We start from the raw sequence: 139,372 nt of genomic DNA on the forward strand, positions 1-139,372 counted from the left end.
AAGCAGGATTCCCGGTGAGGAAGCAGACCTTCCTTTCTACAGAAGCCAACTCATTTAGCAATGGCATCTTAAATCAAGATGAAGTCACAGGGCTGGGGTTATCCCTCCACTCTCTGTTGTGGGAAATTTATAACATACTATAAATCTGGAGTTTTAAATGGGTTTTAAAGTTTCTCCTGATGCTCTCCCACACGCTACTTGTTAGAGAATGTTAGCATGTTTTAGCTTTTGCTTGTTAAACTTATTTCCGTGGCTCAAGGTCAAATGGCATTGTTTTGGATTTTGTGTTATGGAAATGCCACTGGGCTTCCTTGTTTTTATAGGGAAAGGCGCCTTTCACTGAGGGCAGAGAACCTGACTTCTAATGGGTCTACTCAGAAGCAAGTTCTCCAGGGGCTCAAAGCCGCTGGAGAAGATGTGAAACCACGCTGTGCAGTTTCCCCTGATGCTTCCAGCCCAGAGCCAGACTGTTTCTCACAGAGTTGTGTTAGCACAGGAGCAAGGGAGAAGGTCAAGTGTGGCATTCCTTCCAACAGAGGCAAAGCAGAGGCTCTGCTCTGCCTGGGGATTATGCAAGGGATTGAGCTGTCTGGAGGTCATCGATGGTAATCAGAAGGGAAATTTGAATGGAACCGGCTGCTTCCACTTAGGGAGGCTCCTGTAGAAGATTATTTACAAGCCACACAGTCCAGTTCTGGTTGAGCTCAGCTTTGCAGAGTTGGAGCGAAACTGTAAAATAAGCTGAATCCAGCCGTCCAACCTCTTGAAAGGGAGAGCAAAGAGGGAAGAGGAGAGGGAGGAGAGGGGGCTGCATTCCAAAACTCTTTGTCTCTGTCCCCTTGGCACTCATCTCTTCTGCAATTGGCCAAAATGGTAGCCACGTCTGCTGTTGTAGAACGAAAGCCCTGACTTAGGCAGCCATTTTCTCTTGGATCACGATGTCCAGCGTCACATTCTATTAGCTGAGCAACACATGGAGAATAATAACCATAAGCCCAGAAATGTGCAGAGGAATTTTCTCCAGCTTTCTTAACGAGCTTTGCAAAGCTCTTCTGTCAAGGAGACTGGGGGAATGTGTAATTTCAAACACATTTTTAATAGTTTCTCTTGGCTCTTTCTGAAGAGGAGGGAGGTATGCTGACACGGCTGGAGGAGAGGCAACAACTTTACAAGAGAAATGTTAAACCATTCCCCCAGGTGCTGGTAGCACTTGGAGATGGGAGAGCTGCCTGGGAAACCGTGGTTCCCAGCAGAGAAGAGCCCTGGGTGATATGTGTGACTCTAGTCAACAGGCTGGGGCATGTGGTTGGTATAAGGAGGACAGGCAGCGTCAGTACCCATTGGCCACCTCCTTCTCAGTGCCATCCTCTTTACCTAGAACCTTCCTGCCTTATAACCAAGAAAGATTTGGGAAGAAGAAAAGAGGAAGCAGGTGCTAGGCCACTGGTGTTTTTGGTGTGGACCCGAGTCCCAGGGTGGCTGCTGACACTTCGAGGCTTTTGTGTCCCAGGGCAAAGAATTGGACCAGAGACAGACACTGAATAGAAATAGAAATAGAGGGGCTGGGGATTTAGCTCAGTGGTAGAGCGCTTACTTAGGAAGCGCAAGGCCCTGGGTTCGGTCCCCAGCTCCGAAAAAAAGAACCAAAAAAAAAAAAAGAAATAGAAATAGAAATAGAAATAGAAATAGAAATAGAAATAGAAATAGAAATAGAGACACTTTATTAAGAATGAGAAAGTGCTCCAGAGAATGGAGTGGGCTAGTGAGTTGGGAAAAGAGTGTACTCCAAAAAAACCCGGGGCCTGAGGGCTCTTGGCTATTTATAAGTTTGCTTACACTGCAACAGTCATTCCTACGTGTGTGTGTGTGTGTGTGTGTGTGTGTGTGTGTGTGTGAGAGATCTTGAGCATGTTCAGTTTGATGCTTATAGCCCACATAAGAAAGGACTCCTAGTCTTCCTCTGCCAAGTAGCTCTTTTCTTTACATTTATTTCTCCATTTCATCCCCTGGCTCCAGACCCATCCTCTGGCCCCAGACCCATCCTCTGGCTCCAGGCCTTACTCCCTGGCCCTAGGCTCCGTCCCCTGCCCCTAAGCCCCATCTCCAGATGGGCCCCTATTCTCTGGCTTATAGTTAGGTATACATACACCTGTTAGAAAGCCTGACACTATACTGACCATAGCAGCTGACATTCTGGGTATCTCGACAGAGACCAGCAAGGAAGAGGTGTATGACTTCTGGGTTACTCTTGTTCAACAACCTCAGCAAACACTTGTCCCAAAAGACATGAGGAACTGATATGAGGAACTTACATAAAAGCTCACCCTTCAAACAAAACCTTATTTGGCCTCTCTATCATCCACCAGTTATTTATAAGTCCTGGATCATATTTTTCTTAATTAAAAGTTAGATTCACAGTAAGGCAGTCCAATGGAGTTTTTTAAACTGGAATCATTTTTGAAAGATTCTTCCACCGTGTGATAGCCAAAACCGTACCATTTTGCAAAGCTCTGCCATTTTGATAAAACAGTGACAATGAAGTGATTTGGTTTCCAGTGCTAAAGTGACTGGGTTTCCTATATTCTTGTTCTCCCCACTCCCAGAAGTGCCTCCATGTTTATGGCCTACCTGAGACGTTTCTTCACTCACTACTCACCTTATTCTCTAGCGACCCCTAGCGACCAGACCCCCAAAGACTCCACTGTGCCATTCTTCCCTAAGTCTGTGCCAGGCTGTAAGTGTCCCTGACTCTTACACCAGCACCCTCTCTGCAGGCCTTTCCCAGGGTAAAGCCTGTGCCGTCGCTCGGAAGCCCTTGGCTGTCTTTCCTTCCATCTGAGTTTACACTGCTCAGTGTAATCATTTAGGCTTATTTCAATGAATCAAATGAAGCGATTTTGATTTTCGAATTAGTGCATGGCATCTTTATTGGGAAAAAGTTAAATTTTTTTCTTCAAACACTGATCGCAGAGATGTTAGTACCATGTATTTGTAAGGAGAGCAGAACAGAGACCTTTGAGGCAGGGGTTACAAAAGGCATGGCTCCTCCATCTCCATGGAGCCCTACGGGTGAACCCCGGGTTATTTCTGCTACATCCTGTGGCCCATTCAACATGCCTCCTTGAGGTCAGCTCTGCTACAAGGATCGGCTGCCGCGGCCATGAGCACCCCTCCATGCCAGCATTTCCAGCGTGGGTGAGCGAGTTTCTTCACTCTCAACCTTTAGCCTCCTCACAGCAAGAGAGGAATCCTTGGGAAGGAAAAAAAAATTAAATAGACTCTGGCTTCCAGACAAGCAAGCTAATGGTGGCGAGAGGTTGGTTGGCGCTGTAAGATGTGAGCTCTCTGTAGAGCTGTCTCCCCAGCCCTGGGGCTTGTCTTCCCAGCTCCTTTGGGCCGTGTATTTCTTTCCTGACATCTGTGTGTTTCCAAACTGAAATTGTCATGCGCTTCTGCTCAGGCAGGAGTGTGGAAAGCTGTGCTGAGAAACACAGCGCCTGTTGCTGCCAGACTGCTTGGGCTGGAGTGAACACCAGTGGTGCTATAAATCTCTACTCTGCCTCCTCCAACCGCCTCAGAAGGTACACAGTAGAATGTTTCACGGGGCCAGCCAGATGGTGGAATCAGACCTACCAGGAATCAGCCCAGTGCTGGAGATTTTGGGAACAGACACCCCTTTCCTTCTTCCCTTCCTCGGGTCTTTCTCTGAATGACCATTTCAGGGATTTTTAATAATAGGGAAGGTCAGGATCTCCGTGTTTACAACAAATCCCTTTGTGTCTTCAAGTGGAGAGATATTTTATGACATAGTTGAACCAACACTTGTTCTATGAGTGATTCATAGAACTCAACGGTCTAATGACCTGTCCTGGCCAAGACCTAGGGAGAAAAAGGGGAATTTTTAAAAAGTGACCGATGGCCTAGGAAGAGAAAGAGATTAAGACAAAACAAAATGAAAATATTACAATAAACTGATCCAAGATTTAGTGAGAGAGAAGGATAAAAAAAAAACCACTCATTCAAGATTGAGGAATAGAAAAGCAGTAAGGGAGGAGAGAGCTGGGGTCAAAATGCTAAGAGGAACACGGAAGTCATTTGGGATGGCAGTGCCCAGAGAAGTCTTGGCCACAGAGCTAAGGGAATCTCCTCATGTGCTGCCCAGTATCTCAAACCCACTATTTCATTACTCTTGTCTGCAGAGTGGAACCTTCTTCCACAGTCACGTTCAGACGGTCGTGACCACCCAGGTTGTCTTGTATTCTGTGCATTTCTGTGAAGCCTGTCTGGGCTCTGTGTGCTCTTGATGACACGCTGTTGGCTGTTTCTGCGGCGTCTCAGCATCTGCTCCGCTCTCACTGTGCCCCGAGGCAGTCTTGGCTTGTTAGAGTGGTCACATATTGACCAAGACTGCTTTCCTGTCTTCTGACCCTTCCCTCCTGCAATGGCTCCCTTGTCCTCTTGACAACATGAAACACAGCTCTTGTCCCAAAGTGAGAAAAGCGATAGTTTATTCTAGGATCAAATACAGACCCCACCCCCATGGCCCTAGGCACCGATTAAGGTTGCTTCAAATACCATACTCTAGTGAGGTAACAATCCCAGGCTGTTTTTGTAGTAACAGAAAAAAGAAAGTCATAAATCAGCACCCTTTTTGAATACATTAGTGGGTGCATTGGGTAGATAGTTACGGCAAAGTGAAGAATCCTTTGCTGCAGGTCTCCGGTGCTCTCTCGTGGGTCTATGAATCAGGGCATTCCGAAAGGTTTCCTTTATGTCCAAAAGGACTGCCCAAGGACGTTGAGTCAGGCACAGAGGTCGGCAAGGACGATCTAGCTGTGGACCAGCAACATTCCAACCTCTCCACAGTCACTGTGGCTCTAACCAGTCAATCGATCGGACTTTCTAGAAGGTTCAGTTTACATACAGCTTTTCTTTTCAGAGAATTAAGTTCACACTCTTGATAGATCTGCTTGTCCTCAGTCATTTCTCTAGTTCTTCAGAACCTTCTCCATCCAGTGTGTCCCTGAATCTGCTCTGTGTATGTCCTAGGTGTCCCTAATCAGCAGACCTTTTCCGAATCATCAATACTGGCTGGAGTACCTTCCATCATGTTTATTTCTGATTTACCTTTGGAATATGAGACGAGAGACTACATTTCTTCCTGATTTAGGCTCACTCTGTGAACTGTAGCCAGTGTACAACACTTTCAGCAGTGTTTGAAGGTTTGAATCTTTGACTCATATTCTAGAGAACAGGCTATCTCTTGACTTTTCTCCCCAAAGCATAGTTTGTACTTTCAGCCTTTGAAAACAGTCATTGATAAAAAGGTTGAGCTCCACACACCACGTTCATTCTGAGTCTCTTCACTTTTGAATGTTCAACCGTCTCAGACCCAGCCCACAGTTCCCTATCCTTCTGTTGTGGTTCAAATACAGGTTCCTGTGGTTTGTCCTCGCCTGGTAGTGATATTTGGAACATTTCGAAGTTTGGGGCTTAGCTTGAGGAAATGTGTCACTGGGGGTAGCTTATAAGGTTTCCTGGTCCAATCCCACTTCTGGCTTCTCTGGGCTGCTTGGGTGTGTAGGGACTTGATATGAGCTGCTGTCTCTCGCTCACGTCACAGCCAACTATAAAACTGCTTCCGTTGCTCCAAAGGCAAACAGTTCCTCTGGCTGCTTCTGTCAGGGATTTTGTCATAGTTGGAGAACATTCTATGAAGATATGGTTGATATTTTGTCGAATGCGTTGCTGAATAGCACATATGTCTACTGTGGTTTCCTCCGTCCACCTGGAGAGCAAGTCACAGATGGAGCTGGTGTCTATAGTTAACTACTCCAGCACCACAGGTCACAGTTTTCTAAATAGGAAAGAAGCTTCTCCCTGACTGACCCACCCTGGAACTCCCTTTATCTTAGTTCCAAGAACCAAAGATTTCTTTTGTTAACCATCAAAACGTTTATCTGAACTAACTTCCTCATGTTCTGAAGTCAGAGAAAAACCATCCATTTTTAAAGGCTGCTTTTCACTTTCTTTCTTCTTCTTCTACTTCTACTTCTTCTTCTTCTTTTTTTTTTTTTTTTTTGCCTTGAGATCAAAGCCAAGGTCTTGTGAGTGCCAGGCAAGCACTCCACACCTTTTACACCCCCAGCCCGCTCCACATCAAATAGCGTGCCTCTGAGCTCTGCACCCATGACCGTCTCTCCCAATCCTATGTAGTTCAACACTAGCAAACATGAGCACACCCCGAGAAGGCTAGGGTTAGCTAGTGTTGAAAATGGCCTCAAAGACATCATGGGGAGAAGGAAAACAAGGAGGGCTGGAGAGAGGTGAGTCAATGACACCTAGGTACAGTTAAATAGGCAAAGCGATCTTGTGCGTGTATCAGCAGATGTGATGTGGGAAACACGCACGTTTCAAAATAGCTCTAAACAACAGCTTTGCTGTCAAGACACTGTAAATGTTTGGGTAGATATGTTAACTCTGATCCAGTCAATATGCATGTTCACACTTTTTAAATGAAAGGGAGGGAAATAGCCTTCAAAACTATTTATCTATTTACTTTTAAATTATGTTGATCTAATTTAGATCAGTTATAAAAACCATCTCTCTCTCTTTCTCCCTTCCTCCCTCCCTCCCTCCTTCTGTGGGTATGACATGTGCATGTGTGTGCTTGTGTGTGGAGGCCAAAGATTATCATTCCTCAGGTTCCTCTCTGCCCTGACCCTGGTGGTTGGTTTGCTTGTGTTTTTGAGACAGGGTCTCTTACTGTCCTGGAGCTCACTGAGTAGGCTAGGAGGGCTATCTAAATCCAAAGCTGTCTTTTCCTCCCCAGAGTTGAAATTACAAGCACGAACCAGCACATTGCCTTTTTGTACATGGATCGTGGAGAGCCAGCCCAGGTCCTGTGCTTGTGTGGCAAGCCCTTCAGGGACTGAGCCCCCTTCCTAACAGACCTCTTTTTTCCCTTGCTTTGTTCAGTCTTTCTCCTTCCCAGCAGTGGGCCAAAGTTAACCCAACAGAGTCAGTAAGCACCTTCTAAGCCACATAGAATTCAGAGGCCAGCAGCACATTCAGAAGTCTTGACAATGCAAATTCTATCTGGAAAGACAGGGAGTAGATAATAGGACTTCCTGTCAGGTCACCAGAAAGACTGCTCAGGTCCTTCCTGCATTCAACCAGGACCATGGGTGCAGGAGATGGCACAGGAAGGATGCCTCCCCTAGGTCACATGCTGTTTGGGACCTGAGTGAGGTCCCAGAAGCTCTTCTGGATGTTCCCGTGGTTGAGGGTTTGTCTGCTTCGGGAGAGGTGTATCTATTTCAGACTCCAGCTCTACTCATATTACAGCTGTTAGTTATGGTTTACCCACGGTGTTCACCTAACTGCAGGGTCATTTATGCCCTATGGGGAAGATGTTTGTAACACTTCCATGCAATTGCTGCGGTTGCCAGCCCTGCCCATGGAGTTCCCCTTCCTCTTCAAAACATCAGCTATGCCCAGAAAGGCAGAAGCTGCCGGTTATAATTAGAATTTTTGACTTCCCTCCCAAGGGCACTGGAAATGTGTTTTTGACAACCATCTCAGAGGCTACATTTATGCAGCTGGTAGATCAATGCAGAGCACTGTACTCTCCCAGCTTCTGGAGGGTAAAGGTGGCCTGGCCTGGCCTACCTTTGGCTGCAAAGGCCTAGGCCCTCAAAGGTCTGGTAGCTAGGGGAAGGAAGGTTAAAGTTACTTGATGAAAGGAATTTGCTCAGGCTTGTCCTTCCTTGCCCCCTACAGCTTAGGAAGAGGCTCTGAGCCCACCCCGGTGCCTCCCCCACCCCAGCCCCAGGCTCTCCCACTGGAAAGCCTTGTCTCCATTTCCCACCCCTTGCCCCCTCTTTTTCTCTTTCTTTTGAGACAGGCTCTCACTGTGTAGTCTGGGCTGGACTAAGTTCTAATGGTTTGGGAGACGTTAGTTTTCTAAGATACTAGGGGTAAGTGTGTGACTTCCAATAATTATGGTGGTTACTGTCGGTCGTTTGTTGAGACAGACTCTTTTTGTAGCCCAGTCTTGCCCAGAACTCGGTCTCCCTACCTCTGTTTCTCAGTATTGGGATTACAGGCGTGAGCTACTATGCCCAGTAAACAGACAAGGAAGTCATCTTACTGTTTGTGACTGGATGGCCAGTCTGTCATGACAGGGGCTGGACTGGTTGTTTCCTCCTTTTAGGCCAATTAGCACCGGTGCCCTCCAGAAGCACCTCAGCCGACAGCAAGAGACTTTTAGGCAGGCGCCAAGGGATACATCTGTAGACATGGAAGTCTTCCCGTTTGCGTTCTCCCTAAACATTTGACAAGAATTAAAGTTTCCCCTAGGGGCACCAATTTCACATATTGAAACCAAACTTTTTTCCTTCTTATAGTCTCTCTCTGTCCCAGTCTCAGATTCAAAGGAATGCCTTCCTCTGAAGTGAAGCCACGTGTGCTCCTGAGTGGTAAACACAGCCTGTGCTGCTCCCCCCTACCCCTGTTTAAATTAGGGAGCTGTGGCTGGCCCTCTGTTTACTGTTCTGAATGCGTTTCAGACCTGTCACAAGTCATATCCTACCATGGCACCAAGGCTGGCCAAGGCAAAACTTGTTTTTTTTTTTTTTTTGTTTTTTTTTTTTTCTGGAAAAATAATAAAATATGGAGCTGGGTGCTTTAAAATGGCTCCTGCTTCACAATGCAAGCCTTCTGTAAGGAAATGATTAGCCATTAGGTCTTCAAGGTGGCAGAGAGGAGGCAAGGCCGAGGACAGGGAGGAGGACGGAGGAGCAGGCTGTAGAAAGCCTCAGGAGCTTAGGTCAGAAAGCTGCTGAGTCTTAAGCCCACTGTCACTCACTGGTAGGGGTCACCATGCATTCAACTTCTTCCTCAGAGTCTGAAAGCATGCAAAACCTCAAGATATGGCAGAGCTTAGCCATCAACAAAGCAACAGACTTCACGCTCCACCCTCCTATCAGTTCTGGGGCCACTTAAGCAGTTCAGAGCACGCAAACAGGCACACAAGGGAGAGCATTAGCAGAGCGAACACACATCTGTAATAAAGCCAAGCTGCCACTGGATGTCAGCAGTTAGTGTCACTTTAAAACCATGGGAATGGGCTGAGCAACAGCCCAGACATCTCTAGGCAAGTTGGCCTTGGAAGGAGGGGGTGGGGGCTGGAGTTGGGGAGAGGAGGGTCAGGGTGCCCAGAACAGAGATGCAGACTATGAATATGCACGCACAGCAAGGTGGGCTCCAAACTGTGCTAATGCCTGCATACAGGGCTCAGTGTAGTGTTTGTATCCATTTTCGAAAGGAGGGTGAGCCCAAATAAATACACATTTGAAATGTCCACTGCAAATGCATGCACAATTAACAGAAATGAAAGCATCTCTCAGAAGAATTAAACTGGCACCTTGGCAGTAAACAAGCTAGCTCATTGGCATGTGTTCAACACCTCGGTGCATTGGCAGGATTCTGAAGGTTTGCAGACACATTTCCTCTGTGCAGCTTTCCAGGTTCGAGCTGTGACTGGGAAGCACAGACAGACTGACTGACAGCAAAGCTTTCTACTACCTTTGATGCCCTGTGTGACCTCAGTTATGCTGTCTGGAGAGAGGATCTACCCGATTTATTTTTAACTTATTATAATACACATGCGGAGAAATTTTCAAACTGAACGTGTCTGTGGATCCAGTGTCCAGGTTGTAAGAAAACAATTCACATCCTAGAGGTGTCGCTCAAGATCCTGGTCCCACAGCTTATGGTACTGTAAGGTGTGCTTTACTGTGCAACCAATGAAAATGAAGGGTTTTTTCCCTCATCTTGGAACTCCAGGACAAAGTGAACCAAAGTCCTTAAGGTTAGGTGGTGTCAGGCAACTCTGCTAGGCAAAGTTCTGTTAATTGTGCATGCATTTGCAGTGGACATTTCAAATGTGTATTTATTTGGGCTCACCCTCCTTTTGAAAATGGATACAAACACTACACTGAGCCCTGTATGCAGGCATTAGCACAGTTTGGAGCTCAAAACTCCAAGCTTACTGATAATACCCGGTCTCTTCCAAACCCCTCCCATGATCTCCCTCTCCATGTCCTGCTGGCATTCAGGATTCATTAATTCACTTGTACGAGTTGTGAGTCAGCCAGTGCCAGGATCCCAGTCCTCAAGGTATTTAGTGCTCCGTGGGGGACCAGGGGAAATCAGACAAACAACACAGTAGAGATAAGCCTAGCCTCAAAGGGGGAATGCTAAGCTTTGTCTGAAGAGGTCAATGACAGCTTCCTACAGCAAGCTGAGTGAAAGCAGAGGAAGAAGAGCTGTCCAGGATGTGGAGTAAGTAGAAAGGAATGGAGTTGTTGAAGGCAGTGTGAGTAGAACGGCAAGGGCTGTTTGTTGGCTGTTTCATTGCAATGGCAAAAGCCCTGAGGTACCAACTTACTCACGATGACATTGTTTGAGTACTTCAGCCCATGCTACTGGTTTTGGCCTGCCACGAAGCAAAGCATCATGGTAGGAAGCATGTACTAGAGATTCCTACCTCATGGTTTGGCCAAGAAGGCAGGGGGTTGGAAGGAAAGAGAGAAGGAGGTAAAGGGGAAGGGGATAGTATTTCGATGTCTTCCTTCATGGGCATAAGCTCAGTGACACAACTTCCTTCCATTAAGCTCCACCTCCTTAAATTCCCACCATTTCCCAGTTGCACCATGGGCTAGGAGGCTGGGCGGATGTGCTGGGATTAGGCTGAGAAGTACCTATCTGCTCATGGCCTGGGCGACCTGTGCCCCACAGAGCTTTGGATCGTCTCTGTTCACACCTGGGTACTGACCATTCTTTATTTTCAATTATGATCATTGTGGACAACGCATGCCATCCTATTTAATATATATCGAGAATGCTAAACTTAATCCCAGTGGTTTAAGGGGCCAGGGAAAGCTTTGAAAAGGGAAGACACAATCACATTTCCATTTTAGAAAGGTCACTTTGACCACAGTAGAAGATCTGTTTTGAAATGAGCAACACCAGAAGCCTAGAGAATCAGAACGATTATTGTTTCAGTGCCAGGCAAAGGCAATGATGGTCCTAAGGGAAGATGCGGACAATGATTGCTAGGTGCCGTGTGCACAAGAAACGCTAAGGAAGAGCCATAGGACTGCACGGTGTTGGCTTTGTCCGTTTACCGTTCGTACACTGACTCCTAAGGTTTGAACATGTGACTCTCACGGTGGCCTGGCTGGTTCCAGTAGAAAGAACTTAGCAAAAGCTGGGAGAAGATGATGAGAGGAGACCCCAACTGGGTGTCACTCCGGTCCATGGAGCTCCACTGTGCCAGGCAAGGTCCCAGCAAACTGCCCAGGCTGAAGCTCAGGGCTGGGCAGTTAACGCTGGCTTGGATCGTAGGAGCATCTCGGTAGCAGGCGGGTTCTCTGCCAAGGCATTGCCTTTTGACTGGGAGGAGGGTTTACATCTTGTAGGGTTGAGGACTGTTACAGGCTTGTGAATTACATTTTCAAAAAATGTTGTATCAACACCTCCAAAGCAGAAAAACACCAGTCAAGGACACATGTGCCTTCCATGTGTGTTGAAACTGCGGAGAGAAAGCAAACAAGTCGGTGTTGGACTTGTCAGAACATAATCAAAAACGCAGTAATGGCTACAGCATGAATCCCACCAGGTTCTCCTCCAACCCCCGACAGCAGCTCCAGCCTGAAAGCCGCCCTCAGCAGCCTCTCCACAGGGCTTTCAGGACAAACGGGGAGAAAGCTCGCCCCTCACTGCAGTGTTTGTAAGTTTCAGACCATTTGTCCATTAGGCAGTGCTTGGAAACTATGCAGGGAACACCACTAGGGAAAGTACCACCAGAAGGAGCACACCAGCTTCGACGCCAAGACTAAGGAAATGGCAGGAGGAAGAACTTGAAAGTGTTCTGAGTCCAGGAGGAAGGAAGAATTAAGAAGCTTGGAATATACAAAGAAAGACATCCTTCATTTTTTAAAATGACCTTTCCTGCTTGGCCTCCCTCTCACCTATGTGCACTGGCGTAGTCTGGGGAAAAGGTAGAAAAAAAAGACACTTAGAAGAAAAAAAAAACAAAAGAACATTGAAAAAAACCCAGCAAGTTCTCGAATGCAGAGAAAGGGTGATTTTTATAAAATAGGATAGAAAGGAACTGTGCTGCATAATGCGTAAGGCTTGTATTTGGTTTTTAAATGAAATATAGTAAGCCCTATATGCTATTCAGAAATCCAAATTTGTAAAACAAAAATTTTAGGGTCATTGTAGTTAGTGGGAAGAGGAGGTGGCAGTGGTCTGGATCCTTCAGTTTGTAAAATGAGTTCGCTCTAAGTTTCCTTTAAATAACATCCTGCTGGTGCATTTAATTACACACACACACACACACACACACACACACACACACTCTCAAATTTAAACAGTTTTAGGAGTAAAGTCTATGTTAAATGGTAGAAATGTTCAGCATTTTAAGACGAAAACAGATTGGATGGATATTCAAATGTATTTTGTTCTTTGAATAAACTTTCAGGAGGCACAAAGGTCAATAACTTCAGAGTGAGGGCAGAGTCAGTGTTGGGAACAAAGACAGAGGGACAAATAGGGAGGCATAGAGGGACTCTTGCATTTAAAAATTGTGGTGCTGAGGAGAGCTAGAGGGGGGAACAGGGGCTCCATATGATCATATTTCATTCTGTACATATGTGAAGTTCTCAAGAATACATAAAACTTTAAAAATTAATGTGAGTTATTTATATCTAGAACTATAAATCATATTAATAGAAGGTGGGCATTGAAGGAGAGGAGGTAAAAGGCCATTTGGTGTCTTGTTTTGCATGGTTAGGGGCGTTGGGGAGTATAGTGAATTAGGACAACTTTTACTGGCTTGTAATGGGGACATTTTTGTGGAGCTGGGGATCGGACTCAAGGCATCCTATAGGTTACTAAGCTATAGCTTCATACTGTGTGTTTTTATGTAGCCCAGGCTGGCCTCTTGGGTGCAGGGATTATAGGTGTGTACCACCATGCCAGGTTAGGTGCATTATTATGATTAATGTGTAAATGTGGGAACATAGCCATGAGGGTGTGCACATGTGGAGGCCTGAGTCAGACTCCAGTGTCATTCCCCAGACACCTTCCACCTTTTTTTCCAGACAGGGTCTCTCATTGATCTGAACACACCGAGTAAATGAGGCCGGCTGGCCAGTGAGTCTCAATGAGTCTCAGTGAGTCTCTGGAATCCTCCTGGTTCTGTCTCCATAATGCTGGGACTACAAGTGTGTGCACAACTTATGAATTTTTTTAAATGTATGTCTTGAGTTAGGGAATTAAACTCAAGTCCTCATGCTTGTGTGGCAAGCACTTTACAGATGCTCAAATATTATTGAAAGGAAGCCTACTACAGAGCACGCTACAGAAATTGAGTATATTCAGGTTAGCAAGAATGAAACTGCATTGGTTCTTTTTAATGTATAGAGATAAGTCAGGGACACACTGAAATCAGGTATTTTTAATGTATAGAGATAAGTCAGGGACACGCTGAAATCAGGTATTTTTAATGTATAGAGATAAGTCAGGGACACACTGAAATCAGGTATTTTTAATGTGTAGAGATAAGTCAGGGACACACTGAAATCAGGTATTTTTAATGTATAGAGATAAGTCAGGGACACACTGAAATCAGGTATTTTTAATGTATAGAGATAAGTCAGGGACACACTGAAATCAGGTATTTTTAATGTATAGAGATAAATCAGGGACATACTGAAATCAGGTGCTGATAACCATAAAGTCTAAAAGCACATGTATCTTTTCTGGCAGATTTGGGGTGTACAGAGGTGGGAGAGACATAAAATGAAGTCTGTGCAAAATTTGGGGATTGCGTTTTAAAAAGAGGATTGAGCACACATCTGTCCTGGTGGTCACAAAGGACTTAAGAAGCAAAAACTTCTCATGAAAGCTTAAGACACAAACACTTGATAGGGGCATAGAGAAGGGTTCCCACTGAGTGTGGTCAACATAGTTAATGGTTTTGATATTGGTTGATACCAGAGAGTTAGTAACAACTAGTGTATTGAGCAGAGTGGAGGCTTGGTCTTGCTGTCTATTGTAATACTAAGTGGGGGCCCCCAAAACTTGAAGTCTGCATGTTAGATCCAAGTGACTCTATGTGACCCTGCCCCCAACTTATTTCTGATTGGTAAATAAAGATGACAGCAGCCAATGGTTAGGAAGAAGAGACACAGGTAGGGTTTAGGTTTTCTGGGCTTGGCGTCAGAAGAGAACCAGGAGGAGAAGAAGGTAAAGGAGGAAGGACAAGCTGTCACAGGTTAGGTAAGTCATGAAAGCGTGGCTGAGGGCTGGCCAATTTAATTTAAGAGTAGCTTAGATGAAACATAGTAACTAATAAGCAATAATTCAAGGTTATCAATAGGAAAGTAGATTCTAATAGCATGGAGGGTAAATGTCTGCCCTGCTCTAGTGCTGATTAAGGCTTGTTGTAAATATAAAGGTCGCCTTTGTCTTTTATCCAGGACTAAGTGGTTAAAAGTCAGGGTAGACACTCTGGTACAAGATTAAATAATTTCTGGAACAAGCAGTTATACTATCATAGCTAGAAGGTAGATCTATTCAAATGAAAAACGAAACATTCACAGTGTTGAGTAAGTTTTTTTTTTTTAAGTTAGATTAAAGAGGAGGCGTGGGAATCTCACAACGTAACGTGCTTACCTTGTACATCTGAGGACCTGAGTTTAGTCCCTAGAGCTTAAATAAAAGCCAGGGATGGCAGTGTACGCTTATAATCCCAGAGATGAGAAGACGGGGGCAGGAAGGTCTGTGGGGGCTTGCTGGTCTAGCTGGTCTAATCAGGGACCTGCAGGTTCATAGAAAGATGCTTCTAAACAAACAAACATAGGCACACCTTCACACAAGCACTGCAAGCACGCCCACAGAGGAACATTTATACACATGTGCAAATGCACCCTCCAACATGTATGCATACATACATGTGCATGTCTGCACAGACATACACACGAAAGCCTCTGGCTGTCAGCTGCTCCAGACGAAGTATCAGAGAGAGAGAGAGCGCCATACTCTCGGAGAGGCCAATCACACACCTCTGCTGATTTGGGTGGGGCATAAAGGCAGATGAAGCTGGGTGCTTTTACATAGGACAGTGGGGATGTATCCTTCCAGATCCAGAGTTCCCCGTGGGTTTGGCTGGGGTTCTAAGCCCGGAGGTACTTTTATTACTTCCTCCCTTTACACACAGGCACTGATCCCAAAGGCACAGCCCACAGCACCCTGAATGCTAAGCTGTCACCGAGGCAGCTTGGTTCCCCCATGGGTTCGGTCTGGGTTCACGTGGAGTCAGTTTGAGCAGAGGTAGGGGCAGCTGTTTTTTGTCTTTTCCAAAGCTCAACTGGGCAGTGGCATTTGCTGAATCAAAACATTGAGACAAACACGAAAATAGAAGCGTCTGCCTTTCTGTATTGAAATAGGATGAAAGGCTGCCAAAGGGGGCCTGTCCTGCACCTCCGGAGCCTGGGGGACAACTCTAGCTATTTGACATGCACTGTTTGTTTTCAATGGGAAATTACTCAAAATGTAATAAGGAAATATTTTGCTGAGTAAATAGATTCATTTACATTTTGCGGCCTGGATGGCTTAAAAGAATCCCAGCCCTTGAGCTCCCTGGGCCACCGTCCCTACTCAAGGAGAGGGATTTCTCTCTTAACCAGTGTTTCTGCATTTCCAAGGGTGTTTTCCCTTTTCCTTTTGAAATTAGATATTCTAAGACACTTGGAATGCAAGGGGAGGGGAGAGACTTTATTCTCTGTGATGGAGAAACATCATTAATGCTCTGTGGTCCCAGCCCTTCCTGCATCCTCTGTTTCTCGACTCCGGGCAACTTTGCCCCAAGATATCACTGGAGAAGTGAGAACAAGATGTTTACCTTGGCGAAGACAAGGGGTTTTCTTGAGAGTACAAAGTGGAGAGGCTAAGCTCAGTGAGGGAGGGGTGAGAGGATCTGCCCAGGAGGAGGATGCATGGTGGAAGCTGAGAGAGGCAGGCCTCAGGCCAGCAGGGATTTCTGCGGTGAGTCTGGGCTGGAGGAACTTCAGCAAGGATTTGAGATGATTGGCTCTGCTCTGGAAGGGTAGTTCCCTCCACATTTTCTGGAAACTTACCCCCCTTGTCTCAGTTAATGTTGGAACTGATTGCATTCATATTTTTCAGCGCTTGAAACGTTTGTGCTGAGGCCTGGCCAGGCGCCCTCCTTGGTTGTACCTCAAGCAACGAAGGTTGGGTCAGGCTTGGCCTTGCAATGATGGTTTCGTCTCACATGAGATTCCCCTTTGCTCACAGCTCTGATCTCTGCAACGCTGTTGTGATTGCTTTCACCGATTCCTTGAATCCTAGCACAGGTGAGAACACATTAAAAACTAACAAACATCCGTTTAGAGGCTGGGGATATGGCTCAGCAGTTAGGAGAGATTTTTACTCTCATAGAAAAATGATGTTCTATTCCCAGTATAGTAGGTCATGCAGTTTGTAGCCTGTAACTCCGGCTTCAGGGTTCTACTGCCCTCTGAACTCCTCAGGCTATGAGAATGGTCAGGCTCAACATCATATAGACACACATTTTAAACCAATCTTATCATATACTTGGCTTGTGTTCTTAAACCTCTCTGAAGCGTCTACACTACTTGGTGTGGGCACAAATGCACGTGAACAATAGAAAGAAATTGTTAAAACACCCATTTAGTTTTCTGTCCCCTTTTACTTTTATTTTTTCAAATGCATAGTCTTTTTAAATAGCCCAGGCTGACCTTGAATTCATGGTCCTCTTGACTCAGCCTCTTGAATGCTGGGATTACAGGCATGTATTACCATACATAGTAAAATACTCTTTTCAAAATGTTCTATCAAGTCACCTCCTCTTTGTCCGCATTTGTAGAGTTCTCAAAGTCTTGGAATGATTTCTCCTTTCAAGAGACTACAGAATCCCTTCTCATCAACCTGCCTAAAAACATGGGGATGCTTCTCTGGCTTCCCAGGGCCAATTCCACTGCGGAAGCATTTGACAGCAGGTTCTTGTTTCCATGTGCGCGTTTTTCTGGCCTCCAAACTTGTCCAGTGGCACAGAGGAAGGTAGAGAGAAAAGAAATCCGATTGCCAGGCTATTATCCTAATATCCCTAGCACACATGTAGTAAAGTGGCTGGCCTCAGGCAGATGGATTAGCAAAACCCAGAAAGCAGAGAGGTTTTGCAGATGGGTGTGGTGGCTGGAACTTGTGGAAGACTGCTGTGGTTGCTTCTGTTTTCTTGGGGAATAATCAAGACCTTTCACTGTGAAGGAGGAGGGGGGAGGATATATGGAGAGGTTTCTAGAGTGGTGGGGAAGCCAGCAGACTGACGAAAATACTGTGCACTCATCTGAGAGCTGAGCGCCCAACTGGGGCTCATGGGTCAGGAGTGAAAGCAAAATGTGGGTGTAATTTCCCAAACCTGAGGGACCCTGAGGGCTATTCTGGGGCAGGATGCCTGCTCACCTCTACCGTTGCCCAGTTCCAACAGATGTCTTATAGCTCATAACTATTTGTTTACTTGCTTATTTTTGAAACGTTTCTCCACACACAAAGCTCAAATTGACCTCCAACTCATGATTCTCCCACCTCAAGCTCCTGAGTATAGAGCCTGTGCCACCAGTCTTCCCTGCTCTTCCCTCCCTCCCTCCTTCCCTCTCTCCCTCCTTCCCTCCCTCCCTCTCTTCCTTCTTCCCTCACTCTCTTTCTTCTCCTCCTCTCCTCTTCTTCCATTTTCCCTCTCTTCTCTTTCCCTTCCTCCTTTCCTTCTTCTTTGACCCCCTACCCCTTGGTTAAGTTACAAACCCAAAGTAAAAGACTAAGTTGCCTATTCCACATATCAAAGTGGACCTAGCCGCCAGGTTCTCGAAGCATTCCTCAGTCCCTACCTCTTACTAGTGGGTATGGCTGACATACCCTGCCCCTTACCCTAAACTTCTCCAGCCCAGGAAGGAACTGGGCTGTCCTTTCCCCAGAGGTTCTTCCCTATATAATTCAGACATTTTGGTTACCCAAAGTTTTTGTACCTTTGGCTTCCTGACTGCTGTATCAGGTTCCCCTCTCTCCCCTCCCTCTCCCACCCCTCCTCTCCTCACAGGGTCACAGCCACTCTGGACTGTCCCAGATGTTCCTGCCTTTGGCTATGCTCTCCCACATATTAACAATAAACTTTCTCTTCTGCCATTCCTGGGAGCAGTCACGCCCTTTCCTTTTCTTTCTATTTCTTTTTTCATTCATTCTCCTCCCTCTCCCTTTTTCCTCCTCCTTCCTGTCTTAGGGTTTCTACTGCGGTGAAGAGGCACTTAGACCAAGGCAACTCTTATAAAGGAAAACATTTAATTGGAGCTGGCTTACAGTTTCAGAGGTTTAATCCACTATTGTCATGGTGGGACGGGGTGGCAGACAGACAGACATGGTGCTAGAGAAGAAGCTGAGAGCTCTACATCCAGATCAGTAGGCAATGGGAAGGAGACTTTGTTGCACTGGGCATAGCTTGAACATATGTGACCTTAAAGCCCGTCCCCACAATGACACACTTCCTGCAACAAGGCCACACCTCCTAATAGTGCCACTTCCTACGGGCCTGTGGGGACCATTTTATTCAAACCACTATACTTTTCTTCCTCCCATCCCCTTCCCTCTCTTTTCTCCTCCTCCTCCACCTTCTTTGCCCTCTCTCCTCTCTTCTTGCCTCTCCTGTCAGTCACCTCCTTCTGCTCCTCCTGAGAGCATCATACTATGTATCGATGTACTTAATAGCATTCCATTATTTCCTTGGGCTCTGGGATGTATGTGTGTGTGTGTGTGTGTGTGTGTGTGTGTGTGTGTGTGTGTGTGTGTGTGCTACATTCACCATCACCATTGACTTGTGAGTTTATTGATTATCTCACCTGTTTGATCTGCCTCTGACTTCTCTGTAGAGTGTTTTATTCCAGCTGTTGCAACAACCCCCAGTTCCAGGATTCCTTTGTTCGTGATTAAGTTTTCTGCCTTTTTGTTGCACTGTGACCCAGACATTGTCTACACCGTACTTTGCTCTTTAAACACAGATGCTTTTGGATCCGTGTGATGCTTAGTCACTCCACCATCTCCTAGTCCCGATGGACAGTTTTGTTCGATGTTTTCCCTTCCGAGGAGCCACAGTCTTCTGATACGAGGTAAGCCTTGTGATTTGTTGCTTATGGTAGACATGTGAGTCTTATAGAACGGTAACTCTTGAAATGAGGGTTGACCTGCGCTTCAGAGTATGCTGTGCTTCTAGCTGTTCTGTTTTATTTAGTTTTTTTTTTTTAATTATTAGTATATATCTGTGCTGGCAATCAGCTTGAGGTGTAAATTTGGGGTGTCCCTGGGTCTTTCTCATCTTCTGGGCCTGTGCAATGACTTTCTAAAGGCCTCTCTGTGCGCTTTACTGTATCCTGGTCTTTAAATGTAAACCCATAAAGGAAAGAAGCTGGAAAATGAAAGGGAGAAACAGATTTCTTCCCATTCCCAGATCCAAACATTCAAGCACCGGATTTCTCTTGCTTACTTGAGGTAGTGCTAGGTACCCCACAAATGCTAGTGAAGCTGAGTGGCGTGGGGCTGGAGGCTGAGGCCGGAAGATGGAGATTGGAACTACGATGATGCTAACTGCTGGGGTGCCCTGAGCAAACAGGACTTGCTGGACAAGTCTCTCTGGGAGGGTAATAGTAGACTCTAGAACTCCAAGGACTTTGACCAGGGAGATGCCACTGGTCATCTGGAGAGATGGGCTCTTGGTATTGCTTCCTGCTACCTGCCTTCCGTCTTTTCCCCAGTATTGATTTCACAGAGACATTGCCAGCGACAGTGTCACAACAGAACAGTTGTGAATAAATGTCTGTGGACTAATTGAGCAAAGCACATTCATATCACAGGATTCTGTTGGCAGTTCCATTAGTCTTAATTACAAAGTGAAGCCATGAAACATTTGTCAGAACCTCACTGATTTGTCAGTAATGGGACAGGTTTCTTTGTTGACCCGGGTAAAAGCTCTTGGGTTCTCCTTCCAGTCTGTCTGCTATTCATAATGAAACACTACAGGACACAGCACAACTTTAATTTTAACATTTAAGAATCTTCTCATTCTTAGCATTTTTTCTCATTCTCTTAAATCTAGACCAGATCAAAAAAACTATTTCTGTCTTAAAGAACCACACAGTAAATATTTTGGCTTTGCAGACCATATGGTCCCTGTTTGCAACTACTTAGCACTGCTGTTGTAGCAGAAATTAACAGGAGACAATATGTCAGAGTGGCCTTGTTCCAATAAGGCTTCATTTGAGGGTTGGCAAGATGGCTCAGTAGGTAATGGCACTCGTCTCATAGACTGGGGACCTAAGTTTGATCCCCAGAACTCATGTAAAGGTGGAAGGAGAAGACTGAGTGTGTAAAGTTGTCTTTGACCTCTAAATGTGAGCTGTGGCATGTGTTCCCAGATACACACCACGTGTGAACACACGTACATGCCACCACCACCACATATCATACCCCACAGAGACAGACACATCCACCACACAATAGTAAGAACAATATATTTGGGGATGCTGAAAATTTGAATGTAATATAATTTTTACGTGTCAAGCAATATCATTTTCTTTTCTCCTAATCCTTAAACAACAACAAGCCACACAATCTAGGATCATGAGTTTCACAGAAATAAAGGGCAGGCTTCCCTGCCAGTCACAGTTTGCTGATCTGTAACACAAACAATTTCAAAAGGAAGCTGCAGTTGACAAATCACGCTTTGACTGGTGGAGCTCCTCAGTGTTGCTGGTTTGAGCCCTCCCACCTGCTGCTGACAGGTTCGCCCTTGACTGTGCAGTGGCCTCTCACTGTCACAGTACTGCGCTTACTTAACCCTGCCACTGCACGGGTACAATGACTGAAAAAAAATCATAAAATCAGAGCTGATAGTCAACTGGGAGAAAACAACCAAGAAGCGATGAGCGTGAATATCGGATCTTCTCACCTGTGAAACTGGCACCTGTGGGTGCAACCAACTCAGAATGAAAAATATAGAGGAAGAAGTAAACAAGTAAACAAATGAATGAATAAATAAAAACACTGGCATCTGTGCTAGACTTGCACAGGCTTTCTTCCTGTCGTTGTCTCCTAAACAATACAAGAAGACATATGTTTACATAGTGTACCCTTTGCATTATGCATTGTGAATCACCTAGAGATGATTTAAGGCATTTGGGAGGGAGTGTGGCTCTATGTAAATAGTGCACCATTTTATGTGAGAGATTCTGGGTTCCAGAAGTCATCTTCTACACTACTTAATCTCTAATATAATTTCCAGTTACAAATTTGTATAGTTTACTGTTTAATGATGGCTGTGTTAATCTAGGGTCTCATAGAATTTTTGGAAAGCTTGCTGTGGTTCTTAGACACAAAAGCAAAGCTGCTTTGGACACACCCTGGGTCTCGGGACTGCACATCAGCCTGCTGGCAGGACACGGTCCCGCACAAGGTTGCTCTTACTCCTCGAATGCTGTCATTCTCTAATGCCTAAGACACTTTGCCTTCCAGACTCCTTCCTGGCCCCCATGCGGCAGCCTTGTCTGAGTTCTCACCATTTCCTTGAAGCGCTCTCTGCTGCCCCAAACAAAGTCTGATTCTTTATCCAACAAGATCTTGGATTTCAAAATGTGAGATGATTAGTTTACTGTCAGCTATGGTTATGATTATAAATTTGTATTTCAGAGACTCTGGAGGGAAAGGAACAGGAAAGATAGCCTGAAGCACAAGAAAATAATCCATCAGATGTACATGGATAATGATGGGTTTGGGTAGTACTGAAGAGGAGTGGTTCCCTTAGTTTGCTAAGTCCTAATTCAGGGGTTTACACTGCCCAGTCGCCCTTGAATTCCTTAGATATATTTTGGACTCAACCCTTTTATTGTAAGCTCTTATCATGTCTATGACTTATATCCCAACATGCTTACCAAATGAGGCCTTCTAACCACAGATCCTGTTCTTTCTAGAGTACGTGCAGGCAGGCGTGCACACACACATGCACACAAATAAAATTTTAAATGTCTTGGAAAACAAATCATTTAAATATAGGCTTTTTTCTTGGCTCTTGAAAAATGTCACTTTTTAAAAAATGTATTAATCATTTTGTTTACATTTCAAATGTCATCCCCCTTCCTGGTCTCCTCTCCATGAACCCTCCACCCCCTCCATCTCCCCTTTGCCTCTAACAGGCTGCTCTCTCACCCACTCACTCCTGCCTCACCCCTCTAGCATCTCCCTTCTCTGGGGCACCAAGCTTCCACAGGACCAAGCGCCTCCCCTCCCACTGATTCCAGACAAGGCAGTCCTCTGCTACATATGTAGGAGGAGCCGTGGACCGGCTCATGTATATTCTGGTTGGTGGTTTAGTTCCTGGAGCTCCAAGAGGTCTGGTTAGTTGATACTGTTGCTTTACCCAGCATTCTGTGCTTTTCACCTTACATTACGGCATCATAGATCTTCAATGCTTGTGGAAGGCATACTGCTAATTTGTGGCACTCTTTCAAGATTGTCAACTTTACGAGACCTAGAATCTCCTGGGAATGCCTGTGAGGCAATATCTAAACTATGTTCATTGAACTGGAAAGATCTCCCTTAACATAGGCAGCAGCACCTCATGGGCTGGACTCCTAGACTGAAAGAAAAGGAGGAGGCAAGCTGAAAAGTAGCATCCATTCATCTTTGTTCCTGACTGCAGACACACTAGGACCATCCACTTCAGCTTCTATTGCCATGACTCCTCCTCCATGATGGGCTGCACCTTAAACTCTGAGCCGAAGTCGGTTTCTTCTCCCTTAAATTGCCATTGTCAGGGTATTTTATCACAGAAACAAGACAAATAGCTAACACAAGACGTAAGTCTTAACATTAAATTCACTGTGTAGTGGTTTGAATAAAAACTGTCTCCTACAGTTTCTTGTGCTTGAAGACTTGGTAGCCAGCTGTTGTAGAGCAGTTTCCTCTGAACTTGAAATTGGAAGAGAACACTCAGGAAAAAACTGTGTTGGCCAGAGTCCCACAGAAGACAAGGCACCGTGGAGCAGGCTTTCATCGAATCCACCAGGCTGCACTCAGGGTGGGAAGAGAATGCAGGCTCAGAGGGAGCTACTGGAGCTTATGTCATAGGGTATAGAATAGGGGCAAGCTTGCTAGATTGACTGAGCTAGGACTAAATGTTTCCAAATAAGGGAGCATGCTCTCTAATGTGACTTGGTACAGTGTTGGAAATGCAGAAGATGATGGTTTTGTCTTCCCAGAAGAAGTGGATCTGTGTGAGAAGTCAAAACCCATCCACGTCTTATAAACAACATCTCAGGGCACTGAGACAAAATGGTGTCTCTGAGGTTAAGCCTTATCAGAATCCTCCCATCCTGAAGGAAAGCTCTTTAAGGCAGGAGGTCCAACCCAATTCCCTGGGTCCCTCCCTCCCCAAGAGAATATAAGCTGTAAAGACTGCCGAGTCACTCTCAGAAAGCCAACCCACAGAGAAGATTCTCGCAGGCCAAGCTGCAAAAATTTTCAGGACATTTGAGCTGCCTGGAAGAAGCAGAGACCAGCTAGCTTCCTGGAAGAGGTCTATACATGAGTCACCTGGAAAGGACGCTCTCCAACTCACTGATCTACGGGCTGTCCAGGTGCCCCAGGTTTCCGGGTTTTGTAAACCCATGTAGGTGTGACCCTTTGGTGATGTAGCTGTCTTTGAGTCATTTTTGCTCCTGTAAGCAACCCCTGACCCAAATTGCTCAACTTCAGTAAAACTCATTGGTTCACCATGCCCGTTCTCTGTGGGGGTGAGTAGATGTTTGCCCAAGTCTCTCCAGGAACAGAGTCACCCATCACCAGTTGATGGCACTGTTTGGGGGAGGCTATGGAACCTTTAGGAGATGTGGCCCGGCTACAGGGACTCTGGACTTTGAAGGTTAATGACTTCGATCCATTTCCTGTGCTCTCTGCTTCCTGTCTGGCTGAGATGCAAGCTCTCAGTTTCTGTCTCCTGCTGCCTGCTGCTGTGTCTTCTTCACCATGATGGACTCTGACCCTCTGCAATAGTCACAGTAGACCCCTTTTCCTGTGAGCGGCTTTTGGTCAGGATATTTTATCACAGCAACAGAAAAGTAAGCAATTCACAGTCTTAGGGGAAGTGTATGCAACTTTTGTAACAATTTTTGACATAAATCGTTGTCCTGGTGGGTAACTTTTTACTGTGCCAATGATCAAAGAGTTTCACAATTTGGATTTCAGACTCCAGGTGTCCCACCTGTAATGCTATCAGCTCTTTGGAAGCCGAAGAAACCTACAATCTATGTAGCCTTACTGAACATGTCAGGACTGGCAGGGACAGAGTATGTTGTATGTTCTTAAGTACTATGGGATGTGAATTTCCAACCTTATCTACCATGCTATAGGGTAAAGAATAACATGTTGATGGACTAGGATGTTTGAAGACTCAATGAAATTACTGGAAAGATGATCATAAAATGACCCATCAAACATGGAGAACCACCTTCAACACTAACACAACCCTTCCAGGGCCAAACCTAAAACCCCCTGTAAACTTACAACATCGTTTTGACCTATTTTAGTGATACAACCTATGTATAATAAATACCTAGATTAATTTTAGATTCCATCAGTTGTCACAGAAGGCCAAATGTTTATTTCCAAGTCTTCCCTAAACAACGCCACTCTTTCCAACACAAGTATGAGCTTGGGGGGTGGGGGAGGGTACCACTATAATTTCCTTACCAGGGGCCTTGAGTATGTATTTGACTGGAAACAGATTGGATGGTTGTTAGCAAATGTTTTCTGTGTTGCCCATTACTGCTTGGTAAAAGGTGTGATATGGAGAGATTTGGGCCAAGCCAACCCTCCTAACCCCCCCGTCGGTCTCCAAAATGCATCTGTCTGCCAAATCCTGGCTTGGGAGGCAGGACCACTGAAGACTATGATACGGCTTCCCTCTGCTCTGGCTTGGGCTCATCCAAAGTGAGGTACTAGGAGGAGCTAAGAGAGTGGAGAAGAGTGTGAAGACATGAAAATCATCACCTCCTCCCTCAGGATAAGCCATGCTACATCTATCACAGTAACCACTGGACCATCGCCTCCTCCCTCAGGGTAAGCCAAGCTGCATCTATCACAGTGACCATCCGTGAGTTGTTTCTCTTCATGCTTCCTCCCTGGAACTCCTTGCTCTTTCTTCCCGAGAGTCTTCTTGCTTTTCAAAGAATCTGAACCCTAAGCCATCCCCGTTGGCTCTCTTGACTTTGCTTTTTCAGAAATTTCTTCATAACATTCTTTTCGAAAGGGAACTGGTCTTCTGTGGGACTCTGGCCAACACAGTTGTCGTCACCAAACATTTTCTAATTCTGGGTCCCAGCCTCCCTGATTCTAGTCAGGTCTCCGTATCTCTCAGCATAGGTGGAAGTCAAGTTAACTGCTTGCTGCTTGCCCATCTTCACATTTGAAGGGCGGCCTGAGGAGACTGAAAGCAGCCCTATCACCTGATTTCTCCTTTCCATTGCCTGTGGACCTATAGCAGGGCCTGTGGCAACTAAATATGACATAGTAAAGAAAAAATGGAACCCCAGTAGTCAGGCCATGTTCACCCTATTGTTACTGTCATTCTAGAATGTATTTGTGTGTGTGTGTGTGTGTGTGTGTGTGTGTGTGTGTGTGTGTGTACATGCCAAACAGTACCAAAGAATACTTCATATAACCAGTGATGCTGAGAATTTACATTCCATTTAGTTCCTAGAAAAAGGTTCAGGGTAGATCCCTGAAAGTGTGCTCAAATCTGTTTGTAAGACACCCTGCAGCTCCTCACATAATGAGAGCAGTATTTCAGCAGGAAGGCAGAACAAGCCAATGCTCTGTTGGAGAAGAAAATGTTCATGAAAAAAAATGTTTTTCTTACTGTTCACAGCATAACGGAAAGTTGCCGCTTTAAAGGTCCCTGAAGCAGGATCTCTACGAAACAGCCTAAAACGTGTTTCGGGCTCTCTGGAGACATTCTGATAGAGACCAAGCCTCACCACAGCTCCTGACTTGGCCACATTTGCTCAGGGAAAGTCCTGTTTGTGCTGTTGGTGGCTGTGAGCAGGGCTTCCTCCAAGGCAGCCCACTCCACGAAGGACTGCTGCATGTGACCAGTGCTGACTCTGTACCTGCCTGTGTCTTAAATAGCTCCCTGACCCTAGGGGACCAGCTGGCCACCTACATAAGATTGTGGGGCACGTTCCATTCACATCGGTCTTGAGCTTGGAAGTAACATCAGAAGGAATTTCAGGATGTGTTTTCAGACCTCGTAATTTCTTGTTTCTTGTGAGCCTATATAACAGAATGCAAAAGGTTCCAGGTGCCTCGCTGGGCATAGGCCCGTGCTGGACATGATTGCCGTGTCCCCAGTAAAAACGATCTGGGAGTGATGGAGCAGCCTAGACCCAGGAGGACACTGAGACTGGAATAGTTAGAGAAAAGAGAGCCCATGGCCTTTTCCTTATGTCACAAGAAGGGATCCTGCCAGCCTGGTCTCTGTGATGCCTTCAAAAGAGCATGGGGGAGGGGAGGGTGTCCTTGTTATTTAGAAAAAAAGTTACTTTAAAATTGATTATAAAACAGTTGAAAATCATGCCAAAAACTGTGGGGCTGCATGCCGGTGGCTCTCCCTGGTGATCTCTGGCCGGGCTAGGTGCGCGGGTTTGGGTGAGGGGGAGAGAACTCAGGTACGGAGGGGGAACTCGTTGCCTGCATAGCTGATCCTTCTCCCTTCCGCCAGTGCCGCTTTGGTTGCTCAGGCATGGCTGAGCCAGCAGGAGACTGACTGAGGGATGAGGGGAGCTGGTGAGGGGTGCAGGGGAGCTTCTGGCGGCGATTTCAGGAGAGCAGATCTCTTCCCCAAGCGGTGGTGTTACAGCTCGTATGACAGAAGCTCTGACAATGGAATAATTCCTGCACACCTTTAATCCTTCTGAACACAATTATTAAAAACATTTTTGGATGGGTCAGTCTGACAGCAGGTACTTCCTATTGGTTTGGCCTGAGAGCTTGGGAAGACATCATTTACATATTTGGGGGCGTGGTCCCGCTTCTATGTCTGATCTGTCTTCAGCCTATGTGACCTGTGGTCACTTCCTCGTTTGTGGAGGAGGGGCTTGGGACGTTGTCCTATGTGACTGACCTGTCTACAGGGGGCTGTGAGGGGCCCCAGTTATATGAGAAGGCCTTGATCTCCTGGGATACTAGGAATGTGCCTGTCTTCCCTTAGGGTTCCCCGGGAATTCGACCTATCTTGACCAGGAATCAGGGTACCTTTCACAGCCTGTCGCCCTACAAAAACCCCCAGATCCAATAATTATACAATCCTATAAAAGTTGATGTAATTAGAAGAGCCAGTCAGAACAGGGGCTGTGGGGCTTATCACTTCTGCTCTCAGTTATATTTTATGCAATTATCCACCACCCAAAATGGAACCTTCACAACAGAGTTAAAACTAGAAAAACAATTAGCTTTATATTCTTCCTTCCTTCCTTTCTTCTCTCTTTCTTTCCTCCTCCTGCTTCTTCCTTCTCCTCTCCCTTTGTTTTCTTCTCTTCTTTCTCCTCTTTTGAGACAAGATCTATCTATATCCCTGGCTGGTCTGGAACTTACTATGTAGACCAGGCTGGCCTAAAACTCAGAGATCTTCCTGCCTTTGCCTCCCAAGCACTGCCTTTAAAGGTGTGGGCCACCACCTTGTTCAAAGATTTTCTTGATCCTCGAAGACACTGCTCAGAGATGGGGCACTTGGAGGAAGGGAGAAGCCACAGGGTTGTCATTGCTTCAGAAGGCTCTTCCAGCAAGAGCCACACTTCCTCTGTGGCTCCAGTTCCCCAAGGAAAACCTCTCCCACTGAGTTATCGACCCCCTTGTGCTAGTCTGGTGGAGTCCCAGATTCTTCAGCTGACCCAGCTCCTGGTCTCTACTAAGAATGTTCCTTTCACCTCCCAACACTTCACCTCCCAAACACTGAACCACCTCTTTGCACAGTTCTCTGTTTAAAATGTCCTCATTCAAAATGTCTTGTGTCTGTGTTTTCCTGATTAAACTCTGACTTTTTGAGGACCTAGGAAGAAATTCCTGAAGAAGGAGGAGGACGGTGAGGAAGAAGAGAAGGAGGAGGAGCAGAAAGAGGAGGAAGAGAAGGAAGAGGATGATGATGAGGAGGAGTTTGAGGAGGAGGAAAAGGGAAACACTTAACAGCTAATATTTAAAGGACAGAGAAAACATCTTTATAAAGGATTTAGTTCTGAAGGGAAGTCATCTGTGGGCAGTATCTTCTGTAGAAAAGCTAACACTGTTAAATATAATAGAAGAGAACTTTCAAAAACAATGGAGTAATGAAGGCATGCAGTGACTTACAAGATTTGAAGCAATGATTTGAACATGTAAAACAGGCTTGAGAAAACTTCCCAGGGAGGCCAGGGAGATTGCTGCAAACATGAGGACTAGAGTTCAGTCCCCGGAAACCATGTAAAAAAGTTGGGTGACTCTGGTAGCCACCTGTAATCTCAGCACTAGGAAATCAGAGCCAGGGTTCCTCTGGAAGGTTGGCTACCTAGACAAGCTGAATTGAAGAGCTCTTGAGTGACTCCAGGGCCATGAAATGAAGAGAGTCGGAGAATATATCAGATGTCATGTCAGGCTTCTACATGTGCACACACATAAGTGCATCTACACACATGCATGCACACATACATAGAAGAACACATACCATATACCAGTGGTTCTCAATCTATGGATCAAACCCTCTTGAGGTGAGTCAAGGTAATGCCTTCATAGGGGTCACCTAAGACCATCTGCAGATCATGTATTTACATTATGATTCATAATAGTAGCAAAATTACAGTTATAAAGTAGAAATGAAAATAATTTTATGATTGGGGATCACTACAACCTAAGGAACTATATTAAAGGGTCACAGCATTAGGAAGGTTGAGATCCGCTGTCATATATTAATACACAAATATTTGTATAATAGAGAGAAGTTGAAGAAATATTCTGAGAGAACATCATTCTGGAAACCAACTTTCTAAACTTAGTATATGAGTCCTACATTTTGGAAAATACAAGTTGAGGAAATTATTAGAGAGCTGAAGTTGCCATGGTTGAAGAAATAGTTGAAAATTTTTTCTTCTAAAAACATTTTTTAAAAACTTTTATTATCTTTTCAGAATTTTATACAATGTATTTTGATCATATGCACCCATATTCCCATTAACTCCTTCTAGATCCACCCCATGTTATTATCCTTGAAGTCCTGTACTTTTTTTTTTTAATTTCTAGACCACAAACTTCAATTTGCTTTGTCCATATACGTCTGGGTGTGGATTTGTGCACTGGAACAAGGTTGACCTACTAGGATCCACACCATTAAAACAACTAATTCTCCCTCCCAAGAATCCATCAATTGTCTATAGCTCCTCAGTCAGAAGTAGGGACTCCATAACCTTCTTTCCCATTCCATGCTAGAATATTGCCTGGTTCTGTATAGACTTGAGGGTACCCACAGAGCTGTGAGCCTCTGAATGCAGTGGTCCTGTTACATACAGAAGAAAGACACTCTTTCACTCTTCAGTCCCTTCCATGATGGTTCCTGAGCTATGGGGACGAGGGTGACATAGATGTCTCATTTTTAGCAGGGCATTCCAGTCACCTCCTATCTTCCCTTTGACCAGTTGTGAGTTTCTGTGTTAACATCATCACTTCTCTGATGAGCTGAGATCTGAGAGCTACAGTAGTCTATAGGTAGACATATGGATTTGGAAGTTATTTCATATAGTTTATAGGTAGAGGCATATAGAGTTGGGGGTTATTTCGTATAGCCTATAACTAGAGGCATATTATGTTCACTTAGAAAATTAATAGTAGTAGGACCATTCCTGTAGCCAGTGATCTCCCCAACCGTGGGCTCTTGGCCAGCTTTGCAGTATCAACAATATGCTTCCTCCTATATAGTGGGTCTTAAATCCAATTGGACACTGGTTGGTTACCCTCATAACATTTGTGCCGCCATTTCATTCATGGGCATATGGACCCACGTGGTCATCACCACAGTTTACAGTGCTCACATCTATGTAAGACTGATGAGTACTGCTATCCTCACTTCCAGAAGCTTGAGTAACACTTCAAGTGCTATGACAGACAGGTAGGAAACAGACAGGTAGCAGGGAGAAATCTTTGGGTGGAGACAGAGATAGCTAATGTCTAGGATGTTTGAAAAAGGCCTATGGAGACATGTAAGCTGTGTGTGTGTGTGTGTGTGTGTGTGTGTGTGTGTGTGTGTGTGTATGCCTGCCTGCCTGTGTGTGTATGTGTGTGTTCATATGGAAGAGGTCAATTGGAGATACCTTATATAAAGGATGATGTTTCCAGAATCCATAGGTTGCCAAATAAAAATCCCAGTGCTAAATACTCCCTTTGAGTGACTGATCAGAAACATCCCACAGACCCCCGTAATCTCTTTGAGCTATTGTCATTATTCTTGGTAGCCCACCAGAACTTGACGATAAGACCACATTGCCAAATACACCACACACATTGATCACAGACATGGAGGAATCAAGTCAGTACTCTCTAGAAGCAGTTGAAATTTTAGCAACAACAAAATATGTGTTTATATCAAGAATGTTGACGACCATATGTGACACTTATCTGAAAACCATTAAACGGACATTCCACAAATCCAGGTCCAAGATAACTTATTGAGTAAGTCTAGAACAGAGGCAAAGAATGTGTATTTGAAAAATAATCTCAGGTCATTTTGACATAGCTGGTCAGGGTTATGTTTGAACTAGTAGAATTACAGGACTGCACCGTCTTGTGGCAGTATACCCTACTTGCAACTAGTGTGTGGGAGTTGGGAAAAGTTGCTGGTTCAACTAGCACCTGATTTCTTTTCTTACTGAGTTCATGCTGTTGAGCAAAATTAATAACTGATTCCATGTGTTTGGGTAAGGATGAATGGGGCCAGTAAGTGAATTGACAAAAAAAAGGCAAAAGAAATTCCCACCTTCCAGGCTGGAGAGATGGCTCAGCGGTTAAAAGCACTGACTGCTCTTCCAGAGGTCCTGAGTTCAATTCCCAGCAACCACATGGTGGCTCACAACCATCTGTAAAGAGATCCGATGCCCTCTTCTGGTGTATCTGAAGACAGCTACAGTGTACTTATATATAATAAATAATAAATCTTTAAAAAAAAGAAAGAAATTCCCACTTCCCAAATGAAAACTGCCCAATACCTTCGAAATTAGCAATGAGAAGAGTCTTCTCCAGTCCAGAGCAACCCCAATTTTGTGTTTCCCAGAATTTCTCATCTAATGGTCCTGCTGGCCTCAGAGACTCACTGTAAAGTTGAACATACAGTTTGATTAAAATAAAGGTTCTTAATGTGACTATGTGAGAAAAAAATTATTTATAGATCTGGAGATGCAGAAAATTGAGGCCACATGCAAGGTAGTTTGTGACTCAAAGGTTACATACAGTCCAGTGTGGCACTCTGGTATCCAGTTTATCTTTGAGCTGAGATGTTTCACATCTCATAGGCACCAATAAGGAGTGATCCCTGAGTGGTCTCTTCCAGATTAGGCCCTGTGATGTCCATGGGAAGAGAAGTACAACCCCCTCTCATTTTTTTTAGCATAAAAATGAATCTTGTTTTTGTTAGATTGAGGGACATCTGCTTTTGGGATTAGGAAGACACATCTCTTCATGTATCTGTGTGTCCATTTCCAGAGACAGTTTGATTATGAGAGTTATGTCCAATTTGATGATTTAATTTACTTGTGGTTAGATTTGAGTAGACTTTTAGATATGCTGGAACCATGGGAAATAGTGTCCAGTTGGAGGAACTGGGTCATAGGGTTCGGCTTTAAAAAGAGTAATGTAGCCTTGGACCCTTTCTATTTTTTTTTTCTGTTTCCTTGCCACCATGAGGTGAGATGCTCTCTTCTACCATATTCCTACTGCTATGATATTTCATTTTACCTCAGGCTCAGATCTATGGAGCTATCCAACCATGAGCTGAAATCTCTGAAACTGTGAACCCAATACAAACAGTGTTTGTGTGTGTGGATGTTCGGGGTGTTGGGGTGGGTGTGCTATAGCACAGTGTGGAGGTCAGGAGACAATTTGAGGGAGCTGGTTCTCTCCTTCCACCATGTGTTTCTGGGGATCAAATTCAGGTCATTAGGCTTGGCAGTTGGTTCCAACTAAGTTATATGGTTGGTCCTATTTCTTCTTTTGAAATTTCTACTCTTAGATATTCATTAAAATGTGTGTGTGTACATATAGTAAAGTAAGGCTATAAAGTGCATCCCTGTGGCTTTTTCAAGCATTGTTTGTGTACTCTACCCCCCCACCCCTATCCCATGTATCACCCTCATCTCTTCCTAGCTACACCCTCCCATTTTCCCTTCCCCTTTCATAAAACCCATGCATGCCCCACTCTCCTCATCTCTAGAGCTCCTTTTTCCTCCCCTTTCCTCCGTTATCCTTTTCTATCTTTTCTGGCTTCTTCAGTTACTTCAGGTTATATATTTGTTTTGGTTAGGGTTTCTATTGTTGTGATGAAACACCATGACCAATGGCAACTTGGGGAGGAAGGTGTTTGTTCTGTTTATACTTCCGTATACTGACTGGTTCATCATCAAAGGAGGAAGGAGCTGATATAGAGGCCATGGAGGAGTCTTCTTACTGCCTTACTCCTCATGACTTGTTCAACCTGCTTTCTTATAGAACCCAGGAGCACCAGCCAGGTACGGCATCACCCACAATAGGCTGGGCCCTCCCTCATCAATCATTAATTAAGTGTTCTACAGCTTGATCTTATGGAGACATTCCCTCCGTTAAAGATCTGCCCTCTCAGATGCCTCCAGCTTGTGTCAAGTTGACACGAAGCTAGTCAATACAATACTAAAATCTAAGGATTCAGAAGTAGGAACCACAAATAAGAGAGAACATGTAGCATTTGTTCGTCTGGGTTGCTTTACTCAGCAAATTATTTTCCTGAAAATCTTATTATCTCATTTATCTTTACAATTGAATAGAATTCTATTGTACATGTGCACATTTTTCTTATTCATTAAACAGTAGATGCTTCCATTTCCTGAGTATTGTGAAGAGACCAGCAATGATTTGAGAACGCATGTATCTCTGTAGCAGGATACTGAGTCCTTTGGGCATGTGCCAGAAACTATATAGCTGGGATAGATGTTAGATTATTTTTAGTATTTTGAGGATTCTCCACACTGATTCCATAGTGGCCTCACCAGTTTGCCAATGAAGATTTGTCATTTCCCTGCATCGTTGCCAGCACTTGCTATTACTTATTTTCTCAATCTTAGCCATTTTGACTAGGATAAGGTGAAATCACACAGTAGTTTAATCTATAGAAATATAGATTAATATTTCTCTAATTACTAAGAATAATGAGCACTTTTTGGGATACTTCTTAGCCATTCTTCTGAACATTCTGCTAAGATCAGTAGCCTGGTTTTTTAGTTCTTTGGATATTCTGAACATCAATCTTCTATCAGATGTATACCTGGCAAAGATTCCTCTTAGGTACATTGATCTATTGCTTCCTTTGATATTCAAAAGCTTTTTAGTTCAATAAAGTTTCATTTGTCAATTGTTGGCTTTAATTCTTGAGGAGAGAGTCTTAGTCAGAGAGTCCTTCAGGCATTGCCCATGTTTTCTTCCAGCAACTTCAGGTTTACCCTGACATTTTTGATCAATTTGGAGTTGATTTCTATATAGGGTTCTTGACTTTCCAGCTGAACCTGTGCAGATCTTCTTTGCTAGACCTAGAATCTGAGCACCTGAAAGAATGGGGCAGACTGCAGGCTAATGCTGCCTTATTTTAGTTTCAGTGTGTTTTCATACAGAGATGTAACAAAGAAAGCAATGATCCCAGAAAGGTTGAATTCAGAAAAAACATGGTCAGAAAAACATGTAAATAAACATCAGTACGCACATACTAAATATTAATAGAGCATTCCTTTTCCCAAGACTTTCTCAGGACGGATCAATTTAAACACAATTGCCACCACACAGTATAGATTATATAATGCATACATATATTTATATATTGCTAGGAAATCATGAAAGCAAGGCAGAAAGCCATATCCAGATTCAGGGTGCACTGGCCAGATTGTGTTCTGTAGTTATGATCTGACATCCAACAAGAATGAACATGTTTTATAAATTGAGTGTAAATGTTTGTCACAGGAAACAAAAAGTCACTTCCAAAAACAATCCAGGGAACAAACTGCCCTTGAGATGAAAGGCCCTCTGTCTTTTTTCTGGAGCCTGTTTCACAGTTCCCTAAGACATTGTTCATTGGTCATTCTTTTGACCATGTTCCGAAACAGGCTTCAAATATAGGTCTAGTTTCATTCTTTTTGTGTAGTTAGATGGTCTTCCCAGCACCATTTCTTGAAGATGTCTTTCCTCCAGTGTGTGATTTGGGCATTACTGTCAAAAATAAGGTGGATATACTTCTGTGAGGTTGAGTTTGAGTCTTCTATTCTTTTCTGTTGATCTACATAGTTGCGTGTCCATGTAGTGTTGTTTTTATCCCTACAGCTCTGCAACAGGTCTTGGTATGGTGACCCTTCTGACATTGTTCTGTTGACTCAGGATTTATGTAGCTATCTGGGATCTGCTGTACAATTCCCCACTCCTAGTTTTGTGAAGAACATGATGGAGATTTTGATTGAGATTGCATTGATTGTAAATTACTTAGGGTAGAATTGTCATCTTAACAATATTGATTCTGCCAATCCATGAGAATGGGATGTCTTTGCATATGCTCATATGTTCTTTAATTGCTTTCTTCAGAGATTTGAAGTTTTCATTGTGGATGTCTTTCACCTCCTGGGTTAGGTTTATTCTTGTTTTTGTTTTTGTTTTGTTTTGTTTTTCTTTTCTGAGGATATTACAAATAGTAGTGTTCAGAATCTTTTTCTCAGAACATTTGCTATTGGTATATTTAAAGGCTACTGATCTAGTAGAACTTTGGGGGTCTCTTCTGTATAACGGCCTGTCCTCTGCAAAGGGGTCATTTGACATCTTTTCCTATATGTCAGGATGTTTTATCTCAGCAACAGAAAGCAGAAGAACGGTAAATAAAACTACTGCCCCTGAATTTGGCTCAGCCATGCATAGTATATATACAACGACCAGGTTGAGGAAAGCACGTTTCCTTCCTAATGATATTTTCTTTTCCTTTTACTTAAATGCAATTTAAAAAAGTTTATTTGTGTGTGTGTGCCCATATGACCATGCATGTGTGTGTTCCTGCTTGCATCCACACATTGGTACTGACAGCCAAAGAGGCCAGAAGAAGGTTTCAGGTCTTCTGGAGCTGAGGCTACAGGTGGCTGTTAGACACTCATGTGAGTGCTGCAAAATGAACTCAGGTCCTCTGCAAGAGCAGCAAGTGCTTTTAACTGTGGAGCCCTCTCTCCAGCCCCTAAATGATAAGGCAACCCCAGTTGCTGCTTCACCCAGCCCAACTGTACTGTGTAACACGCAGCTTCACCCACTGGTGAGAGGGTTCCTCACGAGAGGCCTTCCCAAGCTTCTCTGCAGATAAATGCAATGACATTCCCCATATGTAGGAGTCATAGAGCAGTGCACACCTTTAGAAATCACAAGGCAAAATAATGTGGCACATGTCAGCCACATCAGGGTTGTCGTCCATCTGTGTGACACTTGCTAGTCTCTGAGAACTCTGAAAATAAGCTGGCGAACTGGAGGCACAGGTCCCGGAGTCAGCATCGAGCTGAAGGAGTCCCTGGACAGACTGTTGAGCTGCTTCAAACCATTTTCCTGAAAGCATTTTGCCATAGACCAATTCCCCAGATGACCAGTTTCCCGGATGACTGAGGCATTCCTCAGTACCCACCTCTCCTACCCAAACCTGCCTAGGGCCTTCTCTACCCTGGCAGACTTCATTCCTCCCCTGGCATTTGCCATTTCAGCCATCCATCCCTCTGCTTCTACATACAGCATTTTAGGAAAAAATATCTGGGAAAACTGGGTTGCCCCAGTCCTACTGTCTGCCCAGCATTTTCTGCCCACCTGGCACATACAGCGTCTGATGATTCCTGTCTACCTGTGGCAATGGATCAACAGCAAATTCTTTATCATGGTTTAAGGATTGGAACCAAGCTCAAGGTCTACAGTCACCAGCTGGTGACTTGACATGTTCATTTGAGAGATCTGGCCTGCATCCCAGGCAGGTGTGGGGCGATGGCTGTGGTTCTTCAAGACCAAGGTCACTCAGAAAGCTGACAACTCCCCAGTTTCCACCTAGTTGTGGATGTGTGGGTTGTGCTGCGGTGTTCCAGAAAGACTATATGCAACAGCTGTCAGCCAGTGAGTCTTGGTAAGTCTCAGAGCGGGTAGCCATATTGACACACTCATATCTATGTCACCATGTCTCATAAAGGAAACGGGCTCTGAGAGCAGTGGAGACCTCCTGCTGGCCATCACCCTGCAAGGAGACCTGTAACTACCTAGCTCCAGGGTCTTGGAGAAAGCCTTTGACACATCATCCATGGTTTTGTGTAACTAATCACATAGTCTGGGCTTTTTTTTTTCAAAGGTATTCAAAGTAGGAAGATTAAGTTGCTGTGGGAAAAACTGAACAAAACTACAAAACACAAACAAAACAATCCCCCCCAAAAAACAAAAAACAAAACAAAAACAAAAAAAACAATCACAAAACAATAAAACAAATAAACAATTAAAAAAAAAAACCACAAGGAAAGTTCAGTGTTAGGTAGGCCTACAAAAGACAAAGCCCTAACACAGGGGACAGCAGGAATGAAGCTAGGAGAGGCTGGAGATGGCTTTGTGGTTAAGAGTGCTTGCTTATCTTCACACTCAGCCACCTTTCTTACACCTCCCAGAGCTAGAAGCAGATTGTAACTCAAGCTTCCGGAGATCCAGTGACCTCTCCTGGCTTCCTGTCTTTAGGCTTTTTTTTTCCTAGAAAACCTGCAGCCTCTTGAGAGCTGACCTTGTTTCTCCTGTTTGGCTTGGGCGAACTTGAAAGAACGAGCAGGCAATGAGCTAACCACATGGAGAAAGATGACATGGCAATCCTTGCCCATACTTTACAGGAAAATAAATTTTTCTGATTTGTGGTTATTTACAGCACCCGTGATCAAGCAAATGCCATGAAATGCCAATGATTTTTAAAATCAGCCTTAAATAGCTGAACTCTCATAAAGTCTGGCTTGGCGGTTGTTAGGTAGTTATGGTTAAATTGACAGTCCTTTGGGGAGTTAGGATATCCAAAAGGCAGAGATTGTTAAGGCTTTAGCGATTAACGGTTGGGCTTGTTGGCTGAGGAGATTTTATAGCGCACATTTAAGCTTTGCTGCCTGTGAGAGGGTGAACATGAAGCACAGGTTATCGGTTCTCCATGACCACTCCATCTTTATTTTCTTGGGAGCATTCTGACTCTCTAGAAGTCAAGGCTGAAGCTCGTGAAGGAGAAGGTCATCGCTGAAGACCACGGCACTGTCAGGCCACATAAATTTAAAATTAGACAGATTGCAGAGTAGTAAAAGTCAAGCAAAGATACAAAGAAGAATGTAAAAATTAGAAGAAACTAACATGAAGTGAGGGGACAGTAAAGAAAAGCAATGTCAGGTAGCCGATCAGGTTCCAATGGATAACTCCACACTCACAGTCACACAGACGGCCTGGCTAATGGCCCTCATCGAGTTCCAAAGCAAAACAAAGTTAGGTCCTGAATCCCAAGGTTTCTCAACCCTGGAGCAGTGAAACTAACTGGAACCAAGAGGTTAACTACATGCGCCTGTGGGGACATTTTTTTACTTCGACCACATGGCTGTCAAGTCCGAGGCTGCAGTGTCAGTGAGCAGGCAAGGGCAGCCATGGTTCTTAGCAGAGTGGTTCTGCAGTGTGCAGAGTTGTGTGGTACACGCCATGCAAACTGGATGTATGTGTGGATGCTGTTCGAAGTTTAAAGTGTAAAAGAACAGACGAATGTTCGCATCTCATTTCAGATAAGGTACTGATTTTTAAATATATTTTTAAAATACCCACAAATGGACAATTAAAGTCAAAAGAAGAAAAACCACGAACAAACAGTCCACAGAAAAGATATGCTACTAACCTCACCTGGGGCCAGCTATTGTCACAAGCACAAGCAAATTCCCACTGCACTGTTGAACCTGGAAACGCTCTCTCCCTTAATGTTCTGACTGAACGAAGGAAAAGCAGGAACACCTTATGGTTGAAAAGGTAAATTAGTAGAATTTTAAAATGATAATTTGTCACAACTTCTCAAGAACCCAGTGTACCTGTCCTTTGGCCCATTAGTTCACTGTGTGAGTATCTAGTCCAAAGGCTCCCGCTCGAAGGCACAGAAACACAAGGCTGCCCATGCAGCCAGTGTTGTGATAGCCTTGCTCATTGTAGACAAGATGTCTCAATGGCACTCAGCTTTCCTGACTTCTTTTTCTCATAGGAAGGTTTTCTTAGTGGAGAAAATAGCATATTAACTCATCTCCTGGGGCAAGCTCCTTATCTTGGTGTAGAATAAAACTAAGTACCAATAACCCAAAGTCTACCAATGGGCATTTGGTAACAGATTATAAAAGATCAAAAAAAATATTGTCTACTTATTTTTTAAAAATGAAGTCTACACATTCGGATGGAAAGATAAACATGGGCATGGAAACGTGGGGTGAAGTAGCCCACACAGTAAAAACCATGAGGTGAGAAGAAGGCTGAGCTCCAGAAGCCTAGGAAAGACCACGTGGTCACAGTCATCAGACATGGAACCCTGGAGAGTGAGGTGTAGAGCCTCTATGTCCTGGCTTTGAGACAATATACATCTTTCTACTACTGATAGAAAGTTATACCTATGATCTTGTAAAACACTAAAGTTTAAACTTTTACTCAAAGTCAACAAACCAATCATTGAATCTCTGAAAATGTATAAAAATCAACTAAAAACAGTTTTTGAAATGGAGCAAGACCTCAAGCCACAGAACTAATAGAAGGAACACCTCAAGACACTGGGCTAGGTAGAGATGTTTTTCAGACAGGATTCCCCAGAATCAAGCTGTAAGAACAATAGAAAAACTAGGTTATATCAAGCCAAGAAACCACCGCCGTAGCAACCAGTTGGCAGGAGGAAGAGATGATCTACAGACACAGATTTATGCAAACTGCACCTGACCTGGTGTTAAAGTACAGGATGTGCAGGCTAAAGGACTCCACTCCATAGAAGGAGAGCACAAACTGATGGCATTTGTTTCTAGAAAGAGGGGACTGAGGGTTGGGGGAGAGGCTCACTGAATGCTCTCATGAATATCTGACCACTCCTCCTCCAGACACTGTGCAATGTGAATTTCACAGTGATGCAATTGCGCCCTACCTGCACATGACCTTTGGGTATGAGTGAGGGACTACAGTACGTAGACTGGGAAGAATAAAAGAGAGGGGGCTCCCTATGTGGTTTGGGAAGGCCATCATCCAAGCTGGATAAAGACTTTTCAGTGCAGCTGCTTTGGGCTTTTGCCAGTAACCCCTCACTCTGTAGTGTGAGCTCAGAAGACCCATTGGTTCCCAGAGGGAATGGCGGTCGGATTCTACTGTAGTTTGTTGCTAGGACATTAGGAGGAAGGACATAGATGTTCAAATCTTCCTCAGAGAATTGATATGTGCAACATAGTGTTTTTCAAGAGACCACAGGAGAATAAAAAAAAAAGTCTGTCATCATCAATTACTAGGGGATACTGTGGGAGACATCACCTCAGTCTAGTAGAGATTGTTATTGTAGAAACCGTAAGGTAACTGGTGCTGGCAAGCATGTGAAAGCAAGGGAATCCATCCATACCGCTAGAGGTAAGTTGGTATAGTCATGAAAATCTGTATGACATCCCCTCAAACAAAATAGATTAAAACAAATACTATGTACTCAGAATAGCTCTTTAATATGATACAAGCATGACCCCTGGATATATGTCTGAATACATTGAAATTGGTGTGTTGAAGACATGTTCCCATATTTTTAATAATTATTATTGTAGCATTGGGGTATGGAGGGAGCAGAGATATGGTTCAAAGATATGATAGAAAAGAATGGGTGCTACAGTTTCATTCTGATTGGTAATAATGTACCTACTGTACACTTCAAACTACCTAAATAATTGAAAAGCTCTAGATGAGGGGACTTGGAATGCTTGCCACAAAGAAACAAATCTTTGGAGGGATATGCTGATTGCCCTAATTCTATTATTATGCAACACATCAATATATAGATCGCACACTCTACCAATAATCTGTGCATACAATATACTATTGTGTATTAATTAAAATTAAAGCCCAAACTGAACAATTGTATTAGATGTGTTACAAGCAAAATTTGCAGAAACTGACTGTGGATTTGTTTTCAAAGCCCTACACTTCTCTACACAGGATGAATTCTAATAGAGTACTTTATATGGGATGGATTCCTGTAGATTTCTGTGGACTCTTTTTTCCAATCCTGCCAGTCTTTTCACCTTAGAAAATATAGGATTTTACTGTTGCTTGTTTTTCCCAAACCAAGACAGGTTCTCAGTGCTAGTATTCCCATGGAATTACAAGCACCTGCCATTTTCTGGGCCCGTCACAAAGAATCCCTGGTCCAAGAATCACTTTGTGCATAGGAGAACCTAACTGTTACCATAACCTGTGTCTCCTAAAACAAGCAACCCTGTTCTCTCCATGAAAACCACAACCTAGATAGCTGGAAAGGACAGCTATGCTGCCCACCAGTCCAGTGGTACACACTTGTGATCACAGCCCTGTGAACACATGAAGTGTTTCATCTGCTGTTTCGGTGAACAGCAGAGGCCCGATTACACTGAGGAAACTTCAGGGTGGCCTTGGCTGGTGAAAATTCTTCCCCAGTTGCTAGTTCCTCCACTCCAACTGCCCCGGGATGCCTTCTGGCCCACCGGTAACCTCCCTCATCCCCTCCGGAGACTGCTTGGTTCACTCTTCCTCTCTGTTTATTAGTCTTTGCGTCCCATGCCATTTGAGCTAGATGAATTTCAGAAGAGGACGGTGGCTGCCGGCACTGTGTGCTGAACACTGCTATTTAGAGCATTCAAGGAACACACAACAGCTTGAGAGTAGGCATCCTAGGCAGTGTGAGGAGGGGACAGAAGCAGAAGCAGCCAGTGAGGGACACCTCCAAGCACACTGTCTTTGGTGGGTGTGCTCGCTTTTCCTCTCTCCGCCCTACTTCATGCTTCGCCGTAGAAGTTCAAAATGATGGTAGTGAAAGTATCACCCTCCAAGCCTAACTCCGGAACTAACTTTCTCACTGCAGTCTTTCAAGTCAGAGATCCTTCCACACTTCAAGATTTCTGTCAAGGTATTTGTGTCTCCTATCCCTATTCCACCTAGACTTTCAGCTCCTATACACACATTACATGGGACAAATTATAGTGTGTGATAGTCTTTTCCATTTATTGAGCACCTATTTCTCAGCCACTGTAGGAGGCACTTTAAATTTTTACACTTCCTTCACTCCGTGAATGTGGAGACCGGAGGACAGCTGACAGGAGCTGATTCTTTCTTTCTACCACATGGGGTTTGGAGAGCAAAAGTTTGTCAGCAAATGTTCTTTTCCATTGATCCATCTTGCTGGCCCCTGCATTTTGTGTAACATCTATTATGTCAATCCCTCAGAGTCTACAAGGTCTAGTTCCTCCCTCACAGTTTGCATCTGGATCACGAGGACTGAGTCTAAATCTTGCAGTTGTGTGTGTGTGGGAGGGTGCAGGGCTAGCACTGCTGTGCAGTTCTGCCTGGTGTCCAAGCCAAGCTTCTCTCCTGAACAGAACACGCCAGTAATGGAGGCTCTGTATGAACAAAGCTTAAAGATACGCAAGCATGAAAATGTCATGACAATGCCCATGATTTGGTATGCTAATAAGAAGTTTCTTCTTAAGGCAATTAAAATCCATGAATGTACAAATATGGAAAAGGAATGGTTATTATATTATCTATGGAAAAAGAGAATTTAGTACAACCCAGTATTTGAACCATCTGTGTTGTGTCCTTGTGCCTGGGTCCTAACAGGTGGGTTGGTGGCCTAAAAGTGATAGAATTCAATCTTGGTCCAACTGTAGCACTCCCCAGTCCGTGACCCACATGTGAGGCTGTTCCTGTCTCCTGCTCTCTCCCCCTGGCCAGCTTTCAAAGGCAAACAAACCCCATATGATCACTGAAGTCTAGAAATGAACTTTTATTTTAAATCTGTCAAGAACTCCTGACAGATTTTAATTTTATTCAAATACAACTGTAAAATGAGAGCAAGTCTCTTTCTCTTTCATATAAATTACATGTCAGCCAAGCTCTCTCTCTCGGCTGCTGGCTTGGCATTGTTCAAGGTTCTTTTGAGGGACAAGGGACTCTGATTTCCAGATAAAACAACAGCAACACAAGAAAAATAATAAATTCAAAATGATTGCAATTGGAGACATTGCCCAGAATATGCTAATTACCTATTTTTCATGTGTGCATAGGCCAGACTCCAAGCTTTGTTACTTTACAGAAATTATGGGATAGTATCCTCTCATTGGTTGTGTTCATAATACAGAACAAATTAGCTGAATTTTCCCCCAAAGGACAGAAAAAAATAAAACATGACAATTTCAAATAAAATACAACCCAGAGTTCACTTATCTAATTGCAACATGTTAAAACAAGAACATTTTTATTAAAATATTTAATACCAGAATAACTTATAATAGTATGAAAAGGAGTGAAGTATTCATTCTTGTTTCTCACTGCCTCGCATACATCTGGGCAGGCTTGTTTTGTAGTGACTCCCACTTCGCATCCCAGTATCAAGGATGCACCAGAAGAAGCCAATACTTCATCCACTCATACAGTCAGCACTTACACATCTCACCTAGGGCTTACTGCAACTGCCAACGGCACTTAAGAAAACAAAGTAAAAATATACATACAAAATATTTTCATATCAAATTATCTTCATTACACTAGATAACCCCCACCCCACTATGCTATGATACAGGAGAAAGTGTCCTACGATGGCCATCGAGGCCGTCGTGTCTGCTGAGCAACCAGATTAACCTTCAGGGTAAAAAGCGTTTTGTAAAATGAAGAAAAAAATGTCAGTGTGTGCGGTGAAACCAGATGTCATTCACACTTGCAAAAATGTTTTCCAGCCTAAACCAATTACAAAATATATCACATATCCAGAAAAAATGCCCTTCCCCCAAGAGCCTAGTTTGCCGTTAAACCTTTGCTCTCCTACATTAAGGCATCTCCAGATTTCCTTTTCTATTGGGCGTCTCCACATCCCTTCCGTTCGCAGTCTTCCGAAGCTGGGGAGGACGTTATTGTTTGATGGAAAAGACACTCTTCTTCCTTGATATCCATTACTCTCACTCTGTGGTAGTGACATTTAGAAATAAGACTTTCTTCCTTTCGACTCAAGATTTCACTTAATTTTTACTTGAATGTCCTGCTTGGCAAAAATCAGAGACCATTCATGTTTTGTTACCCATACGCTTTAAATTTTAAACATTAATCCTTCTGCATGTATATGTATATCCACACACACAGATTATTTTCTTCGTTGTCTTGTTCTCATTGCAATACAAATTGTCCATCTGAACTGGGATTTGAAATGAACCAAATAAGGGGCTGCGGATTTAGCTCAGTGGTAGAGCGCTTACCTAGGAAGCGCAAGGCCCTGGGTTCGGTCCCCAGCTCCGAAAAAAAAAAAAAAATCCGTTAAAAAAAGAAATGAACCAAATAAAACGCTTTTAGTTACTCCATATGAAAGCTGCTTCCATCACAAAGGAACCCTGAGCTCTAGTGCAAACAAGATTATAATTTAAAACTAAACTTTAGGTTTAGTTTTCCTCAGGAAAAAATTCAAAGATTTATATAATAAGGTTCTTTTTAAAACCTCAGGAAAAAAAATCCCAATTAGTTGTAAAGGGCTTTGGGATACTTTCCAACAGTGCTTGGGAAAACAAATCCTCACGACAATATACTCTGGCAATGTTAAACCGATTTGAAAACATCCCTTCTTAAACATACGCATCACGTGGCCCTGCTGGGCCTTCCATTTTGGATGCGCTAGCCTATGCAAACAAAACCCACACATAAAACTCTCACCATCGCCCTGGAAAACACAAAGAACAGTTTCCAGTCCTGAAGGCATTAAAAGGCAAATAAAAGATCACCTCATCTGGGCTGAACAGATCTCCAAGTTTGAACGTGTGAATGACTGAGTTTGTTTCGGGAGCTTTCCGCGATTGGCTTCAGTCCTGGGCCAGTCTGGAGTGATGTAGTCTAGCAAGTATTGGCGTTGACAGTTTGAGGCACAGCGCTCCACTGTGCCCACGTTGGAGCTTACCTCAGGGAAGCAAGGCACTTACTGTAATGGCAATGCAGACGCTTTATGCATAGTTTCAGTAACATAAAATAAGTTAATATTTTTGACTAAAATGAATTTTTATAACTTATACATCTTTTTATAGAAGCAACGGATATATTTAGGATAGTTGAACTCAGGAGGTTTAAATGGGAGTCCTCTTCACCCCTGCTTTGGCTCTTAGGATGAGGATTACGGTAAAAAACAAACAACAAACAACAAACAACAAACAAACAAACAAACCCACTGACAAGCCCAGCACTCCCTGGCCACTCTAGAAGTGCTGCACCAGTGGCAGCTTGACTGTCTTTACTTCTGCTATGTGGGAAGACTTCTGGATGATGCAACTGGTGGTCGTCCCCTGCGCTTCGTCTTTTCCCTGGGCGAGGTTTGTTAAGGCCATGGCTGCGTTGATCTCCTTCCAGTGTGTGTCATCCTTGCTCGGCCCCCTTCTGTTAGCAGTGCTGCAGGTGCGCAAGAGAGAACAGGAAGGATCAGAGATCAGACCCACCGTTGTGTGCCCTGGAGACAGCATCCCTGCAAAGTACCAGTGGCAAAGGAAAGTCATCTTGCTCACCTGTCACCCTTATCACCCTTAGTAGATCCAATGTCTGGGGTGTCTGTAAAGAGAAGCACAAATTCAGTCACTTGTCTCTTTCTTGGACTTTGTCTTTTAAGATTTATTCTCTCTCTCTCTCTCTCTCTCTCTCTCTCTATATATATATATATACACACAAATTATATATATACATATATACATATATATACATATACATACATACATACATATAAATTATATATATACATACATACATACATATAAATTATATATATACATATATACATATATATATATATCCCATGAATGCAGTTGCCCTTGGATCCCAGAAGAGGGCATCACATATCAGGTCTCCAACAGCTGGAGATATAGGCAGCTGTGAGTCACCTGATGTGGGTGCCAGGAACCAAACACAGGTCCCCTGAAGGAGCAGACACTGCTCTTGAACACTGAGCCACTCCTCCAGTCCTGGTTAATCTTAGGGATTTCTTCATTACTGCCAAGAGTAAAATTTATCCAGAAAAATGGCTGAAATTATTTTTCTTACAGACATCCTGTAAGTTATTAAGGTTATTAAGAAGCCAAGCCTTGGAGGGGAAGAACTGTACAGGGAGGCGTGGTGACAATACTGGCCAATTTCTTGTTCATTTCTGCAGCCATCAGCCCATCACCATGACCCACAAGGCAGATGTTTCCTCAACTCCAAAACAAGGGCTTTCTTAGAAGCTGTTGGGGCTCCTGAAACCTTCTATTCTGCCATTTTCTGAGACTCTAGCCTGAGGGGCAGGTGAGGCTGATAGTCTGGATGGTCGATGCATGAGTAACAGACCTAATGCTGACGAGCTCCTGGCCCATCAGGAGACATCAGTCTTCAGTCTCCAAAACTCCTCCTCCTGCTCTCATGAGAAACAAGGGAGACCTGGCTTATGCCAGAGATGGGCACATCTGCTCCCTGATCACTAATCAATTCCAACACCATGAAAACATAATGAAATACTGAAATGGGTTCTGGATGTTGATTCATTTCATTGGTTTAAGGATTGTGGCCTTCAAAACACAAAAGCTGATCCATTGGGGATAAAACTGTGTAGGTCAGGGGTGGGAATGGGCAGGATCTCCCTATAAAGTCACAAATTCTGAATCTAGGTAGTGGATAAGCTTTGGTCACCACAGGCACGGCCACCGTCTGAGGTAAGAGGGGACAAACAATCTACTTAGGAAAGCCTCTCAGGACAGAAAGGAGGCAGAAAATGCACATAGTGTATTCAAAGCCCTCCTCTTCCTATGACCTCTGCAAAACTGTCCGCTCTTGGCTTCAGTCTTTCTCTTTGCCTTCCAAGTCAGCATTTCTCTAGGCCTTTTGCATTTTCTCTGACATGCTCAAGGTATGCCAGACAGTGTAATTTAATTCCCAATGCAGACTCTAAGAGTCAGAGCCCTGGAAATCTCAGAGGGAGGAACGGGTTACAGTGTAGTCTAACCTGGGCAACAGTTCCCAGGATAAAGAAGATAGTCACAAGAAAATAAATGCATGGCTGTGAAAGGTAGCCAGATTCAAGGTCCTCTGCAGACAGAGAATCCCGAAGCCTGCTGACAGGAAGGTCTCCATATGGGGATAGCTTGCTTTGAGCTACTTACAATCTGAGGAATCAGCAAACTTGAAAAGAAAACGCAGGAAATCAAAAGTACTTAGTGAAGGTACTTCAAGGCTGCTGCGAATGCAGGAGGTGATCTGCCATTCCAGGCTCTTGCTAGCCCTCAGTTAGCTTCCGCTGAACATTCAGGTAGCATTTAATACAGCTTGGGAGAAATGTTTGGGTCCGGAGTCCCATTAGCCTGGGATCCTCTGATCATTTGGGTTGGCCTGGACAGTCAGAACCCCACCCTGTTGTGTTAGATAATCTGGGGTTGAAAGTCACTCATGTAAATGGAGTGAAACAGCAGTCATTGTTGGCCCACAGAACTCCAATAATCCTGATTTATAGATGATTCTTTTGTGAGTCGAGTCTCTTCAGTTTTGCTTTATAAAATTTTTAAAAATCACATTGATTTATTAATGGGGCATATGTATAGAAGTCAGAGGACAAGCATTTTTTTTCCCACTACTTGAATCCCAAGATCTAAGCCAACTTGTCAGGCAAGATGGCAAGGACCTTTAGCCACTGAGCCACCTCACCCTCACCATTCCATTCTTTTCAGCTTTAGAGACTCTGTACAGGGTCCCATGTGTTGTTGGTGCCCACGAAGTCTCCCCTGTTATCTATTTTCACTCAGTAGTGACAGGTACAAGACACGACCAGAACCAGAGAACAAGTCAAGCCTTTCAGAGGGTAGGTCAGCAACACTGGGAATTTTACCAGGGGTCAGGGGGAGAGGCAGAGACAACAGGGACAGAAACAGAAAATTAATATTTTGGCCTTTGCTCAAATTTACCTACATCTGTTAACAAAAGCGAAACAATAGGTAGGGGAAGTTTAGTCAACAAAAAGCTCTGTCGAAAGCAGACTAAGATCCATGAAGTGCAAACACTAGGGAAATAAGAAAACTGAATTTAGAAAAGACTACGTTCTGATGCTCCTGGTCCCAGCTGAACCATTTGCTGCTGTGGCCGGGAAGGGAATATGGTTTTCGACCTGATCAGTCAGATGAATGGTGACTGGGGACAAGCTTGCAGCTGTCAGACATGTAATGCGATGCAAAATCCTGAAGATGCAGAATCCTCAGAATGAGGAGAAAGCCTATGTTCTGCAGCCCCAGAGAGGCTGGATGTGGATGGCACCTACAATGGTTGGCTCCTTAAAGTACGGCCACAGAGAACAGATGAAGATTCCTGCAACAGGCTGTGAAGTTAGAGATGAACATGCCCATGAACACATCCCTGATGTGCAAAAGCCGCTCATATCCTCGCTTGGGCATCCTAATTAGTATCTCTGTGTCTCTGTGTCTCTGTGTCTGTATTCTCTCTCTCTCTCTCTCTCTCTCTCTCTCTCTCTCTCTCTCTCTCTCTCTCTCTCTGTGTGTGTGTGTGTGTGTGTGTACAATGAGTCTGTACACACATTCACATTTGTGGGTGTGAATTGTCCTCATGATGCACAGAGGGAAAGGTCACAGGGCGACCTCTGGTGTTGATTTTGCCTTGTTCCAAGCAAAACAGCTTATTCACTGTCCTGTACACCTGGTTGGAGGGTTTCTCTGGATTCCAAGGTTTTTTCTGACCCTGCCTCCCACCTCCCTGTGGGAGCACTGGTATTACAGACACTCCCACTATGTGCCTAGGGGTTTTTTTTTTTTTAATGAGTCCTGAGGATTTGAACCTGTGTCCTTCCACTTGCATGCCAGTGCTTTTATCCAGTGAGGCCTCTTGCTAGCCTCTACTTCTACAGATCCTAGGACCAGGTCTGAAGGCTAAACTTTACACTTTATTTTAAGGATTGTGGGTACACTGGGTGGTGTCGGGTAGGACTGGGTCTGAAGCCTGAGACAGAGCTGCATAAACTGAAATGACTGGGAAACACCTTGTGTTTCTATCACAGCTGAAACTGTCCCAAGGTGCGTTCTTGAGGATGTCAGACTAGGCACAGAAGCTGACTGTCATACCTGGGAGCTTTTCTGCATCTGTTGTAGCTATTATTGGGGGTTTTCCAGTGTGACTGGGATATTATGGTCTGGCCCATCCCTGAGGAGTGATGAATGTAGTTCCCATGTGACCCACAAAAGGGAATTCATAAACAACCTCCCACTTGTGGGAAATATTTGTGCATTTTCTGGACAGCAAGAACCCTAAAGATCTGCTGGTTTGGGGACTTCTATTAACCGTGTGGAGATGGGATGTCCCAGACACTTCAGAGACCAATACAACCTGAGGAATGTTCAGCAGGTTTGCAATCTACAGCTCACACTGAATGCTGCTACTAAAGGCTACGATTCTTCCCTACTGTTGTCTTTTCCAAAGCAAACACTTGCTCCCTCTTTTCTGCTTGAACCAGTTGCCTTGAAGTCCATAGTCAGTGTTTAAGGAGTGGTCATGACGCTCGGGTAACTTCTGTCCTCCCCATTGCAGTTGGTCTCAGGAGTTCCCTTCGGGGAGGAGTACCAGGGGCTCCAGTCAGTAGAAGGGAAGACGCAGACTACGTAGAGTGGCGAGTGAGGATGAGGAGAAAGCAGGTCCGTGCTACAGCGGTGCTGTAAGGCTCCTTGGCAGAGGCTTTGAGCATACACAGAGCAGGGCCTGACCGCCGACCTTTCCTCAGCAGTATCTCACTCTGCAAGTGGCTTGGCTTAGCATCCCCGAAGTCTGGGCTAAAATGCCTTTTTTAGATTCTAAGGTTCCAAAAATCAGCTATGCTGTCAATTACCATAAAAGCAACTGGTTGGCAAGAGCCGCTTACTGAGCCAGCCAAAAGAGCGTGTTTTAAGACCAAAAAAGAGAAAAGGAAAAAGAAAAGAAAGAAGAAAAGAGGTGGGCAGTTAGGGAAATCTTGGATGCTGTAAAACTCAAAGCATGTTGAAACTTAAAGACAGGCTATCCTCACTTCGGGTGAGTGTTTCCTTAGAAAGGCAGGCAGAGAAAAACCCTATGAAATGCCAGTTGTGTGGCAGACTCGGCTTATCTCACCGTGGGGCTCAGTAGCCAAGGATCCTTTTGGCCTTCATGCATACCATGCAGAAGCACTCCGATACGGAGCTGGATTCCTGAAATAATATCGGTAGGCCTGGAAAGTAGTATCTTTCCTCTCTGTGGTGTGTTTTTCAAACTCTAAATAAATCCTAAGATTGGAAATGTTTTGTTAAGTGTTTCACAAAAGAGTACTTGTGCCACCACAACGTAGATAAAACTAAGGAAGATTAAGTATGGGACTATTTCTCAAATTAAATAATGTGAAATCCCATAACAGGTATTTCCGTAAATTAAAATGGGAAGAGTAAAAGACAGGAAACTGTGGGATGTATGGAGTAGAATGAGGAAGATAAAAGCAAAACAGGTCCTTGGACAAGTTGGGTGTGGAGAGGAAGCCATGGCTTGTGTTCTACGGTGACAGACAGAAGACCGTACCCACCTCACCTATCACGCCGAGGCTCAAGTCCTTGCAGGGAAATTAAAACCCTGTGGCTTATATCCATGCTCTAAAGCAAGCCACGAATCCCCATGTCTGATTACTAGGCTTCCACAAAGATGGTCAGTTTGGCAGCCAGGGCTGGTGAGAGCCAAGGTTGAGCAGAGCCAAGGTTTAGTTTGTGTGCATCCCAGGGGCACGGGACACCACACACAGATCTGCTTTTTACAGGAAATGAGACAACTGAAGAAAAGAAGAAGACCCAGCAAACATGGAGGGCAGAAACCTGACTGTTTCAAAGCCGTAGGACCTCATAGAAGGCGGTGGCCACCACCCATGAGTCTCATCCCGCTGTGACCCTTAAATGTTTATTTCTCCACCTCAGGATGCCTGGTTACCCCTCCACCCACACAGATGTTTCTATGCTGGCTTCACTTTTTTCTCCTTTAAAATAAAAGTAATTGGGCCAGCAGCATGGCTCAGGGGGTAAAGTGCTTGCTGTCAAGTCTAACAGCCTGACTTAGAACCCAGAAGAGCACGAAAGAACTGGTGTGGCTTATCCTCTGACCTCCATACTCACACCATAGTCCCCATCCCTCCCCCAATAAGTAAGTGTGATAAAAAAAATAAAGAGCTTTTCTTATTTTTCCCAATAGGAAATTAATAAAATAGGGAACAACTGTGTCACAGTGTTTATTGATCCCTGAATGAAGGTTCTGTATTATCAGACTATACAGTCAGCACATGTGAGCCCTAGCATGGAAGGCAGGCTCTAGCTGCAGCTCAAATCATGACATTGCCCTATTGTAATCTGAGATTTTCCAGACCAGGTTTGCTGATGGTTCTGTTCTGAGTTATTCCTAGAGAAAGAAACAACTTTGTGTGCATAAATAAATGTATAAATAAAACTCACTAATGCTTTTCACTCTTACTGCTAATAGTTTGAATCAGGTGGTAGTTTTATTCCATTTATTGTAGACAAAAAAAATAAATGAATTCAGAATTCACATATCAAAATAAGACAGTAGTAAAAGTTCGCTGTATAAAACCTGGGAAATGGTATGCAATAGACTAAGATAGGACACTTAGGCCTAAGAGTGACATTTGTGCTGGGAAGAGGGGACCTCGGCTGGGGAGTTGCATGCACCAGCTTGGCCTGCGGATATATATGTATGCCCACAGTTTGTTGTCTTGGTTAATGACTGACGTGGGAAGATCCAGCCTTCTGTGAGTGAGCACCACCCTTACTTAGGCAGTCCCGGGCTGTAGGAGGAGGTACTTGAATGAGCCAGGGAACCAGTGTTCCTGCATAGTCTCTACTTCAGTTCCTGCCTCCAGGTTCCTGCCTTGAGTTCCTACTTGGTTTTCTCTTGATGATGGAGTATATAGTCTGTAAGGTGAAATGAACCTTTTCCTTTCCAGATTGCTTTTGGTCATGGTGTCTATCAGAGCAACAGAAAGCAAATGAGGGCAAGAGAGACAGGAGGCTCTCTAGGCGATTAGTACTCATTCAGTTTAGACAGGATACTCAGTGCACACATTTTTACTAGTACTTTCTCTGTGTGTATTTGTGTCTTTCTCACATGTATGTTTGTGTACTATGTGTGTGTGTTGGTACCTGAAGAGGCCAGAAGGAAGCCTCAGATCCTCTGGAACTGGATTTACAGGCAGTTGTGTGATATGATATAGGTGCTGGGAGTCAAACCTAGGTCCTCTGGAAGATTGGCCAGTGCTCTTAACCACGGAGACATCGCTCCAGCTTCAGCAGTGCATATATTGGAGCGCTCTTCCTCACCAAACTTCCACTTGTCACACACAGGCACATACACACGCACACGTATACACACACACACACACACACAGACACAGACACACACACACAAACATATCTACAGACACACACACAGACACACACACACAGACACACACAAACATATCTACAGACACACACACACACACATACATCCACAGACACACACAAACATACACACATAGAAACATAGACATACACAAACACAGACACATGGACACACACAGACACACACACCACAAATCCACTCTTTTTCTTTTTTTCTAGAATTGTAGACCAGCAACACAAGGACACCAACAAAGGCCTATTTCTCTCCCTATGTGGATCTGTGATCAAGGCATCTCTCCAAGTCTCAGAAAGGAAATGTAGACAAGCCACCACAGCATCACCAGGCTTTAATTAGAGCGATGTTAGAGTGAGTGTTGCTACATCACTGCAGGACAGCCACTGTCTCACAACTTTTAAAAGGAATTGCGGTTATCTTCTCCTGGCGACAGCTAGAGTTTCTGCAGAGTCAACGTAAATCATTTAAAATGACTTCTTCAGACCAAAAGGGAAGAGAAAGAAGGAAAATCCCAACAATGTAACACCCATACCTAGAGGACTAAACTGCTTCTAAGAGTCCCTCCTGAGTGAGTTTCCTCCAAGCCTTGAATTGAGGAGTAATACTGAGTCACTAGCCGGTCTGTTGCCTCTGTAAGAGTCATGAGGTGTCTGTTTAGTGAGCCAGCAGTGGGGTGGAGCTCTTCTACTTCAGGAGAATTAGAAAATGAAACCAACCTCATCTTTATGGATGGATCTACAGCCTTTCCCCTCCTTTGCACTATTCTAGCTAAATTATTCATCTCAGGGCCACTATTAGGTGGCTTCCAAAATCATTTAAGAGTCAGAGGAAAAATCTTTCCAAAAATTGAGCCAGTATTTCCCTTAGCATGGCTTCCACATCTGGCCCAACATTCTTTTCCTTCCTGCTACCTCTCATGTGGGCTGGCTCCGGCTAAAGCTAATGATGCCCAGATGTCTTGGAGCTGTAGGATCCCCACCTCAGCTGCCTTTTTGTCAGTGCACAATCCTCTTTGGGTCATGTCAGAATATAAAATAAAGAAGCCACACCCACTGCTGTGGGACCAGTGGGACCAGTGGTGAAGAACTCTTTATCTAGGGACACTGACATTTCAAAACGTCTAGGGTCTACAGTATTGCCTAACAGGAACGCACAACGTCTTTCTCCGTGCTGGAGCACCAGTGCTGTGATATCCCTGTGAATGTGCCGTGTAGCCCCTTCCTCACTGGGGGACACTGGCCTTAATGGAGTTCCCCTCTTGGGCAGAGCACATGGGATTCTGCTGGGAGATCTTTGCTCATTTCCCCGTGCTTCTGTGTTGGTGAGATGTACAGTTATTCTGGCTCCATTCATCCCGGTTGCCTTTGCTCTTCTAAGATGTACAGCCATTCCACTCTCATGGATCTGGACTGGTGGATTGAACATGCAGGGAATGAGATTTGGAACTTCAAAGTAGCTTCTTAAAATAAACAGGGTATCACCCAGGGATAAAGTTTTGGTTCACGCTCAGTCTTTTCCACTAACCATTTTGGAGTGTTCTTGATGTGAAGTTATTCTGCATAGTCTCTTCTTCCAAGATTGCCCCGCCCTTGCTAAGCTGAAACCTTCCAGTCTGAAACTTTGCTTTGAAGACTAGAGTGTCGTCTGTGGGAGGGAGGAGCTGGGGGGGGGGGGTGACCAGGCAGAGGCTCTGAGATGATGAAAACTTACTTTTCCTGGTTTCTTGTATTAGCTAGGAAGGTGCTCTAGAGGAGGTCACAGTAGACACTGGTAACACAGAGGTAGAGTCTGGACTCAACTGGATGCTCAACTGGATCCCTGCTCTCTTCTTGCTGCCTGAGGGATTGCCAGCTGTGTGACTTTCTGCATCTCTACTTTCTCATTTAGAAAATGGATCATAGATTTGTCAGGTGTATAAAAACTGCATGACAACATCTTGTCAAACGCCAGAGGAGGATCTGAACACACAAGCGCGCGTGCACGCGCGCGCGCGCACACACACACACACACACACACACACACGTAGGACAAGGGTCCTTGCAAATAAAAAATACTAACTTCCTATCTCACTTTATCCTTTTACATCTGTAAAGTGGGGTTGAATGCAGTCACTGAGAAAAGCAGTACTGTGAAGAGATTAACATGAAAACCACTGTGTAAGGAGAGACTATTCAACTCCAGACAAAGCCCACCAACTCAGATTAATGGACTAAGTGTGTGGAATCTATCATCTTCAAAGACAAAGATGGTGTTGTTGTTGCTCTTGTGTGCCAGGACACAGCACGCCAGGACAAAGAGCCCTGGAGCCACATTAAAGAGCTGCTGACCTCGAGTGTCTGATGGGTTTTGTTACTTCATTTTCTCAAAGGGAATTTTGGAGATGCTACCCAAAATGCTTCATGCATGAAAACCAGGTTTCCAGCCAAGTCTCAGAAGAATGATTTCCTAGCTCTGCATGAATCGCTTCTGGGAGACTACATGTTGCAGGGGCACGCGTTGTCTATGAAAGCATCCGCTCTGCATACAAATTGGGCAACCATCTCTGAAACTGGCACGCTCCCAATTTTGTTCCTTCATATTTACACTGCTCCCCAGTCTTCTGCATTCTTCCCCGGTGCCGCTTCCTACAGGAGCAAGCTTATAGCTGCCCACTGCAACACCAGAAGGGTAATGTTGTTTAACAAATACACAGCTGAATAACATTAGGCCGCAAACTTCTAATATGGCTTTCTTTAGCAAAATAAAGGCCTCTTAAATGGAAAAAATATTCACTTGTAATAATCTGGAAATGGGCTGGAACGTCTGGCTCCCTCTGTGCATTTTCGAACTCTTCAGTATCTCTGAAAAACCATCAAAAAGTATTTTTTTCTCTCTGATATATGAACTGCAGTGTATCTCTGAGTTGGCTCACACTGTTGCCAGGGTGTTCAAATTCCACACGTCTCCATCATCTCCAGAAACGATACTTCAGACTGCGGGACCTCGGGGTTAAATCTGTCTGACTGCATTAACACCAGAAATGACACAATCAAAAGATGACATGCGCAATCATCTTGGCTCTTTCAGGAAAATAGCGGTTGACAGTTGCTCTATATTTACAGTTTAGCTGCTGTATTTATGGCAAAAGGAAAAAGAAAACATGTTGTAGTCACAAGAGGGACTCTGTCACCAGCCTTCCTACATTCCAAAGGCACTTCGGCATTCTTGATAAACTTGAACCTTAAAAATGAAGTTAGCTTAGCTGTGCTCTGTGTTCTAGCATTTGGATCTTTATTGTATATATAATTCTGAAACACTGTGTAAAACTTTAACAGGAGCTAAGGTTTGGTGCTCAGAGGGTAAAAGCACTCGACATACAAGCACACATGAAGATCCGAATTAGGATTCTCACGTAAAGATGGGCACAGCAGCAACCCCAGCTCCCCTAAGGCTAGATGGGAGGTTCGGAGACAGGAGAAATCCCAGAAGCACGAGGGCCAACCGGCCAGTTATACAGAAGTGCAAAAAAAAAAAAAACACAGAAAATATGTCTTTGAGCAGAAGGTGTGGACTGACCGCTGGAGTTGTCCTCTGACCTTTCGTTTACATGTGCTATGGAGATCTCCTTACCCAGATCGATTCCAATAACACTGAAGGGTGGAAGGGAAAAGAAACCATGCATAAAGGTGAGGTGCCTAACTGGTCTTTGTGTGGTGGCTCTGGCTAGAGGACAGACAGCCTCTAAGGGGCCTCTGAGACCCATTTTGACCAGAAAAACACTGGTAAATCCTTCCTACCATAACTCTGTCTTACCAGAGAAATCCATTCTAAATTTTGCCTAGGGATGTACATTGCAAGCCAGGCAGAAACAGAAGCCCCAGGAAAGGAGGGATGAGCCATCTCCATCTCATTTTGAGAGTTACCCCTGCTTGCCTGTGGAATGAGCCAACCCGGCATGCCTATGGCAGCTGTCTCGCTCTGGGACTGGGCTCTGGCTAACAGCAGCCACACCTAGCGGCTGGTGACAGAGGCTGCAGCAATCTTTGACTGTGTTCCTTCACACTGATTTATAATACAAAGACTGCATGGTACTCCACAAAGATAAGACTGTTATATTTTTGTTTGCCAGTTACAAAATAAAAAGGAATTTCAACTAAAATATACACTGTCTGCTTTCTAAATGTACAGTTATCATGTAGCATCCTATACATATGTGCGATCTTTATGTTTTAAATTGATTAAAAGTGAATTTGAATAAAAATAATATCATCCATTGAATTTCAGTGGCACACGGGAATCACTTCACTACTTACATCTACATTTAGAATGTAGGGAATTTCTAGGAAAAAATATAGGAAGTAAATTGCTTTACCCTAAAAAGTTCATTCTAAGAGGCAAAAACATTGTTTTAGATGTTACTACATTTTTTTGTTTTGTTTTATTTATGTGTATGTGTTTGATGGATTTTTTTTTTTAGTTTACATTTCAAATGTTATTCCCTTTCCTGGTTTCCTAGCCCTAAATCCCTCTAACCTATCCCCCGCTTCCTCTGCTTCTATGAGGGTGCTCTTGGACCCACCCACTGACTCCCTACCACCTCCCCACCCTGACATTTCCCTACACTAGGGCATCCAGCCTTTACAGGACCGAGGGCTTCTCCTCCTTCCAACAAGGCCATCCTCTTACAGGACCGAGGGCTTCTCCTCCTTCCAACAAGGCCATCCTCTGCTACATAAGCAGCTGGAGCCATGGGTCTGTCCATGTGTACTCTGGGTAGTGGTTTAGTCCCTGAGAGCTCTGGTTGGTTGGTATTGTTGTTCTTCTTATGGGGTTGCAAACCCGTTCCACTCCTTCTGTCCTTTCTCCAACTCTTCCAACGGGGACCCCATTCTCAGTCCAATGGTTGGCTGAAAGCATCCACCTCTGTATTTGTCAGGCTCTGGCAGAGCCTTTCAGGAGACAGCTCCTATCAGGTTCCTATCAGCATGCACTTCTTGGCATCCACAAAGTTGGCTGGGTCTGGTGGCTGCCCCAGGTAGGGCAGTCTCTGGATGACCTTTCCTTCAGTGTCTGCTCCGCACTTTGTCTCCATATTCCCTCCTGTGAATATTTTTGTTCCCTGTTCTAAGAAGGTCTGAAGTATCCATACTTTGGTTTTCCTTCTTCTTGATTGTCATGTGATCTGTGAATTGTACCTTGGGTATTCTGAGCTTTTGGGCTAATATCCACTTATCAGTGAGTGCATACCGTGTTTTTGTTTTTGTTTTTGTTTGTTTGTTTGTGTGTGTGTGTGTGTGTGTGTGTGATTAGGTTACCTTGCTCAGGATGATATTTTCTAGTTCTATCCATTTGTCTAAGAACATGAAGTCATTGTTTTTAATAGTTGAATAGTATTACGTTGTGTAAATGTCCCACATTTCCTGTATCTATTCCTCTATTGAAGGGGTTCTTTCCAGCTTCTGGCTACTATAAATAAGGCTGCCATGAACATAGTGGAGCATGTGTCCTTGTTATATGTTGGAGCATCATATAACATGCCCAGGAGTGGTGTAGCTGTGTCCTCAGGTAATACAATGTCCAATTTTCTGAGGAAATTCCACCTTGCAATCCCACCAATGGAGGAGTGTTCCTCTTTCTCTACATACTCACCAGCATCTGCTGTTGCTTGAGTTTTTGATCTTAGCCATTCTGGCTGGTGTGAGGTGGAATCTCAGGGTTGTTTTGATTTGCATTTCCCTGATGACTAAGGATGTTGAACATTTCTTTAGGTACTTCTCAGTCATTCAATATTCCTCAGCTGAGAATTCTTTGTTTAGCTCTGTACCTCATTTTTTAACAGGGTCATTTGATTCTCAGGAGTGTAACTTCTTGAGTTCTTTGTATATATTGGATATTAGCCCTCTAATGGATGTAGGGTTGGTAAAGATCTTTTCCCAATCTGTCGGTTGCCATTTTGTCCTATTGACAGTGTCCTTTGATTACAGACGCTTTGCAATTTTATGAGGTCCCATTTGTTGATTCTTGATCTTAGGTCATAAGCCACTGGTATTCTGTTCAGGAAATTTTCCCCAGTGCCCATGTGTTCGAGGCTCTTCCACAGTTTCTCTACTATTAGTTTCAGTGTATTTCGTTTTATGTGAAGATCCTTGATCTACTCAGACTTAAGCTTTGCACAGGGCAATAAGAATGGATTGATTTGCATTCTTCTACATACTGACCTCCAGTTGACCCAGCACCATTTATTGAAGATGCTGTCTTTTTTTCCACTGCATGGTTCTAGTTCCTTTGTCAGAGATCAAGTGACCATAGGTGTGTGGGTTCATTCATTTCTGGGTCTTCAATTCTATTCCATTGATCTACCTGCCTGTCTCTCTACCAATACCATACAGTTTTTTTTATCACTATTGCTCTGTAATACAGTTGGTGATTGCCCCAAAAGTTCTTTTATTGTTGAGAATAGTTTTTGCTATCCTGGGTTTTATTTTTTTATTCGAAATGAATTTGCAAATTGCTCTTTGTAACTCTGTGAAGAATTGACTTGGAATTTTGATGGGGATTGCATTGAATCTGTAGATTGCTTTCAGCAAGATGGTCATTTTTACTATATTAATCTTGCCAATCCATGAGCATGGGAGATCTTTCCATCTTCTGAGATCTTCAATTTCCTTCTTCAGAGACTTGAAATTCTTGCCATACAGATCTTCCACTTGCTTGATCAGAGTCACCTCAAGGTATTTCATATCATTTGTGACTATGGTGAAGAGTGTCATTTTTCTAATTTCTTTCTCAGCCTGTTTATCCTTTGAGTAGGAGGAGGCTACTGATTTGTGCGAGTTACTTTTTTATCCAGCCAATTTCCTGCAGTTGTTTATCAGGTTTAGTAGTTCTCTGGTGGTATTTTGGGGGTCACTATCATATGGTCTGTAAATAGTAATATTTTGACTTCTTCTTTTCCAATTTGTATCCCTTTGACCCCTTTTTCTTGTTCTAATTGCTGTGGGTAGCACTTCAAGAACTAAATTTAATAAGTAGGGAGAGAGTGGGCAGTCTTGTCTAGTCCCTGATTTTAGTGGGATTGCTTCAAGTTTCTCTCCATTTAGCTTGATGTAGGCTACTGGTGTGAGTGTGTGTGTGTGTGTGTGTGTGTGTGTGTGTGTGTGTGTGTGTGCGTGTTTACATGCATACATGTGGAGGTCAGAGGACTACTTGTAGCAGACAAATCTTCCCTTCCACCATGTGTATGCTGGAGATTGAACTCATCAGGCTTGGATGAAGACACCTTTATTCACTGATCCATCCTGCCAGCTCAGAAAACGGGCTTTATAGGTAACAAACCATATTCACTGCACTAATTTGAGTAAGGCAGAGGTTTGAACTGGGCTCACAGGAAAATTCTGATCAGACTCACTAAGCAGGTCCCATCAGGTGGGTTGCTCACATATGGTGTCTGTGTTGCTTACCTGTAAAATAGGGTGACAGCAACATCTCATTCTTAGGATTGCCTGAAACACAAGGGACCATGAGCACGATGTCCGAGCAGATGTGGTGTGGAGTTAGGAGCATGGCGTTAGGACTCCTGCCATTTTGAACTATACTGTAGCTACTTTTCAGATCAAAAGGCTGCTCCATCTCCATGGGGGTGCCCAGACTGCCCCTGGGTCTCTTCTGCCATTCTTTTTTTTTTCCACGTGGAAAGTTTAATGGGGAAACGAGACAAAGGGAAGAGGTGAGAGAAAGAAGAGAAAAAGAGTCTTCTGCCATTCTTCAGGGGGAATTTTGTAAAGAAGAGAATAAAAGTGGCCAGGGTTTGGGGGTGAGCTCAGGGTTTGGGGGTGAGCTCTGTGGGGGCTGTCTCCAAAGGGCAGATCCCTGGGTCCTAGGTGTGGAGCTGATGGATCTGACTTGGAAGAAACATCTCAGGAATTCTGACACAGAAGGCAGAGGCTGGCCCAGTGGGACAGTACCAGGGATGCATGCTACTTTTAGTTACGCCACACAGGAATGTCTGGGCCTTCACTCAAGCACGGCAGCACTTCTTTGGTATCTTCAAAACCACTATTGGGTTCCCAGAATTTTGACAAAGATCAACTAGTCTCTGGCTGAGCACTGTGTGCTGTGTTCCTGGTTTTACTTTAGTGCAAGTGTCTATCACAACAATTCTGTATGGTTGTTAATGGTTCCATAAGGTTGTCCTTTTAGCGGAGGAAAAGAACACCTGTTTTCACTCGCCTTTGCTTGAACGTGGGAGAGTGGAAACTGGGAAAATGCTCCCCCGGAGGGAGGCCAGCAGTCCACTCCAGTTGTATAACATTACTCTATTATTATACTTCTCCTATGCCATGACATCTATAAAAGGAGTTACTAGTAATAGAAACTTCAGAATCAAGGGATTCAAGCTATCATTAACCTACAGTGTACGTAATCAACAGGTCTCTTTTTGTACTGATACAAAGATAAGGCTCTGTAAACAGGGGTTTTTTTTACTATTTTTTAATTTTATATTTGTATTTTTCATTGGTGTTTATGGAATATGCAATGTTCCACATGTGGGCACTCATGCGGATGCACTCTTACCCTTGAGAACCCTTGGAGCTAGGCGGGTGGACAGCAAGCCCCAGAGGTCCTCCGGTCTCCAGAGCCCACAGCAATGGAATTACAGGCTTACCCATCAACGTGCGGCTTTCCAATGGGAGAACTGGAGATACAAACTCAGGTCCTTGTGTTTGCGCAGAAAGCACCACTGGGCCATCCCCCCACCTCCAAACAGGGTTATTTTAATCTGTCATCTCTATGGCATCCCTGAGAGGTAGCTGCCACTCTCTGGTCTCTGAAGAGGGAGAGATCAAGGCTTTCAATATCTGCACTGCTGACCTTCTCTCATAAAGGGAGGACTGAGGGAGTCATTCGACCCTCGTTGGAGATGCAAACTATTCGTTCCTCATCTCCCCTCCAGCTGTATGTAATTCTACCCCAGCTGAGTATGATCTTGTGGCCCTGGGACGTGTTAGAAATGTAGAGGGTAGAAGTTCAAGGGAAGGGGGAACTCTACCTACACAGCTACAGGAAGTCATCATCCATATGAGGGTGAGAATTTTGGGTGATACAGTTGCTCTGGGGGTCATCCAACTCCTCCTCCTAACAGTTGCTCTTGTGACCCCATTAGGTCAGTGTTCACTGAGTTCGACTGAGTTTCACTGTAGTGAAACTATTACTTTGGTTTGTTGGTATACTGGGGTGAGTAGACGTTTGATCACCTCTTCACTAGGGAAAGTTCATGCAGCACCCTGAAGTCAACTTGGCAGCCGTCAAGCCTAAAGCCATGGGCATGGGACAGAGGGACCAACATACTAAATTTGGCTATGACAGAGGATTGAGTGGTTCCCAGGCTGCTGCTCACTTTTGAATATAAACAAGCTATTGTCATCTGGAACCAAAGGGCTGAGCACCGTGTGGTTTGAATGATCCTCAAGTTCGTACTATGGAAGCCTAACTGCTAATGCAACACTGCTGGGAGGCTGGAACTTTAGAGAAGTGATTAGGTCTCAAGGGCTCTATCCCATGGATGGGCTAGTGAGTCAGTCACTGCTGGTGTGGGATTCTGCAGAAAAGATGTGTTTAATCCCTTTATTCTGCTAACTGGCATTCTCTGGTCCTCCTGGATTCTGCCATAGGATGGCATAGCAAGATAATCCTCACTCCATGCCAGTGCCTGGATATTGAGGATTTCAGCTTGTGGCGATATTTTAAAAATGCACTTATTTTCTTTGCAGTCTGTGACTAAATTGTTGAGGAGAATGAATCTAACAAAGTCCCTAAAGATTTCAGAGACAGAGAAGAAACCGAGATCTGAGAGTGCCTCAAGGAGGATTGGTCCAAAGGTGGACGAGTTCATTCTTCCACCAAAGCAAGGGGAGCCATCCTGTGCTCACAGCGTCTCTCCAGTGGACTGCCCGAAATCGGGCTTTCGTGACGGTCATGCTTGGTTGTCAACCTGGCTACTTCTGGAATTAAATTTAAAACCCAAAATGGAGACAGACAAATGAAAGACATTTTTGCTTAGTTTGAAGTGGAAAAAATCCATTTTTAATGTGGATCTTCTTGGAGGTGAGAAGGCACATCGTTAATCCAGATCCTTTGAGGTGGGAAGACTCACCTCTAATCTAGATCACACCTCCTGCTAGAGGCCTATATAAGGACATAGGAGGAGGAAGACTTTCCTTTTTGCCTGCTTGCTCTCACCCCCTAGCAAGCCTATCCCTTTGCTGGCTTTAGAGCCTACTTCTTCAGGATCCCATCAAATATACTGAAGACCAATTGAGATACTACTGGATTCTTGGACCTTCCATCTGCAGGTAGCCATTGTTGGATTAGGTAGACCACAGCCTGTAAGTCATTCTAATAAACCCCCTTTGTCTATACAAATGCATTACCATTGTATATGTTCTATTACTCTAGAGAACTCTGACTAATATAGTTCCATACAACAATGCCAACAATCTAATCCATGAGGGCATTTTTGTGTTGGCGCTGACATCATAAAATATTACAAAATAACCACACAGTTGTGACAGCATGCACATGGCTTACACAGGTTCAAGACAGAAAGAAATCCCAACAATGGAGATGGAAAGTTGGCATGAAGTCCCACTCCTAGCTGAGGGGAGGTTGGCGTAGGCTCTGCCCCTAGCTGTAGAGCTCTTGGCAACTGATAGCATCTGGGGAGGAAGAGTCAGGTTTTTAAGAGTGTAATTTTCTTGGTAGGTTGGATATGCTTCAGTGATGGCACACAGCCAAGAGTGTATGGGCAGAATAAGTTAGAAGTGATGGAGAGAGACAGAGAAAGACATAGAGAGTCAGAAATGTTATATTTTCAGGACAAATCAGATCTATCCACTCAGACATTTAGGGTCAGGTGGTGGAATATACTCTCAATATACTGAAGAGTGGTTTGAAAATCATATTTCATGATCTCAAATCCCTGCATCCTCCTAAGACATCCAGAACTAGTAAATGTGCAATGTGAAGCCAATAGCAGGCACTTTCCTGAATCGAGCATTACACAAATGAGCCTGGCTCTCCCACACAGGAATAAACAGACAACATACTTTTGTCATAGATTTAAAAGCAAATGTCCTTGTGCTTGTGTATACTAATAGCCAGTAAAGTCAGACATTCTTTGTAAGATTTCAAAGCATATACAGACATATGCCCAGTCCTAGTAAAACATGGTTATATTAGTCATGTGTCCATCAGTCGGAGGAGGGAAGCAAGAGTTGTCTGTACAGATAAGCCAGAATTCAAGGATTGAATAGCTTGGAAGAAACCAAGAGGTTTCCCTAGACCTAGAAACACCCACCAGCACCATTGCTCGTAATGGTCTCTATTAGTTTAAATGTCTGTCCAGTTAGACACATGCCTAATTGTCATCCTGCAGTAGTGTGCGCCTATGCTGCAAAGTGTTTGCACATGAGCAAGCAGAGCCCGCTGGAGCTGAAGGCATCTACCAGACACAGGAGAAAGGTTCCTTACCTGGCCACAGATGGGAGCCCCACACAAGGCATTAAAAAATACCAGATGTAGGGGTTGGGGATTTAGCTCAGTGGTAGAGTGCTTGCCTACCAAGTGCAAGGCCCTGGGTTCGGTTCTCAGCTAGGATCAGTGGTCAGGGATATGTGAGCCATTGTTTAGGCCCCAAGGCATCTCTTCATCTACTTGGTGTCAGCATAAGACAAGAATAGGAGCAGGAGAGAGGAAGTGGACAGTGCACCTTTCCTGGAGAAAACATGCTCTCATCTTGTCCAAGCCTTAGGTAGCTACAACCTCATTTGGCTGATTTACAGTGCATTTTCAGAGCTCTATAAAAGTCACCTTAGAAGACATAGATTAGTATACAAATTGGTTGGGAAGATGCATAAAACATAAAAAAGTTCAGGAAGAGCTTAATAGGAGTTTCTGTGGGGCACGTGTTAAAAGCATCCATCAATGAGTTACAGTTGTTAGTGGTCTCCTGTTGTCTATGGTTTCACAATCTACAGGTCCAATCAAATTCACTCTCCTAAAGTTAATTAGAAAATTCCAGAAATAAACACTGTGCATTCACAGGACTTTATTCCTGAAACAGTGAGGTACACCAAAAAGGAGGACAGAGAGGGCCAAGAAGCCACCCCAGTGAGTTAGGTGGCTTAGTTGTTCTGGTCTCCCTTTTAAAAATATGCACAAAGAGTGTAAGAATCAAAAATGAGGGGCTGGGGATTTAGCTCAGTGGTAGAGCGCTTACCTAGGAAGCGCAAGGCCCTGGGTTCGGTCCCCAGCTCCGAAAAAAAGAACCAAAAAAAAAAAAAGAATCAAAAATGATTTCTGTAAGCTGCTAAGTGCCCAATAACGATAAGAGGCAATTCTACAGTTGCCATTGCTAGTTTTTGTAGCAAAAGTTGAAGACCGTTGAAGACTTACCTTGAAATGGAACAGATAATGAGAAACACAACAGTTCTTCACAGTTTGTGTTTGAAATGTCTAAGCCATGTTATGTCTAGGCAGCTCCAGTGTGGAAAATTCTCAAAAGGGCACAATGCATAATTATGGGAGCTTCAGTTTTGCAACAGCCTGGAGAAGGTCACTTAAGTTTGTGAACAGCCTCAATACGCAGGAAGGAATCTTCAGCGACAGCGAGGGTGGGTGCGTTTAACAGGCATAGGGCAGCTGCCCACCTGCTGTCCACTAGCTGTGTTCACGCCTGTAGTGGCCTTTGCTCCAGAAGTTTGCACACGCATAATGCACTCGCTCTGTGAAAAGGTTGTGCTTACAAACCAAACACTAGGGATTGGACCCAGGGCCTTTTGAATGTTGGGAAGGTCTACTCCTAAGTGTTTTACTCTGAATTTCTTGCAGCAAATTTTAAGTAGGAATACCTCCCTTACAAGGGAAAGGGAGAGAGAAGTAGGGGAGAGAAGGGGGAGGGCGAGGGGGAGGGGGAGGGGGAGGAGAGAAAGACATTTGAGAGTTCCCACTTTAAAGCAACTGCTTCTCCCAGATTTCCTGAGGATCTGTTTCAGTCCTGCATCCGCTTTTCATGGCCCAGACCACCTCTGTGAGCACAGGCAGCTAAGCACTGTTACTTGTGTCATTGTTTCATGCTAAGCAGTTCCCAGGATCTTCTGACTGGAGCAGGAAGGTGCAAGTTATTCAGTGCTCCTAATACCTTACTGATACCTTATAAACAGACAGTCCACATTGCTTTTGCTTGTCTAACAGATAGTGACTTCCCTTGGAAGTTTTTCATCTACAGTGCCTTGGTATGAAATATATAACCATATTTTAATGAATCTCAATTTGTCTGGGTGAAAAACAAATAATCTTATGTCAGAAAAAAATCCTATATTTTGTACATAGAATTTTGCCTTTTCGTCCTTTTTTTGAATAATTAAGGGTCAGGACACATCAAAATGATTTATGGTGATAATAACAACATTTGTGAATCATTGCACAACATAACCACATGATTTATTTAATCTGGTTTTGTGCACACTGAGATGATTTAACATATTCTTGGGTTGAGGATTCCCAATGACAGAGTGCTTGTCTGGTGTGAGCAAGGCCCTAGGCTCAGTTTCTACCCCTGAGGGGAAATTCCTCACTTCCCCTTGTGGGAAATAAAACTCAGAAAAGTTCTCTGCAGGTCCAGGTCTCAGTTGTCAATAACAATAGGGCTGGACACCAATTCTTCTTTCAAGCTCGGTAGAACTTTCTTTATGTTGCCTTCATTAATCCACTCACACGTTCATCGGCTCACCCAGCAGACACCTACCCCAGACACTGCAGCAAACACTACACCAGATGCTGTGACAGACTCACTCCCAGGAGGAATGACAGGAGCTGACAGTAATGCAGCTCTGAATGGAGCAATGAGGGTCATGGGAGGAGGATGAGCTTGTAGCAGACAGACAAACATGCCACAGAATCCCACACAGCAAGCAGTCTCCTTTCCTCATGCCGTGTACCCAGCCAGTGACTATGCAAATGCCAAGACACAGCAAAGGTACAGAAGAGGGGGGCTACTAGGGCGAATAACATAACACAGCACATGCCATAGGAAGAGAAGGACTTGGCCACAGGGCAGGGTCACGACCCCTTTGATAATCTCTCTGAGTTACCGATGGGGAGAGGCAGCTGGGAGTGAATCAGGAGGTCTTAACATAAGCCAAAGGTTCTAGCTTTGTATGCAATATAAGGAATGTGGACATTTTGAAAGGTACCAGGAGACAGCATGGACGGTTAAATGGGATCCTATTTAGTCATTGGGGAGATTCCTCTCACTGAGGTGTAAGAGCGAGGAGTCAGGGAGGATCCTCGCAAGGACCTAAGGGAGAAACGAGGAGGGGGGCTTGGAAGCAGCAGTACAGATGGGAAGGCAGGCTGGCGTCACACCGGGGAGCTATTAAATGACCAAACGGACCTAGAAGCAGGAGGCCAAGACCTAAGTTTTTCTCAAGACTCTGCCTTGGGAGAATGGTAGTGGCGTTCTCTGGGTTAGAGAGGAGAGGGAGAAGGCTAGGTTTCCCTCTACAGCACGCAACAGACAGGTTTGATTCCTGTACATGCAGAGTTTGATGTATTGCGATCTTCAAGTGCAATGTGGACAGACCCTTAGAGATCTATGGTGTACTAGGGCTAGCAGCACAATGCAAAGGGGGTTAACTGTAGAGTAACACCAGCATAACGAGCTGAAAATGTGTCCATGTGCTCACCTGATTCTATTCAATGTGATTTTCAAAATAAAATACCAACATCTTGAATGATGGGAATTTCTGCTGGAAATTAGGGGTTCCTTTCCCACTGAGACCAGGCCAGGCACATCTTAAAGAGGAAAAGCAGCCTGCGAGACAGGGCAGCCTGTAGATGTGTCACAGCCAAGCCTGACAACTTGGCCTCCAACCCCAGGACCTACCTGGTTGATGGAGAAAAACCACTCTGACTTCCAGATACACTTCTCTCTCTCTCTCTCTCTCTCTCTCTCTCTCTCTCTCTCTCTCTCTCTCTCTCTCTCTCATTCTCTCTCATTTGCCGGTGCCCATTAGAACCACAATTTCAATCTATTGAAAAGCACAAAGACTCAAAGGAAACAAGTGACAATGGCCCCGCCCCCTTTTGCTAACACAAACTCTATTTAGCCTCTGCCTAGCATCCTGGCCATTTTCAGCTCCCAGACTGGAGACAGCTTTGCCAGCAGGGCGGCTCTGCTGGGTGCCTGTATCCATGTTCATTTGCCTTGCATCCAAAAATTAGAACATAGCAAACCTCTAGTCATCACTTGTTAATTTAAAGCAAAAGAAGAGTTCTTTTTTTTCCCATTGAAAGCAGATTGTACTTAAAAAAAAAAAAAATCAAAGGTCATATGCTATTGGCAAAGCTCAACAAACCCTTGTAGCCCAACTGCTTACGTTCAGCTGTGTTTACTTGGAGTTAACTTGACAAAGTCTGTGGCTGGTTATCCAGAGCAGTCATCTGCCCTCAGATAAATAGATATTACACAAACTTCTGGAAGGAAAGGCATTTGGCCCCCATAATTTTGGAATAATTTACTATGTACCCTCAACCTAAAAACACCAAAATGATTCACGCGGTATTTTTTTTTGCAATAGTAACATAAATTCTTCATATTACAAAGGAAGCCGTCTCTATGAGCTTTATGGATGCCGGATGATTTCCTGGCGAGGCATGGCAGCACTTTGGAAGGTGTGGCGGAGCTCTGTGACAGGCAGCTGCAGGCAACATTCATTTCACTCTTTTCAATAACCATGCAGATTTCAAGGAATTTCTGTAAACAAGCTGTCACTTAAAGAAAATAACTTTCCATCAAGTTCTGCCCCAAACCCCAGAACAGAACATTCATATGAAATAAGAATTGAGTAAATGACTTCCAGAGGCGGCCTGGAATCATGTGTACACTAGGGGCAGAAGGCAAACGCTCCAGGTCTTACCGCCGTATCTGACACTAAGGGCAGATTTTTTTGCTTTTACAGTAACATAAACCATTTCCTTTGCCCAGGCTCTGTTCCTAATTAGATGAGAATTTTCTCTTGCCTATCATATCTACATTGCCTGTTGTCAGATTTGCACACCAAAAGCTACCCAAGTTTTCCTCACCAAACAGAGCAGGAAGAGAAGGTGGCAGCGCCTCGTTTTCCCAGTGATCAATCAACAAACTTGCCAGTAGCAGACTTTCTGGCCACACTGCTGCTGCTAACAGCTAGGACAGTGGTTCTCAACCTTCCTAATGCTGCAAACCCTTTGATACAGTCTCTCACCATACAATCTCTGTTGTTCCTTCATAACTGTGATTTTGCTACTGTTATGAACCCTAATGTAAATATCTGTGTTTTCCAATGGACTTAGGTGACCCTTGTGAAAGGGTGGCTGGACAACTCCCCACCCCCACCCCACCCCCATCCCCAGGGGCTACAAACCACACGGTGAGAACTGCTGGGCTGGTATGGAATGAGCGTATCCAAAGAGTAACAGGTGAGAGAAGTCAACATTTTCTCGGTTGCTTTGTAAAATCATAAAGAGACGATTCCTGACCCCCAGAACTACCCTCTTGCGTGACACTTGTGCACTCTCGGGTTAGCAAACCCCCTTTGGAGGAGGAGGGCGTCACAGTCACTACTGCACTCTGATGAACGTCTGCGGGGCTCTGAGTTCAAGACTCATTCGTTTTGATGCCTTTGACTTGTACTCTAACTTGCAAATTTAGCGTAGATAAGTATTTTGTAAATTAAGTTAATGATGCGTCCCACAATGGAGCAACAGCTGTTGAACTTCAACCATGGAGGCCTTCAGAAGGCTCTTCAGCTCGTTTCCACGTTGTCTTCCCCCATGATTTTGCTTCGAGGTCCATCCACAACTGATGAATTTACACAACAGGTATTTATAAGATGATAACAATATAAAAGATTGAATATACAAATATATGAGTATAAAGGACCATGCATGCCTACGTGTGTTTTCCTGTGTGCCTGCCTTTGATATCAGCAAACAAATCTGCACCACATGTGGAAGACAAGACGGGCTCTCCATACCCATCTCTGCAAGAGAATGCAGTGAGGGAGGCCTCGCTTCCTTTTACTGTAAAACTGACCCCCAGTCTTCCAAGACCTACAAGATTCCTTCGATTCTAACTATTCTAGATTGTAGAGAAACAAGGGTATGCGGATTCTTCTCCCAAAGCCCAGGCACAGGAGAAAGCCAAACATAGCCCAGCCAGCAGGGCCAAAGCTGCTTCTCTGGAAAAACTCAGTTTTACAGCTGGGCAGAACAGCCTGGGAGGGAGGTGAGTGGAGAGGAAACATGGAGACAGGCAAAAGAGTAGGCTTTCACCTTTCCAGAGGAGCAGAGGAGGCAGTCGATACTCAGAACTCAAAGTAAGTTCTTTTAAGAGCCCCCTAGCTGGCTGGGTTCTAATGAAGTAAAAGTCAATAGTCAGACTGGGACAGGCCAGAAACTTAATATGTACATTTGCTCACAGAAGGACACACAAACATCCTAGGTGTGCAGATTATTTCCCACTCGTTTGGATTGTCATGAGTCAGCATTGTGTCTCAGATAGGGAACGGATTGCAGTTCGTTCTCTGAAGTCCATTAATTCAGAAGAGAGAGCCATGAACCACTAACCAAAATCAGTCTGCTGAAAATCCGTATGCAACTGGAGGTCTATGACCTTCACAGTCTTAAGCAATGCTGGCATAGACATCACAAAATGGAAACAAAACAAAGAAGAGAAAAAAGGAAAAAGAAGAAAAAGAAGGGTTTCCTAACAAAAATCTGGAAAATCTCCTCTATTTTCTGGTTTCATTTTTCCCGGAATTGAAACACCACAAAGTAAGCAACCTTCAGTGTGCTTGCTTCCAGCTCACCGAGGAAGAGCTGAGATAACATAAACATTCTTATTCCACTTTTTTACAAAAAGGTGACCAATATTTTCTTAGCCTTACAAAAAAGCTGCAGGTTTGGAATGTATCTTGCTGAAATGTCAGCAAAGGAATTCACTCATTGTTCAAAGAATATTTTTTTCCTTCCACACTTGGAGTATATGCAGAAACTGTGTGGTGAGTAGAATTACAGGAGTCTGAGAGCCACACGGGAGAACCCAGCGTTTACAGTTGTGGGAAGTAGCCACGCAGGAGAGAAAGAACAAGACACTTACACGGCACAGCCGGGCACCTGCGGTCAAGGGCCTGACCTCATTTGACCCACAGTGGAGTTTTGTGAGATTTGCATTTTTATATGCATATTAAAAAAAACAAACTAAGGGAGTCCGAAGAATTTGCTAACAATGCGTTGCAGTCTGTAGTGATAATGGAAAACTGGAACTCAGCACTTCAAAGCTGAAAGCCATAATCTTATTGGGAGAAGACGGTAATTGACAGGCAAGGGCGGCCATCTTACATGATGCAGAAATACCTCACGTACTGCTGCTACATACACGGGAGACGAAGTAACTACTTTATTCTTGATAGCTAGACACAATGCAAACCGTGACGAACATTTTTAACCTGTTGAATATGGATAAGAAGTCTGAGTCAGAGGCACAACTAACACTGTAGCACACTTACTGCTCAGGCAGAGTGTTGATGAAAGTTCCTTCTCCCCTTTCCAGGGGAAACATACTTAATACAACATTTATCGCTTTAACCATTTTTTTTAAACATTTATTTATTATGTATATATCATACAGCTTTCTGCCTGCATGTATGCCTGCAGACCAGAAGAGGGCACCAGACCTAATTATAGATGGTTATGAGCCACCATGTGGTTGCTGGGAACTGAACTCAGGACCTCTGGAAGAGCAGTTAGTGCTCTTAACCGCTGAGCCATCTCTCCAGCCCCCATTTTTAAGCACTCAAGGAAGTAGCTTGAGCACACTGCCATTATCCAACCGTCTCCACCATCCATCTCAGAAAGGTTTTCAATTTCCCAAACTGAATGTCTACAGCTGTTGTGTGTAATTTTAAAAGCACGCTTGCTCCTTGCCTGGTCTCCTTGCCTGGTCTTCTTGCCTGGTGCCATGGCCCCTCTCGACTCAGCTCCAAAATCACAAGGCCACCAGCTCCACTTCCGCCCCATCTGTTCCTCCTGCTGGCTCTGCCAAGCTGCCCAACAACCGTCCCTCCTGAGAATGCTCGGGGCTATTGCTCACTCTCACTCCACCGCCCTGGTGGGCCGTTGTCTCCTCCCACCTGAGTCACCATGGATGGAAAACAGCAGAAAGCCTTACTACTTTAAAACCAACCAGATAACACAGCTGCTGAGTGAAGAATTTCTTCTCCCATCCTCCTTAACCTCCGCAGCCACCTGTGGAGGCTACAAACCGTCGGTCCACATGTCTGCTACTTCCTACCCACTTCAAGGTTCGGAGAGCATGTGGAGCATCATTACCTCCAGGAGGCTGCTTCTGTGGCAGGGCAGCCACTGGGCGGAAGTCGCCAGACAATGCTGTCCAGAGAAGGACAATTGAATAGTCAACTACTGGCTTTGTTGAGACAGGGACAGTGGCTCTTCAATTTTCTGCATAATAAGTCTGTCAGATAGATGATCCTTGACCAGAAGGCCAGAGATGGATGTTCTTGGATTCTAAAAATGGGGGACTGTGCAGATAGTCAGCTGTCTCTACCTTGGGTTAGTTTTGGAAGCCATGTTTAGTGCTTCCTATGTTTTCAGGTGATATTTAAGTCATTCTTAGATTTCTGAAGACTGGTCATAGTCTCATAGCCAACCCAAGCTCTTTAGCATTGGGAGAGGTGATACAGATTTGAGAGGATGGTTTCCAAATGTATACAAGCTAAAACTGGGACATAACTCACGTGTAGAATTGTAAGCCTTTTAAGTTAGGATAGATAGATGGTAGAGTGCTTTATCTAAATTGACAAATTGATGGACCGAATGTCATTTGTACCTCATACTGTGTAATTTACTTGTCATGGTTTCTTTTCCAATTTATTCTGGGAGAAGAGGTTTTTTTTTTGTTTTTTTTTTTTGTTTTTTTTGTTTTTTTGTTTTTTTGGAGCTGGGGACCGAACCCAGGGCCTTGTGCTTCCTAGGTAAGCGCTCTACCACTGAGCTAAATCCCCAGCCCCGAGAAGAGGTTTTTAAATGTTTTTTTTTTTTTTTTTTTAATTGGCCAGGAAAGGTGAGATTTAGGGGAAGGAGCTGATAACTAAAATCTGGATCCCTAATTGTTTCTTGATTGGGTCAATAAAGACAGCAGAACCTAATTACTGGGTGAAGGGTAAGGTGGGACTTCCAAATTCCAGGGGGAAGAGAAGGGGACACAGAGAGGGGGATTCTCACCAGGCAAGGAACAATTGTGCTTTTTAAAACTACACACAACACATGCTCATTAGACATTAGCTCTCCGTAGCTCCCTGTCTCTAGGCCCTGTGGCACATTGTCTTGTTCCTATGAATCAGACTACTCTAGCTACTTCATGCCCACAGAGCCACACAAGAGTCGTCTTTTAAAGCAGAATATACAGGAAGACCTGTCATTTCTACATACAGCATTTCTGTGCAATCAGATACTTCTGCGCGCATCATGAATCACTAAAGACGTGGTTTTTCTTGACCTTTGGCATTTCCACTTATTTATTTATTTGTGGGAGAGGACAGCATGGCCAAGGTGAAGATGTGGGCATGAGAGAGCAACTTGCAGGAACTGGTTCTGAGGGACAATGGGGTTAGAGCCTTGGGGAGAGAGGTTCTAGATGGGGCCAGCATGGCCTCTAAGACCTTCTCAGCCCAATCAGGCTACACCTCATCATGATTTCCCTCCTTGTGAACTTTCCTTATGGACTCTGGGAGAAGATGGGATAACACTTATAAACAAGTGCCCAATGCCCAGTAAATAGAATGGTGTTAAAGTAAAATGTGGCATTTATCGCACTACTACGTTATGTTTTGGTACAATAGAGAATCCCATGGAAAGACTGACTTGACCAGATCTCCTCAGAATGGCATCCACAATTTTCTTCAGGAGCTCATAGTCCCATTTCTCAGTGGTTACTTCCTTGTACCTATGCACTCTGATCCTTAGTATGTAGGGCCAACTCCTAAAAGTCTCTTTTGCTGAGGTCCCTATTTCCCCTTTCCTTCCCTAGTTTATTACTTTAATTGAGTCAGCTCTTCACATGTATTTTCTCTCTACCACTAAGAGGCTGTGTAACTTTCCCCCACCTCTGGATTTCCCTTTATGTTTCTTCTGTTTCTCTATTAATCAGTGACCATCGTGGGCTGAACTGGCCAAGTAATTGCATTTATCTCCTGTGTTTTGTTCTGGCTCGTTTGGCCTTAAAATCAGATCTTTCAACTGTTCTGTTAATTTTTTCAGAGAGGGTCTGATGACATAGCCTAGGCTGGTCTTGAACTCTCAGTCCTTCTGCTTCAGTCTCCAGGATTATAGGCATGTATATGCCAGGATTATAGGCATGTATACACACACACACACACACACACACACACACACACACACACACACACACACACACACACACACTATACTAACTCCTATACTGTCCTCCACTATGAAGACATCCATATTTTCCAGGAAAGAAAATTACAAGTAATTCTCTAAATGCAAATACTCAGTGGTACTTGAGTGGCATAAAGAGACGGTCAAGAGCCCTTGACCCTGGCTGACTCTCCCTGAGAGGGGAGATGAATCTCATCTTAATAAGCTCATGAGAGCAGGCCACATACGCTGCAAATGACCATTTGATTTAGCATCTAGCACATCCAGTGCACACACTGAAGCCTTAAGGGCACCAGACCACACTGCAAAGCAGGGACAGTGTGGCCAGGACCCAAATTCCAGTTCATCAATTTCCACCTGCTCAGCTTCAAAGCCAGCAATTGTGTGGTGCTTATTGTCTACCCCTAATTTCCTGATCTCTGCTTTCTTCCTTCCCTCTCTCCCTGGCTCTTTCCTTCCTTCCTTCTTTCCATGTTATTGACCTTGATTTTGTTTCGTTTTTTTAAAGGTTTGAATTAGCTTTACTTATAAATGTAATCTGGAATGTTCATCTCGTGTTATGACTTGGCCCCCAGCTCATGGCACTATTTGAAGGCTATGGGACCTTTAGGAGGTGGTGCCTAGCCATCCTTGAAATGCCATACCTCTCTTTGGTTCTAGCTACCTTCCCTGTATCCTGTTTGCTTCATGGGAATGAGCCTCTGCTGTACAGCCATTCTGCCACATCTTCTCGGTGAAGCACTGTAATACCCTAAAAATACAAGCCCAAATCAATAGTGGCAACAAATGCAGGTAGTGTGTAAGTGATGGTTGTATGTATTTCTGGGGTATTGCATAGTGGCAACACATGCATGTAGCCTGCTCTGATCAAATCAGGATAAGTAGTGCTTTCTTCCTTTTCATTGCTTTATTTTCAGAGTCCTCTAACCCGTCATAATGTCTAAGGTGTCATTGTGAACTATGCTACCCCAGTGTGTTATAACAGCAGAACAAAGCCCCTCATAACTTATTTTGATACCCCTTATCAGTAGTGGATGGGAAGGTGGAGGTGGAAATACAAGTTTTTTAAAGGCACATTGGGACCAGTTATATTCGTAAGTCACCTTGGAGCTTTAAATGTTTCCTTCAGAAATGCGATAGATGCAGAGTCAAGAATGTTATTCAAATAGGATGATGTAATGCCTGATCTCTGCTAAAACTAAAAGCATAGCTGCTGGATTACCCTGGAGCTACAGACCAGGTCTCACTTAGAACAGATGCTCATGGCTGAGAAAGGAAGGTGACTTAGAACAACAGCTCACACTTAAACTAAATGTAGTTAAAATCAATATCCACAAAAGAAATAAGAACGGGGAAAGGAGAATAATGGGGAGAAGTGGTTAAGTGGGAAGACAGATGGGAGGGGAGGGTGGAGCAGGTCCAGCATTTTGAAAAGCAACCTGTAGAAGGCAGAGTGCTCACAGGTAAGCAGTGGAGGAACCAGGAACGTTAATCACACAGGGTTGTTTCCTCGGTGGAGGAAATCAATACCCATTTTCCAGCCAGAAGGCTTGGGATGGATATTTTTAAACACCCTGGTTACCTCTGATAACTGTAAAGCCAGACCTCCAAATTACCTAGAATGTTATCTCAGACTCCCCATCCCTATACCTTTATCTTTAGTTTTTTTTCCCAATAGAATTATCCTTTGGGAGATGACACATGTACTTTACACTTTGGTAGGCTTGACAATATCTTGGTCAGAGACCACACCAGACCCTAAGTTCCTAAGTTATAGAACCCATCTTCATATTATAGGTCACGTGTACTTAGCAAAAGGGTTTTGATGTAGTCATGCCTTAAACTTTATGGTGTACATAGGATTGAGATAATTTTTCCCAGGAAAACTATTCCCACAAGATTATACTGTACTTAAATATGTCTAAAATAAACTGCCTTGTGCCAGATTCTAGAAGTTTGATCCAGCTTGGCTCACAGAGTTGAGCTGAATCAAGTTCTCATTCTTGCCTCTCTATTGTTTTACTGTCAGCAGTAGAGCTTGCAGGGAGCCCACAGAAACATTCTGTTGTGTAAGCTTCGTGTGTGCGTTAACAAAATCTCAGTGTCAATATAGAATGCAAACCCTTGAGGTGTTGGTCAAGCATGTCCAAGAGACCCCATCTCAAAGAGTATAGGTCACCCCCATTGGTCCTGGTTGTCTACCAGAACTAGATCATCTGACTGAATTGCTAAAGATACCACATAAATTGGTCACAGGACAAAGAGATATTAACTTGGTACTTACCATAAAGCTTTCCTGCAGTCAGCTTCCATAGAACCTGAAGGTGCTACTAAGTTGTGAGTCCTGTGAGCTATAGTAATGATTAGTCTGGTAAGATACACTCTTATGTGCAATAGTGGTACCGTCACTACAGCGGTAATTAACTGCCTACCACATGGATTTTTAGCCCACACTGCAGGAGGAAGCACTGGGACTGAAAATCTGGTTAAGAACTCATTCATTGGGGAGCTCATAGGATCCAGGGTTGAACCTACTATTACTATTTTGCCAAGTGGAAACAGTATCAAACTGCCTTCTAATGTCACTTCTCTATTCTCAGATATCGGTGCAGCTCTCAGACCTCATCAGAGAAGTTTCTTTGTGGTAAAAGACTGGAGTGTCTTCTGGAAATTGCCTTCACAGGAAGTGGGAGAGATCAAGCTAACCAGCACTCCAGCATAGAGATAAGAAGAGCTCGCGTATTGATCCCCACTCCTACCTGAAGACTTACTGACAGTTGATGACTACTAGAGGAGGGAGACTAGTTTTCCTTGGTGGTGTGGTTCCTGGTAGGTCACCCATGATCCAGTGGATGGCTCCCCACCCAAGGGTATAGGGGCAGCACAAACTGGACTCAGATTAAAGAAACAAAGGGGAAGGAAGTCTAAAAGGGAGATAAGGAGTGGACTTAGGAGGAATTAGAGAGAAGCGTGTGGATTCATATGATAAAAGTACACTGCATGAATGTAAAAAATCTCTAAGAATTAAAACATTATATTTAACTTTAAAAATAAATATCCACTAAAAAGTAAAAATGATTTAGTTATTTATACCATTTTCTGTCCATGTCATATTTTTATACCATTCTCTCCTCCTGTAACGTAATTTTGCTTTTCTTTATAAAGAATACTTTATTTTTTATAAAGGATAAGGACCAAGTGGACTGGTAAGGATAAATCATAATTATCTCTGCCTGGGATGATTTATTTTATTTTATTGTTTTACTAGCCCTATCTCTTGACTAGCCAGTTGAAGGAAATGAGCAGATCCACAAATATGGACGCTCACAGACCTCTAGACCAGACACCCTGACTACACCAGGCCCTTGGATTAGGTAACAGGGTAGAAAAAGGAAAGAAGGAGGGATGAGCTTATGCTGTTGGAGACTGCTGCCCCCAAGCATGTGGGAGAGGATGGCAGGCAGGAGGAAGAGGAAGTGCTGTTTCTGGTAAGTCAGCAAGTGATGTGACTGAAGGCCCTTAGTTATGTTCTTCATATTTTCCATCCAGCCCACTATATTGTGCTCATGCCACTTGGAGGAAGAGGTTCATTTTGTGTCTGGATCAACACGCTGAAGAACAGGAGCACATGTATAGAACAACCATGTAAAGAATGTGCCTTAGGAAGTAAGGGGCCATAGGCTGTGACAGCACCCGATCCCCCCTAGCCACACCAGCCCGGGAGATGTCCCTGACACAGTCACATTATACAAGTTGGAGCAGGCGGGAGACAGAGTGCTTTTCTCTGGAACCTCTTACATAACTTTAAAGCAGACTATTTACCCAAAATAGCTTCAGATAAACTCAGTCACTATTTTCAAGAGTTCTCTGCAAATCATTATTAATTTTTTAGTCCATTTCACCAGAATGGAAAACACCACAATTTTGGACGGAAAGAACCGGAATCAAGCACTAATAGAATTCGTTTCTCTTTCTGCCTCAGCCATTAAGCAGCTACAGCAGGTCACGCCCTCCACCCCATAGAACATGGGAATAATTATCCGTACTTTTACCTCATAGAGTCGTAATGAGGATCAAATAGAATAACAGATGTCCGTGTGCTCTGCAGTACACGGTGCAACACAACGTAAGATATTATTAGACCTAATCTGGCATGAGCTCTGCTAATCAAATACCAGAATAGTAAGTTTGAAAACGAACTCAGTAAAAATATTTCTACAGTTCAATCATGGATTGTAACCCTTTTTCCTGCCACGATAAACAATCACCTTCACTTTAAATGTCCTTTCTATCACACATCCAAGCCCTGGCGTTTCCTTGGGTTCTGGCCTTACTTTACAACTTCTGTCTGGGAGCTTTCTCCACATGGCTTCCTTTCTCTGGAGGTGAGCACATCTGTGCAAGATGCAGTAAGGGGCCGAGGAGGCCTCACATGCTTCCCAACAGGGCAAAGGGCATGCTGCTTGATCTCCTGCAAGGATTACGTCATCCCCAAAGGCAGGGAGCAACTCCTGAAATCCCCACCAGCCACACCCATCCTGCAGCATCCAGAGGTTCACTCTCTTCTGATTCGGCTGCAGTCATAGTTTTCAGGCTGTCTGGCACTGAGAAATGTAACCGCCATCTCTGTGGTTTAAATGAAACGCATCTATAGCTTGGAACAGCCATGCTTTAGAATGTTCTGAGATATTTTTAGTTCAAGGACAAGCTTTTAAATTAAAAGACAATGTTGGCTTTAATTACAGATTACGAGTGAAAGTCATTTCCAAGGAGTGCCATTGAATCCCACCATTGGAGACAGCATTAAAATTTAATTAATCTCTTTGTTAAACTAAGCATCTTCATTAACATGGGAAGATGGAGTATAGTGCCCACAGCACACATAAAGACAACACTGGTGAGGCTTTTAAATCACAGCGGTCACATCTCACTCATTGTTACATTCTAAACCCGGGATGTTAAATGTCAGCAGCTGTTACCACTGACATGGGGACAGACCTTAAAGAAGACAGCTGACCATGCAGCTTTACCCTAAATTTAAGAAAAGGCCAAAATCTTAAGAATTGAAGCTCGCAAAACACTCAAGTTGTTCATAGGACAAAGGGCTTCCGGCAGCATTATTTGAAAACACGATCGGAACTGGCCTTAAAATTTAAGGTCATTGAAGCTTTTTAAAACTTTGGAATCTGTTTTGAAAATCAAGGCATACCATCATAGTCTGTGGATTTGTAGAAAAGAGCAAGAAAGGTTTAAGACCAATCTACAAGCAAGGCAGTAAGCATTGCCCTTAGCCCCAGGCTCCAGGGTCTGTCCAGGCCTGCTCTGCACATCCTGTGGCCACTCTGAGAAGGGAGGAAACCCCCTGCAAGCCTGTCCTTCAACAGACTTGCTGTCCCTTGTAGATGAGCTATTCCTCTTCTAAGGAGCCCGATACTCTGGTCACAGATGACAGGGCACCTTGCTTATTCTCCTTCCTACTTTCCTCAGTTTGGGACTGGACAGCTCTCTGCCAAACTGCTGCTTTAGGTACTTGCCTCCCTCTGCTTTTACATGTCCCCAAATTCCTAGTCCTCTCTGCAAAGACTCTTTGGTCTCCTCATTGGAATTCTAAGGCCTGAATGCCACTGACTGTCCTAAGCTGATTCTACCGCACTGTCTTCAGTCTCACATGCTCACGTGGGCCTCACAAAAAGGATCAGCCGACCAGAGGACAGAGGGGAGGAGTAAATTCCAAAGACTAAGGGTGAGGGCAGAAATGAAGGAGCTCTCAGGGACGATCCTAATCTTCAGGAATGATGCTCACAGTAGCCAAGAAGTCCAACCAAATACCCTCTTCATCTCCTGGAGATTCATGGCTTTCTATGGGAAGTGAGGGCGGTAACAATGCCCTCTCTCTGGGGCTGTGGGAGCTGAGTGAGGAACTCAGTGGGGAATTCAGTGCCAAGTGGCTCTTGTGACTATTCAGGGACACCGAGATCTCTGCCACTCCAATGCTCTCCTGTAAGTGCTTTGCCAGTGCTCTCAGACCTCCATGCCATCAGCTGTGCCCAGAATGGAAGTCTGTAGGTTTCAGTGGAGATGCAGATCACCAACTCTGCAGGGGCAAAGGATCCACTATGACATTATGATGGCGTGGGGCCCAGCACATCCCTAGGTCATAAGGTAGAGAGGGCAAAAAGACCTGGGAGGCAGAAATAGACTTAGAGAAGGGGGTGAAAAGATTCCACCTAGATAAACCTCCATGTTGGTGACATCTCCACCAAGGTAGCATCTCGGCGTGCCCATCTTGCTGATGTTCTCCAGGCTTTAAAGTTAAATGGCCCCTTAGAATCTGGCTCTGCTGCAGCAGCTCTCGCATGTGCAACCTGTTACGTGAATATGCTCTCATCCTGAAAGTGAGAGCAGAGATCGGGCTACAGAGTTACCGTAAGGGCTAAACTAAGGCGACACGTGTAGGTAAAGCATTTCACACATCACCAGGCTCGCCTGGCTGTGTGACAAACAGCAGCTTTGGTCACTCTTGACACTCAGCATCTGTCTGCCACTGCAAATACCTAGCAGCTTCCTGGGAGTTAATGGTCTGGTGCTCAGCTGCCTGTTCACGGGGCGCTGGCCTACCTCACGTTAGGAGAGAGTATCGAATGTTTAAGAGACTAAATCAAGTATATATATGGAGTCCTGGAGAGTGAGAGATGGGGGTTTCTCTGAAGATAAATGGATACAAATAAGTGAAATAGAAATGTTAACTTCCGTATCCAGACAGGCTCTTTAAGACAGTTCATACCAAAAGCATATAAGTCGTCTACCTTTGATAATTTATAATTAAAGGGCTTCAGTGGCTATTAGTACTGTGTTTATCATCTGTACACTGGAGCAGGGATGAGAAAAACCTTGTGAAATCTTCTCGTTGTGTAGTCTGCACTGGAGAAGGTAAAACATTGCCCGACAGGACTTTTATCCTTGGTGCCATATGAATATGTTGTATTATATATGGGGAATGAACTCTGTGGATTTGATTAAGTCCCCATCTAACTGACCCCAAAACAGAGAGCTCACTCTTCATCATATAGGTGGGTGCAGCAACCCTTAAGCACAAAGGTTTTCTGGTTAAAAGGGAAAAGAGAGTCAGAGAAATTCATGCTTGGCAGGGAATCCATGTGATAGTGCTCTAAAAAAAAAACAAGAAGAAGAAGAAGAAAAAGAAGAAGGAGGAGGAGGAGAAGGAGAAGGAGGAGGAGGAGGAGGAGGAGGAGGAGGAGGAGGAGAAGAAGAAGAAGAAGAAGAAGAAGAAGAAGAAGAAGAAGAAGAAGAAGAAGAAGAAGAAGAAGAAGAAAAAGAGGCAAAGGAATTCTCTAGAACCAGGAAGGTGAGGAATGTTTATCTCAGTCCCATAACCACAAAGAAATACATTCTACCCACAGCTTGAGTAAATCTGCAAGTGGGTTCTTTGCCTGTGGTACCCGTAGGAGCCAAATGACTGACATCCTGATGTTAGCCTGTGAGACCCTGTGCACGGAGACTCCAGCAATTCTGCACCAGGTTTCTGACCTACAGAATCGTGACATCATACAACAGAGTTGAATTATAACATCTATGGTAACTTACCATATGAAACTAGAAAAGAAATACACAGACACAGAATGGTTCTTTTCTTTGCAACCAGACTCACAACCACCACATTGTTAATAAGGTAACACACACTGACTGCCTCACGTCCTTGGCTACCTCATTCCTTGTCTGATGCTTGCCAAGCTATTTCTTCACGGTAACATGCATATGATTATCTGAAGCTAAGCGCTGGCATTTTCCTTGCCCTGCTTGGTTTAGGAGTCTCCTTTTCTATTCTTATGGGCTACATGTTGGGCTACGCCACTGTTAAGCAGCATGTCCAACCAGCAAAGGGTGTGCAGGATCATGGGGAAAGAAACCCCCTTAGGACCAAAGACCTGGGAGTCATAATATTACAAGAAGAAAACAGAAGGAAGGCTCCATGACACAGCAAGGCAATGATTCCTGGATGTGACCCCAAAGCACAGGCAATGAAGGAAAACTAGACAAGTGAGGTGGTTAGTATTCTTTATCTCCACAGAACAAGGCACACGACAGAGGGAAAAGACAGATCATAAACAGGAAGGGAAAAGTTCAAATCTCACATCAGAGAAGAGTCTGATACCCAAAGCACAGGAAGAACACAAACTACTCCACAGCGAGAAAACCAACCTATGAAGCATTAAAAGAAAAGCTTTCTATGGGTATCCTCAAAAGAAGATATGAACAAAGATATATTAAGGAACATTCGATGTCTCTTAGGCATAAAATAAATGCAAATTAAGCCCACAAGAAATCCCTTTGTGGATCCAGATACACAGGCAGCAAAGGATGGCCTTGCCTGACAGCAACAGGACGTCCAGGCAGGCTTGATGCCCCAGCACAGGATAATACTGGAGCGGTGGGACGGGAGAGTGGGGGGGGGGGCACTCTTGTACAGGCAAAGGGGAGGTGGGAGAGCTGATGTGAGATGAGGGTTGGCAGAGGGGTAACTGGAAAGTGAGATTTCATCTGAGATGCAAGCAAATAGAATGATTAATAATAAAAACTAAAAAGTTAAGTTTTTCATTTTAATTGAAAAATAAAGAGAGGGAAAAAAATTAAAGAAATTACCTCCTAAAGAGGTCAGCTGAAGCTGGGTAAGGACAAATGTTTGAACAATCTCTTTGTGTGAGACACATTAAAAGCTACTCATAAAAATCATTATCTTTAATTTTCTAACTTTCTCAGAAAGTATTTTTAGTTTTTAAAAATTGTTAGACAAAAACTATGCGTGAATTATGTACAACATGAGGTTTTGCAACCCGTGTGCATTATCAATGGTTAAATCTGGGCCACTAAGGAAAGGATTAACTCCCATGCATTACTTCACACAGACGTCTTTGGGACCAGAGCTCCTAACCCCTACTCTTTGCTTTTGCAAAGAAGCCAAGACAGAGGTAGAGCCACGGCGGTTGGTCACAGTTCCTGTGGCTGGAGATGAGGCCAGCTGACTGCCTGCTTTTCTGCTTGCTTACTTTGCGAGCAGAAAGGCTGCTGCTTTCAAATTTCTGCCACAATTGGGTGGTTAAAAAAGACTATCACCGATAAAACCCCACATTATTTATCATTTCCAACCTCCCCTAAGAGGAAGTCTCTGGCGACCAGCCACTATTTTTTTTTTTTTTAAAGTAAGAAAAATCTTTGTGGAGCTGCTTCCTGAGCCAACCCCAGCCTTTCCTCTTGAGATTGGGCCTACAGGTGGCAGCAACTGTAAACTGTTGAGATGGGGGATATGGGCCTAGAGCTCTCCTGAAATACTTGGAATAGTTTAAATATTCTTTGATATTCAAAAATGAAAGTCTCTCAGATAAGGAAGCGAAAAGGCAACCTTAAGCTGTAACTTGAGAGTAGCTCATTCTCCAGAATCCACTTTACAGAGATTAGACGGGACACTGGGGGGGGGGCGGTTATATTGTGCCTCCAGAGGTTTACTCTTCAGTGATGGTTGGGATAAGTCTTTAAGGTCTGTGACTGGTGTGGCCAGATAGGCTATCATTGTGTATAAAAGATGTTAAGTCTACAATAACCTACAGTATGGCCATCGACTCCTTTGTGCTCAACATTCAATAAACACTGGGGTTTTAACTCATGCCTCACATGTTCCACTGATTGTGAATGTGTCATAAAAATAACCAATATAATTCAAGGTTTTGCAAGTCAAAAAATGCTAACTTGTATAAATCAGCAGATGACTTAAGGGGAATTTATAGAAAAATCTTATAGTGTGGGTTATTTTATTAATTTTTTAAAATTTATTTATTTTTGAGAGCATAACATTTTATCTGGTTTTCAAGGGGAGGAACACTTGTATTTTCAGTGATGTTTTCCAATGGTCTTTTAGTTAAGTTCTGGAGGAGCCAAGACAATATAAACTTTAGCTGTCTGTCTACAGGTGATTGATAAACTCTGTTTGACATGATTAATCTAACCACATCAGTCATCTTCAGGGTCTTGTAGCTCAATCCATTGGGAGACAGTGGATTGTATGAGTCATATTTCCACCAGCTAGACCCAGTCTTGATGTTTCTTCAACCTGAAGATAGGCTTAAATGATTCTTTTTTATCCCATGGACCTAAAATATCATAGGTAATAAAAGCTTGCTGCTTCATATATAGACCATTGGCCATCCAGCACAGACATAATTGTTTAAATTTAATAGTTCAAGTAAAAGTCAAGTAAATTTTAAAATTTTAATCAAAAAAGATTTTGTAGGCATTATTTAGTTGGGTTATTCCTATCATGTACGGAAATAGATTCATTTGACAAAGAAAATAAAATGGTATCAATTCTATAAAAAAAGTAGCATGTGCCAACAGCAAGAGAGTGGTTGAATCACAACAGACGGGGAAGATGATATAGTGGTTAAGAATGTGTGCTATTCCGCTAGAGGACCAGAGTCCAGTTTCCAGCACCCAAGTCTGGCAGCTGACATATGTCTCCAACCTCAGAGTCTCTGGCGCCCTCTTCTGGCCTCCATGAGTACCTGCAGTTCTGTGTACATAGCACAGAGACACACACAGGCACATAATTTAAAAATATCTTTAAAGAAATAGCCAATAAACACTTGGAAATAAATAAACCTGTATTATAGATATCAGAATATTTTGAAGTAAGGCACTGACATTTTAGGTTATAAGCTTAGTTAAAAACTCGTAAATTTTAGTTTGAAATATGGCTAAGGTAGGAATTGAGTGTGCAGAACTGAATATTTTTTGTGCCAGTATTTGTCTAAGATTAAAATTAGAGGGTTAATGTTCTCCCCAGCAATTATTTAAAAAAAACAAGAAATACCTTAGTATCAGTTATGGAGTCTATTATAAAAAAAATATAAAGGTAACAAGCATTGGAGACACTGTGGACAAAAGGGCTCCTTTGTACACTGTTGATAGGAATGTAAATTACCTCAGCCATCAGAGGAAACAGCATGAGATTCCAGAACAGGCCTGGTTAGAATTACCATGAGATCAAGCCATTCACGACTGAGAATCAAGCATGGTTAGGAAAGATGTGCCGTACATGTCAGAAGGTTTGAGAGATTTTAACTGTTCTTACCAGGATAAACTGGTAAATATTTGCGGTGATATGTGTGTGTGTGTGTGTGTGTGTGTGTGTGTGTGTGTGTGTGTGTGTGTGGTTAGCACGATTTGATCATTCCACATGTATACATGTACCAAACACCACATTGTACTTCATAAATGTATGGAATTATTACTTGTCAATTAACAAAAAGGCATAAAAAAATAAAGAAAAAATTTCTTCAAATCCCCACCTTCCTAGGGAAAGCTTTGAAGGGGAGAAAGCTGCCGAGATCTCTGCTCACAGCCGCACTCTCTCACGCTTCCTTTCCAATGGCAAAAGCAGCGAGCAGTGAAAGGGCTCAAAGGCCTTGAAACTCACCAGTCTTCAAGGATGAAGAAAATCGCTATGCACGCAGGGAAGTCTCATTTGGTAAAACACATGCCACTAAAAGATGGCCATAATTCACAGCAGGCGAAAGACACCAGAAATGTCAGTTATTCCAGTCAAAGAGCGAGCCAGCCTTGAAAACACCTGGGGACAGTGGCCTGTTTAAAACCATACTGTTACCAGTGCGGCTGCTGTGTAAGCTGACAGAGAAGGAGAATGGGGCTTTTTCCTAAAGGAGGAACGAAAACACACAGAAAAATACCCTGAGGTTGGCTTCTCAGTGCATAGAGACACAGAATTACTGTGGAACACTTCTTCAGACCAGTCACAGTCAAATCCTCCCGGGGGGGGGGGATCTAAACAGGAGTGCTCTGCACAGACACAATGGGTGCTATTGTCAGAAGGCAGGAAGACGAGAGGAGCAACAGAAGTCGTGGGGGAAAGAAAATATATTTGTGACATTTTCGACAGTCAAGTGCACGGATCAAATTTAGTATGTCTTTTAATTAGTATAATGCTTTCCAAACACGACGATCCCTTCTTCCTGCTGCTTTTTCCGTGTGATTTTCATCAACTACACTTACAGCACCAGCTAACATCATAAAAGGAACTCAAGTACAAAAGGCTAAAAGGACATTGGAACCATGTGACATGTAATGCTCTACTTATTGGTCATTTTGCTTGAAAGAAGGTTGGCAAAAAGCAGTGGAATTCGTAGTTCCTTGTTTCACTTAAAAATTTGCACTAGTCTCCTCTTAAAGAGGTTAAAGTTTTCCATGGGAAGACAAGAATAGTACGTCTCTAACATGTTCCACTACACACTTAACTAAAGAGTAAAGAGCCTATCAAACCCAGTAACACTTCAAGGGCTGTGTGTCCATGGAGCACAAGTGTCAAGAAACCCCCATCACACTGGTCTAATGACAGGCACGTTTATCTAATTCAATTACTTATACTTAAAGTTTTTCTACCAGAAATGTAACGTACGTAATCTTTGGTATTAGAACAAACCATGTTCATGCAGACAAAACCTATTAGTAATGTTAAAAATGTTTTTATCTCTGTGCCTGTGTGTGTGTGTGTGTGTGTGTGTGTGTGTGTGTGTTTATGTGTGTGTCTGCCTACAGAGACCAAAAAGGGGTGTGGTAGTCCCTGAAGCTGGAGTTGTATGTAGCTGTGAGCAGAACATAGGTGCTGGGGATGGAATTTGTATCTCTTTTAAGAGCAGCAAGCACTATAAATAACTATGCCATCTATCTCTCCAGCAAACGTTTAATTAAAAAAAAAGTGACATTGTGCATGTGTAGGAGGTGTGTCGCCATCCATATATACCATGATGTGCCTATGGGAGTCAGAGGACCTGAAGAGATTCGTTTCTCTCTTTCAACCCCGCTGTGGCAGGGTCTCTCCTGTTTCCTATGCTGCATCCTGCAGGCTAGATTGTCTAAAGAGTTGGGATGATTCTCCTGTCTTCATCTCTTGTCACATCATCATTATGCAGCAGATCTGAGCTACCACAACCAGTAGCTTTCCATGGGTTCTAGGGACTCTAATCATGGCGTCAGGCTTGCTTGGCAAGAGCGTTTAGCAGCTGAGCCATCGACTGTCCTCCCATTAGTCATTCTGTGATAGTTCAGTCAATTACTTTAAATTTATGAATTCTTGGCATTTCATATGGGTGCACAATTGTGTGTCCAGTGTCTCACTTTAAAAACCATCTGAAACAAAGGAAGTATTTTTATGATAAAAGCATTTACTAAGTCTGAATTATAGAATTCTCCTTTAAGTTAGTATACTGAAATGCTTAATTTGTTGTTTAAAACAATAGGGTATAAATTCAAAATCAAATATATACATGGCAGTGCATAAAAACAATCAAAACCATCATTGTGAAATCAGAAAAGTTGAGAAATTCATGGAGGAGGAGGTACAGATTCACGTTTTTGTAGAAATCTGGACGGGGAACCGCGGTTCAGCAAGGTGGACAGATTGTGTGCTGTTTGTCCCCAGAACACAAATCATACTGTAGGCCAGAAATTAACACACAGAGTTGAGGGAAGGAGGTGAAAGCATGAGAGGCACCAGCTAACGGACATCCTCCAGAAGAACATCATACCTTTCCTGCCTTCTTGACTCAACAAGCGATTAATGGGTCAACTGACCCCTAATATTCTAAATACTCTTTAAGCAAATCAGTAAATGTGTTGAAAAGGTAGGAAGGATGTCTAGCAAAGAAAGGCTTTAAAACCCTCAATGGTCGTGCGTGGGCTGGGAGTGAGTGAAGTGTCTGGTAGAGTGTGTGCTTAGCATGCATGAAGCCTGGGTTCAATCACCAAATAGAAAAGGAGGGAAAAGAGGAGGAAGGGGGTAGAGGGAGGGAGGGAGGGAGGAAGGGAGGGAGGGAGGGAGGGAGGGAAGGAGGGAGGGAGGGAGGGAGGGTGAGAGAGAAGTCTGTGGAGAGGGAGAACATCGCAGCAGAAATGAGGGACAATTTTGTTCACCTCATGGCAACAAGGAGACAAGAGAGAACGAAAGGGTCGAAATCCCAATAGCCCCTTCAAAGGAAGCTTTCATGGCCCAACTTTCTTCCCCTACGTTTCATCTCCCAAAGGTCCCATCATTCCCCCTACCCTGGTGAGCCCACCTTTAACATAAGAGTTTTGAGGAACACCTAATGTCCTCACTGTAACAGAAGATAAAAAGATGACAATAAAATGAAAATAAGGCACTGAAAAAAGAACAACTTCAGTATAAAGCTGCTTAATAAATGGGGATGAGACTGAAGCCCAAAGTAGTAATTTGAAAGAGAAAATTATGAAACTGTTCATGACATACAGAAGAAAGATGAACAATGAGAAAAAGCAGAAGCAACTTGACTCATGGCCAAGTTATTTTCAATTACTCAAGGCCAAGATCATCTCAATGACCCTCTCAGTGACTCAGACACCAAGGTCATCTCAGAGGTGAAACTTACAAACTTTCAAGATATGAAGAAACACTAATACATCATTTAAATGTTTCCAGAGTAATAAAAATAGTAAATGAGTTTCTAGCACTTTCTACAAGATAATGTAACCCTTTGACTAAAGCTTTGAAAGAGCACCCATGACAAAATTATAGACAAATCTCATTCAAGAATTTTGATGTAACACCACTAATAGAATATAAACTGGATTCTGAAATATGTTGATAGAATATGATGAAAATGAAGATTTCCCCAAGAATTCAAGGACACTTAAATATAGGAAGTTTTCCTTTAAAATAACAACACAAATAGATTAAAAGGTAACTAGAGAAGTATCTTAAGCTGTAGAGATAGCATTTGGTGTAACATACACCCCTGTGCTTACTGGGTGCGGGTGCCCTTATTAACTATTGTAGGAATGGCTGAAGAATTCATTTACTCAGTACTTTCCTTATTATTGGTTTCTGCAAACTAATGCCTTCTACAAGTATATACTTAATAGCAAAACATTAGAAAAATTACATTTAGTGTTTGCTATCCAATGGTGTAATAGAATCACCAATAGTCACAGTAAAGGGAGTGGGACGTAGGAGAGGAGAGGATACATACAAAATGGTATCTGCACAAGACGCTGCATACTACGAAAAGCCACTTGGATATAACGAAAATATACAAGGTACAATAGCTTCCCTTAAATCAGTGCTAACTATTCTAACATATACTTGGCAAGAAATTGCATATAATGAAGCAATTAAGAACACCCAAAAATACCTAGAAATTCGTTAGAAATATGCACATTATACATAAAGTGTAAAAATTTACTGAATGTCATAGAAGTCAACCAGAATAAACATTCCTTAGTAGAAAGACGTGATATATGAAAGACAAAAATATTCTACAAACTAGTAACACTAACAGTCAGACTAATATCCAGGGTGATACCAAATTGATTTTAACAAGAGTATTTTGTAATGGAACTTGTCAAATTTACTCAAATGCTCAGCTGGAAATTGAACTTTTAGGAATCTACATGATAGTGTCTCGAGAGAAAATGAAAATGGACATATACTTCTTAATGTCAAAATGGTCTATAAAACCAGAGTTGAGACAGTGGTCTGCGGTTAAACAGTGAGTGTATTAAGTATGGTCGACATCATCTAGATGTAGGCATTCTAATGAAGTTGGTACATAGCCTTTCGAGTCAGTTAGGAACTCTGCTGAATCCATTAATTATGTTAAAACAACTGGCAGTCCATTGGGTAAGAAAAATACAAGTTAAATCCCAGCACTTGGGAGCAATAGGCAGGATCAGGAGTTCAAGATTATTCTTGGTTAGAGTTTGGGATTACTTAAGACCCTGTCTAAAACAATAAAAAAAAAAAAGAAACAAAATAAATAAATAAGAAAACACAGAAGTCAGATCATTACCTCAAATAATTTACAAAAATAAATTCTAAGGACAGAGTACAAGCTATGCTATACAAGTTAAATATTTAAAATATTAAAGAAAATATAGAAACAGATGTCTATAAATGTGAGCTAGACCTTTCTAAAATGACACACACCATACAGAGCCCACTGTGACAGACATGACTGAGCCCCCTAGCCAACCCTGGGGCACAACATCCTCCCATGGCCATAAGTCCTTTACCTGCCACAGGGAGGGTTTCTGACATGGGACCTAACAGTTCTGCGATGTGCTCCTGGCCTGAGGCTCAGAGCCCCAGCTCTGTTTCTCCTGGGTAAAGTGCAGTTATCCCACTGGGTCTTTCTGCAAGCTGTGCGTTTCCTTCTCTCCTATCCCTTTTGCAGAGACACAGACTTTTAGGGGTACGTAACTTTATTATTACATGAATCACATGATTATATGATTATGTCATCACGTTTCTTCACTTCACAGTGAAGAAACTGGAGGTCTGGGTTGGTAAAGGGACACGGACTGATTGCTAGCAGTTCTGGCCTAACAGGGTCATTTGTTGCAGTCGGGTAAGGAGGTTTTGCCAGAGAGGAAATCTGGGCCCAGTAAGGTTGCTTTCCAAAGCTCAGCAGAAACTGTAGGTGTTTAACTATGGTAAAAATATCGATGCAACTTAGAATGTGCCAGCGGAGTCCCTCGTTGAGCTTAGTACACTATCGCTTTAATATAAGCGAGGGACAAGAGAGTACAGGGTGGGTTCTGGCCAATGCAGCTACCTGGACTCTTCTCTGGGCTCCTGGAAAGCCTTACACTCCATATGTTACCAGCCGTGAGTAGGAATTGTGCTTCAGAGTTGGTAAGATGACACAACATTGAGTGCATGTACATGTATATGTATGTGTATGTGTATGTGTATGTGTATGTGTATGTGTATGTGTATATGTATATGCGCATGCGCATGCGTATGCATATGCATATGTATAATATATATGCTCAATGAAAATCATGAGAAAAAAGGAAAGAAAAGTTATTGCATCTATAAATGAAATCTTAAAGCCTCAACCATAATGAAATTGTTCTCAAATACCTTTTATCATAGTTGATCATTACAATTCCTGATGTTTAAATTTACATTTTCCAAGCAGAGTTTAAGGAGGAAAAGTGTATATTAAAAAAAAAAAATCTGAAAGGGCAAGGATACAGGTTAGAGACACGGTCCCCGTAAGACATGGAAAAAGTCAGAATCGGGGCCATATTTCTTAAGAGATCTAAAATAAGGGTACCCAGGAGACGCGACAACTGAAATAAGACCGACAGTGCTACTGACGCGGCTCTCACGGGAGAGCCCTGTACTATAGCTCGACAGATTTAGCCGCTCACGGGGGAGTTAAGGGTGGAAGGAAACGAAGCCCTGAAGACGGAATCGGAACTAAGTGAACACGGAAAGCAATGATGTCCTCAGGCTCAGCTTCCCTCGGTCACTGTCGAAGGCCATGTGGACTACAAGCATCCACGACAGCACAGCGGTCCTCTTCACTCTAGGCTAAGACATCAGCAAAGGTCTTTGGCACCCGGCGACGTCTGGCCTAGGATTTTACATTTAGAAATATAGGGCCTAGTAACACTTAAGGAATTCTTGCTCTGGCCAACAGCCTTTTTTTTTTTTTTTTTTTTTTTGCCTTGAAGCCATGTGACAAATGATTCTAAATACCACGTTGCTTTTAATGCATCTGCTGTCTAAATCAGCGTAGAAGCTGAAAGGACAGACTCTGAAATTTGGCCCTTCCCAAAAGGGCACTTTTCAGGGTCATAATGACAGTCTTGGCAGAACAGGGCATTCCTACTCCAAACAGCCCTGCAGACTGAGCCTTGTCCACCATCGCCTGAGTCTGGCTCGACTGACGGGACAAGGAGTTCTTAGGACACAGGCATCGATGTGAAAACCCAGAGCAGTCTGTCCCTTGGAAATTCCTCTGTGCAGATGGCGTCACCTGCCACTTTTCAGTGTTTTAAAACGTTTGATTTCTGTTTGAGTTCTTGGTGTTTTCATTCCCAATGTACTCCTCTCTGCATTGCTATTGTTAAATAAACAAACAACCCGCTTCTTTATTTGAATGAAAACTGTTCAAAGGCGAAATTTCTTTTATAACACACATGTGTACACGTGCTCTCACATGCACACACACATTCACACACACACACACACACCACCACCACTTTTACAACCAGAGATGGTTATATGTTCCAAATGTCAGCAGTGAAGCAGTATTCAACCCTATCTGCAGTCCAGCAATTCTGGAAGATACTGAAGAACACCAAGGTTACAGGATCAGTGCATACGATGCTTCCCAGTGTCCTGAGCCCGTGAAGTTTAAACACCATCTAGCTCTCTTAGACCCTGACCTTAGAAAGTACTGAGGGAGTGCTTCCAATCTGACTCTAGGAAGTATTTCTAATCTGAGCTCCACGTTTGACCTAAGGGAGTGCTCCCAAACAGACCTGAGAACGTGCTCCCCATATGACCTAAGGGAGTACTCCCACTCTGATCTGAGACAATGTTCACAAACTGACCCTGTACTGGCTGTTTTTCTGTGTCGACCTGACACACGCTGGAGTTATCACAGAGAAAGGAGTCTCCCTTGAGAGACTGAGCCTCCATGAGATCCAGCTGTAAGGGAGGGCCCATTGTGGGTGGTTCCATCCCTGGGCTGGTGGTCCTGGGTTCTATGAGAAAGCAAGCTGAACAAGCCAGGGGAAGCAAGCCAGTAAGAAACATCCCTCCATGGCCTCTGCATCAGCTCCTGCTTCCTGACCTCCTTGAGTTCTAGTCCTGACTTCCTTTGGTGATGAACAATGTGCCCTTTCCTCCCCAACTTACTTCTTGGTCATTGTGTTTGTGCAGGAAAAGAAACCCTGAGACAGACCTGATGGGGCATTTTCCATATGACCTAGGAAATGCCCATAAGAAATTCCTTTACAGAGGCTCAGGTGCCCTGGTCCTGGAACAGGGGAATAATTAATTTGTCTGACTGAGAAGTCTCAAGATCACTAGAAGCAGAAGAACAGTGTTGTTGCTTAAACCTGACACCAAGCCACAGGAACCAGCGAACTAGGATGCTATTAGCATTGGAATTGTTCCTAGTATTGATCTCAGGCTCCCACAGTGCCAAGGTAGACAGAAGATGATAATCCTCCCTTTCAAGAGCTGCTATGCTCTCCCACGTCTCAGTGTCCTTGCTGCTACAAACAAGCGCATGTGCACACCACAGAGACCTCCTGCCACCCCTGTTAACTACCAGTGATCTGCAAACCATTCTTATTTCCTCTATCAGAAGATCACCCCCAGGTACTACAGACAGAAAGACAAAGACAGACAGACAGGCCATCAAAATCTACAAATTTATAATGTCAGCAAGACCTTCCACCATAGTCATTAAAAAAAAAAAAAAAAAAGAACTTGGACCGGCAAGAAGGCTCCATTTTACCTGACAACCCAAGCTTGAGCACATAAACATAATAATCCAGTCCACAGAGTTGTCCTTTAAAACACACACACACACACACACACACACACACACACACACACACACACACGGAAATACACCTTGACTTGAGTACATGTGCACACCCTATCACACACAATAATAATAAATGATTTTTAATTGCAATGAAATTGGAAGAAATGTATATACCCCTACTCATTCTAAGTTCTCAAAAGTTCAACACTAACGATTTAAGAATTCTTAAACAAATACCAAGTACCTGGAATTGCCCAAAGCAATTAGTCTAAGCTATTCATATCTACAAAAGCACCTTTCAAGACCTATGACAGCACCCAAAGTCATTTCCTCGTCATAAAGTAGGAGATGGAATTTGAGGATCCTTCAGGAAAGTCCATGCCCACCTGACACTGTCTTAGTCAGGGTTTCTATTCCTGCACAAAACATTAGGACCAAGAAGCAAGTTGGGGAGGAACGAGTTTATTCAGCTTACACTTCCACATTGCTGTTCATCACCAAAGGAAGTCAGGACTGGAATTCAAGCAGGTCAGGAGCAGGAGCTGATGCAGAGGCCATGGAGGGATGTGACTTACTGACTTGCTTCCCCTGACTTGCTCAGCTTGCTTTCTTAAAGAACCCAGGACCACCAGCCCAGGGACTGAACCAACCACAATGGACTGGGTCCTCCCACCTTGACCACTAGTTGAGAAAATGCCTTACAGCTGGATCTCATGAGGGCATTTCCACAACTGAGGCCCCTTTTCTGTGATAACTCCAGCTTGTATCAAGTTAACACACAAAACTAGTCAGAACACACAAAACTAGTCAGAACACACACTGAGAGAAATTGTAACAAAGCCATCATGGAGGAAGGACAGGTTTAGTACACAATTGCTATTGAAACATGCCATCCTCTATCAACCTGAAAAAAACAAGGAAAAAAGTACTGAGGGAAAAAATACTGCTTAGGGTAAACAATTATTCTTCACCTTTGCTTCCTGGAGACTCAGTATCAGTGATCTAATACATCATAGAAAACATGAGCATGAAGCCTTAAACCTTCAAAGGACCAAAACATCTAGGGCTGGCGGAAAAGACACATTTACCCAGAGAAAAATACCTGTTGGACTTTAGAAAAAAAGTAAGGGAGTAGGAATGGAAAAACAAACTGTAACTGATCAAGCATGGAGGGAGGAAATGAAGGAGAGAGGGAGGGAAAGAGGGAAGACAAGGAAACAGGACAGAGGGGTGGGGAGGGGGAGGAGGAGTGGAGATAGGAGAGGGAGGGGGACAGAGACAGGGACTGGGATAGGGACAGGGACAGAGACAGAGACAGACAGATGGGAGTCATGTTCATTACACAGACGTCTTATTTTTTACAGGCAGTAAAAAACGTTTTACATCTTCTTTGGTCCCAGGCTACAGAGTGGTGCTGATGTCAGTTATTTAGTCTCATTGGTGTACAGAAAGCTTAAGCACCTAACTAAACTTAGAATTAGTGGGGGTTATTGGCCTGTATTCCTTATGCATAAAGCAAGGGGAAAAGACTTTTTACATCAGGGTTTGAATTTGGCTTTAATTCTAATGACTTATTTAGAAACCCCAGGGAATGAAAAGTCCCTTAATGGAAACATTGACACAGTCTTAGACATACTGACATGGACAGGCACATCCAAGGAACTGACCCGGGAGCTGACTGGCTGCCGGGCAAGTTTGAGACCAGTCACACTAGATTTGCGACAGACCCCAGCAGAATAACCAGGACTAAACAGTGAGACTGCGTCTGCAGCATCAAAGGCCCCTCCTCACAGACCATTTTTGGTAGGAAAACACATAAACTGCATGGGCTCTCCATTCTTAAAGATACAAGAGGAGAGAAATGTGTGATTTCTGTAAAATCTTTCTCTTGTCCTGAGATGTATCTGAAGTCAGTCAGGGTGAGGAGTGCACAGACTCCCTCCCCAAGTCTTCACAAATGGGAGCTGTGCGCTCTAAGTGACACCCTCAAACCCAAACAATCATTCTTACAAAGGCAAGACTGTGTTCTGGATTCTTGCCACCCTGAGACTGACAGAAGAGCTTTAATGAGTCTGTCTCAGTCCCAAGGTCCCCGAAGCCTTGTGTCCAAGACTGTGTACCCCATGAAGCTAAACATCCTTGCGACATTTTTCCTTCATCGATGGACTCTTCAAACTAGCCTATCTCTCCCGCTTACGAATCACCTATGAATTTCCTGGAAGTTTCCCTTTTATGTCAAATCCAATTACTCTCATTTTTACCCTCTCTTTGGAGCTAGATTTTTACCTAGGATTTTCCTGCTTTCAAAATTGTGCATATCTTTTTTAAAAACCTGGGGTTTTATTAACTGAAACTTACTCAGAATCTGTCTTCCTTTCTCTTGCTCTGATGACAAATAGGGAGCAACATACATTGACGCACACTGAAACGTCTGTCAATATTTAAAGAACAGACACACTAAATCATAAAAATACCAAGTTAAGAAACACTTACATAGAAATACATATTACTATCTGAAGTGCGAGGGAGCCTATCAAAACTCAAACAATACAGCACCCATTCAGGGCTGCCGAGAACCTGCAGTGCACACAAGGTACTGGGATCCACTACCTAACGGAGAGAAAGAATGTGCCTGCATCTCAAAACACCTTGTGGCTGGCAAGATAGCTCAGCAGGTAAAAGTGCTTGCACCTCACCCTTGGTAACCTTGGTTTAAACTCCACGACCCACAAAACGGTAGAAAGAGACTCAAATTTCACAAAATTGCTCTCTGGTTGCCATTTGTGTGCTTCTCTACCATGGACATCACACACACACACACACACACACACACACACACACACACAGAAAGAGAGAGAGAGAGAGAGAGAGAGAGAGAGAATTTTGAAAAACCCACAACACACAACATTTTGTTTACATGAAGACAAGTATGAAGTTAGTATTGTTATGTCTTAAATATTACAATGTAAAAGGATACATATATCCGGATCAAAACCAGCTTTAAAAAAAGAAAAATCCGGACACCGCCGGAACTTGAAAGAAACAGACCGGATAAACAGTTCTCTGCACCCAAATCCCGTGGGAGGGAGAGCTAAACCTTCAGAGAGGCAGACAAGCCTGGGAAACCAGAAGAGACTGCTCCCTGCACACACATCTCGGATGCCAGAGGAAAAAGCCAAAGACCATCTGGAACCCTGGTGCACTGAAGCTCCCGGAAGGGGCGGCACAGGTCTTCCTGGTTGCTGCCGCTGCAGAGAGCCCGTGGGCAGCACCCCACGAGCGAACTTGAGCCTCAGGACCACAGGTAAGACCAAATTTTCTGCTGCAAGAAAGCTGCCTGGTGAACTCAAGACACAGGCCCACAGGAACAGCTGAAGACCTGTAGAGAGGAAAAACTACACGCCCAAAAGCAGAACACTCTGTCCCCATAACTGACTGAAAGAGAGGAAAACAGGTCTACAGCACTCCTGACACACAGGCTTATAGGACAGTCTAGCCATGGTCAGAAATAGCAGAACAAAGTAACACTAGAGATAATCTGATGGCGAGAGGCAAGCGCAGGAACCCAAGCAACAGAAACCAAGACTACATGGCACCATCGGAGCCCAATTCTCCCATCAAAACAAACATGGAATATCCAAACACACCAGAAAAGCAAGATCTATTTTCAAAATCATATTTGATCATGATGCTGGAGGACTTCAAGAAAGACATGAAGAACTCCCTTAGAGAACAAGTAGAAGCCTACAGAGAGGAATCGCAAAAATGCCTGAAAGAATCGCAAAAATCCCTGAAAGAATTCCAGGAAAACATAAATAAACAAGTAGAAGCCCATAGAGAGAAGACACAAAAATCCCTGAAAGAATTCCAGGAAAACATAAATAAACAAGTAGAAGCCCATAGAGAGGAGACACAAAAATCCCTGAAAGAATTCCAGGAAAACACAATCAAACAGTTGAAGGAATGAAAAATGGAAATAGAAGCAATCAAGAAAGAACACATGGAAACAACCCTGGATATAGAAAACCAAGAGAAGAGACAAGGAGCTGTAGATACAAGCTTCACCAACAGAATACAAGAGATGGAAGAGATAATCTCAGGAGCAGAAGATTCCATAGAAATCATTGACTCAACTGTCAAAGATAATGTAAAGCGGAAAAAGCTACTGGTCCAAAACATACAGGAAATCCAGGACTCAATGAGAAGATCAAACCTAAGGATAATAGGTATAGAAGAGAGTGAAGACTCCCAGCTCAAAGGACCAGTAAATATCTTCAACAAAATCATAGAAGAAAACTTCCCTAACCTAAAAAAAGAGATACCCATAGACATACAAGAAGCCTACAGAACTCCAAATAGATTGGACCAGAAAAGAAACACCTCCCGTCACATAATTGTCAAAACACCAAACGCACAAAATAAAGAAAGAATATTAAAAGCAGTAAGGGAAAAAGGTCAAGTAACATATAAAGGGAGACCTATCAGAATCACACCAGACTTCTCGCCAGAATCTATGAAGGCCAGAAGATCCTGGACTGATGTCATACAGACCCTAAGAGAACACAAATGCAAGCCCAGGTTACTGTATCCAGCAAAACTCTCAATTAACATTGATGGAGAAACCAAGATATTCCATGACAAAACCAAATTTACACAATATCTTTCTACAAATCCAGCACTACAAAAGATAATAAATGGTAAAGCCCAACATAAGGAGGCAAGCTATACCCTAGAAGAAGCAAGAAACTAATCGTCTTGGCAACAAAACAAAGAGAATGAAACCACACAAACATAACCTCACATCCAAATATGAATATAACGGGAAGCAATAATCACTATTCCTTAATATCTCTCAATATCAATGGCCTCAACTCCCCAATAAAAAGACATAGATTAACAAACTGGATACGCAACGAGGACCCTGCATTCTGCTGCCTACAGGAAACACACCTCAGAGACAAAGACAGACACTACCTCAGAGTGAAAGGCTGGAAAACAACTTTCCAAGCAAATGGTCAGAAGAAGCAAGCTGGAGTAGCCATTCTAATATCAAATAAAATCAATTTCCAACTAAAAGTCATCAAAAAAGATAAGGAAGGACACTTCATATTCATCAAAGGAAAAATCCACCAAGATGAACTCTCAATCCTAAATATCTATGCCCCAAATACAAGGGCACCTACATACGTAAAAGAAACCTTACTAAAGCTCAAAACACACATTGCACCTCACAGAATAATAGTGGGAGATTTCAACACCCCACTCTCATCAATGGACAGATCATGGAAACAGAAATTAAAGAGTGATGTTGACAGACTAAGAGAAGTCATGAGCCAAATGGACTTAACGGATATTTATAGAACATTCTATCCTAAAGCAAAAGGATATACCTTCTTCTCAGCTCCTCATGGTACTTTCTCCAAAATTGACCATATAATTGGTCAAAAAACGGGCCTCAACAGGTACAGAAAGATAGAAATAATCCCATGCGTGCTATCGGACCACCACGGCCTAAAACTGGTCTTCAATAACAATAAGGGAAGAATGCCCACATATACGTGGAAATTGAACAATGCTATACTCAATGATAATCTGGTCAAGGAAGAAATAAAAAAAGAAATTAAAAACTTTTTAGAATTTAATGAAAATGAAGATACAACATACTCAAACTTATGGGACACAATGAAAGCTGTGCTAAGAGGAAAACTCATAGCGCTGAGTGCCTGCAGAAAGAAACAGGAAAGAGCATATGTCAGCAGCTTGACAGCACACCTAAAAGCTCTAGAACAAAAAGAAGCAAATACACCCAGGAGGAGTAGAAGGCAGGAAATAATCAAACTCAGAGCTGAAATCAACCAAGTAGAAACAAAAAGGACCATAGAAAGAATCAACAGAACCAAAAGTTGGTTCTTTGAGAAAATCAACAAGATAGATAAACCCTTAGCCAGACTAACGAGAGGACACAGAGAGTGCGTCCAAATTAACAAAATCAGAAATGAAAAGGGAGACATAACTACAGATTCAGAGGAAATTCAAAAAATCATCAGATCTTACTATGAAAACCTATATTCAACAAAATTTGAAAATCTTCAGGAAATGGACAATTTCCTAGACAGATACCAGGTATCGAAGTTAAATCAGGAACAGATAAACCAGTTAAACAACCCCATAACTCCTAAGGAAATAGAAGCAGTCATTAAAGGTCTCCCAACCAAAAAGAGCCCAGGTCCAGACGGGTTTAGTGCAGAATTCTATCAAACCTTCATAGAAGACCTCATACCAATATTATCCAAACTATTCCACAAAATTGAAACAGATGGAGCCCTACCGAATTCCTTCTACGAAGCCACAATTACTCTTATACCTAAACCACACAAAGACACAACAAAGAAAGAGAACTTCAGACCAATTTCCCTTATGAATATCGACGCAAAAATACTCAATAAAATTCTGGCAAACCGAATTCAAGAGCACATCAAAACAATCATCCACCATGATCAAGTAGGCTTCATCCCAGGCATGCAGGGATGGTTTAATATACGGAAAACCATCAACGTGATCCATTATATAAACAAACTGAAAGAACAGAACCACATGATCATTTCATTAGATGCTGAGAAAGCATTTGACAAAATTCAACACCCCTTCATGATAAAAGTCCTGGAAAGAATAGGAATTCAAGGCCCATACCTAAACATAGTAAAAGCCATATACAGCAAACCAGTTGCTAACATTAAACTAAATGGAGAGAAACTTGAAGCAATCCCACTAAAATCAGGGACTAGACAAGGCTGCCCACTCTCTCCCTACTTATTCAATATAGTTCTTGAAGTTCTAGCCAGAGCAATCAGACAACAAAAGGAGATCAAAGGGATACAGATCGGAAAAGAAGAGGTCAAAATATCACTATTTGCAGATGACATGATAGTATATTTAAGTGATCCCAAAAGTTCCACCAGAGAACTACTAAAGCTGATAAACAACTTCAGCAAAGTGGCTGGGTATAAAATTAACTCAAATAAATCAGTTGCCTTCCTCTATACAAAAGAGAAACAAGCCGAGAAAGAAATTAGGGAAACGACACCCTTCATAATAGACCCAAATAATATAAAGTACCTCGGTGTGACTTTAACCAAGCAAGTAAAAGATCTGTACAATAAGAACTTCAAGACACTGAGGAAAGAAATTGAAGAAGACCTCAGAAGATGGAAAGATCTCCCATGCTCATGGATTGGCAGGATTAATATAGTAAAAATGGCCATTTTACCAAAAGCAATCTACAGATTCAATGCAATCCCCATCAAAATACCAATCCAATACTTCAAAGAGTTAGACAGAACAATTTGCAAATTCATCTGGAATAACAAAAAACCCAAGATAGCTAAAGCTATCCTCAACAATTAAAGGACTTCAGGGGGAATCACTATCCCTGAACTCAAGCAGTATTACAGAGCAATAGTGATAAAAACTGCATGGTATTGGTACAGAGACAGACAGATAGACCAATGGAATAGAATTGAAGACCCAGAAATGAACCCACACACCTATGGTCACTTGATTTTTGACAAAGGAGCCAAAACCATGCAATGGAAAAAAGATAGCATTTTCAGCAAATGGTGCTGGTTCAACTGGAGGGCAACATGTAGAAGAATGCAGATCGATCCATGCTTATCACCCTGTACAAAGCTTAAGTCCAAGTGGATCAAGGACCTCCACATCAAACCAGACACACTCAAACTAATAGAAGAAAAACTAGGGAAGCATCTGGAACACATGGGCACTGGAAAAAATTTCCTGAACAAAACACCAATGGCTTATGCTCTAAGATCAAGAATCGACAAATGGGATCTCATAAAACTGCAAAGCTTCTGTAAGGCAAAGGACACTGTGGTTAGGACAAAACGGCAACCAACAGATTGGGAAAAGATCTTTACCAATCCTACAACAGATAGAGGCCTTATATCCAAAATATACAAAAAACTCAAGAAGTTAGACCGCAGGGAAACAAATAACCCTATTAAAAAATGGGGTTCAGAGCTAAACAAAGAATTCACAGCTGAGGAATGCCGAATGGCTGAGAAACACCTAAAGAAATGTTCAACATCTTTAGTCATAAGGGAAATGCAAATCAAAACAACCCTGAGATTTCACCTCACACCAGTGAGAATGGCTAAGATCAAAAACTCAGGTGACAGCAGATGCTGGCGAGGATGTGGAGAAAGAGGAACACTCCTCCATTGTTGGTGGGATTGCAGACTGGTAAAACCATTCTGGAAATCAGTCTGGAGGTTCCTCAGAAAATTGGACATTGAACTGCCTGAGGATCCAGCTATACCTCTCTTGGGCATATACCCAAAAGATGCCTCAACATATAAAAGAGACACGTGCTCCACTATGTTCATCGCAGCCTTATTTATAATAGCCAGAAGCTGGAAAGAACCCAGATGCCCTTCAACAGAGGAATGGATACAGAAAATGTGGTACATCTACACAATGGAATATTACTCAGCTATCAAAAACAACGAGTTTATGAAATTCGTAGGCAAATGGTTGGAACTGGAAAATATCATCCTGAGTGAGCTAACCCAATCACAGAAAGACATACATGGTATGCACTCATTGATAAGTGGCTATTAGCCCAAATGCTTGAATTACCCTAGATCCCTAGAACAAACGAAACTCAAGACAGATGATCAAAATGTGAATGCTTCACTCCTTCTTTAAATTAGGAAAAGAATACCCTTGGCAGGGAAGGGAGAGGCAAAGATTAAAACAGAGACTGAAGGAACACCCATTCAGAGCCTGCCCCACATGTGGCCCATACATATACAGCCACCCAATTAGACAAGATGGATGAAGCAAAGAAGTGCAGACCGACAGGAGCCGGATGTAGATCGCTCCTGAGAGACACAGCCAGAATACAGCAAATACAGAGGCGAATGCCAGCAGCAAACCACTGAACTGAGAATAGGTCCCCTGTCGAAGGAATCAGAGAAAGAACTGGAAGAGCTTGAAGGGGCTCGAGACCCCAAAAGTACAACAATGCCAAGCAACCAGAGCTTCCAGGGACTAAGCCACTACCTAAAGACTATACATGGACTGACCCTGGACTCTGACCCCATAGGTAGCAATGAATATCCTAGTAAGAGCACCAGTGGAAGGGGAAGCCCTGGGTCCTGCTAAGACTGAACCCCCAGTGAACTAGTCTATGGGGGGAGGGCGGCAATTGGGGGAGGGTTGGGAGGGGAACACCCATAAGGAAGGGGAGGGGGGAGGGGGATGTTTGCCCGGAAACCGGGAAAGGGAATAACACTCGAAATGTGTATAAGAAATACTCAAGTTAATAAAAAAAAATATAATAAAAAAAAAAGAAGTTATACATCTTGGGGCTGGAGAGGTGCCTCAGCGGTTAAGAGCACTGACTGCCCTTCCAGAGGTCCTGAGTTCAATTCCAAGCAACCACATGGTGGCTCACAACCATCTGAATAGGATCCGATGCCCTCTTCTAGTGTGTTCTAAGTGAGCAACAGGGTGCTGACATGTATTAAATAAATAAATAAATATTTTAAAAAAAATCCATACATTTGCCAAGCTAGGATGTGCTCTGTGTTCACCCACAAGCCACACTGCTACTGAGGTCGAGAGTCTCAAGTCTTCATTTGCCTTTCTTAGGTCCCCGTAAGATAGCAAAGAATGAGTCACTCAAGGAGTGAGCGAGTTTTAGTTTCTGTCTGCCATCCGTCTGTCTGTCTGACTGTCTCTGTCACTCCGTGTCTCTGTCTCTTTCTCTTCCTGTGCCCCTTTCAGCTCTACACAATGGGTGGGACGCTCTGTGTTACTCCATTTAAATTTTTCAAGTAAAATGAAAAGAGGAGATGTAAATTCAAACATCATTTGGCTTCATCCTTGTATAGGAGTCTTCCTCATTCCTGAATGTTTACTAAGAACCTACAGATCTTCTCATGCTTCCTGACCTTACTCAATCGTCAGAATGTCTGTAAATCTCATTCGAAGTATTATTGCCTTGAAATAAGAAACTGAAAAGGTTCCCCTTATCAAAATCTTTGAAGGAGTCATTGTTTTTTATCCAAAGAAGTTAGAGTCTATTTAGTATTGAGATAAACCCTGAGGATTCTGGCCAGAAAAAGTTAAAAAGTATTTAAAATAAATGTGTGGAGAGGAGTGTGGCTCAGTCATAGAGCAGCTGTCCTGCTGCCTAAGGCCGGGGTTGGATATCAGCCCTCGAAAATAATAATTTAATGAAGCTCTAGGGGGAGGCAGGGAGCATAAGAGGAGAAAAGAAAGGTCCTTGGAACACATCCTGAAAGCAGGGTTAAGTATTATGCCACCTGAAGAGTAGGTGATTCTGTGTTTTTACACATCAGTTTCTGCTAACTTGAACTTTCATCCATGTCTAAACCTCTTTCCCAGGTAGCATTTGATAGATAGGCTACAAAGCCAAACCAACTGGGTAAACTTTCAAATCTCCTTTAAATGCCACTGGCTGGACCAGAGGGCGATGGTCTTATCCTTTTCTGCTGTATTCCATCAACTTTGTTGCCCTGTCAGGAAAGCACTGTTCTGAATAATCCAAAATGGCAAAGCTCAACACTTCCACTTAGAAGCAGGCAAATTATAACACACACACACTAGAACAAAAAAAACTGCACCCCAAAATAGAAATTCAGGAATACACCATCCAAAGAGAAACCTGGAGTGCACAGACAAATACACTGCCCTTCACAAAACCCCATCACTCCTCGAAGGCCAATGTTCCAGTGCATTTGTTGAAGTTACTGATGCAGACCTGTTATAATTGATTTTAGCTATTGAAAAATGCCCATTAAGATGTCTTCTAAAATCTTTCCTCTGGTTCATCTCCACAGGTTTCCTTGAGAAGTGGGCTGGGCCAGGGCACAGGGTTTTGGCCCTCATGCCCTGTTGTGTAAGTGTATAGGTAGGAGAGCCTTGGGCAGGACAGACAGACTTCCGAAGAGCAGAACTCAACAGTTGTCAGAACCAGAGTGTATGAACCTGGGTGACATCCCAGGCTTACCCAATGGCTTGCTGGGCTCTCTAGCACACCTGAACCTTGCTACAGACACCAGCTTAAATTCTGACGTAGTTGAGTATGCAGGGAATGAGAGAGAAATGAACATCTTATCCCTTCAAGGGCATCCTCAACAAGAGCAATGGCAGCTGTCCTTACTCGCCACAACATTTTGTGTGCTTTAACAGCAACGCCAGTGTCTTGGCTCCAAGTTGGCAACCATGGCAAATAGTTCCCACATCAGAACATGGCTTCCTTTTGCTCTCCATCAAAAGTTTCCCTTTACTTGGGAACATTCACCTCAGTCAAGCACAGGAACAACTAAACATGACTAATCCATACACACAGTCCCAGTGACCTGCATTTTTGTCTAGGCCAGATGTGTCTAATTAAGTCATCTTAGAGTAAGTTAAAATGTTCAGTCTCTTGGGAGCAGGTTACACTGATGAGTTATAGACTGATGGTGGGGCTCAGAAAAATGTCTGTATGTCCTAGTCACTTATAATGAGGTTCATTTGTGAGCCGAGAACAATCATACACACACACGCACACACGCACACACACAAATACACATACACTAACATACACACATATACACACATAAACAGTGCATACACACAAACACACACATACACAGACACACATATGCACGATCACACACACACATGCAGCACACACACACAAATACATATACACAAACATACACATATATACACACATAAACAGTGCACACACATACACAAAAATCTCACACACACACACACACACACACACACACACACACACACACACACACACACTTGCTTTCCAGTCAAGTGGAGTGTAGAAGTCCTTAAATGTTATTTCCAGGCTTCCTGATATCTTCCAATCACCACACTTTTGAGAAATTTCTTCTTCTCTTTCCACAGAAAAGAAAATTCAATAGGTTTGTTTTTGAGGCATGACTCAAACTTAAACTGTCTAGGCAAGGTCCTAACAAAGACTCGTTTTATAAGGTAGCATAGCTAGTTGGTCTTGTGTAGAGATATGAGGAAGAGATTAGACAGAGGGACTGACGATACTAGAGACTTTTACTCTGATGCTTCCGAAGCAACTAAGCACAAGGTGTCAGATTATAACCAAAATTCCCTCCCGCAAGTCCTGAGCATTCCTGTTTATCAGTCCAACATGATTAAAAATGATCATTGTTTCAATTCACAGGACTTCTTCCCAGGGACACACCGAGTGACTGCTTGCCTGTCACTTAGTTCATTTAGAACACTGGGAATTACAATCGGTTGTGTTGAAAATATTTCAGTGACTATTTACTGAAGATCTATTATGGCCTTGGCATACTGGCCAAGACTGGGAAACCCAGAGAAACAATGTTTACATAAAGGTCAACAAAACATCTTTGCATTGATGGTTTTTACTTCATAACCCAAAGATTCTCTCCTCCTTCTGAAGATTTAATGAGAATGGTCCACGCTGAGCATGGTGGAGCTACCTTTAATCCCAGTGCTCAGAGGTAGAGGCAGGCAGACCTCTGAGTTCCAGGCTTCTTTGGTCTACACAGAGACTGTCAAAAAAAAAACCTTTGAAATATAATTCAGTGCCCCGAGATCCTTCCACACCCCAACTTCCATTTTGATTCCCGATTCCATATTCTTAATGAGGTACGGTTTTTTTTTCTTTTTTCTTTTTTTTTTTTTTTTTCGGAGCTGGGGACCCAACCCAGGGCCTTGCGCTTGCCTACCACTGAGCTAAATCCCCAGCCCATGAGGTTTTTAAATAGCAGGGGAGAAGGAGGCAGGGAGATATAATTGCTTAGTCTGGACAAGTGGTCTTTTAAAATGGAGTTAAAGTCTTTGTAACTACAGCTGGTGGGGTAGGAGAATGAATGAATGGCTGACTTTAAACATTTCTGTTCTAATGAGGACAGAGACTTAGCCAGATGGACATGAAGGAGTCTGGAGGAGGCTCGGATGCTGAGGAAAGCCACAGTGTCTACTCAGGAAGCCCTCCTGTGCTTCTATTTCCACACAAGGTAACCTGGCTATGACAGGGCTATCACTCAGTTCCCTGCTGAAGACAGTCATCTATTGTTTGGCTCAAAACTTCGCACAGCACTTTTAGGCCCTTAGCCTCTCTTAATTCTCCAAGCCTGAACATTAAGAGGGAAAAATCAGATTGCTCTTTTGAAGTTTACATGCATGCATGAAAAAGTTTACATGTCTAGGTTGCTTTCTCACTGGCTGAATAACTGAAAAGTGGGCTTTATTTATAAAGAGAGCTTGGCCAATGGATAGCGCTTCATATGGACCAAGGACGTTAGGGATGGTTTAAGAAACACAAACAGCCAAAATATCTAGGTCTGAAAAGCATCACCTGCAGGCCCAGCATTTCTTCTGACAGTGTGTTTTGTCACCTTTGAAAAAAGCATGCATTTTCAAAAGACTCAACACTTCCGTCAACATAAACACATTTATAAGAAACATATTTTTTTCTAAATAGACAGTTGCTTCCTAACTCACCTCACTAATTGCATTTCTCTTCCAGAAAACCCTTTGCTGTACCCATGCATGAACATTCATTTGTATCATCATAGCTTCATTCCATGTTTCTGCAGTTTGTTGCAGCTAGCTCAGTGTTCTGTACCATAAAGAGACTTTCACTTTACCTTAATCTGATGTGAGAGTAGGATTGTTAAATGGAGACATTTTCTGTGGTTTTGAATGTTCCAGAAAATGTGGAAAACAGAGGGCTTATTTACTCAAAGTTTTAAATAACAAAACCTAATGGTTCCACTGATTCACAATTTTGGGGCACCGGATTTACTAAAAACCTGATTTTTTCCCCTGAGTTATTTGTCACTGATCAGACTTTCTTATTTATGAATTTATCATTCATTTTAAGACTAATATAAAAGTACTGTGCATAGTCAGTTACAGGTGGTACACTGTTAAACAGTTGTTCACGGCTCTTCGTGACATGTGTGTGTGCTTGTGTGTGTGATTACACATGTTCCCCTGTGTTTACACTATGTGGATGTGCATATATTAGCCACAGGTTAATACTTGGAGTCACCCTCAATCACTTGCCTCCATATCTGTTATGAAAAGGCTTCTCAATCGAAACCGGAGCCTGTTGATCCAGCTTGCCTCACTAGCTGGCTTTCCCTGGAGATTCGCTGTCTGCCTTCCAGTTGCTGGGATTTTAGGAGGGCCACCAAACCCAAATGGCATCGTGTAGGCTTGAGGATCTGAACTGTGGTCCTCCTGCTTGTGTAACAGATGCCCTCGCCACAGAGTCATCTCCTGGTCCCTTCGTTTTCATTATTGGCTACGTGGCTTTTTATTTTAACTTCTTCCTAGATCCAGTCCCTCCTTCTGAGGGTGTTTCTGCATTTGCTTGGCATTACTTCATGTAGGAGCTAGAGATGCAAACTAAAGTTGACTCGGGTCTATAGGGTGCCCTGACACTTTAGAAAGGCACCGCTGCTCATATCTGCAGACACTTGAGATTTCAGACTAACCAATGTGACGACTGAGGTTAGTGCGCTAACTGGATTCCTTCCTCACACTCTGTGGCTGCCATGTGGCCCCCTCAGTAGCACCAGGCTGTGCAAAGGTTTGCAGTCCTGGTAGCAGGGCCAAGTGTTTCGTTGCTACTTTGTCAATGAGTGGCAGTAGTGTAACTCACAAAGTCTCAGTCACTAAGAGTTAAACAGATATCATTATTAGAAGGAGAAGAGCCCAGTAGACAGAGAAGAGCCTTCCATACACAAGCTACATCCTTGTCATGGCAGTGGATGGAGAGGTAGCATCCCTGACTGCGATCTTCTCTTTCTGCCATGATATGCTTAGATCGCTTAGGTCATTTATTTTAGCTACAAGTTCCACCTTGTGGTCTTTCTGACTTGGTCCCTGTCCTATAACATACTTTGAAAAATGAGTCTTATAATGAAAAGAGACTTGAACTAAATCTGACTGAAAAGGTCTCCAGGAACAGGGAATTTCCTACCTCATTCTTCCTTAAAAATATAATTTAGTTGTCACAACTGCCATGTTGTTGGCCTTATGGTACTCAACAAATTCTTGGAGAAAATACCATTATTGTCAATGGTAGTAGCATAGCTATAGAAAATAATTGTTGGTAGTGGGATAACTAGAGGCACTGGTTGGTGGTGGTAGGATAACTAGAGGCACTGGTTGGTGGTGGTAGGATAACTAGAGGCACTGGTTGGTGGTGGTAGGATAACTAGAGCCACGGTTGGTGGTGGTAGGATAACTACAGGCACTGGTTGATGGTGGTAGGATAACTACAGGCACTGGTTGATTGTAGGATGATTATAGGCATCCTGGTTGGTAGTACTAGTATAACCAGGATAGCTCTAGGCATTGATTAATGGTACAGTAACTACAGGCAGTGACTGTTGGCAGTAGATACAATCATAGCTCTGGCAGAGGTGTCCCTTCTGGAACCTCTTATGCAGGTTAGGCTGTGCTGTTCACACAAGGATTAACCATTGTGTGTTCATGGTTTTTTTTCTCACCTTGGTTAGATTGAGTGCTTTCTTGTCTCCAGATCTAACATTCACACTCATCCACTGTCAGTTTTTAGGAGCCAGGCGGCAAATATACCAGATGTAGACCTCATCTATCCTTTCTTCCAAAGTGGCCCTGCTCAAATACTTCTTGAATGCAAATCTCACTGTGCTAAAGTCAAGATTACTACTACTTGCCATCTGGATGCCTTGGTCAGGTAGAACCAGCTCATTATCTCTGGAATGAATATAAAATCTTCAAAGCTATTGGTCAGCCCTACTTGTACTTTCTAGGAATGAAAGAGAAATTTCAAAGTCATGAGATCCAGGCTTGTGTCTTCCCCTCTGAAAATTCTGGCCCTTGTGTTACTTTGTATTCATTTCCTATCACTTCTAGCAATCAAAGTATGGGAAAGAAAAGACAGAACAGGAAACATCTGCATGGCTGGCCACGATCAGCTCATCTCTCCACCATGTGGATTACTCATGAAGGGAACATAGACATCCTTTAAATACTTTAAATACATCAGGCAGGCAGAATGGCTCCAAGTGCAAGAAAATGAGCTGCACAGGCCCGAAGACCTGAGTTCCAATCCCCAGCACCCACATTAAAAGAGTCAATCATGATGGGACTTGTGCCCATAACCCAGTGCTCCTGTGTCAGAGCCATGAATATTTCTGTGTCTCACTGGGTACAAGCTAAGATTTAGGTTCAGGCAGAAACCAAGTCTCAAGGGAATAAAGCCAAAAGTCATAGGGGAAGGCATCTGCATACACGGGCCCATGCATGGCTACACACACAAGATGCACAGCAAAGACAGAAGTACCGACATCATGTCATCATGACTAACATTGTCAGTGAGAATGAAGATGCTTAAAGAGAAAAGTCTCAAGGCTCTCTGAGACCATCATCTACCAACAAATGTACCTATTGCCGGTTTAAAACAAATTAAAAGTTTTGCACAAGAATTATAGCAACCCACGTATCAGTTTCTCCCATCTGTTACAGTAAATCTCTACGACACAGCTTTTATCTATCTTACACACGTCACCATAATAAGAACAAAGCATGGGCTTACCTGTGCGATAGACAAAGGTGCCTTCAGTTTCTGATGATGATGGAGACACCAGTTCTTCTTCAAATTCGTTCGAGCTAAAAGACCCCGAATGGTTCCTTCGCCTTGTTTTCCCCATCATGGCAGTGCTGGTGGCCATGACATGTCTCAAAGAGTCGTTAAGGTAACGGTTCAACAAGCTGCTCTTATACTTGGGCGGTGACACATAGTCCTCAGCTGCCCTTGACTCCGGTCTCCCACCAGCTTTTATCGCTGAGCTCTCCCCTTTAATCACAGTGTGGTGGGCAGGGGTGCTATAGCCCTCTTCGTTCATGTGAGTTCTTGGGGGATTTTCTCCATCTAAGGGGGCAAAATATCACCAAATAGTATTTGCACATACTTTCCCCAGCTGCTCAACTGTCACACTTAGTCATTGAAAACACACACACACACAGAAGAATACATGACATATGTAAGATTATTTTTATGTATAATTATTTTTAGGTAAAGAGAAGCAGGAACCTATGTAATTGTTCCCCAGATTATTTAACTTAGACGAAAATGCTTTTCCCCCACATGACAAATCTATAAACAGCAGAAATGGCTATAACTCCTGATGCTTTACAAAACTATAAAGAGGAAGTGGCCTCAGGCAATAGAAAACAATCTGTGGACTACCATATCTCATGGGGTCTTAAGACAGCACCTAGGGCAAACGTGTTCCAATAGCAAAGCAAAGACAGGGAAACAGAAACCAGAACGAACCTTCAGAGCAGGAGTCATCCGCACTGCTCACACTGAGCCGCTCGGCGTTGCCCTGAACATACTTGTTGTACAACTTTATTCTTAAGGCCCAACTTAAATCCGGCTGCCGGACAGTGTTCTTCAGCCGTCGTCTAGCATTAGCGAACCAATTTGACACCTAAAACGGCATTAGTTTTTCAATTAACAGTGCATTAAAACATGGTTGTCATGCAATTGCTTTCTCTTTTGGATCCAAGTCCAGGGTCCCTGGTACGCACCCATGGTCTTAGCTACTTGGGAGGAGGCAGTAAGAGAATCACTTGAGGTCAGGTTTTAGAGTCAGGTTTGGGGACAGTCATCTCAAAAGAGACAGGAGGTGGGGAGAGAGGAAGAGGAGGAGGAGAGGGAGTGGAAGGACAAACGATACAAGACTACACAAGCACAAGGAGTAGAAAAACTAATGAGGGTATTGAGTGGAGTAACTTGTTTTCTTGAAATTTTGAAAAGTAAGAGTGTCCTCTGAGGATGTGCCAGTGTGTCCTGTCTAAGCTAAGTTACTGTAGAAGCACGGGGACGAAGAGCCAACAGGAGAACAAAAGGCACTCGTGAGACTTAAAAGGGGGCAGGTGAAGTTTGAGACCAACAGGCTCAGAGGGAGGGGAAGGCTACCTGTGAGTGGGCTTAATGAAGACAGGGAGGGCCAAGCTTCAGAGCCAACTGAGGAGTTTGGACACTTAACAGAGGAGCTAGCAACCGACCAAAGGCAGTGCAGTCGGAGCAGTGAGGAGACAGAGGCCAACGGACACCCGGCTTGAAACTGAAAGCACGTTGCTTCTTATGCACATCAGTGAAGACAAAAAAAGATACTTGAAAGCAAAGAAAAATTACTTTCACTCTTTCTGCAAGGAGCCATTGAGTTCCCAGAGGGTAAAATGTACTTTTCTCATAAAATATCAGGATATCAAAGGCATATAACATTCTCAGAAGGAAAAAAAAAGCTAAAAGAACAATATTTGCTTTAAAAAATAAACTATACAAATATAATTATTTTTTTCTGTGAATTTGTCCCAGAACACAAACTATTATTACAATGGTTTGTATGACAATGTTTTCACTGGAAGATTTTTTTCTTCCTCAGTCATTGTATAAAATACACTGAAGGCATTTATAGTACAGTGTAAGTGCTGTAACTACAAAATGAGTAGCTTTGGAAATTACTTGATTCCTAATTACTATATGAAACGATTGTGACTTCTGCTTTAAAAAGCAGAGTTATATTTTTCTCCTTCCACGTCTAGCCTGTACTGTTTTATTCACATAAATTAAACATTGGCACACTCATATGTTCCCTTCTGCCAAGATGGCTGTCCTTCTGCACTGCGTACCAAGCCATAGCAAAACCTTACTCTGCATCAACTTCTCTTCCGGCCAAGCTGAGCTATTACTCAGTGGGTCATAGAATTCTCAGACTTCCATTTCCACACATAGGCATCGTCCATTTACTCAGCAAATAGACAGTGAGTAGTACTGTATACTAGCTGTGTTGTGAAGTGCAGGCCTTGACAAGGCCATATCAACACACATGAATCTACAAACATACAAACTTACCTGAACCCCTATCATAAAAGTGATGCTCTGAGACCCAAGGCAGCCATTGACCCTGGAAGCGGGAGCAGCTGGCCTCTTGTTCACTAACTTTCTTCCCTGCCTCTCGTTCTCTCACTCGAGGCCCAAAGATTCATGCGATCCCCTGACTACTGCTTAGGTCCTTTAAAAACACTCTTCGGAACCTCCCTATTCTCCATTCTTTTCTCTTACATGGATCTTAGCAACTATTATCAAATGCAATCGTGATGCATTATTTTGACTTAGTTAATTCACTTCCTCAAATCACCATTAGTGCCCTGCTGTCCTGTGACTACGGAATACTGAAAAGTGGACTGGTTTCTTGGTCTGAATTTCCTGAAAACATGCCATGTCCTGTAGACTTAGTTCGCTCATTCCAACTTCTCCTGACCTTCTCACAAACATCTGGGATGTAACCCACAGCTCGAGCAATTGCCTAGCAAATGCAAAGCTCTGGACTGGATGCTTAGCCTGGAAACGACACGAAAGAGCAATGCCTTCGTTATAAGACAGATCCGGTGTGTCCTGACATTTTTGAGAGCCATAGGTCACCAACTGTCTATCTGTCAATCACTTTGCCGCTAGCTGTTCGGCCTACCCCCTACTCACTGATGCTCATTCAAAGCCATTCGCATGTGACTAGGCCCATTTTTACCCTTCTTCATAGGATCCAGCACCAAACCTTTTTGTGTTACTTTTTTTTTTTACTATTGAAACTGTACTCGTTAGATCTGACCAATGTCACCAGCTTGCTTTATACCCACACGGTGCAGAGTAAAACCCAATTCTTAGACACTTCATATAATAAGAGTGGAACGGCCTTCTAGTTAGAAAATAAACATTAGTTCACTATGATTCTAATGTGTAAAAATGGAAGAATATTTAAACATCGTGGATATTAACTGTCTTCACAATTAGGGACCATCTCTACCTTTTAATAGTACTTAACCTATTTATTCTAATAACATGGGGGAATTCCCAGAATAGTCTGTGTTATCTAACGAAGGCTTTTTTTAAACTGGTTTTATAAGTTCAACTGATGCCCAATATACTAGCGTGCACATGCTGCTGTATTTTATCAGTAGACGCGTACAGTACAACTTAACAGCTAGGTGCAGGACGAGGTATTTCATATTGACCTCCATGAACAGCAGAGGCACTGATGGTTGATGAATTTGCATTATTTTTTGCAATTTCCTTATGACTTAATGGAAATGTCCCGTGTCACTGACGATGAAAATATAAACTCACATTTTCTACCTTTGACACCTGCTTCAGACTCCTTCATATTCGTGCGTATTCTCTTTCCAAGGTTGGGTGCTAGAATAGCATTTAAATGTCAGAAGTGCCTTTAAAAACACCACATTTTCAAATGAGAGCTTAGAGAGCGGAATATCTAGAAGCTGGAAGGGAAAACTGCTTTCTGCCATCTTCACCAAAGGTATGTAGGTTTGTCGCGTGGACAGAGAAACTGTGGCATGAACCCAGAGGAATGAACTAGAGTCTGTCCGGTTTTAAACACATCACATTAAGAAGCTTAGTCTGAGTTATTAAATTAAATAACCTTCCTTCCATACCTATAACACTTGGAAGGATGTGCAAGGTCTCATGTAAGATTTTGTTGAATATTGTTAAGTATTGCCTTAGAGTAAATAATCCACTTTCAGCAAAAGCAGCTATGCCAATGTTGGGAGCAACGTTTTATAGTACTGGGACTTTACCAAGCATTCAGTCGCACATCACAGGAATGTGAAACTCTAGTCCCAGAAGAGGCACAGACCAGAGACACCCAGTCATTATTCCTTGGTGAGCTATGAATCTTATAATAACACCAACTTTCCATCTCACAACACTCCTTACTGCTACACAACAGCACAAGCTACTCCTATGTGAGGAGCACACAACACGTTTTTATACTACATGAACACTGTTAGTGATAGGCTCCACACCCAGTATAATATTTTGTCTGGTTGACATCAAAGCATGCCACAAAATCCTTAATTGTGATCAAAACGCTTCTTGTGATGTCACAAGGATGATGACACATGCAAACAAGAGTTAAAGACTCCTAGCAAATTAGGACCAAACCATTAGGGTCAATGACTAATAATAAAGGAGAATCACATCATCCGTCCATTCATTTCTGTTCCATTTTCCTGGGGAGGAACACTGTAGATGTTAACCAATGTCCTCTGGAATTCTGTGTAGCAGAAAAAGTACTAAAACATATTTCCACCCTTTTCCTTCTAGGCTTCATGGGAGATGAGGAAAAGCAGGTTTCCACAGCCTTCCTCAGCAGCATAAGAGGAGCAAAGCAACTTAGAATTTCTGTGTAGGAAACGCCTGGCACACACTCAGAGGAAAATGTTAAATGTGGAATAAGTGTCCAAACTTAGAGCATCTTGTTGAGGAATGAAATAGCCTTGGGGGACAGCCTGCTGCTATAAAGCTCGAGGAAGAAGCAAGAGGAGGTCCTGCAGTCAACATGAACCAAGGAATAAAAGCAGTTTTCCATAACCGCCTGCAGGCATGTGTGCATGGTATATTTGTAGACAATTAAAGTGAGTCGAGCTCGAGCTTGGTCATCGTCCTATAGGACAAAGCTAAGGAGCTGCCCTGTGCGTGTTTCGTACAGCATTCCAAAACCAACCAGACTTAAAGGTTTCCTAGAATGGCCAGAGAGACATTCTAGAAAGCTATGGGTGACGTTAATGTCATTTCCCAGAGGAAAGCTTTCTGAGGGTTAATGTGCTGCAGGGAACAAGCCATGCTGTGGGGTGAATCCTGTGAGGAAGAGAAGACAACTCCTCTCCGGAGGGCTGGCCCCACAGGAGAAAGTGGCTCAGGGAAAGACTGACTCAGGACAGAGTCTAATTCTCAGGGATCAAAAACTTGACTCAAATCACAGCTTTACACTTTGCCTCCAGAAGTATAAAGGATTTGCATAATTTATGTAATTTCTAAAATTGGACTATGCTTTGGATGTTTAATCTATGTTTGACTTACATAAATCCCTATATATAAAACACAGATAGGTGGATGTGTGGGTTTACATTTGCATATGACGTATGTTCTTTATATACGCCACTGTGCATAGTTGAAAGTAACCGAACCTGAGCTGGGTTATAAGTAAGGTCTCCAGGTGGTAATTTTATGCATTCAAGTTTTTCCACTTATCACTTGAAAGTTTAAGAAATTTATCACACTGACAACAATTAAAAAGCCATTGTCATGCATGTATTATTTATTATTGTAAACAATCTTTGCTCTATTTGAGTGGTATAAAAGAACAAAGGAAAAAAATTCACAAAATTTTCAAAAACGTAATAATGTTACCAAGTTCTTTGTGTTAAAATTGTCATTATAAATGGCAAATTACTGCATAAGTAAATTAAAAATATAACTCTATATTGCAGTCTTCCCAGGATAACAATTAAAAATATAATAGTTTAAATTTCTCACTAAAAACTGTTTTTAAAAACTTGACAAATAGACTTGTTTTGCATAGGAACAGCAGTGAAGCCATCTCATAATGCAAACAGTGTACTGCTGTATTGTTGAACTCCCTGCTAGGAGTCAAGTACCTCCGTCAGCGGGTATGTGTCCAGAACAAGTAACAGGCATGTTTAAATAGACATGGGAGCATGTGTATGTATTTTCACAAGTCGATTTTTTTTCTGATTACAACAACTTATTGAGTAACTGCTTTTGCAAAGTCCACAGTTTTGTGCTAAATAGATCTCAAGCCAAGAATACAGAATTGGGTTTTGCCTCCGGTGCTGTGGCAAATCACCATTATTACAATTTCCTGTTAATAGGAAGGAAAGCAGATGTTTTTCCCTAAAACTTTATTCTGAAAATAAGCAGAAAAATACACGGTAGAATTTTGTGGAGAGCTGCTACGAGCCAACACAAATGCTTTGTCAAACTTTCCAGTAATTCTTAAATACTCCGGGAAGAGATCTTTAGTTATCGAGTGCAGTTTTATCTTGGATCTCACAGTATCCTCTTGTCATACGTTTGATGAAACGTCCAAACTTTCATGCCTGTGCTACCGTAATATAAAAGCAATTCCCAGCTACTGTAATAGAAAGAACTTTCTAGCTCACCCTGTGGACTCCTCCTTCTGAGTCTGGTGTTTACACAGACGTTTGCATCGCTACATTTCAGTCAAGGAAACTGCAGAGTGCTACAAAAGCATTTAATCCGGGACTTGTTATCTGGAGTCCTCTGCCCGCAGCTTCCACTCACTTTGGTAAAACACTGATAGTAACTGTTTTGTTGCACGTGTCTGGGAGAATACCAAATACTGATTGTGCTCACAGAAGCCAATTAAACAGAAAGCAGTGTTTGTTCACTAGAAAAGAAACAAACGTGCAGGCATGATTGACATCGTGAACCAGACACTCACAATCTTCTCCCCCTAGCCCAACAGTAAGCAGGGCTGGGGTTTCCAGCTGTGCCAGGATGAGGCAGCATTTAAAAGCCTCTTCCCCTGCTGCCTTTCCTGTTTTCTGACCTACCTCTGAAGAATGGTTATTTTTACTTAGTATGTACGTGAGTGAGTTTTAACTTGGGGTCCAATATGCACCTGCAGGCTCTTGGATTCTCAAAGCTGAACCAGTATCCTCGCCTGGAACTCCTTAGAAATGCATATTATGGCCTCGCCCCAGAACTACAAAATCAGGAACGATGAGCAGAGCAGGATACAACAATCTGTGCTCTAAGTAGACTTCTGGTAACTGATGCTCCCATCTCAATTTAAACATGCCTACTACTTGTTCTGGACACATACCCACTGACGGAGGTGCTTGACTCCTAGCAGTGAGCTCAACAATAAAGCAGTACACTGTTTTCATTATGAGATGGCTTCACTGCAGTTCCTATGTAAAACAAGTCACACTGATGACTGAAAATAACGGTGGGTACACCATCCCTATCCATCATTGCTCTTAAATCCAGATTCCTACCCATATTTCTATCACACCACCCCTGCCTGGCCTTTCATTCCCTCCACCCGCAACAATGCATCATGTAAATTCCTACTGTACCCAATCGTTCGCACTGAGATGATTGATAAGGGTGAAATCCCTTTTCCAGAACAGGACCTGGTACCTGTACCTAGCTCTCATCCTCCATGGCAACAGAAGGCAAAGATCTGGACCTGCCTCGGAATTCGGTGTCACCATCCTAGGAGGGATGAGGTGCAATCTTACTGTGTTTCTGCTCTCCAGCAGCGAGCGGGGAGACCCACGTTAGAGGAGTCTGGATTACCTGCACTAGCGTCATCTGCGAGCCTAGAGCCAAGAGTATCTTCTCAGTCTTCGTAGGGTACGGGTTGTCACGGTGCTTGTAAAGCCACTGCTTAAGCGGCCGCGCCATGTCTTGCAGGGCCTGTCGCTTGTGCCTCACCTTCCCTCCAGGCCTCGCCCTGGGACGTGAGGAGAGGAGAGGGACGTGTTAGCGGAACCTTTTCGGTGATGTCAGCACCCTCCTCAGGATTAACCGCAGAGCACTCCCATCCCACAATCGCCCAGTAACCCACTCTAACAGCCCCCCAAAGCAAGGACAAAACAAGAAAAGGAAATCCTACAATTTCTCCTCGGTATGAGCACCGGCCCCTCCTGTGCACCTTTCTGAATAGCTAGCTGGCGACGGAATCACGCACCAAATGCAAAGCCTTATATTTATACTGAAAGGGGTAGCTATTTTGATCCCATTAAGGCAAGGGTGTGGGGGTAGGGACGAATGCCACGTGGTTGGAAAACCGTTCACTAGACTTCAGATCTGGACTCAGAGCTGACACTTTTTGCGACCTCTCCTCAGGGGAGGACCAGCCCTCCAAATTCTCTTGCTCTGGGTCACCAGTGGTCAAGGAACACACACTAGACGCCGGAAACAAAGCCAAAGAAGATGGCCTAGGCTCTATGAACTCTCGTTTGTTTCTCTTAATGCTCTGAAAATGCGAGACGCTGGAAAAAGAGCAGACCCTACAAAGCGCTATGTCCTTTCTCTCTTTAAGAGCATGAAAAGCAAGCACAAAGCGTTGTCCCAACAGCTAAATTTTTGTTAAAGAAAGAAAGAAAGAAAGAAAGAAAGAAAGAAAGAAAGAAAGGAAGGAAGGAAGGAAGGAAGGAAGGAAGGAAGCAAACAAGCAAGCAAAGAGAAAAGGAAAAGGAAAAGAAAAAGCCCTCAGGAAAGCAGACTCCTAGGAGGAACACGTAGAGCAGCTGGCCCTGGAGCCGGCCCTGGGTGCTGCGCTCCCGGGAGGCTCCGGGAGGTGTCGCCGCGCCTCTGCGAGCGCTCCCACCCCCAGTTCCCGTTCGTGTGACTGAGCCCCTGCCTCAAGGGCGTGAGCTTCATCAAACTTTGAAACGCAATTCCACCCGCGCTGACTGATAATAACAGCCTAATCTCTTTTAGCAACCAGCGGTGCTGCAAAATAAGCAGCTGGTGCCGTGGTTCTGGAGAGGGCCGGCAGCTTTAGGTGCCGCAAGGACCTGGCCGGGCACACACTGCGCTGCAAATCCCGGTACTGGAGCAGAGAGAGGGCTCGCCCCGGAGTTCCCGGGCCCTGACAACCCTCTTAGCTCCAGGAACAGAAAGACTACAGGTCGGTAGCCTTTTTCTCCGGGCTCGCCGCGGGCCCCGCCGAGCCGTGTGAGCCAAGGACGCCATGGGGGGAGTCCGCCTTCCCAACATCTAGCCCCAGGCCGGGTTAAGATCCTCGGGTAACAGAAAAGGAAGCTCCCGAGGTCTCACCTGGGAACCATCTGCTTGACTCCACCTTGTCACAGCGCACAGCGCTCAATCTGCTCCTGCTATACTGCAGAGGAAGCAAGAAACTGAGCCTGGTCGCTGAGTACCAAGGCACCCCAAGGTATGGGAAGACTCGGCGCCAACTCAATTTTTATTAAGCCTCCTTCGCACTGTTCTAAGGAATTAATCCCCCCAGTTTCGAGATGGTAAATCCTTAAGAACCTGGCGTGCGGGTCCAGGAGACGTAGATCTGCCCTCTTGGGGGAAGCTGCGGACTCCTGATCTTGTTACACTTCACACACCCGCTTCTCGCCGCCCCTACCCTTTTGAATTAGTGGGTCAGCATCGGACCGAGCATGAGCATACCCGGTCCTCCGGTGTCTCAGGCTGAGGTTGTCCTTGAGGGGCGGGCCGTCTGGAATGCCCACCTCCGGGCCTGTATGTGGATTGTCCAGGACGCCGCCGTATGGCCGGCTGCCACGTTCCCGATCTGGGGTGCCTCGGTCGTCAAAAATCACAGCTCCCCCAAGCTTGTTAAAGACGATGGTATTCATGGTAAGGGCTGACAGGGACGCGCGGCGGCCTTGCCGCAGCGCCTCAGAGTCCGGCCACCAGGAGCTCCGCAGCAGGGCTCGGGTTCTAGAAGACGAAGACGCAGCACGTTACTTCCGACCGTGCCCAGGTTCCCGCAAGTCAGGAGCCCTGAACTTGGTGGGGCTGCTGGGCCGCTGAGCTGAGGGGAGGGGCTGTATTGCGGCTAGTGACCAGGGAACACCCTTCTTCCATACATAATCATACAGCACTCCTGGGACAGTCCCCTACCCTTCTCTGGTTAATCAAGCTCCCACACCTCTAGGAACTTCAAACAAATAATTTACCTACTGAGGAAAAGCAATGTCCAAGGAACTTTCAGTCTCTAAGAGAAACACAATCAGGACAGCGGAGCAGAATAAACAAGTAAGGGAAATGTTCACTAAGCACCACACAGATTAAAGCCTCTTCTGGGGTATCCGGAGGTTGGAAGGAATAGAGGATTTTAAAGTAACATGAATAGATAATTGCATCCACAAGGATGCGTCAACGCGCCCGAGATCTTGGTGTCAGGATTTTCATGTTTTCTAGATGCTGGGCTGTATGGCGAAGAACCCTGCGTCTTTCGGTTAAACTCTCCCGGTGGGATAAGGGCAATGGGAAGTTGTGAACAGAGCCCCAAACCTGAAAATTAAATGGTCTCAGGACAAAGATGTCACAGATACCCCCACCCCCAGCGAAGGTGCCAGGTCCTGTGTCCCTGGAGATTACAGGTCCGCAGGAATTCGAGCCCATTTGGGACGCCAGAAGCCTCCAAGTTGGCAGAGACCCGCACATCTTTCAGACTGTGGGCTCCGGAACAGCCCGGGGCTCACCTCTGGAGTTAGGGTGCCTCGGGCCTCAGCCCGCCAGGTGCGGATATCCGGAGCAAGGCCGCGGGGCTGTAAAATACCCGCAATACTGTAGCGAGAATCGGAACATGCCCACTGGCAGGATCTCCCTCCACCCACCCCCCCCCAGCGCGCGAGCGCACACACACACACACACACACACACACACACACACACACTGAGCGCAACTCCAGGTAGCTCGGTCTACTCAGAGCTGCTCACACAGCGCTGCCAGCACCCCTTCAAAACACACACACACACACACACACACACACACACACACACACACAGCTTCTCCGGTACTCGGCGCCTACACTCGCCAACGCCGCCCTCCCCTTCCTCTTGTCACCACAGTGGCTGCCACACGCGACATTTAGGACAAGCCACAGCAACTAGGCGACAGCCACGGTCAGTGTTGGTGTAGAAAGTGAAGTCAGACCTCCGGTGGCCACTGCGTCGTGCCCTAGGGCTGAATCCTGCGCAGGCAGGTACAGGCCTGTAGTGCGCACCCAGCCTCGTCGATAAGTGTCAAAGCAAGTTTGGGAGCCTGGCGCCCCCATCCCAGTGATTGGCACTCACGCCTCCTTGTGGGTGTAAGCGTCCTCCCCCAACCCCATACCATTCCACCCCTTTCCACCAGTCCAGTCCTAAATGCAACAGCGCGCTTTCTAAGCAAAGCCTTGGTGAGCTTTGCCACCTAGGACCTTTCCCACAGTCTGCAAACACCGCCATGCTCCAGCTCTGCGACTGCAGGCGCTGTGGCAGAAGAGCCCTGAACCGGTGTGAGGCACGAGGCAGTTGAGACCTGCGGTTCCTAATTCTTCATGGGTGTCCGTAAGAGGTCCCCAAATACTCCCTATCAGCCCCGGCGCCCTACACTTACCCAGATACGCTCTTAGCAGTGCTGACCAGCGCGATCCCTGCAGAACTGCCCCGCGGATAATTCGAAAGCAAAGCGAGGGCGGCCAGGTGGGTTGCTAGCTACTTCCCATACCCACCATGAAGCTTTGACCGACACACGGGGCGGGTCCCCCACAAGACCTCAGAGGGAGGTGGGGGAGGGGAGGGCAGAGCCCGGGTGTGCAGAGAGCAGGGGAGCAGCGGCGCCCCCAGTCTGGGTGAGCCTAGGGTTCAGCGCTCCTGGGAGGGGACTCGGGGCCGTACCTATGGCCGCGAAGACCTCAGCCAGTGGCTGGTTGTCCGGTCTCAGGACTAGGCACACTCCCATCCCCGCCGCATGTTCTCGGCGCAGGCTCCAACGCGCTCACCGCGGCCACCGGCGTCGTCTCGGCTTTATTTACCCAGACAGGCGCGCGCGGCCCGGGAACCGGAATACCGAAGCCTTCTCATGTTTCCCGACTGCCCGGCCCAGCCCGCGAACATCCCGCGGGCGCGGTATCCATGTTCCCGGGCGGCGAGAGAGGAAGCGATCGCGTCCGCCGGGCAGCGGGAGCTGCTGTTAACTCCTCGCGTAGACGCTGCCTCCGGCCACGCCGGGAGTCCCGGGCGGTCGCATCCTCCCAGCGGGGCAACGCTCCCGGATGCTTTCGCCTAGCAGCGCCCAGCAAGACCGGTTCTTTCTTTCCTCTTGCGCTCAGAGAAGCAATAGGAGAAGCTGTCCGGAGCCCGGGGCTCGCGTCACCAGTACAGAGGTTGCGGTGCAAATCCTGTGTCTTAACTGCTCCTGGTGCCGGAAATGTCACCAAGCTAGGCCGGGAGCGTGAAGGCGGTGAAGACGCCCCAGGCGTTTCCCTCCTGATTACCAGGAGGTTAAAGCTTCTTGCACCTGGGAACCCCTTTTGGTGTCGCTAGGCTGGCCGGCGAAGTCCCGGCTGTGGAGGGCAAGGCCAGGCAAGCGTCCGCTTCGCGGGAAGAGCACTGCAGAGGTAGAAATGCGGGAAGGCAGAGCGGGAAGACAGGGGTGGGGAAAGGAGAGCTCAGGTGCCTGTGCTGCCATAGCCAGGTGTGCAGCAGACCGAGTGCGAGGAGACTTGGATCTACAAGCACCCCAGGCTTAGAACCTAAATTCATATGGAGCAAGGCGAAAGAATGGCTGCAACATTCTCTAAGGTGTGATTTGTAGTCTAGCAAAGACTGCGCGGTTGGATGGGAGAAGCTTCAAGAAATTGTGACAGCTCAGAGGGTCACGGAGATGGAACACGAAGTCGCCTGCGCTCTAGTGGCTGGGCCCTGCTATTCTTGGTACCGCTATGTCTTTTAAGAGCTAAAGAAGATTTTAAAAAGAAAAAATGCCTGAAAGAATTAGCATCCTTTGGACTTTTCTCCCTTAATGATAGCCACACAGGGCTGATGCAGAGCCCCGTCTAAGAATCTGCCTTTTATATGGTCTAAAAGTGACTGAAATATATAATAAATATATAATAAAGCTGATATTTCCAGAACTAATCTCACCCTCGATTCTTCAAAGTTGCTATCTCCTCAATTAGTGGCAAGGAACTCAGCAAGGCACGATTTAAATCAGGAAGAGACTGGCTTTTTTTCCCCCACTCCAGGCAGTTGTGCACTAGGGTTTAATCGATCGCCTTTTGTGCTGTTCCCGGGTTTCTGTTATATGATGTTCCTTGGCCATGCTGCATTGCTGCCTTTTGCGCTGCGCTTGTGATTCGCAGACACTACCTCAGCGGCTTAAACCCCAGGGACAAATCTGACCATTTCCAACCACGGATTTTCAGAGGGGAAGCTTCCCAACAGAGGCAAGTACAGCTGACAATCCGTAGGAAGAAAGTACATTCTCTTCCGCGGTCTCTGTAAAGATGCTCGGGAGGCATTGGGGTGCAACCTTCCCTTCTGACCTACTTCTCTGCAGCTGCCCTTCCTGGGAATCGCAAATGTGATTCTGATTTTATAATATTCTACTGGATTACGGAGCTGTGTGCTACAGCAATGCTATTGTAGTACGGAAAAAAGGAATTTTGTGATCTTTAGTGTTTCAATGTACTTAAAAGCGTTTAAAAAAAAAATCCCGGGGACTTCGCGATACATTGGCACTTTAGTTTCACAGTTTCCTCCCCTAACCCCCCCGCACATAAGAGATCAGAATTAAACAAATATACATTTGCTACAGCACCTTAGTCACATGAGGTCACTGAAAATTAATATATCACTTCTCCATTTGGACTTGGGGGGCTTAATGGTTTGGGTCTATTTTGCAGTGGAGGGGCAGTAGAGGGCCCGTGTTAAAAATGAAAGTGTCTTCCGAACAGTTCCCAGTCCAGGTTGCAGCCTGTGCATGATGGGAAGCATCTGCTTTCAGAACAGCTCAGACACCTTTATTGTCGCATTAAATTTCGCCTTTGCCTAAATGGATTTTTACTTAGACTTTCCCAATCTCTGAAGCGGTGGATTGTCAGCCTCAGATGTGAAGGTTGCCCTTTGAAGCAGCAGTGGGGAGACTCCTGTGGACTGTGTGGAAGGTACCCTTTGCTCGAGGAGAGACAAAACAGGAAACCCCTGCTCAGAGAAAGGAAGCCCCAACCCTAAACTTAATTCTGGTTCATTTGAGGTTGGTTTTTAATCTGAATTTACTAAGGTGTAAAATAAAAACAGTAAGTTTTCCACAAATTTGCCTTACTCTATTTTTAAGGTATTTTGAAAAACCTGAAAGTAACACATTGCTATTTCTGAAGCTAGGGACACATCAGAACATTTGGCAAAAATCTTTCATCTATTTTATTTAATTTATATATAATTACAGATATATGTTATTTCCCCCCTTATAGTGTAGAGGGAGTTGCTTTTGGCGTTTGGATATATTTTACCAAGGTACCTTGACATTTCAGAATTATTATTTATCAAAGTGCTTGCAGGAGGTAAAAAGTGTTTTAAAACTCATGGTCTCAGTAAATACTCATGGACAGAGAATGAACAAATGGTATAAAAGGCTTCATTTCTGCTCAGATGTTCTGAGGTAGCAAGTGTATGAACAATGACCAGGCTCACTTTACAGTTAGCCAAATTGACTGCGGAGCCCCAAAGTTGGTGTTTTAGGACAGCAGTACAATTAGGAAAGGCCGAAATCTGAGTAGGTTCTGAAAGGCATCTCACAAGCCTTCTAGATTGTTTCCAGTTTAATTGCATAAATAACAACCTTTGGAAGAGTAGAAGCCCTCCCCATAAGTTAACTCTCAAGGAAAGAATAGCACACACCCTGGGTCCACCTGGGCAAATTGCATTCTGCAAAGGACACACCAAAATGTGGCTAGTGCCCTCTGTGTGCATCCCTTTGACCTCTCTCAGAGCCTTCACATACGTGATTAGAAATGCATTACAGCTTTTCTTTCAGTTTGCTAATAAACGGTACCACATTGTATACAAGAACATATACTCTCACACCAATGTTAAAATAGCTTAATTGCTTGTCACTAAACCGAAATACTAGCCTTTTCACTAAGTGACATCACGGAGAGCTTTTCTGCACACTGTGTGAGGCTCTAACTTCTCTTTTATATTGCTGCGTAATGCTCCTTACTCTATTGAGTCACGGCCACTTGAGCGATTTACTCCAGTTCCATTATTAGTAATTACTATTCATCCGTGTATATGTTTCTTCCTATTCATGCTTAAACCCTTTTCTAGAAACAGTTACAGAATTGCTAGGTTGAGGGAGACATATTGCTTGTTAAAAACTGATAAAGATTCCCGATTTTTCTTTTAGTGTCTCCTTCCTCCCCTACCTCATCCTATTGATGAGACACAAACATTCCTGAGGCCTCCTTTCCTTGTGCAATATGTGAACATTTGTAGTTCAGTGTTTGTAGTCTGCCTGTACAGAGAGAAAAGTGTCTGATTGTTTGTGATTTTCTTTTTTTTTTAACTTTCTTAGTCTATTATTATTGTTAACAGAAGTTGGTTTTTTTTTTTGTTTTGTTTTGTTTTTTACTATTTGTGACCCAGGCTGGCTTTGAACTCATGTGACTCCTTCTTCTTTGGCATCTTTAGTGCTGAAGTTACAGACTTGCAGCACTGTGGCTGGACGAGCTCTTTGACTTTTTAAAGCAAATTACATTTGCACGTGCTTTTAGATGACTGATTTAGAGAGCATATGTCGGTGGACAGATGGATGGGGGCCGTTTACATAGAATAAATATCTTGTTGGCTCTCTGCTCCATCCTTACCCTGTTATCTCCAGAAAGTTTAAACATGACCCATGTGTTCTATATGTCAGATTTTCTTTTCACCATACTTAATTTTGTCTTTTACCGAAGGGATTTTTCTCTCATTTCCTCTTTTTTTTTTTTTAGGTATTTTATTTTTATTTGTGTGTGTGTCTCTCTCTCTCTCTCTGTGTGTGTGTGTGTGTGTGTGTGTGTGTGTGTGTGTATCATGTATGTACATGAATGTACATGAGTGTTCATAGAGGCCAGAAGAGAGTATTGGATTCTCTGTAACTGGGGCTCTGGGTGGTTGTGAGCCGCTCAACGTAAGTGCTGGGAGTTGAACTTGGGTCCACTGCAGTATGATCTTAGCCACTGAGTAAGTTCTCCAGCCCCCATCCCTTCCTTTTAATAGTTAAAAATTGTTTATACTTGGCTCTTCAAGTCTTCTGAAATCTAATTGTCTTGTGAGATAGAGACATAAATCGATAGTTAAAAGTTCTTGATTGAGAAGCTAATTAATCCATGGACTGTAATAGGGAGTCTCTCTCCACTAATTTAAAGTAACTTTCTTCTTTCTGGAAAGTCCCAACCAGGTTATAGGGTGATCTAACAAGACTGAGAAATACCACAGAATGACCAGAATGCTCGAATCCGTTTAATCTTCAATTTTCCAAAGCTGTCTTATGCTCCAAAGAGCTTTAATATAATCCCATATGTAATATCAGGGCACAGCGCGGACATGCTTCCTGTCTGTGGTTCTAATGCAGATGGTTGGGCTTGTCTCTTATCTACTCAGAAGCAGGATGGTAATCTTAGCAGTGTGCTTCTGGGAGCCAGGGGCACACGCACTCCGCTTTCCACAACAAGGATGTGGTTGGTCCCCATGAGCGATATGGGATAAGATGGGATTCTTTGTACAAGTACTGTCTTGCTACTGCCTTCTCCGTGCTTGATGTCCACGGAGAGTAACTTTGTTTCACACAAAGCAGCTAATAAATATAAGAAATAATAATAATAATGACTTATAAATAAATAAATAAATAAATAAATAAATAAATAAATAAATAAATATAATGACTTATTTTATCATACTTATTTTATATGTATGAATGACTTGCCTACATGTATGTCTGGACACCAAGTATGTGCCTAGTACCTGGGGAGGTCAGAAAAGGGTATCAGGTCCCTTTAGACTAGAGTCACAGATGGTTGTGGGCTACCATGAGGGTGCTGGGAACTGAATCTGGGTTCTCTGCAGGCTCCAAGGGTTTCAACTGCTGAGGCATCTCTCAGCCACAATAATTTTTAATTCTTTTTAAAGACAGAGTCTCACTGAGTTATCTAGGTTGTCCTCAAACTCAGGACCCGCCTGCTGCATCCTTCTGAGGACTGGATTATAGGTACCACAGTGTCTGGCGAGATAGCCGTCTTTGATAATAATTACTTATGAGTCAAATTTACCCTGTCCCTTTGAAAACATGCAGGTATTTTATCACTGCAGTTAAAAAATGGCTATAATGTGTTTAAAAATACAAATTATGAGCAATCAATAACTGAGGCCGAAGTCCTGCATCTTGTTTTATTTCACAGTGGCTGAAATAGGATAGACAGAATCTCAGCCCCTTGATAGCAAAGTACTTAGGGACCTTCTGTGTGCTTGGGCACCTACTATATAATGCACAGGGAGAATAGCCACACTGCTGTTCTTCAGGGACCTGGAAATACTCCAACACTAAAATCATTTTGAGAACAGCATTCCAGCTTGAGAAACAATTTCCTTAAGTCAAAGTGACCATGTTTATAATCCTGACTACTGTGGACACTGAAAATTACTTAAACCTAAAAGTTGAAGACCTGGGCCATGTAGTCAAACCCCACCTTGGAAGGCAGGCAGGCAGGAGTAAAGGAAAGAAGGAAGGAAGGAAGGAAGGAAGGAAGGAAGGAAGGAAGGAAGGAAGGAAGGAGGGGAGGGAGGGAGGGAGGAAAGAAGAAAGGTAAGTAGGAAAGAATAAAGGAAAGAGGAATTTAGGATAATGTGGCAAAAACTTGACCACCACCTAGTAAGACTCTACACGGGCCGTAATGGACTCCAGAGAACAAGACTTTATATTTTAACTCATGTGTATATAATTAAATACGTGCCAATACTCTATATGACCCCCCATCTATACGTCTTGATTCCATTTTATAATCTCACCTAGTATCCATGTGTAAAATATCTGAATAGGAGCATCAGAGGGGGAATACAAGCAGCTTACAGCTTATTTTCTGCACTGAGCTGCCCTAGAGTCTCCTGGTGGCCCTCCCTTTGTGTCAGAGAGAAGGGGAGGATTGTGTACAGCACAAAATTTCTACCAGAGTCTTAAACTAGTAGCTACTTGCCAGGAGGTGGTAGTACAGGACCTTAATCCCAGCACTCAGGAGGCAGAGGCAGGAAGATTCTGGGTTGGAGGCCTGGTCTACAGAGGGAATCCCAGGACAGCCAGGACTACAAAAAGTAACCCTGTTTCAAGAAACTGAAAAAAAAAAGGCAGAGAAAACACGAGGTTCCTGCCATATTGACGTCTATGTTGATGGTGTCAGTTGAGGTGGGAAGACCACCCAGGAAGCAAGTGGAACTATTCCCTGCTCTTGGTGAATCCAATGGAGAACGTGAACTGAGCAGCAGTCCTTCCTGACCCTTGGCTTCTTCAGAACTTGTCTTTTTAAAAATTTAATGTTTTTATTTTTGAGAATTTCATACCTGGGCACTGTATTTAACCATTTACACCCTTCTTCCTTCCCTTCCAACTCTTGACCATGAGTCAATGAGGGAGATTTTTATTTAAATGGACACTGAAGCTTGAATTTTATGCAATCTTCCCATGCCACAAATATTATTTTTCCATTTTTTTGCAACTATATTAAAATGTAAAAGCAATTCTTAGGAGCCAAAACAGGTAATGGTGTGTGTGTGTCTGTGTGTGTGTCTGTGTGTGTGTGTGTGTCTGTGTGTGTGTGTCTGTGTGTGTTTGTGTGTATGTGTCTGTTGTGTGTGTGTGTGTCTGTGTGTGTCTCTGTGTATGTATGTGTGTGAGTGTGTGTGTGTGTATGTGTCTGTGTGTGTGTCTGTGTATGTGTCTGTGTGTGTGTGTCTGTGTGTGTGTCTGTCTATATGTGTATGTGTGTGTGTGTCTGTGTGTGTCTCTGTGTGTATATGTGTGTGAGTGTGTGTGTGTCTGTGTATGTGTCTCTGTGTGTGTGTGTATGTTTATGTGTCTGTGTGTCTGTGTGTGTCTGTGTGTGTGTCTGTGTGTGTCTCTGTGTGTCTGTGTCTCTCTCTGTGTGTGTATGTGTGTGAGTGTCTGTGTGTGTGTGTCTGTGTGTGTCTGTGTGTCTCTGTGTGTGTATGTGTGTGAGTGTCTGTGTGTGTGTCTGTGTGTCTGTGTGTCTGTGTGTGATTTTGTATGTTTATTAATGTTTATTTCCTGTCTGAGTACTTTGACCAGATGCATGTATGTACATTATGTGACTGTCTGGTGCCCTCAGAGGCCAGAAAACATCATTGGATCCCGTGGAGCTGGAGTTAGAGATCATTGTGAACTGCCATGTGGGAGCTGGGAATCGAACCTGTGTCTTCTGCAAGAGGAGCCAGTGCTTTTCAGCGATGGGCCATCTCTCCAGTTCCTGGTGGTCAGTCTGGAATTTGTTCAAGGGAGGACAGCATTCACTGGCTCTCAGCTTTGAGTTACTAAGAGAGAGACAAACAAACATCTTATTTTAGCCTCTGTCCTTGAGGCTTCCTTCGCACTTACAGGATTTTGTCAGTACTCTAACTAATAGACTTGTAACAAGATGATCTTAGTGGCCAGAGGTGGGCATGAGAAGAGTGCTTTGTGGATCACAAAAGCTGCTACAACCAGGGATGCTGGAAAGAAGACTGGAAGCCACTGTCCTCCCCAACTGCTGGGACCTGTGTCTGTGTTTATCAGCCCAGAACACTTCTAGTGTTCTAGCTTGTTTTCAAAACTCCAGACTTCCTTACCTCCTTCTCTCCCTCCTGTCCCTCTGTCCTTTCTGTCCCTCCCTCCCTTCTGTCATTTTCTCCTTCTTGTCCCTCCCTCTCTCCTGTCCCTCCTCCTTCCTTCCCTTTTTCCCTTCTTCCCCCTTCTCTCCTTTCCTTCTTCCTTTTTTCCTCTCTTCTCCCATCCCTTCTCCTTCCTTCCTTCCTCCTTTCCTTCCTTCCTTCTTTCCTTCCTTCCTTCTTTCCTTCCTTCCTTCCTTCTTTCCTTCCTTCCTTCTTTCCTTCCTTCCTTCTTTCCTTCCTTCCTTCCTTCTTTCCTTCCTTCCTTCTTTCCTTCCTTCTTTCCTTCCTTCCTTCCTTCTTTCCTTCCTTCCTCCTTTCCTTCCTTCCTCCTTTCCTTCCTTCCTTCTTTCCTTCCTTCCTTCCTTCTTTCCTTCCTTCCTCCTTTCCTTCCTTCCCCCTTTCCTTCCTTCCTTCTTTCCTTCCTACTCACCCTCCTTCCCTTCTTGGTTTTCAACATATTTTAAAGTGTCTGCGTTTTAATGCTGTATCTTTGTGAGTGGATGGTGGCGATTCATTTTTAGGAATCACTGTTTTCTGGCTCATCGTATTCACCAGGTCCCAGTACAGAAAAGCAGCCGCAAAAGTTTAAACTGTATTTTGCCATTTTAAAACAACAAATCGTAACTATTTATGGGGCACCGGCAAGAAAAACCCCTGTGCCACAAAGGACATCAGATCTGATTTGAAAGGCGTGGCCCTGGCCTCCCTCGCTCCCCGCTAAGGAAGCAAAGGAAAGCAAACCTCACCCATGCAATCTATAAGTCATCTGTGCGCAGGCACCAGGGACTCGGAGACGATAGAATGACCATTTTATGTGTCTGCTAAAGGCTTTGTAACCATATTACCAACATCCTCCCCCGAAACATGCAAAGAGAGAACACTATTTCAGAAATTTGAGCCTGATTGAAAAACAACATTCTCCCCTCTCACATCAGTCTTTTTCACAGTTTATGCCCAAGCCCTCTCGGTTTCAACTGAGATTTTTAAGGCTTCCGTTGAAAGAATAGATAATCAAACAAACAAGTATGGTAATAAGAAATGAATTGAGTTCATGTCCTGATTTTCTTTCTTCTTCTCTGGTCTAAGCCAAGCTCTAACCCTCCTCCCCTCTCCCCATCACTAGCACAAACATCTCATACCTGTGAACAGAAGAGACAGCAGGACTGGAGAGAGAGAGGTATTGTTTGCACACGCTTGTCTACTTGGTGGTAAAGCAGTTAGAGCTTGAGACTAGAGAGACATCTGTCCCAAGTATGGGACACTGGCTGTTTCCCAAGTGTTTGAACCATAATCCTACAGAGCAGGCAGTAGATACTGAGTAGCTTGTAAAGTCACACTGTGACCCAAAGTTACCAGCCCTCCTTTGATTTTTATCTTCGTTGGTGTTTTTTTTATAAATTAAGCTATTTACTTTACATCTCATCAAGCATCCCCTCTCTCCTCTCCTCAGCCCCTCCCTCTCACTTCACTCATATCATATCCCCATTCATTGCCCCACTTCTCCTCAGAAAAAGGGAGGCCTCCCATGGATATCAACCAGCCTTGGCATATCAAGAGGCAGTAAGAAGAGGCACACTTTCTTCTACTGAGCCTAGACAAGGCAACCCAGCTAGGGGAAGGGCTCCAAAGGCAAGCAATGGAGTCAGAGACAGACCAGACCCTGCTACTGCTGTCCCACATGTAGACTGAGCTACACAGCTTTTATAACCCATGCATGTTCTTTGATGGGCAGGTTAGTCGATTCTATAGGTTGTTTGTTTGTTTGTTTGTTTGTTTCTGTGGAGTTCTTGACCCTGCTGCCTGCTTCAATCCTTCCTCCCCCTCTTCCACAGGATTTCCCACGTTCTACTTAATGTTTAGCTGTGGGTATCTGCATCAGTTTCCACCAGTTGCTAGGTGAAGCCTCTTTGATAACAGTTATGCTAGGCTCCTGTCTGCAAGTATAATAGAATATCAATACTATCAGGGATAGGTTCCCTCTCATGGTATAGGTCTCAAGCTTGATCAGTCATTGCTTGGCCCTTTTTTTTCCAAATTCTGCTCTATCTTTTACCCATACACATCTTGTAGACAGGACAAACTGTGGGTCTAAGGTTTTGTGGGGAGTTGGTGTTCCAGTCCCTCCATTGGAAGTCTTTCCTGGTTACAAGATGGCTCATGTAACCTGGTACAGGTTTGGGCTCCATATCCTCCATTGCTAGCAGTTTTAGCTAGGGTCACCCTCATAGATTCCTGGGAGTTTCCATTGTGCTGACAAAAACCTTTGACAAAATCCAACACCCCTTCATGAAAAATAAAAGTACTAAAGAAATCAGAAATTCAAGGCATGTACCTAAACATGATAAAAGCCACATGCAGCAAGCTAACAGTCAATATCAAATTAAGTAGAGAGAAACTTACAGCAATTCCATGAAGATCCAGGACAACACAAGACTGTCCACTCTCTCCATATCCATTCCACATAGCCCTTAAAGTTTTAGCTAGAGCTATAAGACAACTAAAGGAGATCAAGAAAACACAAACTAGAAATGAAAACTCAAAGTATTACTATCAAGGAATGATATAATAGTAAGCATAAGCAACCAGGGAACTCCTACAGCTGATAAACACCTTCTACAGGCCTTCCACCTGGGGAGAACATCAGCTTGTCTGCTCCTATGAAGACTCCACAGTCTGAAGGCCCCCGATGAGGTCTGCTACAGCCAGGGCCACAGACTCCACAGTCTGAAGGCATCCCAGGAGGTCTGCTACAGCTAGGGCCACAGTCTTCCCAGGAGACCTGCAACAATGAAGGGACACAAGAGGCAGGCTCCAGACAAAGATACTCAGGCCAGTTCACACCAGAGATAATCATACGGTGAGAGGCAAGCTCTTTGTAGAATTCGGAGACATGGAATCTCACACATTCGAAGTCTAGGGGACAAAAGAAAAATGCAAGTCTAAATTCCTGTGGTGGATCAAGAATTAACTCAAGAATAATTCAGTAATTAATGCCCCTCTGAGATAGCCACACAGCATGAACTCCATGCTGTGAATGCTCAGAAGTTACTGTCACGTCTTGTCCATGTTAAAAGTCAGGCTTTAGGGCTGAGTGTGAGGGTGGGGCATAGCTTAGCGATGGAACCATTGGTTATCACGTTACCATAAACAACAAAAGCCAATATATTCTGGCACCATCAGAACCCAGTTCTCCCACCACAACAAGCCCTAGACACACTAACACTCCTGAAAACCAGGATGCTGACCTAAAATCCAATCTCATTAAGCTAATAGAGTCCTTAAGGAGGATATAAATAACACACTGAAAGAAATACAGGAAAACACAGGTAAACAGGTAGAAGCCTTTAAAGAAGAAACAAATAAACCCCTTAAAGAAATAAAGGAAAACATGATCAAACAAGTGAATGAATTGAACAATTGGTCCAAGATCTAAAAATGGAAGTAGAAAAAAATAAAACACAAATGGAGGCAACCCTGAAAATGGAAAAACTAGGAAAGAGGTCAGGAAATACAGATGCAAGCATAAACAACAGACTACAAGAGATAGAAGAGAGAATTTCAGTTGTAGAAGATACTGACACATGGTCAAAAAAATTCAAAACATAAAATACTCCTAATCTAAAACATCCAGGAAATTCAGGACACAATGAAAAGACCAAATGTAAGAATAATAGGTATGGAGGACAGCAAAGATTCCAAGCTCAAAGGACCTAAAAACATCAACAAAATCATAGAAGAAAACTTTCCCAACCTGAAGAAAGGGATGGCCATAAACATAGAAGAAGCCTATAAAATAAAAAATAGACCAGTTAAGAAAATTCTATTGTTACATAATAATCAAAACACCAAATACATAGAACAAAGAAAGAATATTAAAAGCTGCAAGGGAAAAAGGTCAAGAAACTTATGAAGACAGACCTATCAGAATTATACCAGACTTCTCAACCGAGACCCTAAAAGCCAGAAGAGGCTGGACAGAGGTCATGCAGACCTTAAGAGAACACAAATGCCAGCCAAGGCTACTATAACCTGAAAAACTCTCAATCATCATAGATGAAGAAAACAAAATATTCCAGGACACAACCAAATTTCAACAAGATCATTGTGCCAATCCAGCCCTACAGAGCATTCTAGAAGGAAAACTCCAATACAAAGAGGGTACCAACATCAAAGAAAGAACAAAATATTCATCATCTCACAACAAAACCAAATGGAGAGGATCACTTACACATAATGCCACCAGCAACAACAAATATAACAGGAACTAACAATCATCTGTCTTTTGTATCTCTCAATATTAACAGACTCAATTCCCCCCAAAAGATATAAGCTAACCAACTGGATATGCAAACAGGATCCAGCATTTTGCTGCATACAAGAAACACCTCAGTGACAAAGACAGATATTACCTCAGAGTTAAAGGCTGGAAAAAAGTCTTCCAAGCAATCAGTCTCAAGAACCAAGTGGAAGTTTCCCTACTAATATAAAACAGACTTTTAACCAAAAGTTTTCAAATGTGATGGGGAAGGACACTTCATCAAAGGAAAAATTGACCAAGAGAAAGTCTCAATTCTGAACATCTATGACCCAAATGTAAGGACAGCACATAAAAGAAAGTTTACTAAACCTCAAAACACATATTGAAGCCCACACAATAATAGTGGGAGATTTAAACACCCCTCTCTTACCAATAGACATGTCATTGAAACAGAAACTAAACAGAGACTTAGTGAAACTAACAGAAGTTATGAACCAAATGAATTTAACAGACATCTATAGAACATTTCACCCTAAAACAAAAGAACAGACTTTCTTTTTAGCACCTCATGGTACCTTCTCCAAAATTGATCATATAATCAGTCAAAAAACAAGCCTCAACAGATAAAAGAAGATTGAAAGAATCCTATGGATCCTATCAGATCACCACAGACTAAGGCAAGATTTCAATAACAACAAAAACAACAGAAAACCCATATACGCACAAAAACAGAACAACTCTAAATGATAACTTTGTCAGGGAAGAAATAAAGAAATTAAAGACTTTTTAGAATTCAATGAAAATGAAGGCACAACACACCCAAACTTATAGGGCATAATGAAAGCAGTGTTAAGAGAAAAACTCATAGCACTAAGTGCCCTCATAAAGAAATTGGAGAGATTATACACTAACAACTTAACGGCACACCTGAAAGCCCTAGAAGAAAAAGAAGCAAACACACCCAAGAGGAATAGAGGGCAAGAAATAGTCAAAATCAGGGCTGAAATCATCCAAATAGAAACAAAGAGAACAATACAAAGAATCAACAAAACCAAAAGCTGATTCTTTGAGAAAATCAACAAGATCCATAAACTCATAGCCAAACTAACTAAAGGGTATGTACTGGCTCGTTTTGTGTGTCAACTTGACACAAGCTGAAGTTATCACAGAGAAAGGAGCCTCGGTTGAGGAAATGCCTTTATGAGACCCAGCTGTAAGGCATTTTCTCAACTAGTGATCAAGGGGGGAGGACCCACTGTGGGTGGCACCATCCCCTGGTAGTCTTGGGTTCTATAAGAAAGCAAGCTGAGCAAGCCATGGGAAGCAAGCCAGTAAGAAACATCCCTCCATGACTTCTGCATCAGCTCCTGCTTCCTGACCTGCTTGAGGTCCAGTCCTGACTTCCTTTGGTGATGAACAGCAATGTGGAAGTGTAAGCTGAATAAACCCTTTCCTCCCCAACTTGCTTCTTGTTCATGATGTTTATGCAGGAATAGAAACCCTGACTAAGACAGGGCACAAAGGCAGTATCTAAATCACCAAAATCAGAAAGGAAAAGGGAGACATAGCAACAGAAACTGGGCTGAGACCCCAAGACACGTACAGAAGAGGACTGCCTGGTCTGGCTTCAATGAGAGAAGATGCACCCAACTTTTGAGAGACTTGAGGCCCCAGAGAATGGGGAGGCCTGGCAGGCGTGTGTGTGTGTAAGGAGGGGATATCCTCTTGGAGATGGGGGAGGAGGAATGGGATGAGGAACTGTTGGAGGATGGACCAGGAGGGGAATAATGACTGGACTGTAACAACAGCAACAACAACACCTTCAACAAAGTGCCTGGATACAAAATTAGCTAAAAAAAAAAATCAGTAGCCCTCCTACATACAAAGGATAAATGGGCTGAGCAAGAAATTAATGAAACAACTCCTTTCACAATAACTACAAATAATATAAAATACCTTGGTATAACTCTAGTCAAGCAAGTTAAAGGCCTGTATGACCAGAACTTCAAGTCTCTGACAAACAAAATTGAAGATATCAGAAGAGCATCTCCCATGCTCATGGATCTGTGGCATTAACATAATAAAAAATGGACATCTTACCAAAAGCAATTTACAGATTCAATGCATTTCCCATAAAAATTCCATCACAATTATTTACAAACCATGAAAGAATAATACTCAACTTCATATGAAAAAAAGAAAGACCCAGAATAGCTAAAACAATCCTGTACAACAAAAGAACTTCTGGAGGTATAACTACCCTGATTTCAAGCTGTACCTCAGAGCAGTAGTAATAATAACTGCATGGTATTGGCATAAAAACAGACAAATTGATCAATAGAATAGACTCAAGGACTGGGAGGTAAATGGGCTCTTGATTTTTGACAAAGAAGCCAAAATTGTACAATGGAAAAAAGAAAGTATCTTCAAAAATTGGTGCTGGTCCAATTGGATGTTGCATACAGAAGAATGCAAATAGATCCATATTTATCACCATAAAAACAAAATCTAAGTGGATCAAAGACCTCAAAATAAAACCGATACAGTAAATCTGATAGAAGAGAAAGTGTGGAACAGCCTTGAATAAATTGGCACGAGAGACTAGTTCCTAACAGAACACCAATGGCTGAGGCACTAAAAACAACAATCAATGAAGTGGACCTCGTGAAACTGGAAAGCTTCTGTAAGGCAAAGGATACGTCAACAGCACAAAATGGCAGCCTACAAAATGCGAAGAGATTTCCACCAACTTCGTTGGTGATTTTTAAGTGTGCTGTAATGTCATAGGCACGGGAGAGCTCTGGATTGGAGAAAAGGCGTTGCTCTAATCGAGGGTCAATTGAAATGACCTCAAGTATAGGAGAAGTGGAACTATCAATATCTAAATGTCTGCAGAGCAGAGGTGTCACTCCAGGACATTTGTTCTGACACCATTCTTCCAGAATCTCATGAAAAGGAACACAATAAAGGATGTATATCTTTTCATGATTTTTTATTCATATTACACCCCAATTGTGCCCCTCTTCTCCCCTCTATTCTCAGTCCCACGTTTTCAATTCTTTCCCTTGTTACCTCTTCTGAACCCTTGAACATCCAGTCCTAGCAGGACTAATTACATCCTCTCCCACTGAGGCACAACCAAGCAGGACAGGTAAAAGAAGGGAATCCAATTGCAGGCAACAGAGTCAGAGACAGCCCCTGTTCCAATTGTTAGGGGACCCACATGAAAGTCCAAGCTGGATATCTGCTACAAATGGAGGGGAGCTAGGTCCAGCTCGTGCATGCTCTTTGGTTGGTGATTCAGTCTCTGTGAGCCCCAACGGACCCAGGTTAGTTGACTTTGCAAGTCTTCTTGTGGTGTAGGATATTTTTTAAACTCACAGTTTCCGTACACAGCACTGACTGTATTCCCACACACTTCTATAATACTACTCACATGACTCAGACACAGTGACCATTCAGGGCATGAAGTCATTAGACCTATGTGGTAGGAAAGCACATCTCAGTATAGGATTGCCCATGGTGGGCACCAGTGGAGCTGGGATTTGGACTCAGGCAATTCCAGAGGTGCAGGTAAACAAGCAGATGCATGTCTTTGGACTCTGTGCTTAACAGCAGAAAAGTCACTAAAAACGGTTCATTCCTCATTCTGCAGGTGATATCTTGCATAGAAGAGGAACTAATAGAATCTCATTGTCACCTGGAGCAGGATGGGCTTGTGCAGCTCTAACCCCATGGTAACAAGAACCATGAGCTACACATTAACTGTGAGCTTACTCTCCAGACCTATAATGGAACATTCCAAGGTTCCTGCGATGTGAAGAGCAGACATAGCCTGATCACAAGTGGCCTCACTTTGATGCAGAACCCCATGTTGATTAGCAATGCTGTCAACTTGGAAGCTTCCCTCACGTTGTTTTGTCTCTTCTGCTTGTTTTGTCTTGTTTCCACTTAGTATAGACCCCTCAGGCCTGCAGCTAGACATTGGTGGGACTCAAGGCAAGAAAGCAATAGAATGCCCACACACCATATGCCTAACTATTTACAAGTCATACATCAAACTACTAAATAGAATGTTTCTTAACCAATAAAACATGCTGGGGAAAGATCTAAATGAAGATTTTTGTTGGAAAAATATCAAGACACAAATCTGTTACTGCGAGTGTCTGGGTATTTTGAGACTAGGCTTAAAATCCTTAAATGAGAAATAAGTTGAAAGACATGATTAATAATTCATAATGTATTTATATCATGAAATGTATTTGTATCTTCCTTTGAGTAAAGTAACTAATTGGATTATTAGAAACTAACACTCCTTCACAATTTGTTTTAAAGGGCTAGAAACAAGTGTAAATCTACAGAAAGTGTCCAAAATCTGAAAGCAGTTTTCATCATGATAGACAATAAGATAAATATGGAGAATTTTAGAATAAAATTATCATTATAGTATTACTTGTGAAATGATACACAAAATGAGCAAAGAAAAGGAAAATTATTAACCCTCTGTTGGATGTATGATTAGTAAAGATCTTTTCCCAGTTGGTTCATGTTTTGTCCTAATAACAGTATCCTTTGCCGTACAGAAGCTTTGCAATTTTATGAAGTCCCATTTGTTGATTTTTTTATCTTAAAGCATAAGCCATTCCTATTCTGTTCAGGAAAATTTCCCCAGAGCCCATGTGTTCGAGGGTCTTCCCCACATTCTCTTCTTTTAATTTCAGTGTATCTGGCTTTATGTGGAGGTCTTTGATCCACTTGGACTTAAACTTTGAACAGGGCTATAAGAATAGGTCAATTTGCATTCTTCTATATGCTGACCTCCAGTTGAACCAACAACATTTGTTGAAAATGTCTTTTTCCACTGGATGGTTTTAGCTCCCTTATCAAAGATCAAGTGACCATAGGTGTGTGGGTTCATTTCTAGGTCTTCAATTCTGTTCCATTGATCTACCTGCCTGTCTCTCTACCAATACCATACAATTTTTTATCACTATTGCTCTATAATATAGCTTGAGGTCAGGGATGGTGATTCCCCCAGAAGTTCTTTTATTGTTGAGTATAGTTTTCACTATCCTGGGTTTTTTGTTATTCCAAATGAATTTGCAAATTGCTCTTTCTAACTCTATGAAGAATTGAGTTGGAATTTTGATGGGGATTGCATTGAATCTATAGATTGCTTTCAGCAAGATGGCCATTTTTACTATATTAATCTTGCCAATCCATGAGTATGGAAGATCTTTCTGTCTTCTGAGAGCTTCTTCAATTTCTTTCTTCAGAGACTTAAAGTTCTTGCTATACAGATTTTTCACTTGCTTGGTTAGAGTCACCCCAAAGTATTTTATATTATTTGTGACTGTTGTGAAGTGCATAGTTTCCCTAATTTCTTTCTCGGCATGTTTATCCTTTGAGTAGAGGAAGGCTATTGATTTGAGTTAATTTTATACCCAGCCACTTTGCTGAAGTTGTTTATCAGGTTCAGGAGTTCTCTGGTGGAACTTTTGGGGTCATTTAAGTAAACTATCAAATAATCTGCAAATAGTAATATTTTGACTTCTTCCTTTCCAATTTGACCTCCTTTTGTTGTTGGATTGCCCTGGCTAGGTCTATATTTTCACAAAAGTAATGTAAATCTGAATTGCTTCATGTTCATTTTCCAAACCAGGGTGCAATAGTGATCTAAACACTAGCATCCAAGTTCAGATCCTAAAGGCTTATTTTC

The 139,372-nt window shown here is 43.5% G+C and overlaps 1 protein-coding gene across 3 annotated transcripts; it reads right to left on the reverse strand.

Moving 5' to 3' along the window:
* Positions 1-42,466: 42,466 nt before the first annotated feature.
* Positions 42,467-121,514, reverse strand: Mkx (mohawk homeobox). 3 transcript variants are annotated; one of them, XM_017600733.3, is made up of 7 exons: positions 121,377-121,514; positions 119,158-119,430; positions 117,307-117,463; positions 110,428-110,584; positions 109,687-110,022; positions 45,228-45,270; positions 42,467-45,114 (listed from the first exon to the last, which is right to left on the reverse strand). In XM_017600733.3, the coding sequence occupies exons 2-7, from the start codon at positions 119,343-119,345 to the stop codon at positions 44,925-44,927; spliced, it is 1,071 nt and encodes a 356-aa protein (XP_017456222.2). In that variant the 5' UTR covers positions 119,346-119,430; positions 121,377-121,514; the 3' UTR covers positions 42,467-44,924. The 3 variants fall into 3 exon arrangements, with proteins under 3 accessions (XP_017456222.2, XP_008770033.2, XP_038952073.1); XM_008771811.4 differs by lacking the exon at positions 121,377-121,514 and adding an exon at positions 121,096-121,311; XM_039096145.2 differs by lacking the exon at positions 121,377-121,514 and adding an exon at positions 120,198-120,301.
* Between the last annotated feature and the right edge of the window lie 17,858 nt (positions 121,515-139,372).

Source organism: Rattus norvegicus, chromosome 17 (assembly GCF_036323735.1).
Source record: "Rattus norvegicus strain BN/NHsdMcwi chromosome 17, GRCr8, whole genome shotgun sequence".
Lineage (NCBI taxonomy): Eukaryota > Metazoa > Chordata > Mammalia > Rodentia > Muridae > Rattus > Rattus norvegicus.

Bases quoted from the DNA above. Each gene is read 5' to 3' on its own strand.
- Mkx (XM_017600733.3), bottom strand. From the start codon at position 119,345: ATGAATACCATCGTCTTTAACAAGCTTGGGGGAGCTGTGATTTTTGAC. The intron at 117,464-119,157 runs GTATGCTCATGC...CTCACGTCCCAG, and splicing joins CTGAGACACCGGAGGACCGG to GGCGAGGCCTGGAGGGAAGG. The intron at 110,585-117,306 runs GTAATCCAGACT...ATGCCGTTTTAG, and splicing joins CGCAGATGACGCTAGTGCAG to GTGTCAAATTGGTTCGCTAA.